This window comes from Chelmon rostratus, chromosome 7 (genome assembly GCF_017976325.1).
Source record: "Chelmon rostratus isolate fCheRos1 chromosome 7, fCheRos1.pri, whole genome shotgun sequence".
Taxonomy (NCBI): Eukaryota; Metazoa; Chordata; class Actinopteri; order Chaetodontiformes; family Chaetodontidae; genus Chelmon; species Chelmon rostratus.
In genome coordinates, this window is record NC_055664.1 from 9614443 (window position 1) to 9758621 (window position 144179).

At 43.3% G+C, this 144179-nt stretch overlaps 1 protein-coding gene across 1 annotated transcript; it reads left to right on the top strand.

The window, feature by feature from the left end:
• Positions 1-46294: 46294 nt before the first annotated feature.
• Positions 46295-110605, top strand: clmpb (CXADR like membrane protein b). Its single transcript, XM_041941360.1, has 7 exons — positions 46295-46652; positions 92754-92905; positions 98152-98356; positions 100995-101162; positions 102490-102612; positions 103127-103268; positions 105267-110605. The coding sequence occupies exons 1-7, from the start codon at positions 46604-46606 to the stop codon at positions 105601-105603; spliced, it is 1176 nt and encodes a 391-aa protein (XP_041797294.1). The 5' UTR covers positions 46295-46603; the 3' UTR covers positions 105604-110605.
• Positions 110606-144179: the final 33574 nt, after the last annotated feature.

Here is a 144179-nt window from a genome sequence, read left to right on the forward strand (position 1 = left end):
CACACACACACATTAAGGGAGAGATCCATCCTCTTGCTACAGTGCTGCAGTGCTGAGTAGCAGTACCAAAGAGAGAGAGGGATGGCTGGCATCGGCCCCACACCACAAAACGGACTGCGGCAGGGGATCCAAAACCCTTTTTCCTTATCACTTCACTCCAACAGCACCCCCTTATTACCCAGCTTCCCCTTGAGATGGTGTCCAATGACTAATATTAACTTACAGGATATGATTGAAGTGCAAGGAAAGGAGCGTCTGTTGCAATAAAAAGAATAAGGGACATTTCTTTAACATACACTAATCCCTCAACCCCACTCCTCCTATTACCTCCACCGGGCTAACTGTTCTAAAAAGTGAGGTGTCAGCACATTTCAGATGGCCAGGCTCACCCCTGACGCCTGCCTGTTGAGGAGCAGAATAATGCCCTTTGCCAAAGGTGCCATATGGAGGGTGTTTTATAGCCGGGGAATAGAGGAGAAATGACTGTCCTAGAGGAATAATTAAGAAATGGATCCCCACAGTATAAAGCTCATCACATCACAAATCTCCTGCCTCTCTGGATATTCTATCTGGAACTCCTCTCCTCTCTAGTCCTCTCTCTGCTGCAGCTGCTGCTGCTGCTGGTGGTGGTGGTGCTTTTTAAAGCCTCAAACACCTTCAGAGAAGATAATGAGCTCTGTCAAAGAGAGACTGCTTCTCCTTTTTTTTCCTCTTCCAAAAGTAAGCTTTTGCCTTCTCCCCACTTCATTATAATCAACAGTGGAGTGTCCCATATTCCTGCGGCTGAGAACATGCCCTCAGAGACAGTCAATATTGCTGCTCATAACCTATAACTCTGAGCTCAACCCCCAAAGAAGAAAGTTTTCCCTTTGAAGATTCTCATCACTATGGTAATCAGCTGATCAGAGGATGTTATGCCAACTCCTTGTGATGCAAATATTTACTTTACATGCAAAACCTCCAGATGAGAACTCTTTCTCTAATTTGCACTTGAGTTCAGGCTGGCAATCCGACTGCCATCAATGATGTAATTGCACTGAGGAAATTACACCCGTTGGATGGAGAACCCTGCAGTCAGTCAGACCAACATCTGTAATGTCAGTATTGTATATTGAATAAATTACGCAGGAACTGGAAGAGATTTTATCAGGAAATTCCTCCATTTAGACAAGATAACACAGCTGTTCTCAAATAGGAGCTCCTCTTGATCAAATGCCACTTGAGAAGCTGAAATTTCACAATTCCACTGAAGTGGTGGTGTCATCATGCTTGTATTTTCACTGTGGTTTGAAAAATAAAAAATAGACTCACATAAACCATGCACGTCTGGCATGCAGTTGAGAGTTGTTTAAATAGCCTTGGCTTGGGCTAAAATTGCCAACTTCCTAGAAGTCAATGATGCAAATGAAATAAAATTGCATTTAGCCTTGTCATTTTGTGGAGAGGGTGCCCGGGTGTTTATGCAGAGAAGAAGGTCAAAATCTTTTCAGTGTAATGCGCATGGTGTAAATTAATTGCTTGCAGTAGCTTCTACCACTTGAATCAAATACCGAGCTTGTATTGGCATAAAACTGCAGAGCTAACCTTCAAATTCACAGTAAGCTCTCTTGAGACCTCAGAGTTGTTGTTTTTTCATCCTCACCCCCAGCCCTGGCCCTTTATCTTCACTGTCAGGGTAAAGCACATTACTTCAAACCCATGCAGGAGCTGCTCTAGGCTGTACTGTGTTCCTTACCGCAAAATAATAGAAAGAAAAGTTCAAGAGGAGTTTGACAGATCCGGCGAGATGGGACCATGTCAAATCCATTGAAGGCTGTTCCAGGGGTTTGGATCTGTCATTGTCACAACTAATATTGTGTGGTCCCTCTATCCTTGGCTTGTGGGTTTCTCTGTACAAATGTTCAGCATTTGCCTTGACATTCACCTAATTTATTTATGATGTCAGAGAGTTGTAGACGGGCTATGAAACTATCACAAAACGAGTTGAGAGACAGACGTTGTGTAAGAATGTACATGAATCCCTATATTCCTTCATTAAAGGTACAATTGTACCTCGTTATGAACACATTGTGGACAGTTAGATTATAATTTGTAATGATAATAATAATTTATCAGCCACAAAAGTCTCATATGGGGCCCTCAAGTTATAGAAAAATAGGCTTTTAGATCTTTCCCTTCTCTGTAATGCCCATTTTAAGTATCTATTCAGATTTCATGGATGACCATGGCCCTCCAGGCAACCCTGTAGGCAAATGCCCTGAGACATGCAGGTGGAAGACAAATGTCACAGAGGCAGAGAGAGCACATTATAATATCTGCTCATTAATCTTTTAAAACATATTCTTTGGATGTCTACATTTCAGGATTGGGTTGCACCAGCTATTCATAAATCCACTGCTAAGCGGGTGTGTAAAGTACTTGTAATTATTTGTCACCACAAGAAAGTGATTTACTAAATTAGGGAGCCTACCATTAAAACTTAAGACTGTCTCAGCTAGTAAAAGACTTTAGTTATGTGCAAATCTGTTGGTAGGGGTCTCTTCCACTGTACAGTCAATCAAGTGTAAACAAAGAAATATATGTTTCAGAGTTAGAAGTATTTATGAATGAATGGGAATACAAGATTATGCCATCTTAACCAATGTCATGTAGTCTTAATCTTAAAATCTTCCAAATCATTATTATACAGCTTTTTTCAGGTGTCGATAAGATGTTACTTCAGTCTAAACAGATCTAAACAGATCTAAACAGATGTTAACATGTTAATGCTAGTTTCGTCAGTTGGTTCAATTCAATACTTAATAGTAACAGCTGATGATTGTCCAATGTGTAAATATTTCAGGACTAACGTATACATGAGGAGCTTGTGTGGTGCAACCTGCTGTGAATGTAGTTGTGCATAATTATCCGAAATTTTTATCTTAAAAAAAAAAAGAAGTTGCAATTGCAAACTGATTTCCAGTCACTCACGTTTCTTCCTACGTGTAAATTAGACTTATCCAATAGAGATAAATGCTTACTGTGTTTGCTGGTGAAACAATGGCTACGTGTGAGCCCTGCTTTTACATACACTGTGACAGGGATAGGACATGCCCTCTGTGCTGTCCTTTTTCCTGCACCACACTAATGCATGCGACAATGCATCAATTGGCAGCCCCAGTAGATTAAAGGAAAGAACCGGGGATCTTCCAAAAATAGTACTTGTATCAACAGTCCCACCAGCTGCTTCATGCTCCACCCAGGGACATCATATTCCATCAATCTTTCAACCATTTATTGAAGAGATGTCCACATAAATTTGTCTGACGGGCGTTGGAGCACTATGAAATATTAATTTTATATTCTCTGTCTGGTGATCCGGTGCAAGTCCCCTCCCTCCGGCAACAAAAAGCAGAGGTTCATACATTAACTAAAAGATAATGTTGATGGAATACTGAACAGTTGGAAATGTATTGATGGCACTGGTTCATGGAGTGTACAGTGAGGACAAATTACAAGAAAGTCACGTTGTAATATGGGCTACAGGGTGACCTGGTTACTAGAGACTGAATTATGCAGTTGCACAATCAATCCCCACAACAAAACATTTATACTGTCGAGAAGTTCTTGAGTAAGACACTGAATCCCTGCCAGCTCACTCATGGTGCTGCTTCAGCTAAAAGCTAAAAGCCTGGACAGCGATGCCACGAACCTGCTGTCACACCTCAGGGGCTTTCAGCACCACTTCAGCCTGTTATTAAGGCCAAGCCCTTTCACCGGACATGCAGTTCAGTTTGTAATCAGAGTAGCGTCAAGAAACTCGATAGCGGTTTGCATTTTCATATTCGTGCTAATAAAAACTTGAGGGAGCCATCGCCTTCTAACTGTGGCCCTCGTAAGGGTGCGTGAAACAGAAATAAATTTGCATTCTCGCACTTTGTTTTCTTCAAAGTGACAGCGATGTAACTGCACTTGGATGAGGCGCCAAGGTTACGCCGTGGTTTGATGCTTCCTATTTAAAATCTGTCGGAAAGTAAATCAATTATGCACATCAATCCATGCAGCAAGTACAAGAAAAATGCTGTTGGGTGTAATTATTGCAGCGGATATAGATGGGAATTGGAGGGGAGATGGCGGTGTTCCATAAATCATATCTGTATATTCCGATGCGGCTTTAATAACAACACATGCCTTCACTTTATGGCAGTGCATTCCTGTTTTGTAACCAGGATGTTGTGAGCACATCACAGTGCAGGAGAATATGTAAAAGTAGATTTATTGTTTTCTTTATCATGTTTTACAAAGAGTCCAGACAAAGTCATAAACTGCAGCATAAACGTACATCAACAGCCTGTCAGGCTGAGGAGAAAAAAAATTATCAGTGACTGGAACAGATTGAAATTCAAATTCAGCAGATTCAGAGATATAGTGGAGTGGAATGAGGAGATTTTAATGATAAAGGGCCAATCCCAAACCAATTTATTCACCAGCGGGGTCGGGAAAGTGTCAGGCATGTTTGAGGTAAGAACAGTTCCAGAATGACAACAGCAGAGTAAGCAGTCCTCAAGCTGATATATGACGTTATTAATGGGTGACACGTAACAGGGGAAAAGGTTGGGATCACCACCACTCTGGTGGCAACTCTTCCCCCTGCGATCCCAACCCATGCCCCCAATGTTTTAACTCTATTATGATGCAGGGACAAGATAAGCGAGCTGTTTGGAAGGTCAAAGACCGCCAACACTGAAATCAATATTGCTATCTTCTACACCACTGACTGAATTAACAGTTAGAGGATATAAGCATTAAAATGGAGAAATATAGTCAGTAAACTATGGCAACCTGTTTTTGTTTGTGTACCTTCTCAAACTAGTTTGCATGACTAATGAGATAAACAGTATTTTCCTCCTTATGAATATTCTTTGTTAATATTCATCTTTGGTAAATAAAGGCAACGTCTTTTAACTTTTCCACCCCACACAGCCTTTCACTGGGGGAGGGCTTCTTATTATCTTATTTTAATAATTTCCATCTGGCTAATGAGGGTTTATTTTCACTGTGCCCAGAGGCGTGCTTGTTTGTATTGTTGTATTTCATCATTTGGTTAAATGTTAATTGAGTTTTCCATATCATTTGTGCTGAGTTAATGTCTCACTCAAAGGATTTCTCCTAAATTAGCTTTAAGGGTCTCTGCAGGTGTTGCAATTCCACTCGCAGTGCTGGGTTCTGTGCATAATTGTTTGTTGTTAAACCATGTTTCTTCGTTTAATGAGCCGTCTGTTGGGTTTGGAACAGTGAAACGGGACTGACCCACTGACTATAATTCAAGTGCAATCACATATTGTCCAAGCACATGATCATTTTCATCCCAGAATGTAATTGCTGCAATACAGGACCTCTGAAGCATCTGTGGTTTTACAACTGCATGCTGCTGCCTACATGCATCCATCCCCCCTGCTAGACCTTTGCTGTTTAACATAATCAATGGATTGCAATTTCAAAACCCCTCTGTCTCATCACACTGTAATTACTCCAAAGTATCTCACCTACAGCCATATTAGCATATGCTAATCCAACTAGGATGAGTGGGATTTGTGCACTCCCATCTAATGGAATGGACACGTTCAGAATACTGCTCATCCTCACCAGGAAAAAGGCGGCGACCTCTAGTGGCCACTGTAATTACGACAGGCGCAATGGAGGAAGTCAGGTGAGGTAGTGCAAGAAGCAAGAAAGTGGAGGAGGTGGGATGGATGGACGGGTCAAACGAACACAGGGCTTGCACTCAGGAGGCCACTGTTCGTGTCCCATGTGCTACCGGAAGCCATCGCTGGCTTATTTTAAGTTAAGTTTAAGTAACAGTTACCTTATTAACCCTCACCATGACCGTTAGAAAACTCCAACGTTCATATTCTGTATGTTGTTCTGGGAGTAACTGGCAATCAACCTATTCAGTCATTTAATTTTGAGGGTGTGTAGCATGTTAGAATAGTAACAGCATTTCACAGGGGTCTGCAAGCTGTTTAACGACCATCTGTATCATAACAGCGCTGTGCCTTAAAGCCCACATACATTAGCAGAAAAAAAACATCACACAGAATTACTAAGAGGATCGAGTGCGTGATATAACATGTGAATGGATTCCAAACTCCCACTGAAGATGCTACTGTTGTAGCATGCGGATGTAAGATTTCCATTTCATTTTTGCATACACATGAACTATATGTATACTGATAGCTGTAATTGATAGACATGGTCACTGTGTATGAGATACACAAATTTACAGGGTCTTGGGTTACAATGTTTGGCAGTTTTATGACAGTGAGAGCCCCTAATTGACTACATGTTTCATTGTAATGAGAATTCTTGCTTTAGGGGAGGTGATAAATTAGTCAAAACACCCATGAACACTGAAGTAAACATGTGCATCAGCAAGTTCTTATCCATGCATTGCATTGGATTTGCGAATGCTTTTTGAATTTTGTTTACTCGGGTCACAATTAGGGCGCTGAAGTAAGGGCTCAAGAGTGTGCAGAAGCAAGAAAAATGATGACTAAATTGAATTTAAAATAGGTTGTGGCATCATTTTATCTTAAAATCCCCAATGCCCATTTTCTCAATAAGCTTCTTAATGGGTTGTGGGGTCCTATGAATACTCAATTTTCTGCCAAAGTTAGAACAGTCTTCATTATTTCACATTTTTATGAGTTTGAAGTGGACGAGAATACGTTTAATAAGACTGGTTAACAATAATGAAGAAGATTTAAGAACACTCGCCTCATCCTTTAAGCAGTACCATTTGGTGCTAAAGTGTTGAAATGTGCATTTAGGTTGGAAATAATGAACCATATGAGATGACCCTTTATTCACCATGTGACTATTCATAGAAGAGCCCTATTACCTGCCCTGTTACCTGGCACAGTTATACAGTGAGTGGTTCTACTGTGGAAGCCTGTGCAGAGAGGGACAGACAGCAGAGAAGTGCAGTAAAGGTAGCGAGAGGCAGAGATCGACAGGAGCAGTGACAGGCAGGGAGGAGGGTGAATGAGAGGAGAGTTGCTCTGAGCATTGCCTTAGACACGCTCAGGGCTATGAGCATGTGACGGAGGCTGGGTGGGTACTGCAGTAGCAGCAGTTGGTAATTACCACTGTATCAGCAACATGTCCTCTGTGTCTTCCATTTCATTAGCTAAGCATCCGCTCCCAATATATGGTGGAGGAAGCATACCATCTCCCCTCCCTCTTCCTCTTCTTTCATTACGCCGTCTCTGAAAAGAGTTAACAAGCTGTGGATGAAGAGTGTGGTGTAGTTATCCAAGGTTTGAAAAAATTAGGGTTTTTTTATATGCACAATTTGCATGTGTATCGAACTGGCTTAGTTTATAACATACGGTATGTATCTGTGCCACACATGCGGGCCGTTCTACAGTAAGTGTGGTTGCTATGTTTTCCATATAATGGCATAAATTAGTGATGCTGTCTAGTAGGCCACATCACTCACTCCATTAGTGTTTGTAAGATAAAGCCTCCTGGTTGAGTTACTCCAGTGGTGAATAGGTTAAAAGCCCATTGCAGATCTATATTTTACAGCTACTCTCTGTCTCTGCCCCTGCTTTGTGCATGGTGTACACCAGGGGTGGGATGTAACTAACTACATCTACTCAAGTACTGTACAAATTTAAGGTAAACCTATATTCCACTACATTTGTCACACAGCTTTAGTTACTAGTTACTTTTGGATTACAATATTTCCTACCCTTCGTGTCCAGTGAAAACCATGTATCTCCATATTTGGTAATCTTGAATGTGAATGTTTTTGATAAACTGAAGGGTTACGTGTTTCTTTGCAGGCTGAAGAAATTATCCTACTTCCTAAGATAAATAAACTATTTTAAAAAAAAAACTCGTATTAGCTTGAAAATGCATGCCACAAAGCTCACGAAAAGTTGCCTTTTTAGTGATACCTGGTTTTCCCAGGACAGCGACACTACAAACATATCATGATTTTATAGAACACGATGCATTAATGCTGTAGAATAAACTAATCAACAGTATATAAAGTAGTCAAAATTAGTTCAACCATAAAAATATACAGCAGTAAAATGCAGCATATAAATTAATGCAGCAGTGATATAAATCCAAAAGCATCATATCTGATCGTCAAACACCGACAGGGACCATTTTACTGCAGAATGAGTTCTACTACATTTGATGCTTTAGGTAAATTTTGCTGATAACACAGACTTTTACAACAAGAAAAGTTGTTCAGAACAAGACCTCCCCAAGGACCCTCCTCTGGGGTGAGGAGTGCAGCTACCTGAAATTTGAGTCGGTTGGATAGCCACGAGCAAAATCCCACGGCAGGCAACAACGGAGGAAATAGCGCAAACGACTGAACAACGCATGAATAAAAACATGAATGCAAATGTGCAAGGCATACGCACATGCTTGCCCACGCACATACACAAGCACAAACACACACAAAAGTTCTGGTCGCATCTAAATTCACAGGTTCAAGGGCGCTGATGAGGCTATGCTGATACGTGAGGCGATACGTGCATTTGAATAGAAGGTGAGTTCAGGCTTTGGAAATTTGTGTTTCAGTGCAGCATATTTGATCCATACTCATTGATGATGACTTATAAGATGTAATATTCAGCCGTTGTCATTTCCACAGGGTTTTTTTTTTTACACATAGGGACCAGCAGCTCAGTATGGTGTGAGTGTGACATCAACTCCAAATCGGCATAAAGAAATGTGCATTGGTCACACCACTGATCCATGCCAGAGAGAGGTCGCCTTTGGACTTTGAGCGACTTTAAAGACCTTACACATGCAGAGGGTAGATATACAGTGCATAAATAAGTAAAAAAAAAAAACAAAACACACAGCACACAGTGTATGTCCACAATTGGAGTCTGTGGATGTGCAATCATCACATTTACACTCCAAGATTGGCTTCCGAGTTCAGCAACATCTCGACAAATCAAGTGCAAATTAAGCCCTCTGAAATACCACAAACATGCCAAAACAGTGACGACAAATCTCCCGATGAGATGAGCGTGTCAATCAAAAATAATTGAGGAGTCCCTCAGTATGATAGCAGCTGTGAGTGTATACAGTAGTATATGACATCCTCCTAAGCCGAATGTGCGTCAGAGTCAGAGTGTGAGTGTATACGAGGGAAAGGAGAGAGGAGGAGGAGGAGGAGGGCGGGGGTGGAGTGGTGAAGCTGATTTCCCCCCTCATCATTTCTCTTTACCTGGCATAAATCATCCTCATCCAATTATGATAAAGTCTGTAGCCCAGATTACCTGGTTTTACCGTGGGGCAGGGAACAGATCATTCCTACAGACGTCTTCTGCAGTGAATAAGAGTGAGATTTCATTTGGGCTTCAACAGGGCATGTCCTTTTAATTAATGGGGCTCGGCTGAGTTGGAGTTGGTGAAGCTATTTAAAATGCTAAATGGTCTTTTTGGGATTTTGCGAGCATTGCAGACACACACACACACACACACTGCCTCTCTCTCCCATGGAGAGGACAGCACAGTTGTTCTGGTTGGGTATGAAGTGTTTGCGTGAGTGTGTGCGGCTGAGGTGGAAGCACTGATGAGCTGATAGATTGATGCTTAACATAGTCTGTGATCTGGTATTAGTCTGGCGTTTTTAACAGGTCCAGAGACCTAGAGTTGTGCAGGGATGATTGGAGGCACAACAGGAGTTATCATCCACACTCACCTGGCATCTGGTGAATTTGTCCTGGAGGAAGGGGAGGACAGACCCTCATGTAGGCCAGGTCAGATGGAGGGTTAGAAAAATAGGCGGGTGACAAGAAGGTTGAATGTGGGAGAATGCGGTCACAAAAGAGAAAATGAGAAACACTTTCAGTTCTATGAAAATATAGCAACACTGAAATCAGTATAATGTACAACAGCACATGGAAGGAGCTCTTTGACACGTGTTGGGAGGGATTCCCTCTGGATAAACTGCAAGCCTTCCTGAATCATCAGGATGACACATCGGGAAACATAATGATTCTCCATTAGCGCATTAGGATGTCATACATGTCGAAACGCCTGCTTCACAGCATTGCAAATGAATTTGCAGTGGAGCACTGGCAGATGGAACCAGCGCGTGATGCTGGCTTTAAACAGACCGGATGCACACATTTTCACTCTTACGCTTACCATACGCTCATTCGTAGTCTTACCTAGAGAAGATCGATGCCACTCTTACAGTTGTTCGCTAAATATGAAGCTACAGCTAGCAGCCAGTTAGCTTTGCTCAGCACAAAGACATGGGGAAACGACTAGCCTGGCCCTGTCCAAAAATCCACCAAACAGCACATTTAAAACTCACTAAGTAACACATCCGTAGCGCATCAGCTTGTGGTTTTACGGGTGGTTATGTGTGCATGTTAGCATGTTAATTAGTAAGCTTTAGAAGTGCTGTTGGGCGGAAGTCATTACCTTTGGCTAGCCAGGCTAGCTGTTTCATCCTGTTTCCTGTCTTAATGTTAAGCTAAGCTACCGGCTGCTGGCTTCATTACTGTACAGAATTAGGAGTGTCAGTCTTGTCATCTTAACTCCCAGCAAGAAAGTGAATGAACATGTTTCCCAAAATGCTGAACTATTGCGATAACCTTGAGCAGCTTGAAGGGGACCACAGGTAGATGTTGACCTTGTTGTGACCTTGAATCACACAACTACCAACACGTCTACAAAGTGTTTCCCTCGGTGCGTCTCATCAGAGAAGATTAACTAATGAATGGTGAACTGTTGGTGTTCCATCAGACAGTTTTATTTGGACATCAGGACAAAGGGCAGAGGGGTTGAGAGAGAATCCTGGCGAGTTTACCCTCGCTAGCCCTTGATAACCCCCGACCCTCTCTCCCCAGCACGCACCGTCACCCACTCGCCCCTTCCCACCTCCTCCCCCGCCCATCCCACTGGTCCCCGGGGCTACCATTTGTGAATTCATCTCTGCCCTCACAGCCCTGCTCAGCTGTCACATCGCATCTTGCACACGCAGACAGTCAACGATAACAGTGTTAGGGCTTTTCATATTCCATACACCCAGTTTCCGCCTCCTACTATACCGTCATGCAATGTTACCCACAGTCTCTCTCTACTACTACCTCGCCCAGATCGTGGTTGGCAAGACTTTAGCTCTTTTTCTTGCTGCTGCTTTCTGTTTTGGCTCCTCTCTTTCTCCCTCTAGATTGTCTTGGATGTTTTGTTCAGGGGGATCGTATCAATATAAGAACACGAGATGCTGTTTCATATTTGCAGTTGGCTTTCGGTGCTGCTGCCTAAAAATAATTACAAGCTGACACGGTTTACATAAAATACACACAAGCACACCTGCAAACTGTAATGAAAGAAGTCGGAGGTTGAAATCTCAAGGCCAGAGTTTCAGTTTTGAATAATATGTAAAATGTTACCATTACTGTGTTATAACTGGTTACTTCCTCCCTTTAAGCGAAATATATCCTTATAATATAAGTTGAAATGTGCAATACTCAACTTTGGTGCTGCTGCGCAAGCTGCACTAGCCTTCAACACGGGTACAAGTACAGTGTATAATTCTTAACCCAGTTTGTGCCTCTTGTGAAATCATTTTTATATTCGAGATTAGGAATTTTGCACTGATGATCAGATTTGAACAACAGAAATAAAAACAGAGCAAATGTCTGAAGTCATGATCACAATTCTCCAGACTCTTCTACCCTGCCAGACTGTTGAATTTTTACTCAACTCACATACTTTTTCTCCGTCCTTGGACCCAAACAAAGCATGGCGGCCAGAAATAATAGCTGCCTGTCCAGCTGCCATCTTGGAATACAGACAGCTTAAAACCAGGGCCCACTTAGAGATGTGATGAATCCTCAGTGAAGGACTTCCAGGGAATCGTCACGCAGACAGAGTCTCATCACCACCCTGCTGGCAGAAGCTGGGCCCCACACTGTCCCCGTCGCTATCACACATGGTTGATAATTGATATTGACTGTTGATTGTGTCACTCAGCTGCGTATGTCCACTGGTATGTGCAATGCCTGTGATGTGACGTGATTTTATCCATGCATATTTCTAAATCACTAATAGTGTTGAAAACAGAAACAGAAGTTGTCATCTTGATAGGGGTGACTGATTCCAAGATGCTCATGGAAGGAAAACAAGTAACTTCTTTTAAACTTGTTTTGTGCTCGTTTTTATGTCCCATTTTGGACAAATTAGCCTAGTCATGTATATGACTATATATATATATATATATATATATATATATATATATATATATATATATATATATGAACATCAAAAGCGGATGAGCATCGAAAGCAAATAATCATAAACCTTAGGGATCTGTGCTCTAATGGAAGGTACAATCCAGAGCAGGATACAGAAGAATGGGCTTAGCTAGGGGAAGGAAAATGTTTTGTGAGAGCTGGACAAATGCATTGTTGAGAGTGCAGTGCAGGGACACGAGGCCTGCTGGGACATACCAAAGTGGGCTAGTTTTGATAGAGACCAGAGAAAGGAAGGTGAAACATAATAAGAAATGTCTGTTTAGTGTACCACTCAGCAGGACACAAGATTTTTTTTTTTAGAACTTCAATCTTTTTGGCAATATGTTTAATGAGTCTAAGGACTAATGTATTCTCCAGATCAATAATAGACAATCTACATCACCATGTGTCCACTGTAAGCCTATTTCATTGAGAGAATTTTATTTTGTTATGAGAAAACAATGGCCATTTTTCCTGAAAATTTTGTTAGAGTTTTTAATTGTTGCATTTCAAACTGCATGTGTTCACAAGCACAGCAGGCATACTATTTTAAAACCAGAAGCTGCGGTTTCTTGCATAACTTTCAGCTTGCTTGTCTCTTACTTTTCAAGAAAATGTTACCACAAGCAATGGCAAAACTGAACCATGGCCAAAGTATACATGATACATATTTCCAGTATTTAACAAGAGAAATCTGAATATTGAACTGGGTGTCAAATCCTTCATATCCTTTCCAATAAACTAGTCCTTACTGTCGAGGACCAAACTGTCCAGTCACAAAAGGCAGGTGTTCCTTTACTCCAAATGAAGAATTCAGTTTATCAGTAAATCCCACATTAGAGCACCAGGGACACAGCACTGCAGCTCAGTAGGATGGAGAGACTTCAAACACATGCTTTAGGCTGGAGTCTGTCAAATCAATAACACCTCCATGAGCACCTGTGCCAGAACCACTCCAACGACTGCGTGAAACACCAGCCGCAGACGGCACAGGAAACTTTTCAACGAGTTATGAGAGCAAAGTAGTTTAACCCCAAGCCTCAAGTCATTGAACTCGATACACGCTTTCATGAGTGAGGCAAAACATTTCACTCCAGAAACTTTTTGCATGTGGAATAGCCGCCAAACACAAGTGACCAACAGAGCGTAAAACCAGCTGACCACTGACCAAAGCTGAAGTCCTAACTGTTGCTGCCAGGTCTTAAAATGGTTCAGAAAGTCTAAAAGCAGCTACATAACTGTCCTGTTTTACATTTGGGGTGAAATGGGTGATACAAGAGGAGAAAGGATTACCCAAGACACAGAGGATCCTTTGAAATTAAGAACTCCAAAAGAAGATGAGAATTCAGACAGCACATGTGTCTCAGGCCCAAAATACTCTTGATCTGCCTTGTCAGTACTCTGAGTTGTATGTACTAGCACACGTAGCATGATGAATGACAACCACATTTACATAACAAACTAAGATAACATTATTAACACAAGTCTGGAATAAACTCTTTACCCGAGTAGATTCTGTTGGTTCAGACGAATGCGTTATTTCAGAGATACAGTCAGGCAAAGCAGCGTTTGAAAAGTTGTCGTAGTGAATAACTGCCAGGACGTGGTGGACCACTGAACCGTTGCATGTGTTGTGTCCTCTCCTGCTGATATTCATTTTTGCTGACAGCCCCTTCCCAAACCCCCTTTATCACCCATTCTCCTGGACATATTTTTGTAGCATGTCAAAGGAAGGTCTCTCTCCCTCAATCACAGGGACTCAGCCTCCCAGACGCAGACGCTCCAGCTTCCAGGTGTCACGAAAGTGCGTTGCTTCAATCAGTTGCCCCATCCGGTGCGATGATAAGGAAAAAGTTGAGCACGAGAGAAGAAGGAAAACAATAACACGCCATCACTCGATTTGAGTGAGTGACTAACTCAGCTTATTACTGAGTAGCGCAAAGCTGACAAATAAAAAAGGAGATGAAAACACAGTATGTCAGTTCTTCAATTTCATGCAAGACTGCCTTGCATCATTGCAGTGTATCCCTATAATAAAGAGCCTTTGCGTTCTGAATAGTGATTACCTTCTCCTCCTTCAGTCTGCCACACAGCTGCTCGTCTAGCTCCTCCAAGGACTCCTCGCACACAGCAGCGCCTCACACCTGACCTCCAGTCACACGAGGACACCTTGGTGTTTGTTTGCTTATGCGCGTCTGTATGTTTGTTTGTGTGCAAAAGCATTTGTTAGGCGCGGACGTGACTTTGCGCACAGGTCACTGGCGACATATTAAAGAGGGGGCCGCAGAAGCAGGTGTCTTTCTACCTCACCTTTGTCTTTGTCTGTGCTTCCCGTATCGACTGGGACACCTGTCACATGAACGGCCCTCTGGGGTACTGCGCCCCGGTGAGGAAAAGAGAAGGAGGAGAAACAAAGCGGTGCAAGAATTAGGCCGACAAGGACGCCTGTCAAACTAGCAGGCAGGTTGCCCAACATGGTCTTGCAACTGCAAAGGTGATCGATATTGGGCTGACGTTGAAGACAGACACACACACACACACACAAGCACAGGCGCCCACATACCCCGAGCCTCTACTATCTCTACCCCCTGATTACCATAACTCACTTATTTACGTGTCCACTTATGCCAGCAAGAAAAATGTCCTGCGTCAGCATTGTGCCGCTGGGCCGTGTTTGCCATTAAGCTTTTGATTGCATTATGGGACATAAGCATGATTGATGCAAGTGGGGAAAATGGCGATGCTGCAGGGAGAGGACAGTGCACTTACACAGGCAAATCAATCCTTTTGCAGGTTGATCATTTTGATCACTGCATGAAGGACTTGTTCAAGGAAATGCTGTTGATAACAGTTGATCAAAATCTGCAGTGGAAAGTATATAAATACACAAATGCAAAAACATTAATGTTCCCTCTTCCTACTATTAGCTTATAAACATGAGATAGCAAACAGAAAGTAACTGCTGTTTGCTACATCCACAGCCCCTGTAGCATTACAGCTAACTTACCTTTTCACAAATGTCCACATAAGGATCCGCATGTCCCAGCTGTTTAATTTTCAGAGAAATAAGTCTGTGAATGTGTTCTTTCTTAGAAAAAGCAACGTTAGCTGACATAATGTTTTTGAAGGGAAGATGCTGCAGGTCAAGTAGCCAAATCAACCTCTGAAGAGGAGATGCTGTAGCGGAGGACGCAGCGAATCATCATTTTTCAATTCACAAGGATGCCAAATACGCTTTTTGGATTGCCTGAGAGGCCTAATTTATGGTGGTACCTGCACAGGTACAAAGCATCAGGAAAATCTTTCTACTATTCCCAATTATCCAAATGATAATAAAAGCTGTGACACTGGTTTATTTTGAGACAGCCTTCACCCTTACATGATGCAACGGTGCCTCAGGATAGCACTGCACTATAAGAAATAATCCGGCGTAAAATGCCTCCCAATAATCCCCTTGTAAGATCATTAATTCATAGCCTGATCAACTGAGTAAGGAGTAATTTACTATTTTAATATGGCATTTGCCCTTTGCATTAGGCCAGGATGCTGAGTCAGAGCATTACTCTACGTTGTTACTGCCTACGCCTGCTCCTCAGGGCAGGGTCCGCGAATGATGACCACGACTGATGACTTGGCTGTGCTGTTCTTGCCATCTGCATTTCTGTTTCTTAGACCTAACATAGGGATTACTTCCCTATCACCTCTTATTAAATCAGATATATGCCTGATGCTCCGTTGTTCTTTCTTCCTCGTGATAGCTCTGTCACATCCTCTCAACGTTGCCATTTAATTCACTCCAGAGCTCCAGCTCTCTCGTGTAGATCCCGGTTTTGTTCGTACAGCTTCAGCTAAATATTAGGCACATTGCCGTCGCGTTTGGAGGGATTTGGTCACATCTGCAGCCGACTTCACAATAGGATACAGTCTCATCTGCCTCTCAGCCACCCATTCCCTCCCCCTTTTCTTCCCTTGTCTTTTCCTTCTCATTCTCCAGTTTGAGAGAAATGACAAGCCGATGTTGTGGAGCCAGCCAGACACGCTCTAGTGGACGGTCTTCGGTGTAATGAGTGACAACTGCATGCTAGTCTATCCCAGCAAATCAACAGTGAGAACAGAGAGAGCTGATCCGCGGGCCTAATGGAAACCACTGGTCCTGTAACTGCCCGTCTAATGGGCCGGACACACAAATACACACAAGCACACACACACACACACACACACACACACAGAGAACACAGTTAGTCAGAGAGGATATTGTCCATTCTTGTGAAACACCACAGATTTCTGCCACCACCGCAGCTTGGCTACGTAAGACTCAGAGAAAAAGATGGACCTTTAAAATAGCAGAATATGCCTGTGCCAATTCTCAAGGGAACTGCTGTGGCCATTAATAATTCATGGTCAGACAATGAGAGAGAGACAGGTTGTCAGTTACCAGATTCTCCCCCCCCCCACAGTGTGAAAATGCAGGGTACTCATTGCTGCAGGGGAGGGCAACTCCACACTTCCTTTTACTTCTTTTCTCAACTTCCTCTTTTTTTTCCCAGATGGACCGTATGACCAAACCATTCTTCAGTTCCCCTAGGCAGAGCTGGTGGCAGACAAGGGTCATTAGTAACCGTCTGGCCATTCTCCCCAAACAGCACCCACTGTGGGAAAACCACCCAATATTAGGCCATGCGCCTATCATATTGTATTTCCTGAAAGCTGATGATGGCTGGCACCTCTGCTGACAAGTGTAGACTCTATGTCCCCCAATCCCCAGTCCTGACAAGATCCTGAAAAATCCTGGACACCTTGTCTCCAACACCCCTTCGGTCATCCCTCAGAGGCAGGCTGTGGGATGGCTGGAGAGGGGCAGGGATCCGACGAAGGAAGGACTTTGCCTGCAAAAGGCTCTTAGCAGCTCCTCGTCCATGCACTTTGGTACACATGAGACTGTCAGGAAGTGAATAACAGGGAGCTTTGAGAGAAGTAATCAGTCGGAAAATATCTGGAAGGTCACAATACTGAGATAAGGTAAGTCCATTCTCCTTTGCTGTCACTTTGTAGTCGGGTACACCAGATCGTCTTTTTCAGATCAGATGGTTATATTTGGGCCTTGTCAGGTGTTAAGCTAAGGGTCTGTCACGTGAAAACCACTTTTCTGCACTGTTCCTGAACACCAAAACAGCTCTTGTTGATTACTGAGACCATTTGATATCAGGTGGCAAGGCCTATAAAGTGCTATTTAATAAATGATGATCTATAATCGCGACGTATCACAAGTACATTTAACCTGTGAGCCACGCTGTCATTTTCTCACTTGTGTGGGTGCTAAAAGGAGAGAGTCCCCATTTGCCCTGAATGAGTAGTGCAAATGGGTAGCACAGTGGTGGGATTGTGGTCTGTGAATGGCTTTTGGCTGAGACTATCTGCAGGGAGAAACCACGATCTTCTGTTTATCCCGGCTGATGTCTCTCACTAAATCCAAGGGGGCAGGAATCCTATCAGAGAGAGGCATGTAACGTAACAGTCTGTGACCCATGTGGCCACCAGCCCAACGTGAGTTTCAACTCCAATTCTGATGTTCACTTTACTCTTGAGCGTGCCGCCCTGCTTGGGGTTTCACTTGTGTGGTGCCATAAGCTAACTGGCTCACTACAGCTCTCATTGGAAAAGAAGAGTCTGGATGTAACTGCGATTGCCCCTGAGAAGGAAAGGTAGAAACAACAAATAAGGAAGAGAGAAATGTTGTAAAGTGCAGAAGTAAGCAAACGCACCCTTTCCAAATCTACCTGTCAGTATGATTCACGTTGATGATTTCCTGGCGCATGTACAGAAAAGGATCCTGTCTGTACCTGGGCAGGTAGTCAAAGCCGGCCCAGCTGTGTGATGTTAACTTCTTCCGCGGGCACTTTGCCAACATTTGCATTTATTTATGGAGGAGCTCCCTCACCCAACAGACAACGTGATATCGTGCCAGTATCTGCTATCTCATCTGCTGCCTCACGACTTGGTGCATACTCCCATTCTCACCTTAAGACCCCTTTCTTAGGAAAGAGTTGAATTATGCATGATCACCCCACCGTGCACGCATACAGATTCACTGATATTATGTTGTAACAGGACGGTATGGTGTGTGTGTGTGTGTGTGGTTGAAATTTCGCATGACTAAAAGTGTCTATGAAAGTTTGACTGATACAACATCAAAAGCGAGCGACTGAGCAACACATCTGTTGAAAAAGTCATTTTGCCGAAATTCCCCAAAAGAAGAATTAAAGTGTCGCTCTCGCACCTGCTTCGAAATGAAATGACTTCAGATCACCACATGGTAACACATGGTGAGGAACAGTTTATGCATCATCATCTTCTAAATAGCTGTGAACATCATTCCCACACAGTGACACTGCAAACAATAGGAGTGAGATACTCTGCACATCCCATCTCACCTCATGGTGTGACGGGTTGGGTTACTTAAACTCTCGCATATATTTCTAGTCAGTTGAACTTTTGTGCAAACCAAATCAAATATCAAAATGCAATAACATGAAGCATTTTTGCATAAGAAACTTGAAGTGAGATTATACCTGGAGTGGATTGACCTATTTTATAAAGAGGATGCTTTTTTTTAGCCTGGTCTAGGCAACCTTTTGGAAGCGACCAGAGTAAGAGAAGTAGACAACAGAATACTGTCAACCACAGGAAATATACAGTGAGATACGACAGTGAAGTTTACTGATTTCATGCGTAATTGTAATTCCTCATGCGTGAGCCATAATACATCTAAATACTGTGCGACTTGCGAGTATGACAGCACAATATTCTAATATTCAAAAACAAGATGGAAAAATTAACCTTTACCTTTCACCTTCATTTATCAAGTTTTCCTTAGAGCTCCTCCTCATTAATATGAGTGTTGTGTATATAACAGCATAGCCTCAAACATTTGGCCAGGCTCCACGGTAAATGTGTAACTTGGCTGGCAACATCAAGTAAACAACAAAATGACTGGAGGTAGGAGGGAGTTGCAAACCCCTGCAAATGGACTGTTGGTGTGTCGAAAGGGTTAATGTCAAGGTTGCAAAGATTAATAGAAAATTGTGATTACTGATTTTCTGATGAAAAACATAACTACTTATGGCATCCACAGAGAAGGTCCAAATGACTCATCAAATGGTGTTAATCTAGTAAAACAGATTTTTCAGCGAACAGAATGAATGAATTTTTAATTTAAATTGTCAGTATATTAATACGTTCAGTCTCATATAAATGCGTTTTCCCCGCAAACATATTCAAGTAATCACCGATTTAAAAGCATCTGTCACCTCATTACTGTAATAACTGCAGTATATCACTATTACCATGTTATCTAATTGCATTTCATCCCATTACCTTCAAACCCCATCAAGCGAGGCTTTGTCTTGTTTCTATTTCTTTCCTGCAGTTGTGGAAGTATTGAAACTCAGCAGGCTCACTCAGACTGAACTGTCTATGTCATAAACGGAACATATAATCAGGTCTAAACATCAGAGTTTACACGAAGCAGAACCATAAGTCTAAACAGAAGATTTCCTGTCCTCCGGCCTGCAGCACCTTTGTGTCTGGACGTTTTGTTGTGTGCTCCCATGTGTGCATGATAATGAAAGAGACAATGTCATACTAAGTTGCCCTCATATGTCTCTGAAACAGTCCCTTTCCTGCGTTCATATATCTACAAAGCAAGACTTCAGCTTTATGAAACAGTATCACGGGAGTTGCCATGCCTACAGGGTCTCCTTGTTCTCTGTAATTGCTTTCACTGCCATTGGCCCAACCAGCTCTTTCTGCACAGTACGTTGCTCGTCATCGTCTCGAGCTAGGCACTGACCAAAATAAACGGCCACGCTTTCGTCTCCACAGGCCCATCTCTGAGGACGCCTCGCAAACAGATGTCCAGGGATTACCCCATCCCAGTGGAAAGACACAGGCTCCCGTTTTTGTTTGTGAGTTTGCTTTACTCCCTCGAAAATGTCAAGTATTTTTAGACGAGGCTGCGCTGAAATGCTGAATGAGTGGACGGCGCGGAACATGCATCGGCACACTGGAAGTCTTCCGTTGTGACAGCAGGTGATGCTTCATCCCACCTGGCCTCTGCAGCAATGTGGCATGGCTTCATCTGCTCCTCAACACTGTGTATATTGTAGGAGCGTTACTGCAGCATTTCAAGTAAATAACAACCTTCTCATGTGCAGATTGTATATAGGTTCATATGAAGACATACTGCAGTGGCCAATCATAATCTCTCCTCTTTTAATGTATCTATGTATCTATTGGTACAGGGTCATTTTTACATTACCTACTTATATTTATATTATATTGCATATATATTACATATATTTATTGTTCTGTTGTGGTTGTTTCCCCTTCAGCTGTGTGTAATCTGACTGGTCCAGTGGCCAAACAAGCAGTTATCTAGCTGGCAGGCAACATAGCCATTGCTGTCAGTCCCATCTGTGGTTTGAGCTCTCCGTATGTTACTCCATGACTCTGGACTCGGCATGTCAGTTATTCCATGTAGTGATTCAAAACATGTAATAACGGACAACCTGCTAAGGTTACAGGACTACCCATTGTTTGCTATCACAGTCGCAGCCTGGTTATTGCCATCCCCACAACTGCTCCCATGAAAGAGAGACAGCTAGTGCTAGCTGGATCTCCTCCTTTCTACAACGCAGGACGGACAAAGTCCAGGTAGAGCAGATGTTGAAATGAAAGTCAGAAGTAACACCGAGTGGGAATCAGTGCAAATGTCGGCAAGCAAAACTGAATAGCTTCCACTTCCCAAGTGGAAGCTCACTGGCTTCAATTGTCTGAGTGATAGACCAAACTTAAAGGGCATGATGGGTCATCCCAAATGTTTAATGTTGAAAAGAGAGATGTCACAACGTTCTCAACAGTACATAACAAGCACTACGTGAGAATCCTGTATCAACATTTTCAGGCTGCAGGGCAATGACAGAGGAAACTGGCAACCCCTCTGCTATATCGCTGGTCCTCACTGCCACGGGAAACGCACCCAGAGGCCTGAGATGACACTGTTTCCACAAGAATGTGGACAAATTCAACTTGACTTGAAACATATAATAATGTAATGATAATCTTGTACAGGCCCATTGTCACCTTGGCTGCTTGTATGCATGTGGCAGCTACTTGTTTTGTAGTTAGTGAAGTATAACCCAACATAGAATTAATTATGATCTATAACAATGCAAAATCTAGGCTATATTTTATATATAATGGCAGTGTTGTACAGTTCACCTCATACTGGAAATGCTGCTGCTATTTTTTTTCTTTCTTTTGGGGTGGAGGTGTAGGTTATGTGTTTAGTTATTTACGTAGAAGAATTTGATTATGTGTTGCCTTGGCTTCTGCCTCTCTCTATCTGTCTTAAAAGCTCTTCTGCCTGTCACTTATTCTGTTCCCACAATGACTCCCTGCCATCTGGCCATCTGATGTATTGATACAGATTAGCGCAGGGGAGACACACATTAAGTCGTGAAAGAAAATTTAGTTAACCCCCTCTCCCATTTCCACCAAGTTCCTTTGCAAACTATTTATGCTCTCCTACACCTATTAACCTTTTGCTTCACTCAATTGAATTTGCAAATGATTCTCTTGTGAAGAGCAAACCCAGAGATAAATTCTCCACTGGACTGAGGTAATTGTCTATCGATGGAGATGTAGCAGTCTGAAGTGGCTCGTGTGAGGCTTCGAAAGCGGCAGCATGTGTGATTGCGAATGCTAAATACACACACTCTCACATTATCGCTCATACTCTAAGGACTGCTGCTTCAGTAGAAGACTGGTAGAGAGGTGACAGCCGCCGAGTCAAGGTGACCCTCTTAAATCTATCAGCTGCTGGTAAGTGTGCGCACGGCTGAGAAGTACAATGGGCTGCAGAGGCAACAGCATGCCCACTAAATGTGGTTGCACCCTGGCAGTTTGGCACGTTCTGGTATGTTTCTAGGCCCAGTTATTAAGTAAGGAAACAGTGGAAATCTGCACACTAAAGTCACAGAGTAAACCATCAGGCCTATTGGGTTATTCTACTGAGTTACAGTGGCTGAAAGGAATAGATTTTGGGAAATGTGCTTATTCACATTCTTGCCGAGAGTTGGATGAGAAGATCGATCACGATCGATCAGGTTTCTCTGGTAGAGATAAAGCTACAGCCTGCAGCCAGTTAGCTTAGCTTAGCTGCTCCCGACTAAGAAATAGCATAACCCCTGTGTCCTCTTTGCACCTCGTTTTTTGTACAGATGAAACAACATATAACAAGTGCTAGTGAGTGATCTGCAGAGGTGCTTGTTGGCAGATTTTGTTACCCACGGACAGAGCCAGGTTAGCTGTTTCCCTGTGTGCAGTCTTTGTGCTATAAGCTAACTGGCTACTGGCTTTAAAGTTTACTGCACAGATTTGATGCTGCTATTGATCTCATCTAATGCTTGGCAAGAAAGCAAATAAGCTGATTTCCCAGATGTCTAAAGATTGCTTTAATATAGCCTTAAAGCATATTTTCCATGTAAATATTGCATAATAAAAGAGGTCTTCTCAACACATTCTATCTTTACTGAAGTCACATCTATTTGTGACCCATCATCATGGGTATGGTTGTAGTGTGAGTCATGACTTGTCAGCCCTTCATTTTTCTTTTCTTTTAGTAATGTGGTTTATTTTGAAGAACATTTAGACATGCGAAGAGGTGAAAATATCAAGTATTTCACAAGAGAAAACATGATTTTGTATATGTTATTTTTTTTCTTTTTAACCTTTTAATTGCTGTCACCCTTCAGATTCATCATATTGACCCAGAGTTTGGGAACCCCTGGCTTAGCAAGATGTTGAAAAATAGGATTCATCTTGCTCAGAACAAGCGTTCACTGAATCTGAAGCTTTGTCAGTGAGTATGGGGATTGAAAGTGCTCTGATATTAAAGTGCAGCCAAGGCTTCCCAGCCAAGCTCCTTATGTAGTCGTAAAGACATATATTTACCCTCCTCAGATGTAATTAAAGTGCTCGTCCACGGGGACTGTAAGACAAGCCTGCGCTCCCTGATACGCAGCTAATTGAGACCACCTTCTTGTACTTCAAAGGTCACAGGGTCCTCCTCCCCCCTTGCACCACACTCCTACAGCGCAGCCGCAGCGTCATCCTTCAGGTATTGGTAGTAGTGTGTTGACAGAGGGATGGGAATATATTCACTGAACCATAACACCTCGGGGTCACTTTCTCTGACGTGGCTGTGCTTGGATTGTTGTTGAGGGAGGACTGTAAATGGCAGCACTCTGTCTGAGCTTATCCCTTGTTCCACGCTTTGAAGCCAGCTCCTCTCTCATTTCCTCTCACTCACTCTTACCCCCCGCCGGCAGGAATGCTGGCTTTTTCCTCCAGTTGCTTTGAGCAGACTAATTACAATAACTACACCTGCGGGATCCATTTTTTGGTTTGACACTTTGGGTAATAGAGAGCAGCAATTAACTGCTGTGATTCATTGTTCACCTCACTGCAGTCTTGTGACATGACGGGAGTTCGCTCTACCTGTCCAGTGTGAGCAGGTAGGCCTTTTGAAGTTTTTTTTTTTTTTGTTATTGTTTTTAAACTGTATGCATTATTAAAATACAAAAATACAACATTTTGTGAATTTTTAACTTGCTTTCTTTCAAAGCGGCTTTGATGCCCCAATTCTAAATAAAAATTGATGATGAACAGGACAAAATCAAAGAAGTCAAAATACCTTTTCCTTCTGGGTCAAATGTAATTTAATATCATGAATGGACGGGTTAGAAACCTGAAATGTTAAAGCGTGTTCCATAATGACATTGGCCAATGGGAACGCTAATGTGTTCCGCAGCTGTATGCACTAAGTAAACAACACTCCAGCAGAGAAATTAGCCAGAGGAGCGTATAAACAAAATGTGTCCCTAAGCTTGTTAGCCCACCTCCTATCACACACTAATTATAACAAAGTCTGACTTTTCCATAAAATGGTCTCAGCGTGTGCCTGGAAACACAAACACATGGAGTGACACCTGCCAGCATACAATGCACCTCTCTGCATTCCCATTAAGGCAGATTCTTCAAGACAATGGACTCCCCTTCCTCTGTCCTTTAAAATCAAGAGGGTAAAAAAAAAAAAAAATCAATGCTGCTTTCCTGTGGCTCTGCGTCCACACATACGATAGCAGGATGGTGAGTGCCTTGTAGAAAGGCAGCATCGCTAGAGGAGGGGCTGGTGAGGATATACGCAGGAAATCAATACATAGTCAGTAATAGTACTAATAACAATGTCACTAAATTACACATAAAAAATAATTTCCACTGCAGCATTTTGGTTTACGGATCTGATAAAGATCAAGTGCTCATCTTTATACGTCAGTTGCTGCGTCGGAATGAAGAAAGAAAACGCTGAACCACCAAAGCAGAGCACCGCAATCACCGTTTTTTCTCAGCCATGTTTCGTTTTACTGCCCCACAAACTGCAGAGGGATTTGATTTGGCTGGCTTTATGGTCATTTTAAGGTTGAGAGACCTCTTGGTAAGGAGGTGCAGAACAGCTCCCTCCCTAAAAAAAATGAAAATGAGGAAGGTAATCACCTCTTGAGTGAAGAGAGATAAGAGGTGGAGTAATGAAGAGGTAGGCACCCAGGGTTTAGCGCACTTGACCTCGTGCCCCTTTAAGATGGAGCAGCCAAAGTCAAAGCTTGATGCTGAAGTCAAATCAACCTCTGCAATGAGAAGCAAATGTAAATGAAAAAGAAATGGTTTGTATTCAGTTTTTTTCAGGCAGCAGGGTGGCTCGAGTGATGTTTTGTTCAGGTCCTACTGTGTCTCAGTCAGCAACAATATATGATGTGAAAGAGTCCTTATCATCTAATCTAATGTCTACTAATAAAATGGATGCAATATTAAACATCAGCAGCCACGGTGGGGGCTGTAATGAGGCTGTAAAGCTCACTGCAGATTAGAAATTAGAAACGGTCAGGCAGAAAATGGACGGAGATCTTCATTCTTCTAACTTTACCACTTACAGGAGCAAAAAGGGTTGAGGGTCACAGCAGGAAAGGCTGAGTTCTTCCCTGGAGCAGAAAAGCTTATTGTGTGTTTGGTGGCCATTATACGGCATCTCTCGTTGTCAGACTCAGCTTCTCAGGCTCAGCTCTATTCAGGTTTTAAAGGTTGGGTGTGTCATTCTGGAGAAAGACTGTTGGTATTGCCATTTCTCCATCTTCACAGTGATATTACACAACATTGGCATACCAGATTTATGGTCCCGCTTGCACACACAGCGTCTGCAGGAGCATGATCGCCACTTATCGGCTGGAATAGCATTGTGTGGCTGCGTCCAAGCCACTTTGTTTGTTGCCCATTTACAGAGCCACGACTGTGTACCAACAGCAAGCGGACCGTGAGGCGATATTCACTGATTTTAAAAATCAAACATTGCCAGTCTTATGACTCACCCCAACTTTGCTTTGAGCATTGATTTTATTCTGCAACATTAGCATGCTTACAGGCCGAGAGTTAGCATGTTCACCAACCCGTGCTCGCTCCCAACTTGCCATATTCAGACACTTGGTCAGGACCACTTGGCATCACATTTTAAAGCCCTGGGTACCCCTTTGGCATCATTTTTCAATGTGCAGAGGAGACCGTCTATAGACAACCTGATCTCATTCCCAACACGTCAAATGACGCAGTATAAAGAGTGAGAAAAATCCACATTTGAAGGAAGATGAGGTGGCTGGATGAGAGAAACACAGGACCTTTACTATAAGTGAATATTTCGTTCTAGAATGTTCCCAAACATTCTACGTAAGTAGAACTTATTTTAAGGCAAACCATGATCTTTTCCAAAAGTCTGACCGGACGTTGCATATTTATTATTGCTAACTTGAATGCAGAGCCGTGCACGTAGAGCAGCAACACTAAAGGGGTTACTAGTGCCTTAAAAAGTGACACTAAGAGGGTCCTGACCAAGCGTCTGCATGTGACAAACTGGGATTGAGAATGTGTTGTGTTAACAGGTATCGTGCCATGAGCTTAAATGACTGGCAATTTGAAATATTTTATATCATTAGGTTTTCTCTTGTGGGGACTGTAATGTGCAGTGTGCAATCCTGTTGAAATTTGTCAAGATATTTTACTGTAATGGAGGCATTAGATGTTAAAATAACCCCCTCCCAATTACCTTATTTATCACTGTATTTCTTATCTAAACAATGAATATAATCTTAAATCTTTTATCATATTTCAGAGCCAATTCTGACAAAAAAAATGGTCTGTTGAGTTGAAACCGTAGCTTGAAGTAATAGGATTAGTCACTCACCTAATGTACAATACTGAGCAGTTACCTACTTTCTATCCACAAGACTTAAATTCTCCAGTGCCCAAGGACATCAGCTGCCGTGTTAAAATCTCCATCTGTCCAGTCCCATCTGTGTAGAAGCTAGGATTTGCTCTCTGCTTGCTCACAGGTGAACTTGACCAGTGATCAAGGTGAGCAACCACCTGCACTGGTATGTATGACAGTTGGGCTGAATAGATTTTCGACCAGGTATCAAAGTGTCTCTCCTGAATGAGAATGAAATTACAGACCTCCTGGAAATGTAAATTTCAAGGTATTATGATGAGGCACAATGCTAATCCTGCAGAGATCGAGTAACTTGCAAGACCTACTGTATGTATGCACGATGCTACAATTAATACTATTTTGTGGAGAGGCATAGTTGCAGAGGAAAAAATTCTGTGCATTTATAGCCAATGTTTTCTGGCACAACACAGTATAGTGCTGTTCTTTAAATTTCCCCATGAATGTATATTTTCGTTTTATTTGTGTGTGAAACAGAACACATTTGGACATTACAGGGTTCATTAGTAATATGCACTGGGCTGAGAAGACAAAGAGCTATCTGGCTTTTTTTTTTTTTTCTAATGTCAGCAACGTGCCAACATGGGGACAGTTCATCAAATATTCCTCCTAAAGTCATAGTTCCACTGACTAAGCATTATGACCTTTTTTAATTCAACTGACTAATCCAGCCGTGCTGCTGTATCTTTCAGCACTTTTCCCATTTAATAGGCGTAGCTGAAACCAGACGAGGCTGTGCAGGAAGAAACCACCCCGCTTCAACTTGGTGCATTATTGAAAATGTCCCAGAAACGGCATTGTTTTACTCTTGAGTTCCTGCCTTTTGTCCCATTAAACAGTCACGTTAAGCTACTAAACAGTCAAACCCATTCAAACTTGTCTTGCTCATCCATGTTCGATGACGATCAGCAGAAGGGCTTTTAGACTTAAATTTTAGAGGCAATCTGGGTATCTCTGTCTGTCCTTTTGTTGCCCAAAGTGGCTCGGATCCTGAGAACAAAGAAGAAGATGCATTTATGTCCATGTGAATTACTTTATAAATTCAGAGCAAAAAATATCCCTGTTTGCTCTCAATGCTGTTTTTAGCTTTTAAGCTTTCAAGTGTTGATAGATCTCTGTTCCTTAGTTGTCAGTCCTGGTCCACTCAGCACACTCAGGGCTGCAATTGTGTCTGTAAAACAGAGCTAGTCTTAAGACATTCAAGCTGCTGTCACCATGTAAAAATGACTAATTTACAGTACATGTACTGTGAATGAAAGAGCAGACTGGAACATGGCCTGCAGAGTTTTCACTCACAGCAATAATCTTACGCATCTTATGAACTACTTTCCACAAGCGCTAACAAAGACTGTCCCTGAGGGCGAATGACTTGAAACGTGCTATCCCAGATTTTTTACTTTGTACCAAAGTGTTAGTTAGACTTGCAAGAGTCGGGGGACATAGACTTTACTCAACAGCGGCCTAAATTGTCTTTGGATCAAAGGCTTTGACTTTTTTTTTTTTTTTTTTTTTGCACATAGTTGCTATTAATATTGCAATTTTTGTTAAGAAATAATCGTTGGGTGCTCTGAATACCGCCATCGAATATTTCAAATGTAAAGGAAGGTTAGGCTGACTGTGAAAGTCACAAATTGACAACCTGTTAAATCTTGCATGTTAAATCTTTAATTGAGCAGCAGATGCTAATAAAACAGAGCTAGCTAGGAAGTGTGTTGGCTTAACAAATGTGTATGGCCAGTGTATTAACAAACAGTTGCCTGATTGCACATCCAATCAAATGCAACACCTGGTATATCAAAGTCCTGTCCAGTATTCAGTGCCATTCTGTGCCTGCTTTTGTCCTCCAGCTCCTCTTCATGGCTACATGGTCAAATTGCTTCACCCTCAATGTTCTTTTTTCGACTTTCCTGCCACTTCAGTGTGGGCGCGTAGTGCACAATCAGCTTGTGTGACCTTTTGAAGTGATAATGGAAGCTAGCCGATGGTTTAATTTAAAACTGGCACTGTTTTGGTTTTGCCAGACCAGCATTGATTCACAGTGGGATCAATAGTAGTGGTGAAACCTGGACCAATCAGAATAATTTAATTAAATGTTAATGTCAAAGCTCTGAGTTGGGACTCTTTTCTTCTGACCATTCTGTGTTATACTGTGTTATTATTTATTTGATGTATGCCGTATGTATATTTGTCATATTGTGTAAATGAATTTTATAAAATATGTAATTTTTTACTCTTGTTTTCCAGACACAATAGATGTATCACACCGTGGTGAGGTTTGTCTCGTCTTGGGTTTTTTCTTTTGTCTTGTCATTTACTGTTTTATTTTGAAGGACTAACTCTGCTCTCCAGAGCACTTGCACTTCCTCATGTGTCATTGGTGCGTTTGCCCCGATTACCTATTGTCTCCACCTGTTCCCCATTACCCTCCAGGTGCTTAAATAGTCTGCGTCTCCCTTGTCTTGTGCCAGAGTGTCTTTGTCCGTTGGTTGATTCACCCGAGCCTGTCTTTTGCCCATGTCCATCGCCATAGAGTCTGTGGCACGTAAGCATTTGTTCCTCAAAACACGTGATTTTTTTCTCTGTAACTTAAATAATTTAGTTTTTTGCTTTTTTCCATAGTCTTTGTTCATAGCTGTGTTGTTTTCCTCTATAGGAGTGATTTTTGTTTATCAATTAAGCGTATCTCAGAGCCTCCTTTTTTTTCCAGCAGTGATTTTCATTTGTACCTTTCTACCTAGTTTGGTTTTCCTCCTGTCGGAGCATTTTTTTTGTTTGCTTAACCATTTCATAGCCTTTTGATTCATTTATCTTTTTCCACCTTCCGAAGTGATTTTTGTCGTTCTGTTTTCCTTTCTTATTGAGTTTATTGCTCTCTCCCCTTAGAGAGTTGGTTACCCGTAGGTTTGTTTCATAGCCTGTTTGTTTGTCACTCTGTCTAAAGGTCATGGGATTTTGTGCTTAATAAAGTCTGTCTGCTGATAATCTCTGCTTCTGAGTGCTGTTGTTGAGTCCCCGCCTGACAAGATGGAAATTAGTATTGGTTCATTTACTGTACAGGTTTTTCTTTTTTTATGTTGATCAGTAAGCACTGTCCCTGTCAAACAAATTAATCCAATAAGAATAAAAATAAATGAACAGGGATTGTGGTGCAGATTTACAGTATCTGTCTGATGAATCTTACATGAGGATCCTAATTTGGCCTGATTTATTGTTAAACTATATTTTTTACAAGCTGGCCTCTTCTAATGAGGTCAACACGGTGCTGCAAACGGGTTTGTTGGTCCACACTCGAACAATCAGACAACTAGGTTTGTGTTTGACTCCTGAAAGTGGAGTGTGTTTGTCAGGAAGTGAAGTTTTAAGCCCCGCAGAGGACCAGACTGGAGCCTTGTGGCAACTCCGCAAAAGGGAGCTTTATTTTTAGCAGTTGAACAACAGGAAGGAGAAAAGGAGGCCAATTCTACCTGGCAAGATATGTAGGAATGATGACATCGGCTCAGTGGAGTGTAAACTGAGCACGGAGAGGTTGGTACAGTTTGATAAGGTGAACACTGTTGGGGATGAAAGGGGGTGAACAGTGGGTTCAAGACGACTCCGGTCAGAAAGTTCCTCTGATGATGAACCATAGGATTCCCAAAAGAAGGGATGTAAACATACACACATTAGACACACTGGCTCATAACCCCAAGTCGAAATCTTATTCTTGAGAAGCTATTTATATGTCTTAAAATACCAAAAACAGTTGTCTCTGTAAACAGTCTGCAGAAGAGCTATAACAAATACTGTTGAGGGGGGAAAACTAGAGCAAACAACATGAGGTTTAAATGCTTAGAATCCCAGATAGCATCAGCATATTTCAAGCTTGCTGTCATGCTGGAGTATGAGAACAAGCTTTTATTTGCTGTCGAGTCTGACCGTTAGTTAAAATAGTTCTGCATGACCATATGTTTGTACCACCGATATCAGCACAATGGAAACCCGGTTCCAGTCACTCATCCTGATATGATGTCATATCAGTAAATATTGCCCATGTTTTAGCAAATGCTCATATTTTTAGATTTTTTCTCTATGTGTCACATATTAGTCAACTTTTGTTCATCATCAAATCATCAGTAACTTAAATAGCCGCCTCATTTGTGAGAAACTCCTCTGTTGTCTTGCCATTCAGCCGTTGTTTACCTTTTACCTCTCACAATGCTTTTGTACCCACTCGAGTGTACTCGACAGCACTCAGCATAGGCACATGACCCGTATGCTGAAATCTCAAAGTTGGCTCAGCGTGTCACTGGTGGCACTGCACGTTGGAGATACTGCTCGTCTCGGTGAGTGCTGCTTTTCAGCGATTCGTTCACGTACCAGAAATTGGCGAATTCAACGCTCGTCTCATGACAGGCTGCAGATACTGCGCCTGCAGGGTTTGGCGAGGCAGGCTTTTGCGGCTTTTTTCTTAGTTTTGTTGTTTTGAGTGTATGAAAAGACTCGAACTGCCAGCCGCTACATCAGCATTCACCTGCATGGAAACATGCTCTCAGTAAACTGTTTACACAGCGTTTTATTTGTCAGCCAAGATATCATAATATTGTGCTTACAACAGAAGGGATGAATTGCATCCTGGCTTTGACTTGTTTGAGGTCTGTCAGAGTGAGAATGGGAGAATTCAGTTTGACATTCAGCAACCCACAATAAAGCAGACAGCGCACTATGCCTGCTCTCGATCTTAAATGATCACAGAAGACAAGCCTCATCTCTACATTTCAGCTCGCTGTGTTCCCTCTGAACCACCTGTATCGTGCACGAGCCCCTGCCAGACCCACCCGCACCCGGCCACCCCTTGAAGCACTGCAAGCACTTTAAATGCAAACAACATATCTGGCCAAACTATACAGCAGCCTGTTTTGGAGGCATTTTTGTGTAGATAGAGATTAGTGAATAATTTAATGGCAAATCCAATCTGCAAGTCACAGGGGTGGTATGCATGTGTGTTAACTTGGCTTACGAGGCAGTCCTGCAGGGGAAAGCCTTCTCTTCTTTTCATTACAGAGGGCAGATTGGGAAATGGATCAGGCTCTGCATTCATTAGTGTGCACACACAGGCGTGATTATGGCACGCAGACCTCCAATTCCTCACCTGTCAGGATTTTCTCACAGGGAAGTATTTGTCAAGGAGGAAATGAATGTCCGCCCTCATAAACACCTTTGATTTCGGCTTTCTCCAAGTATGACAACCATTAGCAGTTAAACGGCATTAGGTGCAATTAAAAGAAATGATGGCTAGGTAATCACTGGGTGCCCAGAGCTATCACCTCCACTGATGTGTCTGAAATATGCATAAGGAGAAGAAGGCGGTGACTCTGCACCAGGTTCAGCCTCTAATTAAGAGAGAATGCCCCCAGTAACTCAGATGTCAAGGAAACAGCTAGATGGTTAAACCTAATGGACGAAAGGTGAAGCTAGAACTCAACAAATTTGGATACTGTATGCACAGAAGTCCTTCATGCACATTTTTCAGATTACTTCTCAATTATAGCACAACCACAATTCCAAAAAAGTTAAGATGTCGTATAAAACAACACATTTTCACTCTCACTAGTCACATACAGACGCTTCGTCAGGACCCCTTGGTGTCACTTTTTAAGGCACTGGGTACAGCTTCAACATTTTTCTGGGCTCAAGTTAGCAATGTTAAGTATGTAGTGTTACACTTTCAAAATAAAGCTTGCTGAGAACAGTAATAAACATGTGGTTCACAATGTGAAACAGTCGCAGTTTGGTCAGGTTTAGGCATCCAAACTACTTGGTTAGGTTTGAGAAAGGATCATGCTTAAAACAAGTACTTTGTTACATACATTACTCACATACTTTAAGGTACGGACCTTGCATAACTTCACTTACAAAAAAAATCGAGCTTCAGTTTGGGTTTTCACATGGGACATGAACCCGGGTCTCCTGGGTGAAAACACTGAACCCCAACCTCTTCTGGAGGTGGACTATCCTCGTTCTTCATACTACGTCGTTTGACACGTTTGGAGTGAGAGCAGGCTGTCTGCACAAGTTCATCAAATTCAGAATGAGCAGATATTTAGAAAAATCAGTGACGCTGATGAGGTCAGACATTAAATATATTGTGTTTGTGCTGTTTTCAATTGAGTATATCTCAAAAAGGATTAACAAATGCATTCATTCTGTTGTATTTCTGTTTTGCACAGCGCCTTTTTGGAATTGGGGGTGATATAAATAGTCTTTGCTTGGACTCTTTTCAGCTTATTTGAAAGCTTCTCATGCCTCATGGAGATCACATTGATAACAGCCTTATAACTGCACATTACACATTGTGCACATTGTGTTAATTAACAAAACAATATTCCACAATTGTTCACCCCATGCCTATTTTTCTTGTTTCAAAATCTTATCAATAAATAATGCTGGCGGCGTCCGAGACTGTGACTGAAATGTAAATGAGATTTGGTTTCTAGCTCCCATCTCCCACTGTTGGTTTCTGGTCTTCCAGGGAGTTATTTCTGAGGCAAATTTGGGTCACGACTCGTAAGGTGTTATTAGTAAACACCAGCCCCTGTAGCCAGCGTCTGAGCAACAACATATTCAACCAGGCTTGATTTGCATTTTTAAAAGGACAGCTTGGAGATCTGGCGCACTTTGTTGCTCCTGTTCTCGTCTTTTCTCCTCACTTCCTCCCCAAATGCCAGATATTTCAAGAGCGCGGATGGAAGCGAGTTGTTGTGTCTGGACCCATTGTGATGTGGAACGAGACTGACAGCGCTTGAAGACTGCGCCTCTGTGTCGGAACACCCTCACTTGCAGCATACTGAAGTGAAAGTGGCTGACTTGGGCGCTTGCGTGGCACTGTGCGTCACACAGAAGGGCTTTAATTAGTTTCTGGGTTCCGTGTTGCAATCCTCACTGTCTATATTTGGATGGTGAAAGGCTTACTTCTCATATTTGTTCCGCAGTTTAACTTCGCCATTAGTGTTTGGCTCTGGTGACTGGCCACATTTTGGTATGGGGGTAAATGATATGCGAAAAATAACTTCCAAGGCCACAGTGGGCGTTGATGGCTTTTCCACTTGACCCCTTTTCCATTACAGAATTTGACAGAGCTAGTATTTAATATTCTGCTACTATTCTGGGCCTTTCAAAAATCCAATTAGGCTCCCGAATTTACTGGATTATGACACGACCATTTGGGATTTAAAAAGCCTCAGTTCAGTCTTTGTAGAGGAATTATCATTGATATTTTAGGGGGGGAGGAATTTAATTGGTGCTCCACTTGTGTGTCAAACATACAAATGTAGAATAAACAATGGATTTGCCCTCGGTCGTGATCACAAACGCAGACATTGCATTTTTTTCACACCGTCTAAGTTTCACAGCTGAGTAAATGTGGGCAGTCATGTGTGCACTGTAACACCAGGTATAAGCTTTAATGATAGAGGTGTCAGTAAAATAAAATGATGATGTTTTCACTTTTCTCACACTGTGACAGAAATCATCGTAGCACATATCAACAGTTTGACTCCATTGGGGGAACGAGAGGTGTTTTTATTTTTATTTTTTGGTAATTTCACAGCTAATAATGTTGAGAACTCTTGAAAAAAATCCTCTGATGTCGGAGCATTTTATTTATATTAGCGTCACAGTGTGCCCTCAGAATGATCTCACAGTCAGACGTTGAGAAAATTCATTATGTATAGTGCACTTAATTATGCCGCGGTTCACACCTGCTCGTGGCAACATGCGCACACTAATGTCATTCTGTTGTGTAATGTATGCCATGCTGCTTCAGGTGATGCCTTCAGTCATTTTTGTGGAGGCACTGGTAGGGAAGTGTGACCCACATATTGTTAACAGCCCCCCTGTTACCTTGTTTCCAATTTACACCTTCAGATATTTTGTATTTTGAAACAGTCTCACTTTTACACTGCCAAGGCAAATAGCAAATTAGGAATCACATTGCAGACGACTGGCTGTATTTGTTTTCCACCACCTTCTGAATTTGATCTGCGGTGCCTGAATGATGCCCCCCCAACACACACACACCTTCAAATGGTGCAGGAGACCACACCATTTGTCTGAGCTCCTCCATTCCTTGCCACATTTTTTTTTTCTCTGTCACATTTTGAGTAATTTGTTTGCCGAATAACGCAAAAGCCACTCTCAGTTCAGCGAGCATCCCCCAGGTTCAGCCAGGAAAAAAAAAGTGTGCTCCTTCAAGCACAACTCTCATGTCCATGCAATGTTCTGATATTTTTCCCCGGTTGTTTGGCGTGCCAGAGGAAAACACACATTGTGTATTCACCAATCACAAACAGCAAGTGACAGAGGATATTCCGCCACACTGGCCAGATATGTAAAATCTCTGGGAATGAGTTTCAGCCTGAGCGGTGCCAGAGTGATCTGCAAGTATAATGGTCCTGGCCTGCATGGGCTTATCCAAAGTAAGGGGAGTATTTAATGAATTTAAAAGACCTATTTAGTATTACACCATTGTGGATGGAAGCATCCATCATTTGTTGGACTATTCCCTCACGGCCTTGTCTACTTGACCGTGACGTTGCTGCCATACTGGTACCTTGAAATGGATGTAATTACAGTCATTGTGAGGTTTTCTTTAGGAGGTGCTCCTTACTTGGCTCGGGTGTTGATATTTAACCGGGCTCAAGGTGAATTCTCACTGTATGTGTGTTTTATGGCATGTCGGGAAATGGTGCTTGTTTGCTGTGGACAAGCAGGCGATTTATCACCACGCCATATTTGCCTTCCGCTTCCTCTCCATCTACTTCATTTCTGCCTGTTGGAGCTCATTAAACAGGGCTAAGGGATTGGGTGAAGTGAGCAGTGAGTCCTGAGGAGGAAGCTTGTCTTCCAAAAGCATTACCATAACCCAGTGCATCTATCCTCCAGGCACGCTGGTCTGCCTCGCCCCACTCTGTTTGCAGTGGCCCTGAGCTATGTGTGTATATTTGCTATTATTAGGAGGAGAAACGCTGGAAGGTATAGAAAAGTGCCGGGGAGGGCTGCTATTTTTAACAGCCGGTGCTTGGCCTTGATCCTTGTTTTCCCTCCCTCTTCCTCTTTTATACTGGAGCGTGCTATGTGTTCTTGTGCACCGTTGCGAATCGTACCATGTGCTGGCTGGGAATCGGCGCATTGCCCCCAAGTTCAACTCCACGCCCTGTCCACCTCCATGCCCATGTGCTGATAAATGGCAGTGTCACACTCTTCCACCTTTTCTGTCTCCCACCAGGCAGCAGACAAATAGACACAGAAGTTGGCTCCACTGAAAAAAGAAAATACAACAGTGAGACGTCCAGTAAGGGTGAAATAGATTTTTCTGGGAGCTATTTTTAGAAGACTCATGTCACATCTTTTAATTTGACTCAGCCAGCGGCAAATTAATGAACTGCAGAGCCAGGCTTTTAAATAGTTTCTTGCCGGAGCTATGCAAAATCCATTCATACAGTCAGTGATATACACGAGTCCTCACTGACATTGCAGTGCTAATGCAGGCGAGAGGACTCCTCCTCTTCCACTATGCGAGCGCCACAAGCTGAGATCAGCAGCAGAGGCAGCTCCCTCTCTCCCTCTCTGTGCTCCCATCACTCACATGTGGGCTCTCTCACCCTCTGCTCAAACATTTGTCTTCTCGCTTTTGTTTGACTATCATTTCCTTCTCTCCCTCCTAAAAATACGAAACACTCCTCTCTTTCAATTCAGTTTTTTTTTCCTCTTTGACCCATAACTATCCCTTTCCGTCCTGCCAAAAGAGAAGAAACAGAGTCACTGGCGAGGAAAAAATCGGTCCCCTTTCCCCCCAATTTAGCTGCTTGTCTCAAACGCACAGAGCACAGTGTCATCAACCACTTTAAAAATCACCCGATAAGATCATCTCCTGATTGCCTTGATCATATTGTTTCTGGGGCACTTTTGAAAAGAGGCGAAGACATGTGAGTGATGTTATTATCTCATCCTCTAAAAATATTCAATCTGTGAGCTGCCACTCTAGACCAAGAGAGCATCAGAGCAGGAGCAGAACTCCTCTATTCAACCCATACTGTTTTAAAAACTGAAAAGGTATGATTTAATTGTTCTCCATCCAGAGAGCTATTCTTGGTTCTGAATGTGACAGGTGTAATTATGGCAGCCGTATGGCATTTTCTTATCCTTATTTTGACGGCAGCGCAGAGGTCATTCCGCCACTCGTGTTCACCGCTGAAGTTAACCGTGTTGTCAAGGCTACTGAATGCAGGATGTGAGCCTGAAGCAGAACATCTTTAAATCCGTGGCCATAGCCTGTGCGTCATGCATATCCAAGATCCATGCATATATATATATATATATATATCTTCCCAGTCCTGTGCATCTGATTATGAACTGCACATCAGCTTGAAAGAGGCTGCAACTTTTGTCTCATTTTAGTGACGGTCGGAGAATCAAAGTGGTCAAAAATGCATTTCTGGGTATTCTGTGGCACTAACCAGAGATTTTATTAAAGCTGAAAGCCCGTAGAGTCAGCTTCAGCTGTTACCGACACCATAGCAGTGAATGCCCCACAGAGAAAAAGGCAGAATTAAGGTTATGAAAGACTGTAGCTGGAAAATGAGAGGGGAGGTGACAGAATGAGAAGACAGAGAGGCTGCACAGCTGGCCTCGGCCCAACAAATTCATTTTGTGGGGCCACAAATCAGTCAGTGTTACGTGAGTCAGAATCCACAACTTGTGTTTGCCATGGAACAGCAGCGAGTGCTCGCAGTGCTGGAGCGCGATCAAAGTGGATTGCGGTGCAAGCGAACACACCCACTGGAGCGGACCTGGAAAGCGTTTTGCTTTTAATTTCCTTAAGTTCCTGGTTTAGCTTATTTAATGAACACTTGTGTTAGAAGCATTAAATACAGCCCTGTTATCCACCTACAGTGCAGCAGCTGACCCTACGTGGTGCAGACCAGTTCAGTCATGCATAAATGGCAACTATGCCCACAGGGCATGTCGTGTACAAAAAATACCTTGTTTAACCTTATCTTGTGAGCGTACGTTCAGTAAAACTGACTTTCACCATTTTAGAGCAGAGAGTAGCATTAGGCCTGACACTTCCCAGTGTAATATGTTTTTAGTGAGTATTATGAAGAGGATATATAAAAATATACCACCAAATCAGAACACATACACATCCTGAAATGCAAGGTGAATTCATAGCAGGACTTCTCTGTGGTGCATCACTGAGTGCCCTTATTAGAAATACCTCTAGAATGGATTTCTTTTTTCATGTGCAGCAGCCATAACGCTCTGTACAGTAATGAGCTAGGTGATATTTAGTGGGTGGCCCTCCTGACTAAAGCAAAGTGACAGCTGCATGCTAGGTTGTAATTTGTTTCTTATAAAACCCCAGTTCGGTGTCCGAGCTCATTACATGTGAGAATCTGTCACAAGCTGCATTTCGCTGGTAAGTAAACAGCAGTTTACTTACAAACCTCCAATCTCGAGGGCTGATGCAAGATGCTATCATACCTCTGCTAAGCTACACCGTGCCAAACTGCAGGTTCGAGCGTCTGACACAAGATGATTGCAATTTTTCAAGGAAATGTGATGTGCTGTGAGGGAAAAAAATGGTTAAAAAGGAAAATGTTACTTTGACATTTACATGTATTTGTCTGGATGATGTATTCAAGGCTTTTCTTGTAAATTTATTTGAACAAACACCACTTAAGAACACCGATGTGTAAAGTCTCGGCCCTAGGATAATTTATTCAGCTCACTCGATGTAAACTTGTCGCAGTCTTTCATGAAGCTGGAAATCGGTTGTGAAAACACTGAAATGTAAAATCTGTGTGTCTTCCACAGACACACACGCCAAAATGTACTGTATTTTTTCTACTTTGGTCGATAATGACTACAATCAAACTATGTTTGTTTGATTTGGAAAATCTTAATTCATGCTGCAGTTTGTTTTGTTTTTTTGCTCTGAAAAGTACATGCATGTAAAATCCAAGCAGTTCTGTTATAGGCCTATTCATGTGCTTGGTGCATTTGAATAGATAGAAATAGTGCACTATTTTTGTAGGGAGAGGTTGAGGCTTCCCAGAGGACTCTGGGACTTGTAGCTGCAGTTGATTGTGTTTCTTCTGTCCATGTCTCTGGAGCGTTTGCATCAACTCAAGCGTGAGAGCTACCATCGCCTGTGCTACTTTACCTGATTCAAACATGATTGACATATGAGGCAGAGCGAACCTCCATTATCATATTCATTACCTGTGTTATTGGAAACCACACATGCGGGGCTGAGCCTTCTACGTCAGGGGAGCCCTCCCAGGAGACGCGAGGTTACTCGTGCCTCTTTTCTCTAGCTAATGTTGGTCTCATATGGAACCACTCTCATCATGACTTGTCCCATCCAAGCTGTGACCGGGTGTGCACATGGTGAGATCCCATCAGGAAAAATTAGGAAGACCATGAATAAACTAGTCTGTGACGAAGGAGGCAGAGAATCAAGACAGACATCAGAAATCAGAATAGCACCTCCGAGGCCTTCAAGTGAAGTTATTTGCTTTACCTCAAAGGGATAAAACCTGAATGTTTGGTGCTAACAGTTGTGATTTCACCACAAAGAAGAAGGAGTGATATGTAGATACCTTTTTTTTTTTTTTTTACTTTGGTGATAAATGAAACCTGTACCCAGCCCGAAAGGTGAGGACAGAGATGGAGACTTGTGTTCGCTGCCAGAAAGGTGATAAATCGAAACAGTGATAACCAGAAATGAACTTTTTATCCGTATAGCAGCCGCTCTGTTTTTGATAATCTTTTGCCGTAACACCCCATCCATCAACAGAAGCAGATTTGATGTGAGTCGGTAGGCAACGTTGATCACTCAAACTGTTTACTGACAGCATCATGAAAATGAGGAGAGGAAACGAAACTCTTCTTTAGTCTATATCTCAGCCCTTTCATTTCCCTTTTCCCTCTCTGTTCCCCGTGATCATGTAATTCCCCTCGACAGGCAGTCTCATTTTAGACGTGTGCCCGTGTGTGCGCTAACTCAGCTGCTGCCTCGTGAGAGCTGAAGTCAAGAACTCATGCAGAACCAAACACAGGTTTGGACAACTTATGAATGGACCGATCAATTGATTGATTTTTGTAAGAGTGTAAATCCTGGTCGCCCGCAGATGGTCCTGAAATCCCCCCAGCGTGATTAGCAGCTTCATACTGGGAATGCTAAGTAGCCCAAGCAGCACACACATATCAGAGTGTGTGTGTGTGTGTGTGTGTGTTTGGGGGGGTATTAGTCTGCAGGCGACCGTTGGTATTTCTCTAAAAGGCAATGCTTTGAATTGTTTGATCACTGCGCTGAGACAATGGCGCTGTGCTTCTCCTTTAACCTCTGAGAAAGACAGATATTCATGGGGCATCACTGATATTTCAGGCTCAGCGGGGCACTGCGGAGCCCTGTGATCATGTTTATCAATAGAAACCCCTGCGCAATTACGTGTGTGTATGTCATATGGTCCAGGTTGTCCAATAAGGGTGTCACTGGCCTGCGCTGAACTTTTCTTGTCGTTCTTTCTTGGTCGGGCTTGTCAAAGAAATGATCTTGCTTCACTGGTCACTGCATCAGTCACGACTCAGCCCATAGTCGCTCTGGAAAATTTCCTGAGCTTCAGAATCGTCCCCAGCTTGGGGTGCGGAACTGTCTGTGACCAATACTGTTTTTTTCCTTCAGAAAAATGTTGTTTTGTTTGTTTGTTTTTTTAAATTCTGGTGTTATTCAGGCACCCCACCCCGAAGCATACACAACATAATCCCACATTGTGTTTTATGTCTCGTTCAAAAATCACACAGCTCATTTTATCCTTCGGCTCCACGCGTCCCTGTTTAAGTTCCTTTTTTTTAAGTTTCCTTTTCATCGTAATGTAGAAATAAGTGGCAAAAAGGAAAAAACATGTCAAGATGGAAGTACGATGTAATTTCTATTACAAAGTGAGTCACTCACTCCTCAATTGCTGACCACTGTCAAACTGTCAAATGTCCATATGTAACAGTAATGTGAATAGGGGCCATACATGTATATTGCCCATAAATTTTGTTTTATTCATGTTTTGCACAGCATCCCAAAATGTTGTTGTATGAGTTGTATCTGCTTTTACTTTCTTATTTGAAGACTTTCACCAGGACATAATTGTTCCTGTCTCTGCAATTAGTTTTTTTTTTTTTTTTTTTTTTTTTAAGAACATCAAGCCTCTCTCCATATCAGATCACTTTGTGTCTATAATTTGAAATGGAGTCCTTTTGGCCTGAGCTAAGAGAAGAATCTTCGGTACAAATAATCCTTTCAAAAATGCAATTACACATTTGACCTTGCAGGCTCCGCTGGTCGAGAGCGCGTGAGGGGATAGAGAAGCACCCTTCAGTCATTTAGCAGACAAATGGAACAGGTTTGTTCAAAAGCCCCTCGACATCACAAAAGAAGCCTTCACCCTTTAACTCCCAGTATCAGTTTGCCAGATTGTCCTTCACTGCTCGACAACAAAGCAGTGGTTTTTCTTTTCCAGCACAACATTTGCTTCACTTTCCATCACGTGCTGATATACTAAATAATTAGCTCCCCAGTGGTCTGGATGTATAATGTGAGATTGAGGATTATTCTTAAATACGCTCTGTGGTGTTACTCTCGAACTGTTTATCAACAGACTGGTCATTTCCTCGAGTGATGAATCGACACTTGTGGAAGATGGATGCCCCCCCAGCTACACCCACACCTGACATACAGTATGATGCAAAGCATGTGCTGATTTACACCGGCCCTTCGTCACCATATGGCCCACATCACTCATTCCCCCAATGACCAGGATGGAGACCACTTCATCAAGGAGAGGGCGGCAGTCGTTTGAGATTTGAATGGAGGGTGGGGAGGGACGGAGCAATTTCAAAATCATCCAAATCAAACAAACACCCCCGCCCCAACCCCAACCCCCAGCCCCCTCTGCTGAATCCTCAATCAAGCTGGCCTTGTTTGTTTGGTAAACGGGCTCCGAGCGCTCTCCACCCTCTGTCAATAAACCTGAAGAGGCGAAGCGATCAATGACAAAGAAGGCATTCAATTTACGTTTGAAACCGAGGCTAATCGGCTAATTTGCTTGGTTCAATGTGGTATCCTAAGCTCCCCACAAAAGATGCTCAAATGTCCTGGTAATGAGCATAAAGACTGTTTTCTCATTTTACATAATTAGGTTAACTGTGGTCGGAGGGGCTGAGTTTTTCAGTCATATGAGCTGACCTGTCAGAGACGTATGTCCTCGTTGAATGGCGAGGCTACAGGAGAACAGAGAAGGTGGCTCTGTGGGACAAAGTGAGACAAAGTTTTAATTCACGCTCTGGTTGTATTTTTATTATCAGTATATTATGGAAACAATCCACAAATTAGTGAGTAGTTTGTTGTACTAAAATTAGGAATTTTTGTCAGCACCGGCTGTAAATGTGACTGTTCTGGATGATTTTTTTTTCGGTCCGGTAAAATAAAATAATCATTAGAGACTTTACTGCAGAATTTCAGCTCTTAGGTTACACATGACACCTTGATGGTAGAAGGTTTTTCAGTCATGCCCTCACACAAAAGAAAAACCATGTCTAAATAGCCCAGACCACCTCCTCTAATCAAAAATTTATATGATTCTCCCTTTTTGAATGCTGGAGACAGGCAGGAGACAGCATTTTCCTGTATCTGCTGGTGTGGAAAATGCCAGTGTTGGAGGAAAACAAACTCTAATGCAGCGTGCAATGTGGTGGAAATTATATTCAAACGTGATTGATCTGTTTATCCTGGACGGGAGCAGGCAACAATTTAACATTATTACTTTTCCCGACGGCAGAGTCGTGCGATTTAGGATGCACGGCAATCAGTCTTATTTCACTCCTCCAAATGACACCATCATGAGTGTTTGGTTTATTCCGACGTTTACTCTTGGTTTGGTTGATGAGTTCACCCAGTCACTCATTCACTCAATCACTCCCATTCAGCTCGTTCATTTACCTACTCGCCACAGACTGATGCATGTTAAGCAAAAGCGGGCACGCCGCATTCCGTCGCCTGCCTCGCCTTTAATTAGAGCATGATAACATGTTTTTAAGCTCCATCCTCCTCTGCCTCATGTTCCCCGTGAAAGGCTCATGAATAAATTGAGGAGGAACATCCACTTTTGAACTCAGTGGGCTTTACAGCACAAGGAGACGAGCGCTGCGCTCACAGGAATGTGGAACAGGAGATGACAGAAAGTGATCTAAAATGGGCGTTAGCTCCTTCTACTTTATCGTTCATTATAACTGATTAACTAAGACTGCACAAGACTGAAACACATCTGAACACTGCACAATCGCAGGGCCACTTAGCTGTTATAAATACGTGTGTGTGTGTGTGTGTGTGTGTGAGCGTTTACAGACGTCTCAGTAATCTCTTTATATCCATGGCGTTGCTCTGTTGTTTAATACATCTCTGACTGGCTGCCAGGATCTGCTGTACGTCTGGGGAGAGACTAAAATACTGCACACTGACCTGGAGTACATTTATTTTACTGGCTTAAGAAGGAGCAGGCAATTTGAGGCTGCACGGTGCAGGAGGGAAAGAGCTTTACTGACCCATAAACAAATATCCGATTCGGATCAATAAGCCCAGTGGCCAGTGCCGCCTTGAGATGCTCGCCGTGGATCTGCGAGGGCCGCCCTCGCCCTCATTAAATTATAAAGGATCTGCGAGCCGTGAAACGCTAACAGCGAAGCATCACACTGGCTGCTAAAAATAGACAGACCTAAACAAAGGAGTTTTTTTCCCCCCTCCCTCTGCATTCATATTGTTACTCAAGAATCCTTTTAACTATCCACTTCCCTCGTTCCCCGAGGTCAGGAGAGAGAGGTGGCCAGAGCAGGGCATCCCGGCGCGTGTTTCCAGGGTGTCGTCCGTGCGTCAACAAAACACTAACACGTCCCTGTGATGTCACGATGAGGGAGATACAGCTGTTCTGGCGGATGGGAACACTCTCACCGAGGCACTCCGTCTCTGCCAGGAGGTCCTCGGTGCATCTTGTTGCTCCAATTTAAATTGCAAATCCACTTAAAGTACATAAGTCAAGAGTGCTCCCAGCTAAAATGCAAGCCGTGTTGGGTCTGGAAGATTTTTAAAAAATCATGGACCTTGCACTTAGGGGGATTACATTTTCATGCGCTAAAAAAGGGGGAGGGAGAGTCCCAACACATCATCATCATTACCTCAAAAAGGGGCGGCCCCGCACAGCAAATGATATTTATTCTAAAAGAATGTCATACATTTCTCCTAACGTCTTCTAATGCGTTCCACAACTGGTCGTATGTCTTCAGCGCAGTGAGAAACGGGTGTGTTCTTGGTTCTTGGTCGTCAAACTAATCAGGGAGAAAGAGCAGTTTCCACGCTAGTGACTTTTCAAGGCCCCCGTGGTATAAATATCAGCCATCTGTGAGGCCATCTGCATTGGGGTGCTGTATCATGCACCAAGGCCAAGCCACCAAACGCAGACAAGTTACCTCCCGTGACACTATCTGCGCCTCGCGCGGGACAAGTAGCCTATCGCAGGATCGCTGCCATCAAATATGGATCGGCCCCATGTCTTATGTAGTGCTGCCATCCCTTCGCATATAAGTGAGGTCTTCTTTTAATGCAGCAATCACGATAACCTCAGTGCTGTATAATGCATTGTTCGCCTGCGTGCTCCAACCTGCCTCTAGATCTCATCTTGCTGCAGAAAGGCCTGCTTTAGGGGGAGAAATTGAACATAGATGTAATATATGTTGGCTAACAGGTGCGTTTTCAATCAGGCGTTTTCATCCGAGCTTAGATTACAGTAGGACTGCGGTGATTGCAGGGGCAAACATGTCTGTTGCAACCAGCCATCCATCATTGTTTGACAGCTGATATTGCACCAGTTTAGAGCACTTTTTTTGCTTTCATAGTTCACTACACTAACTTCTGCGTACCGACGTCTGCACAGAGGAGCTGCAATGAGACCGTGACCTTTAATATTCAGCCGGAAATACCGAGGTAAACAGAGCAACACAAGCAAGGAGAAAAAGACGCAGGGTGTTATTACAAACAAAACACCTGACCACACGAGGCTGAAGACATCACCTCGCCGTGCCTCACCTCGCTCTCGCAACAGCTGGAATGATGTTGTGTGTATTTGCTGCAGCCTCTGCGCCTCATCAGCTGTCCTCCGTGAACATGTGTTCCTCTGCGTTCGCACCGTGAAAGAGGAGGAAAAAAGAGAGTGTGCGTGTCCGCTTGTGCATGTGAGACATTGTTTCAAGCAATCTAGTTACTGGAACGGAAAGGAATGGAGGAGGGCTGGTGCTGAAGAGCAGGCCACTGGAGGGGGAACGAGAGAGCGAGGGGGAGCTGAGGGGCCGCTGGCGAGTGGAAATCCTTTAGTTATTTCTGTAGATCGTTGAGACACAGAAGAGGGGGGATTAATTTGTCTCAAGGCCTGAGAGCAGCCATCAGCAGATAGCAGCGCTCCTCCTTTTTGCTGTTTGCTTACCTAACTCAGACCATGCTGCTCTTGCAATCTCACCAGAACGCGGTGATGGGATATTACTTGTGCGGCAGTTTTGAAATGATTGATATAATAATCCTAATATTGAGGAGCCGGTGGACAAATAAAACATGGCAAACAAACACAAATATGCCCTCTGGTTGACAACGGGCGCTTTGATCACAAACGTGCGTCACAGCAACCATGCGAAATATAAATAGCCTCGAAAATGTACCACGCTTTTGAAGTTAAAACACGCGGCGTCTCATGTTTATGGATGTAAAACTTGATGTAATCCTTTGGTGACGACTTTATATGAACGCACAGGATTGTTGAGGCTGGAAATAACAATCGCACTGACTATCAGCTAATCTGCAGATTGCTTTCCGGATGAATCACTTGTGACATGTTCGGCGTCACATGACAAAGTGGCATATTCACAGAGCTGATGTCATCAGATTGCTTGTTTGGTCCAATAACCGAAGATATTCAGATTTAACATTTCTGCTTCAAACATGAAATAAAATGATAAATAAATTTAAAAATGTGTCTCAATTAATTGACTAATCAGCTCAGCCTTAAAAAGCACTGAAACAGTTAAACCAAATAAAATGATGTAGGTGTTGTAAAGCAATGGCATGGTGATACAAATTAGATTGTAAATCACCTAAGATAACATCCCTTTATCCCTTATTATTATTACGGAGAAATTAAAGATAAAAAATATCTCTATAAACTCACCACTGACTCTTGAAGAGTCACTGTAAACCCCTTGTGCCCTTCTATATCAGGATCATTATTTGTTCGTTTTCATTCAAGGCCACTTTGACTCCACTCATATCAGAGGAATCGTGCCTGCGACACCTAATAAAAGCCCTCACACCCTTCCAGCAAGCCCAGCTCGCTTTGTTGCAGGATGCTCGGGCTGCGTAAGAGAACTTCAGACTCTAGAGGTCTCCATCCTTCAGCATCCCCTCATCATCCACCTTTGCGCCCTCCTCCTCCTCCTCCTCCTCGTCCTCTCTAGCATTTTGTGCAGCGGAGGAGGAAAGGAGGAGAGACTGCTGAGGTGGAGACAGAGGGGACCCTGAGACAACACGTCCCACGCCAGAGCCAGACAGCCAGGGAACTTTGATTTGACGCCAAGTAGCCCGCCGTGAGCATGACGATGACGAGAAATAACCACGTTTCTTCTCCCGGGGAGGCTTAGACATGTCGGGCGCGTGCAACATATGATGTCCTCGGACTCGTGCGCTCCGTGAAGATTTATTTACAGTATCTGTGATTTCGCTCCTCGATTCGCTGATGGTGCCGCTTCGTCGTGCCTGCACTGAGGTCAGCCGAATGCATTTGAAGGCAGTCTGAGCGCATTGTTTCCAGCTCCGTTGCGTATGGGATTTCCAGCCGTGATGTCTGCAATATTTCGCTCTTTGTTTCTGGGTAAGTCACTTCCCATTCCTTTAAAAAGACAATTAATTCGTTTGAAAAGCGGCGAAGCTTGTTCGCCTGCCACTCGTCCCCGGCGATGTGGACGCTGATGTCTGTCGTTATTATATTTACAATGATTTTTTTTAGACACGTTTTTCTTGGTTTACGCGTCCTTAGCGGCACGTTTTCAGCCTCGATTTAGAATGATGTCAGAATATGTTTATTTTTTATTTCCTATAGTCACCCTTGCACTTTAAAATGCGCATTTGTTCAGGAATTGCTGTTCCTATTTACGCATAACTGAAAAATGAAAATGCATACAGCCAGCCTTGATTTCCAAACCGTGGGCTGCTCTGTACTTAGAGGAGCTGTGAAAGGTGGGGGGAATGAAAGGGGATAAAAGTTCACCAGACCCCTCCCTTTAAATCTGCTAACCAGATTTATTGACCCTGGGTATGCATCTAGCACAAGCACAAGCACAAAATGCTTCTTACCATTGTTTGGCAAAGGCAAAAAAAACGTAGCATGCAGAGCAACCAGCAAGGTTAGATATTTTCCAGATGATGTTTCAAGTGTCCTGAATATCATTTTAGGGATTAAAAAAACGTTCGCTGGGCTGCATCGTTTCTTTTTCACGATTTCCATGCTTGAATATGTGCATCGAAAAATGTTTGTCTCTTGTGTTCATACATGGAAGCTTTCTTTGTCTGTCAACAATGGCTGCATTTTATGTTCTCGCCACAACTGCTGATACAGACACCAACACTGCTTTTTATGACCACCGTATGACGGTGATGTACCGAGGGCCTGCAGCAGATTCCAGGTTCAGGGCTAAATCAAGTGTTTGTTTAATTCCGCCGCGACTTCACTGACTGGAAGTTACCGTGAGACAGCGTGTAAAAATGACTTCCAGTAAGAGGTTTCACGCTCCCCTCTGCTGTCTCGTCACCTGCAGTGGAATTTCCCCAGCTGGGTGTAACTGGGGATAAACCAGCGTTTTGCAACACGGAGACTCAAGACAGATATCCTGGCTTTTTACAGTCATTGTGCTCAGAACAATGAAAATCTGTTGAGCATCTCCTCAGCAGTGTGCAGCATCAAAGTTTAAGCCTGAAGTGAGTCTGAATTGGGGTATGAAAAAAGTTTGGAACCCCTGACTTAAAGTGGTTCAAAGTGGTCATGTGAGGGATAAAGCGCCAGAGAGCTGGTGGCTTTGGTTTGAGTCCAAAAGCGGTGCTGTCGTCTCCATGACAATTCTTGCTGTTCATTCTGTTGCAGTCTGAGAATCAAAACACTCGATGACTTGTGTTTAGTGTTTCATTCCATTAGTTTAGTCGTTCAGCCGTTGTTGCTGTTTGCTTGATGTGAGATTGCAAATGTTGAGTTTCTTGTCTTCAGCTCCCGTTACTCACATCTTGTGGTGACCTCTCTGAAGAGTACCCTGCCCCTATGCCCTGTGCATTCTGGGAAAGGCTCAAGTCCCCTGTGACTCCGGAATAAGATAAGCAGTATAGATGATGGAAGGAAGGAGATATGACGTGGGCCTGCGTGCACGCTGACTCGTTAAGGCTCGGTCAACCTGTGAATCCACAGTATGTGCTCAGTGGAGATGGTCACTGATCCTGAGTGGAAGGCGCTGACTCGGCAGTGGATGCCGCATACCAAAACGTTTTGAGGTTTCAGTCGTCGGCCTCACCGTATTAGATGTGATTCAAGGCAAAACATGTCGATCAACTAAAATTCCAGCTCCCTGCTGATGATGATCATGATGACCATTAAAACCACAACCAATTCTTCACTGGCACATCTAATCCAGCCACAGCCAGGTAAAAACATCACACGTTAATTAACACAAGAGTCATTTATTCCCTGGTAAAAGTAATAATAGTCCACTTTTCTTAAAATAACAACCAGCTTGTGCCTAGAGTATTAAATGACTTGTTGTTGCCATGGTGAGGCCTTTTCTTCTTCCCCTGTCATGTCACAAGATATGACTACACAAAACAGTTTGTGCAGCTGGAAATGATATCATTAGAGCGAGCGTCCAGTACAGTCGCAACCTGGGTCATGTGTCTCTCACACGAGAGCAAAATATCTGCCAGTCAGCCAAAAGAGCATTTTTCCCTGACCAGGGAGACACGTAGCTTTTTGGGCTGAACTGCTCCGCCGTGCCAGACTGAAGGACATTTTCCTGAAGTTATAGCTTGTATTAATTCAAGATCAACAGCAAGGCCAAGTAAAGAGAGGAAGTGGCTGTTTTATTATAAAAGAATCAATAGTCATTAATAGGGTCTCATTTCCTTTTTATTTGGCTTTGGCCTCGCAAGTCATGAGACATCCTTAATTTAATATCTGTCGGAGATGTAATATCCACTGTTCACATTACAGATAAGTAGCACGCTGGTACAAAGTAAGGAACAGAACAAGGTCAAATGGAGTAACGCAGTAACAGTATGGTGGATCCAGCCAGGTAACGGAGACTGGTGATGGATCGCCTCGCTGTAGTGCCAGGATTAAATTATTCTGAATGAGGGAATTTGAAAATGACTGTCCAAGAAGTGATAACACCGTGTAAGTCACTTGACAGAAATGTAATTGGAAAGAATGAGCAGCTTTCATACGAGATCCAAACCTCCGCGCCCCCTCGCTTGGCGTTCGTTTGATCATGAGCCTGTAAGACAATGCAACGGGCGCGAGCATGGGAGTCTTTAACACGAGTGTTCGTGCTCACGCTTGTGCGTCTGCAAGCACGCACACACGTGTGCGACAGTGAGAAGATGGAGGTGCCTGTGCACACATGCTAGTGTTAGATGTAGATAAAGAGAGCAGTGGCTCCAAACAGAAATTCTGTCCCCATTCTATATTTAGCATGTCTGCCGGGGTAGGCAGAGGATCTCTGAAATGTGAAGATGACAGGAGCCTCCTGAGCCAGAGGTTATGAAGTGACATCTTGATGTGTTTGCGCCTGAATCACACTCCCACACACACCCAGCCACAGACTTCTGACATTCCTGCAAACCCACAGACATTTCGATATTTGACGTCTAGTTACCATACATTAAGGCTTCGTTTTGATCTCCTTTTGACGCACATTATTCTTTGACGTCGTCATGAGGCATGTATGTTCTCGGCTTTTAAAACATTTGTTTTTTCGAGAGCACGCGATGCATCTGGCACATCTGCTTTGCGCGATATTTAAAACATTTGTCAGCTAGGTGCGAAGCCGTGCACCGTGAGCTAACCTTCATGCCACATTGTAAAAGCAAAAACATTTAAGTGGCTCTCAATCTCACTTTAATTGGCTGGCCCAATGATGCAGACATCAACACTTTGAGCACACTTTCACGCACAGGCTGAGCAAATGATCACAGCACACGGGGATCGATATACAGCAGATATCTGCAGGACATATAGCACAGTAAAGACAAACAGCCAGCAATGCATTGCTCAACATAGTTAAACGACTTCCCTTCCACCTACAATGTCAGCGATTTGACATGCAGAACAAAGTGTAAACAGATTTCCATCAAGAGAGGATTGTATTACTCAAAGCTAAAATGGCAAATCTGAATTTCTCAGCAAGGGCAGAGCACCATGGAATACAAAACCTCCACCGAGGGTGACTCAAGAGGCCTACAGATGAGTGCAGAGGTCCAGCCGTCCTCAAAACAATTGACCCATATCATTAACAAACAACTGATTTGCCTTCCAAGCACTTTCCCCCCGATGTGCACGGCCTTTGAATGACAGCGTGCTTCCCTGAATAACAAGCCGTCCTTTTCTCGTACCTGAGGGATTCTTCATGTTTCATTGATTGCAGTGCTTTTAGTCAGAAGGTCTTTCTATTCTGTCGCAGCAAGCTGGATGCCATGCTTCAAATGAGAGTGTTTGTGGAGGTGGAGGTGTACCCGCTTTGTACTGTAAGTGCTTTTATTCTTACCAGAAGAGGGTCGAGGCAGGTTGTATTTTAAGCAGCCAGAGACGTCCAAGGTAAAAAAAAAAAAATAAAGGTCACCCTGGTGGAATGAACATAGTGTGTCCTGAATTCATCTGCCATTTCTACAACATTTCTTTGTTTGACTGACAGTTTATCTTTCTCCTGCTGTGTTTCTGACACGCCCACAAAAGCTAGCCAAGTATTATTCTGTATGGGCCTTTTGTCACTCGCGTCTTGTAAAACAGGAGACACATGCCTCGACAGAGCTGGTTTTGTGTAGTGTTTCTGACCTATAAAGCCTCCCCCTTTTCATCCTTCACTGGGAAAATTACTGCCAGATTATTTTGGAACGTATGAACAGGAACTGCCTATTTCACTTTACTCCTAATCTTTGACAGATGTTCTGGAGAGGCTCACATCCACATTAACTGGAGCCACATGCACAACCTACACATGACAACACTGCACTAGTGTGCTCTACTGACGAACACAAGCAGTTCAAGACATTTTCTGCAGATAATGCACATACAGATGACAACTAGCTGCTGTTTTATACTATAGGTGAACCATCAGATCATTTTATATTGATCAAAACTGAAAATGTGAGGGGGAAAAAAACTTTAGAGTTTGTCATTTAGGAAATACACTTATTTACTTCTTGCTGAGAGTTAGATGAGAGGATTGATACCAGCCGCAATTTATTGTGTGCAAAACATAACTGGAAAAAGAAAAACTTGCCATTTTATGGGGTTGTTTCTTGGCCGGGACCAGTTACTTCCTGGAGGATCTGGTGTTTCCATGTTAACTCACCCCAGTTAAGAAATAGTCCAGCTGAAAAATCTCTGAAAAACCACAAATAATAATTTTTACACTTTTGGTTTCTTTTATGCATTAAACAGGCAAGATGTAACGTGTTAATTAGTGAGCTGTAGAGCTGCTGGTTGGAGGATTTTGTTCTCTTTGGACACTGTAAGCCTAGCTTTTCCCCATTTTCCAGTCTTAATGCTAAGCTAAGATCACCGGCTGCTGGCTGCAGCTTCATATTTACCACACTCATAAGTATGAGAGTGCTATCCAGCTTCTCATCTAACTCCTGGCAAGAAAGGGGTTAAGCAAATTTCCCAAAAGTTCGAACTGAGTTTTGCAATCAAGGCAAGGGTTGGAGAAATGCTCATGCAGATTGTTAGGAAGTTCTTCCTAAGATTGTGGACACTTTCATGCTCTGACAATTAGTTGATGAAACGATTAGTCAGTTGGTAGAAAATTAGCCAGCAAAAATTTTCACGACATTTTCTGTTTTCAGTTTCTTGAATGTGAGGTTTTCTTCCGTTTTGCTGCTGTTTGTATAATTGCAAGTCATTTTTGAATAAGAAAATAATTGTTTGCAGCCCTGCACATTTATTTATGCTTTTGCTCAATAAGTAGTGTTAGTATTGCATTATGCCAACAGAAAGATAAGATAAGATAAGATACACTTTATTAATCCCAAGCTGGGGAAATTCGGGTAAAATGTATATATAATGTGACCATAAATGCCTAAACATGAAGCCCTAATCCATTATCACTAATATAAAATGATGCACAAAGCATAAACATGCAAAATGCAGGTATATTTAGGTCAGTTGCTCCAGCACCTAAATAGGTATTTGCTTAAAACCTGTATTAGTTATAACACTGAAATGTGGCCCCTGGTTCCCTGTAATCTCTACAGCCATTGCCATTTGCTCCAAAGGGAGGATTTCTGCCTTATTTGCAGGAGTAAATAACCATGAAAGTCAATGGAGCAAGTGCAATTACAGCTTTCTGTTTTCTTAGAAAATGTGAAGTGTTTTGCTGCTTGTGTGCATAAATATTTTAATCAAGGTCTATGATTGTTTTATGTAAGCAGCGCAGAGATCAAAGAGTGAGCAAAACGGTGAGATAAGTGCTGATGCTGTCGGTGAGGTGGAGCATGGAATTGTCTCCCATTGATTCACTCCACTAAAGGTCTGTCCTGATATTAATTCTTTGCAGCTATTGACATTGCTTGAAATAGGACGCCATCTATCACCAGCCGCGTGCTCTTCAGCTGCGAGAGCAAAGGTGATCAAAATTCATACATCTTACAGAAACAGCGTTTGTTCATCAGTGTTGGGGGCTGAGACGCCATCGCCTCAGAGCTCCGGGCCCTGCTGCGGCGCTTTCAGGCACTTTCTGCCGTAGTGAAAACTGGCAGAGAAGAATAAAGCTGCCATGCTTGTCTTCTCTAAGCAGAACATGCTTTTGATCTATGTTCTCTGTCTCTGAAAACAGGTATATCTCTGTTTATGGTGCAGCCGCGCGATCCAACTGTGCAGGAAAGTGGCATAGCATAGCTCTTCCATCGGTGACACAGAGGAAGGAAAAGCAAACGATTAAAAAAAAATCATTTAGAGCCAGTGAGCAGCACAGGAGTGACGGTGGTGTTACAGTAGCAGTCAGGTCTGTGTGTCTCTTTCCTCTGTCACCTGGAAGCCTGTTCACACGTCCAGAGTTTGACAAAGCCTGGTCATGCACACTGCATGTCAAGCCAAGATGAAATCATTTTCCGAACTCAGCCGACGGAACCTGGATTGAACAGTTTGACACTTTCACTGTTGGACTAACATTTGCTGTGCTGACATTTTCAGTGAGTGACATAATGTCAGAACGACAGTAAACTGTCTGCCAATAATTGATCATTCCTTACTAGTCACTTAGCACTTTAATTGGTCGTGGGGTGCACCTGTCAGACCCCAACCTGTGCGGTGCCTCGTCACACGCTGTGAATATTGATTATCGTGTCCAGATATCCGCTTGGACTTTCAAACGGCGTCATGTTGCTGAGATGAGAAGCAGCAAGAGAATGCAGCTCACAGCCAGACTGCAGCCACATCTTTCCAATAAATCATAAAGCAGAGCATTTTTCATGCAGACAGGAAGAATTCTGAGATGCACATTCATTTTATGTATTCCAGTGCGATGCCGCGGCCGAGAACATTGACTTTTCTTTCACTCTACATGGCATTCAGCTGTAATTCAATCCCCTGAATTGATTGCAGATGAAGAACAGCAACTTGCGCTGCACCAAACAATGGCAAGTCAGGCGAGGTTTTTTTTTTTTTTTCGCCCTCTCCCGCTTTTCCAATTGGAAGCTGACTGAATGAACAGGAGGAAATGTTCCACATCGCTCTATTTAGATGCCCGCTGTTCCTTTCAATTTGAAACCGTTTATTAGCCCAGCAAGCAGGACACTCCATTAGGTGTTTTGAACCCGCATTCTCCATTGTCTCACTTCATTTCCTCTTTTGCTTGCCAGTCTTCCCTAAAGCGTTAGTGGCTTTAATCAGCGGAGGCCCTTCTGGCCTTTAAACATTTATCTTCAGCCGCTTCTTCGTCGTCACGGGGAAGCCTGGGAAGACCAAAAGATGGATGGTGTTTGGAAGGGAGGAAATTCGGTGGCCATTGATTAGAGCGGTGGAAGACAAAGCGGTTACCTGCACAAGACCTGAACACCATCTGGAGGATCCCCTCCACTCTTGGTGCATGATAGCTGAAGTCAGCACTCAGCCATCTGCCCAATTCAGATCTATACTGCGTGGGAGAAAGACAAGGATTTTGTTTTGGTTGGAGGCTGCGGAAAAGTCGATCATGCAGTAACTTTAAATAGCGGGTTGAACAAAAGCGAACAAGGGAACAAAACTTTTGGGAATGACCTTTAAAGCTCTATAACATATGCAATTCTGCTGATTAATTCTTTATAGGGATGAAATCCTTGGTCATCAAAACCTTACCTCATGTAATTGGCATTCATTAGGAACTGTAAAATGCAGTAACTTGCGTCCAGTCTCGTGTTTGGGTTGCTTGTCTTGTTCTCTTGCAGCAGCTGTTGTGTGATGGATGGTTTAATTATCCAACCACAATGCCAGCCATTTGGTCTTTTATAACACAGCAAAAAACGTTGTAAACTGAATATCATTGATCTATGGCTGGGTTGTCCACAAATTAAGTGCGTAATGTCGCTGATTGCGCCACAGCTCTTCCCCTCAGTGTATCATAGTAGAGAGCGCGGGGCCTTTTATCAGGCCTGAAGTTTGTTTCCGCAGGAGATATCGCCGCTCATTCAGGAGCACAGGCTGTGGTCAAAGTACAGTTTATATTGCCTGTGCTGAAAAAGCTTTTTTTTCCCCCCTTGTCCTCCCACTTCTTTTCCCCTTTCCCAGCAAAGTGATTCAGAACAGATGGCGCCGCCACCTTTGTTTTTTCCGACTCGTTAGCCCTGACTTGTTGATGAAATGGAGCCTTTACGCTATACTGCCCATGCAGATGTGTGGCTGTGCGTTTTGTAGTGCAGCCCCTGACTTAAAGTGCACAGCAGCGACGGTGGTATAATCCACAGCCTAAAGTGTGTACAGCGTGGATGTTACGAGGCTCTATGCTGTGCTCATTTCCTCCATGGAGGGCAGCGCTAGCGTTGCGTGGACATAAAGTGACCGTTGAGTGTGTTTGTGTGTCTTACCGCCAGATAAACGCTCGTGCACAAGCGCTCTCTGCAGCTCTAGGTTATCGATGCTCATCCGGTTGTGTACAGTAATTGATGCCAACAACTTTCCAATCATAACTCGCAGCTCATTCAGTGAAGATAACGGCATGTTTCCTCCATTTGTTTTAGTCATCATCTGCATTTCTGTATATCCTGGCCCATCGTGCCCTTCGTCTGACCCATCTTATAGATCACCCCATTTCTACTGAAGAGACTGACAGAGGCTTACGACTACATTCAGGAAGCCTGTCATGGTTTGGCATTGTTGTCCAAACTGTCACACTTTGAATAAAATGGTCTCATTGTGGTTGCTGGACGAGGATGAGGATGCTCCTCAGCGTGTGAACATCACAGTTGTGAGTGAAAAACAGGCTGTACTCTGAGTTTTATGTCTCGCTCAAAATTATTAAACATGAGGCTTTTTTGGACCTCACATTTTCTCTCAGCAGCAGACATAATTTTTTATTTTGTGTGTCTTTCTTCAAGAGGGAAATCAAGAGTGTTAGCGTTTGGCTTGATTTGCTGTCTGGGGTCCAAAGACGCTGTGGAGGAGGAAATAGCAGAGTTTGCAAATTCAAGCTCTTAAAATAATTAAAGTTGGCATGATGACTCCGCTTTCTAGACGGGTCCAAGCTTAAAAAAGACAGCTTTGGGAGTTACCACACAGCAACAGCGAGCTGTGTTATACTCCAAAATGAGGAATAATGTAGGTTAGAATATGCAATGTACACATAAGATCAAATCAAATGTATAATTCTGTCACTGTGGTGTAAAATGAAGCTTTTGGCCACTGACCCATCATACCAGAAAACAAACATTTTTTTTTTCCATTTAGGAGAGGGAGATGCTGTTTACTCTATTAACCTTTCCTCTCGGTTGCACTCTTGACATTGAACAATGTGGAAGAGGCCGACTCCTCACTGGCCCTTTTGCTAATGAGGCAATTAAGTCTATCCTGCCTTGGTTGAGCAAGGGGCCGGGAGAGCAAGGCAACTCAACTGCTGTCTCAGCAAACACCAAGCATCTTAGCCGTGCTGCAGTCATGATGCATAACAAGCCCCGCTTTGTTGTAGCGGCCGCCCAGTCGCTGTGGTCCTCCCTTGTCAGTGCGACCCTTAGCGCAGCTGGAGATCACAGGAGGCATCGGGCCGCATTTATCCATGCGCGCTGGATTGCAGCAAATGGAAATGAAAGCAAGACACTGACATAAAATGATGTTTGCGCTCTACTTGTAGGATGTTGTGACGCCATGGTGGGCAGCAACAGTGTTACATAGCCACAACTATTGGCACATTATTTTGCGATAACACAACAGCGCATGGAGCGCTGTTTAGGGATAAAGTAGTGGGGTATTGCTGTAATTCCTGCATTACACAGTCCATTTCAGAGTAAACACTCCCTGATATTCATTTTTAATGCTTCAAAGTACTCACAGATCATCTCTGGAGGAAGGAATGCAGATAGTATTATATTCAGAATCATATTTCAGCTATGAACTATGTAAGTGCTGCCCACATTTCTAACACAGCTTTATGCCGGTTTCATTTATTAGCCTCTGCATGTCCTGTTGACTGAGTATTTACAGTGTTTCTGAACGTTATAAGTTATTCATGCAGCTAAAAGAGCTCTTGCTGGTCGACAGACTTAGAGGATGTTGGGCTAACTGAAGGCCAGTGCTCCAGTAAAGCTGGAGCTTTACTGTAGAGTGGAGTGCAGTGAGGATGCAGCTCTGATCCTTGTCCCACAACACCTTTGAGAAAAGCAAGGGTCCGCCCCTCTTTCTCATTCGTACACTGAAAGCTAGAAGCCCAATCCCCCCACCCAAAGAAGTGCCTTTTTAAATTATTTTAACCATTTTCTTTACTGATCCGGCAAATTATACAGCCCCTGTGACATGATCTGGACCATGACTTTTGTCATCCGTGCATCGCTATCCACTGTCTGTGGCAAAGAATGATAAAAGTATGAAAATACTACCATGTGCATACATACATTGAGTGGCTGTCAATGTGTGTGTTCATGCCTGATTTTATCATCAGATAAAATGCCTGAAGAGTTTTATCAGATTACGTTCCTTGCCGTAAAATGTGCTGATGCTCTGCACACTCCATTTAAAGAAAACACATCCCTGTTACCCAGTTAAATGAGTTTGACAGCAATTAGCTTGTTTCTTCCCTCTTAGCCTAGTGACTGGCTGCTACGAGCAGCCGCCGTGTCCTACAAAAAGGGCCAGCATTAGGGCCTAAGTTAATGTGTTTAAGGGATGCACAATTCTAACGAGCGATAACGGAAGGCTTACGGCTGCTCAGAAGGGATTAGGGGACATAGTTGTCTGTCTTAAAGCTCAGGCTTAACCATCATACTCGTTTTTTTTTTCCCTCCTCCATCTCTCCTCCCTGGTAATGAATCTCCAGTGTTTCCTGACACAAGGCATGGAAAAGAATGTCTCACGCAGCAGAGAATGAAGACGGCTGCTCATTAGCTGTGGAAAGGTGTACCGAACCAGAAAGAGGAGCCGTCCGGACAGATTTGCTTGAAATCAATGCCTGTCTTCTGAAGCTTCCTCTACAGTACGTGGCTGCCACAACTTATCAGACGAAGTTCATGGGAGCTTATGTAAGCGGGCAAAGGTGTGCTTACGCCACGCAGACATAGGCATACAGCGCTTAGGCAGGAAGAACAAAGGAAGCACTATGGCTGCTGTTAGCGTCAGATTTCAGCCCTCCCGTGCAGGTCTCCCTGTCCACTTTAACATATTTGCCTTTGCCATGTGACCAGATCAATATCTGTGTGACACGCGGATACCTCTGAAGTGGCAGGATTGGAGAATGACAGAGTTGACGGTTTTCAGTTACAGGACACTAAAGATGCATAGTGGCAAGGGCGCCAGAAAAAGTGCACGGTTAGCAACGGGCTGCAACTGACCATGTGTGTTCGCTGCTGGCTAAAATTACCGACACCGGACAAGACTGGTTACACTCCGTCACTGCAAAATACACTGAATAACACAGAAAGCAACACCATCGCCACCACTTGCAGCCCTCTTCATCTCATTCTCTCCTTTGGCTCCACATATACTTGAGACAGAATTTTTATGATGGCATTTCACTGAGGAGGGACTTTTTCAATCAACATTCAGCCCACATAGCGCAGCAGCACAAGACAGTGGAGGACTCCTTTATACTCTCGTTGTATGTGAACCGATGTGTTAGAATCACAGTTTAATACCTTCTGTTGCTACAAGCAAGGACAGATGATACGGCTAACCTTTGGCTTGGTGTTATACCGATGCTGTCCTTTAGCTCAAGCTAACAGCCCTCTTGTGAAGACAGATAGACGTGGGCGCAGTTTTTCTGACGCTATGTCAATAGTGTTGTAGCTCGCCCCTGCAAAGTGCACTGGGAGAACTTTTCATTGACATGCAAGTTAGCAGGGGTTTGTCGTCTGATAACAGCGCCGTGCACGGTCTCCGGGGAAATCATAATGCAGCCGACATCTCCTTCATTCCCCCGGCTTCTCTTTCTCCATTGTCCCCTACTCAGCCAGAGCATCTGCATATATGAACACCTTCCTCTGATCTCCTGAAAGAGGAAGTGGTGGTTAGAGGTGAGGGATAATACTCGCATTATCATAAGCACGGCCAGCAGAACATACTGTAGGCTTTGAAAGCCCTCATTATTTTACACATTGATTTTTGTTTTACCTCACCTGCAGTTCAGCTCAAGTAATCCCACTTATGGTTTATTTATCGAATCTGTCAGTGTACAGCGATATATGTGATCTGAGGATAGAAAAACAAATGGATTTTATTTTTGCAGACCCCAACTATTCTCTGCACTGCCGTTGTTTGCCTACATGGCATTGGAACACAATAGAAGTATGAATGATATTTCACGAGACTGACCGGCATGGTCATTAATCCTAATATTTAGACTGTAGCTGCCATCCACTCTCAGCCATGGCTTGACTACACGTAATCATAGCTGTACACTCCTGTGTACTGTGCTGCAGGAAAAAACCCTCCAAGTGCTGAAGCTTAGTCCATCAATCTAAGAGGCAAGGCATTTGTTCTCCATCCCCATGTTGAAGGTTTTTACATGATCCCTTCCCCCCATCTGGAGGGAGTATGTTTATGAGCCCTCTCTCTCACTGTCCCGTCTCCTCCCAGTGCGCTCTCCCTCTTATGAGATGAGGGGTCTTAGCGGACGGAGCGCGTATAGCTTTCCGCCGCAGGGTCGTGATGGATGGCCACTCAGCTATACGCGCCACGCTCACCAGGGGCCGGCCATATTTCTCCTCCACTGCCCGCGCAGACCCGCATCTGCATGAGGGCAGTCAGGGATGCTGCTTTCTGTGAGCTCAGCAGGGCCGAGGAGGAGTATTTGATTATGCGTAATGGAATTAGAGTAATCTGATTCCAAAAAGATGACATCTGTAATCTGTTGCAGTTACTGTAAATATGCAGTAATCAGATCACAGATGCTTGTGATGCTTCAGAGTTATTGCATTGCTCAGTACAACTGTGGCATCTAAATTGTGAAATTTCTTCATAGCTTGCAGAATTGGAGATTCAAATTACCCCTGTTTAACTGAATGCTTTTATACGATTGTGACGTAAATCAACTATTCCAGCAGCAGCGCTGGGTTTTAAGTAATTGCCTTTCCTCCTAACCCTCATACTAGCTGGTGTTGCAGGAACTGGTGGGCTGGGGAGATGGATGATATGTTGAGGTGGAGCATTAGCAAGAGGATGACCCAAGGGCCTTATTGGAGGCTACTGCTCGGTCATAGAAGGAATAAACGCTGCAGGGTGCTCTACATGGCAGCGCGCTGCTGCTGGTGGGTCAGAGCAATGAGGGGGGAGAGAGGGAGAGAGAGAGAGGGAGGATCTGTCATTGATCCTGTGGCATTAGCCTGGACTGCAGTCATAATGAAGCCAGTGCTGTGTGCTCTATGTGTGAGTGTGTATGCGTGTGTGTGTCACTGACAACTCCTGTAAATATCTGCATCTGGAGTGTTTATATCCCGGTGATTAATTATAACTCATGTGGACACAAATAAATCACTCAAAGCGTGTGTGCACATGCGTGTGTGTATCCCCAGATGGCCTTGTGTGAGCATATTTGCAGTGTGTGTGTGTTTTTTTTTGTGCAGGTGTGCGTGTGTGCGTGTGTATGTGTGTGTGTGTGTGTGTTGTGTTGGATGTGTGAATCTCCAGACACCTTTGTGTGAACACATTGCAGGGTATGCATTGTCACCGTGTGAGTATACTATGTGCACATATTTCCCTGACTTTCAGTGCATGTTTGTGTTTGTGTTTGTGTGTGTGTGTGTGTGTGTGTGTGTGTGTGTGTGTGTGTGTGTGTGTGTGTGTGTGTGCACAGTGATGAAGCAGGAGAGGCTGCTTGGCGACTCATCCATCATTTTCCCCCCTGGCCCGCGGTGCCCTCAGAGGAGCGCTGCGCTGTCACGGTGACATTGGGCTCATTTTGGTCTAGAAAAATGGTGCATCCGCCCCCAGCGTCACCACCACCACCACCACCACCCCCTCCTCCTTCCAGCCAACCAGCCAGCTTAGACGCTGCAGTAACAATCCCTCTAACAGTCTCAGACACCTTCCCCCGCCGTCAGCTTTACACGCCATGTCCACAGGGACAGATTACTAATCAGAGCCAGTGCTCGATTGAAGGACCCGCCGTTTTTCCACTATTGTTTCATGTAGCTGCTTCAGGTGGGTAGTCACCTTCGCCGACCCTCCCCATCCCCAACCCCTGCTGGATAACCTTGGAAAGGGTGGAGGAGGGGAAGCAGATGGGGGACAGAGGGGGGAAGGATGAGACCACTTTATGGGCATCCCGCGGTCTCTCTGCCCTGTTCTGCTTCCCTCCCTCGCTGGTAATGTACAGGGTGAGTCAGCATGAGCAACTGCAGCATAGCGGCCCAGTCGATCTGTTTACGCTCACCTCTGAAGAGACACTGGCAGCGCCGTGCCGCCAAGCCGCCGCTGCTGCTGCTGCTTCGTGACTCAATGTGGTGTACATGTGTGCTCACATCCTCCAACTCTCTTCACAGATTTGCTCGCGCAGGACAGCACCAGCACGTTTTGGACAAACTCTCAGCCGCTGCTGAGAGGGATAGGTGTCATGGCAGAGGGGGCCTGCTCTACAATCCACTGTAGTCAGAGATAAGGGAATGAGAGAGAGGAAGAAGTGTGGCAGAAAATGTTATGCTGGTGTGATTTTTCTCAGTTCCAGATCAGCGTGTGCTGCTGCAGTACAGCAGGCCTGATGCAACGCACAGTACCACTTTCTGTCTCGCCAAGAGTTAGACAGACAGTGTGTGCGGTGCATGCGTGCATAAACCTGTGTGTGTCTGTGTTTTATGCGTGCACAGTTTGTAGTGCAGGTAGGAACTTTTCTAAGCGCATGATTCTCTGAGGACAGCTTACACATGACTGATACAACCATATTAAACAATCGCATTAGTTCTTGCTCTTACGTGCACAGAAAGTGGGTGGTTTTTAACACATACACACAAGAAGACACAGACTGTTAGTGCAGACACTGATAAGCACATAAATGCATAAAGACATAGCTCAACAACCAGCTCCTATTATGTAACTGCAGTCACCACATTTTAATGTCATTCCTCCCAAAAAGGCACCTTGTTGAGGGGCGGGGGAGGGGGTGAGAGGGAAACAGAAGCAGAGAGATAAAACAAAAAATGAAGAGAGAGGCATGAAGGGAAAGAACAGAGGGAGACGAGGAGAGGCAGCAAAAGGAGTGTGAGGGGAGAAAGAAGAGTTGAGGGATTGCAGCATGTTGGCCCCCCCGCCAACATCCTGTGTCTGCAGCTAAAGCACTCGCTAATCAGTTCTGCCACTTCACACGCACACCCAGAGACAAACACATGCACAATGTATACGCGCAAATCTACTGATACATCAGCAGGGGCACACACAGACACACAGCTTTCCCTCAATAAGCCTCCTTTCATAGATAAACTCTCCAGCTGACAGTAGCAACAATGGCATAAATCCTGATCCCAACAACAACAACAGCGATGGACAGCCACGTCCTTCACTGAACCCGCGTCAGCACATTCTCCCCTCTCTGTCTCTTCTAAAAAAAAGCATTTTTCTTGATTTTTATGAAGGATCAGTTTCCAGAGCATCCTGTTAGGACGTGTCGGCATGGTGGACGATTGATCAGCCTGTTCTTTCACTGAAGGTCAATTGCCATCTGTCCTCTTCTATTGGAGATCTCGTTTACTTCCATTTCCCTGTAGCAGCGCGGCCGGCGACCTCAAATTCCCACCTGACCTCACCTTTCCCATAATTCAGGCCGAAGGTCAACGCCTGTTATTAATTTGCATGACCTTGTTGACTTTAATGTCCTATTGAGCCGATTGTGCAGTCGTGCACCTGTATTGTCTTTCATGCAGCCCTGAGAATAACTTCCTTCCTGTGCAGGGAATCAATAATGTGGCATGGCCTGTAAGAAATATTACTCCATTTCCCTCGCAATAATGACAGGAATCGTGGAGAATATACTTACTGTATGCTAGCCGGCCTGGAATCAATAGCCCTAATGCAAATGTGAACTCTTCCCTTCCCGTTTCTGTGATTGTGGTTTGTTTATGTACATTTTTATACACTAAAATCAGATTTCTATCTAAGAAAGCTACACTCGATGCATCTTCCTGTGTACGGTTACAAATACAGCATCTCACTCAGTTTTCTTTTGCATATCGCAGCCAAGCATTATGATGCATTGCTCCATGGACTCTTATCGCAGCCTCTCACCAGGAAGGACTGGTGAATAGCACATTTCAATCATTCTGTCACGGGAGAACTATAATCTTTTTCTTCTGCATGGCATATGTCCTTCCACTTCTAACTAATCCTTATTATGCCTCAGAAGCGAAGGTCATTGTCAAAGCCGAGGGGTGATTAAGTTAATCCACTTGTTTTCTGAATCCGATTTACCTCATTTTCCAAACTAGGGAACAATGTTCCGGCACAAAGACATCAAGATGATAGTGCGGCACGCATTAAGGAGGAGGGCCCCTACACTGGAGAGGCTTCTATTATCTGTCTACATCATCTGCATCCCATTCTGCTTCCCAGTTCTATCAGCGGATTTCTAATGACTGCATTCAAAGCTATCTCTGCCATATGCGGAGCCAGAGTGAAAGTGAGAGGAGAGCACACACGCTAAAAGCGGCATGATCTCTCTTATACGTGAATCGATCAGTGTCGCTGCAGTATAAGCCACTAGCAAAGCGAAGCACAGTGCCCTGGTGAGCAGGAGTCCCATGCTGCGGACGGCCAGCCTCACTGAGTTACGCAGTGCAGTAGCATACAGTTGACTTCATTAGCAGGTCCCTCCCTTCAAGGGGATGGGTTATTTACTACTGCACCGGGCTCGGACAGATGCTGCACAGATATTATGCTATAGAGATTTGTGCAAGCACAAATAGGTGTGTGTGTAAGTGTGTGTGTGTTTCAGGGGCAAAGCCGCTCGCATCCCTTACAGCCAGCAAATAAGGCTGAAGCTATAATAAATCCTGAGTTAAGTATTATTCAGTGCATGCAAATAAAGTGACTTAAAGGCATCCGTGTGCTCATGAATGAATTTGTGTGTGGTTTTTTTTTAACTGTGACTCTGCATGTAAGCTCACACACAGGACAGCATGCACACTTGCACGTGCTAATGCTAATGTGTTATCTATCTGTGCGTTCATCCATATGTCATGCAAGTCTGCATTTATGAATATTTGTTTATGGATGTATTAGTGTGCGTGCCTGTCGGTGCGTTAGCATAACCATTAGCGTCCCCCTGTCCGATCTGATCTCTGTCCTCAGCCCTGTCAAAGGCGTGATCTGATCAGCTGCTCAAAAGTGAATGCAATAGCTGCTGAGAGAAACACCAGAAAGAAAAAAAAAACGTCTGTCTTTTTATTTTCCAGTAGTGAGAGAGCATACATTTTCATGAGATCATGGGATTGAGTGGCATTACCGCGCAGCACACTGTGATTTCAGGCTTTACGTCATCTTTGAAAGTGTTCCAGGATGCAATTAGAGGAGACAGAAAATCACTGAGGGATGGTTGTAAAGTATGTGATCTTTAACCCTTTCAAACTTTTCAAGTACAATAATAGGAAACTCAAATCGGTCCTGAAATTTGGCCCAGTTGCCCTTTCGAAACCTGGCAAAAAAAATATACATATTGTCAAAGTGCTCATTGATTTTGGAGTCACGCCTCCCCCCTTCTCTCTCTCATACTTGCATTATTGACACACATATGCTGGTATCCCATAGTCTAGTCTGATGTTTCAAGCTATTTACCTGTCTGTCATGCAGCATCGAGTAATTAGTAAACAGACTTTTAATTTACTTTCAAAGAAACCTAAGAACACCTGCAAATATTCATATTGAAGAAGCTCAAGTGTGTATGTTTTCTTAATTTGCATGCTTGAAATTTACTATTAAAATGGTTGCCAATTCACTCTCTGTTGACACTTTCAGCTGTCAGCCTCGCTCTCACAGGTTTGCCAACCATCACAAAGGTGCAGCCAAAATGTTTAAACCTTTTGTCTGATAAAATAAGATCAACCAACAGACAGCTGCATAATAAATCAGCACTGTGTTGATGTGAGAGGAGAAACTGGCGGCTGCTAAAAGCTAGGCTATATAAACAGCCAAGAAATGAGCTAGCCAAGCAATGCTGAGTGATTGTTATGCAGAATTGAAGCATGTGTGATGGAGTGATCCAAGGACATAATTAAAAGATGCATTATGGACGGTGTATCACTGTAATTTTGAGACTAAACTGTAAGATTTAATGCCCAAATCCAACCTGAACCTGCAGTGTGCACAAAAAGATGGGCTCAAACTCCTGCCTGAATGTGTCAAGCCTGTTGGGAGCCTGAGCTGAAGATTTCATATCATGTGGTGTATCACAAGTATGAGGCAAGAGGGGGTAGAAAAAGACAGACTGAATAGAGAAAAACAGAGAGAGAGAGAGAGAAGCAGGAATAAAAGGAAGAATGGGAGAGCGACCGAATATGGGGCAGACAAATAAACAGACAGCGAGTTAAAAGGAAAAAAATGAGGCACAAGTGAAAAAGTGCAGATGTTTTAGAGTGTTTAGCAGATCCTGTTGTGAAACTCTCAGTCACTCATGATAAACAAGCTTAATGCACAATTAAAAACACCTGGAGCCCCTCCATCACTTATTAAGTCAAGCTTATAATCATCGGGGGGCAACGCCACTGCAAACCTAATAGCTCTGGTCTTCTGTGTATGTGTGTGTGCGCGTGTGTGTGTGTGTGTGTGTGTGTGTGTGTGTGTGTGTGTGTGTGTGTGTGCGTGTGTTATTCTTCTCCTCCCTGTCTGTCACTCCCACAGCTTTGCAAATTAAGGTGTGACTGAGCCAGAGAGAGATCTCTCCACAGCCAGGACAAACACCACAATAGGCATCTCAAACGCAGACGCTGTGATGGGTGTGCTGCGTTTTATATGATGCTGGTGGTTTTTTTTATCAGCTCTGGATCCTTCACTTCAGCAACACCCACATTTCCCAAAAGATCGGAATCATAAAGTTCTCGTCCCATAAATATCTTACTCCCACGCTCAAAAATAATATGCATAACAGAAAACTTAATGGATTTTTAGGTGAGGAAATACATCAATTACACTTTTTTTAAAAAAGAGAAATTGGAGCAGATAGGCTGAGAGGAGCTGTATTTTGCACTTTTGACAATTTATGAGCCTTTAATTTGAGAAAATGGCTAAAATTCAACATCAGACAGAGATTATGTAATCCACTGGCAACATTATTAGACTATTTCAAAGACATAAAAAAAAATAAAAGTGTGAAAATGGAGATCTGAAAGAGTCAGAGTTTGAAAATAGTGCCCGAGCCTTGTGATGTTTGTGGAACCTAAGATAGTTGTCTTTGAGGTGAGGGGGTTAAACTACCCATGTGGCTGAAATAAGAAATTTTTCCCAGTTTTGGCTTTTGACTGAGAGTATTGTGCAACAGGTTACATGCGGTGTGTTTAGCTTGGACTCGTACGGGGGGGTTCTTAGCATGAAAGCTGCAAAAGCTCACAAAACACAAGTGGCTTTTATCTTCTCTGTTGTTCTCCCGCTCATATCCAAGAGCACAGTTGTGACTGCTATTCAGTCTCTGGTTGTTTGTGTAGCTGGCCTCTGGAGGTAGCGCAAATTCCAATCAACAGAACTTTGAAGTATTCCACTTTTACTCGTTACTGGATTTCTTTCTCCTCTGCAGTCCGCCACCCACGGTTTCTGTGCGTCCGCAAAGCCAGTCTGCTAAACAAACCCTTTGAACTCTGGCTGATTTAGGCTCATTTAGACAAGAGAGCAGAGGGAATAATCAATCCTAAAATGTAGGAGTCGCACCAGTCTAAATATTTTATCGCCTCCAATTCTTGGAGATGGCTGAGTCTGAAGCAGGGAAGAGGGAACTTTACTTGAACTGCAGTTTCTTGAAAAATCCCACAACCGCATCCACCATGATTGAGACTGAAATTAATTATTCCAGAGCATTTCGTTAGAGAAAAAAAGTGTGTGTGCCAGGGGCAGCTTGATCGCAGCCTGTTTTCTTGCTTCACTGTTTTCTGGTTGACTGTTCGCGGTGATGAAGCAACGCTGGTAGTGGCCAGTGTGGGAGCGGATCCTTATCACTCCAGTTCTCATGGCTTTTGCCAGATGGAGCTCTTGGTGGCAGTTTCTGAGCTCCAGCACAGTGAAGGAGGAAGCACTATGCACCGATGATAGAGGGCCTTAATGGTTCAAAGTGTTAAACCTTGTCTCCCCACACATCCTTATGGGCTGTTAGAGTTTATGTTAATTAGCTTGTTTAACAGCTCCACTGACCTCTTTTGGTCTGCCTTAGATGTGCTTCCTTCAATCCCGCTGCCGATAAACCATCACAGGTACTTTAATCAGGGAGAGCGTCATTAGCTAATATAGTAGACCGTTAGGATTTCTTTCCTTTTGGTCTGGTTATGATGGCATGTGTGAACCCTTTCCCTTAAAGTGCATCTGCGAGGGTCCCTGGCTATCCAACTACATCAGAGTCTACTTTGAGACTCTGCCTGTCCCTACAAATTATCTCTCGCCTCACCCTGGGAGCTGGAGCGCAATGATCCATTTGAGCAAGAGAGACACCTCCCCCATTACTCTCAGATTGAGCTTGGCACCCCTCGCACCGCCGTGCTGGTCATAGACGGGGCAGGGTGGAACTCGTCTGTGCGGAGGAAGAGGCGTTTAAGCACATTAATCTGCCCTAAATGGATAAATCTGGTGAATTTGAGAGGCTGCACCTGCATCCTAATCAGCCAAGACACCGTTTACAAAAGCTCCGTTTACAAAAGCCATTGCGTCACCGGGCATGTCTCAGAAAATTAGCAAGGCATACAAATAGACGACGGCAAAGCCTAAGACTCCAGCATGACTGATTATGAGATGATTTAGTGAGTGAATAGCAGTTTTGACTCACCGAGAGAGCCATTGAAGACGAGCCTCAGAGGGTAACAGAGTGTGGTTTATACTGTTTCATCCTTGCCTATCTCCGAGGGAAAGGAAGGAGACGGGGAGTCTGTACAGTGTCTGCTGTTACTTATTGAGAGGACAGGCAGAGATCAGAGAAACTCTGCCCATTGCTCTTTAACCGGCATCTTTTGCAGGCGCCAAAAAGATGTGTAATTGTTTGATTGCAGAAATGTCATTTCTGCAGTAGAGAAGAAGCCCCATGAGGCCCTGGAGGTGCACCAGATCAAGCTTTGCATATTTGACACAGTTAGTTTCCGTTAAGTTCTCTGGAAGCTACTGATTCTGACACCCCGGCTGCACTTCATCTGCATAGCTGCTAATTTGCTAATCACAATAAAGCTGCTAACAATCCAGCAAATGCAAGAGGAAATGAGAATCTCTTGATGATAGCAAGTGTAAATCCTCTGGTGTGCAATCAACATGTTTTTATTTATACTTGGTTTTTTTTTTTGCGAGAGCTGTTCAGAATTAATCACTTCTTTCTGGTTGATCTGTACTATATTCTGGTTTGCATAAGTTATCTATTGAGTTGTGTGTTGAATTTAGTGAAACTGCAAAACAGTGCATTGGAATTCACCTCAGTATATTAAGTTGCTAATAGAACAATAAAATATAACATCATTCCTCATGCAGTTCATTTTCGGACTGAATCCATTTTGCTAGAGAAGAAAAGTTTAGGACTTCACTTGGCTAGTATGTTAACATGGAAGGAAAGAGCATGTAACCTCAGAGGCGCTTGTTAAAACCTGGTTGTATTCACTAAATGGCCAGGGGGCTGGAGGAATCCGGTTTCTCCGTCACTGATGGGCGGGGATGGCTTGGGTGCCAGATGTTAGTGGACATGCAGAGAATATGGCGAGGCTGGCCCGTGCAGTGTGCTGCAAGATGTGAAATAGCTTGGCACAATCGAGGCGGCTCGCTCCTTGGCACAGTGTGCTCGTGTGCAACCTGGTGTTAGCCACGGCCCTCTTTCTCCCCAGCTTCAGCCTCAATCCCAATCCAAGACCTCAAATATTCCCATGATGTCATTAACTGGTTCCCTTATTTTTCTCCTGCTCTTGCTTTCCCCTTTCTTCTTACTTTTCTCATGGTGAGAATGTCCAAGCATGTTTTTCTCTCCATGCCGAGGTTTGATGTTATTTTATTACAGGTTCTAACACGGCCTTAAAAAATAATCAACCCTATCTGGACTGAGGGAATGGAAAGAGGGAAACTGCTGTAATCAAGGCAACTAGCAATCACTGCTGTATTGGCATCCGGTGTATCTTTGCAATCATCACAGCAGAGGTTCCTCCATAAACCTGATTGTGTCTTCCGTCTCCAAGTGCAGAGTCAACTGTGTTCCAGGTAATGTGAGGTATAAGCAATAGTAGTTTGACTCCTGATCCGGTGAGGAAGATGCACACAGCAGATTGAATCAAGGACTGCGTCCGCTTCCACATTCATCTTGCGAATATGTCTGGTCTCAAGGTCGTTAGTCCCTCTTGGCCCCCTCGTTATTCCATCCTGGGTTTATGGTGCAGCATTTCGGTAACTTGTCAGTGTGATACCTAAGGGGTCAACCACAGGGCTTGATCGCTGACCTTCCAGGTCTATACAGCCATGCTTTGACCACCCCGCACCCCCCACCGTGTCAATGAAGGATGGCCTGTTAGCCTCACAGGGAGCACCCGTGCGTCCCTGAAGCTGATTAAAACACAGGTTGATGGGCGTTATTTACTGCTTTGTGTGCATGAGTGTATGTGTTGTGTGTTCTGTTTACGCGTGCACGCGCCTCAAGGACTCTGGCCCCAGCAGGCTCCCGGCCCCATAACCCCTCCCCATCCCCCAGCCGTGCAATGGATCACGCGAGGGAATGAGAAAGAGGAAGGAGGGCCGAGATGGCTGTCATTTCTTTCTGCTGGACGTGCCCCCTCTTTAGCCTTGGTGAATAGCTGGATGAAGGTTGAAGGCTGCTGACATTCGTTCAGACCATGACATGCCAGAATGTGCAGCGTGTTTGTGTGCATGTGTGTGTGTGCGTGTCCGGTTGCTCATGATGGTTTTGTGTGGCCTATTAGAGCATACTGTATGTGTTTGTCCATGCATGCACGTGCGTGTGTGTGTGTGTTTGTGTGTGTGTGTGCACCTTAGACAACATTGCAGCTGATGGCTTGTCACTGATAGTGGCCCCACTGTGAAACGAAGGTCACAGTACTTTCTGGGTTTCACCTGGCCCTCTCATCGGAGTACCGCTGTAGCTGTCAGCTAATGAGACACTGGAAGGGAGCAAGGGAAACAGAGGATAGATAAAAGAGCAGAGAGAGACGAAGAGAGAGAGAGGAGATGTCTGTTAATGAGAGAGTAGAGAGGAGAAAAGGGGGTTGGTAAAGGAGAACAGAGAGTAAAAGAGAAGAAAACTAGAGAGACAAAAAATATGGTGTCAAGAGGTGGACAAAACAAAACGTGCAAGAAAACGAGAATGAGCACAAAGGGAAAAATCACGAAAGCAAGAAACGAAGTGCAACAGCAGAAAACGGGGACGCCAGAGAGAGAGAGGCTGAGCTGAGCTCATGGGAAAACAGCCGACAATGGGGACAAGGAGGGGGAAAAGCAATGAAGGGCATGAAGGAAATTAAAAACAAAACTCGGGATGAACAAAAGCAAATTGTAGTTCCACAGAGCGGCAGAGAGATGTTGCAGAAACAGTGTGGGAGTGGCCTCCTGCAGCCATGCGCCACACCTTCTCACTGAGAGCATCCTTCCCTGTGTCCTGCACACTCTCCTGGTCTTTCTGTGTGTAACTCACTGTCTTTCTGTTTTGCTCCCTTTTTGACAACCCCCCCCCCCCCCCCAATATTCCTTTAGAGAGAGCTCCGAGACGGTGCCTTGAGGCCTCCATACTCAGGAATGATGGATTGGGTCGAGGGTGCATGGAAGGGGGTTGCGGAGCACTGCAGTGTAGCATGACTGATGGGAACATGCATTATTTTCCTGGAGGGCTCGGCCAGCGAGGGGCCAGAATGTTGTATATATCGCCGGCGCATGCTAAAAGGGCCTGAAGCGCGGAGAAAGGGGAGCTTTTTTTAATGGTCGTTCTGTAACCCTGAATCATGACCTGCTATTCCTATCAGCGTGTGTTAGCTCATGGCAGCGACAGAGGAGGATGCTGGCAGATGTTCAAGCCGCAGCACAACGTCGCCTCCTCGAAGGTTTGCCGAACAACCCTCGTTCTCCTCCGCAGACTCCAGAACAGTCACCGTGTCTGTAAAAGGCTGTTTGGCTGAGACGCTATGCAGTGACTCACCGCCACCATGGGACGTCACCCCCACACCCACTCGCCTCACTGTCATACATCATGCATATGCATTACTTTGGCCACCACCCACCCTAGACTCTCGCTGTTTTGTTTTTCACTCTCCTGGGTGAAACACATAAGGTGGAGTCATTTCCTAAATGGCCATAAACATCCACCCAGCTGCTCCTGCAATGCTTTTAAGTCAGGTCATAATGTTTTAACTTAAAATCAATATTCTGGACTGTAAATTTCCTGCGACTTGGTAAAAAAAAAAAAAAAAAAAGTCTGTAAATGCCCCCTCCATTACGCTGCGCCTGTCGTGCTGTGCATATGTACCATAGCCTCGGCCCGATTCATTCATTTATAATGAGTCGGTTATGACTCCCTTGAGTCATGCTGGAGACTAGAGTCTTACTGTTTAGTCAACCAGAACCTCCTGTTGGAACAGGAAGGCAGGGATGTGACATCGTACAAGAGTAGAGAGCTGCTGCTGTAATAAGGGGGCAGAAAATTACACTTCTATTTAGCACACGTGCAACGTTTGACTATAATTGTAAATTTATCATCACAGAGCAGTAAAGCGTAAAAAACAACAACTAGCTATGGGTTTTTCAAGAGTTTTGAGCTGAAACTTAATATGACCCATTTCAGTGAATTTCATGAAGCCTGAATTTGAAACCCACAACAGTTTTTAAAGGCTATGGATGTCAGCACCGAACTGTGCCTTTTGTTTATCTCCGAGATCGGATAGATATTATCACTTCATGTATGACGTCATCATCATTTCCTTAATCCACTTACCTATAGATGATTGATTCATACTTCTCCAACTAAGGAAGCTCTTAGCTTCCTACCATTGCATGGTGTTTCATAACTTCCTAGCTTTATGTTCAAGTCATTAAGGTATAAATTCATAATGAATATTAGGTACTAAAGGAAGCCCACAAGTCTTGTCCTGCACTTTCACTAGCAATTAGCCGAATTTCTTTATTACTTTATGATCACTGCATTAAGTACATGTCTGGAACTTTACCGTCAGGTTTACGCTGCTTGATTCATGTAACGTACATGCAAAGCAGTCAGCTGTAAGTGAGTATTTATCAGTGACCTCAGTGCTTCCTCACATGCTTTTCCTCCACTCATGCAGTAGGTCTTTCCTTCATGCTTTCAAAATTATCTTTAAGGAGACTGTTGACCAGAAAATCATGGAAATCAGACTTTTAACATCCTTTAAGTCCGTAATCAAGTCAAGCAATTTGAAAGCCCAGTTTTCCATGTAAGTGCATCATGTGAAAAATAACTCACAACTGTCAGATCATCCAACTGTGGTAGACCGAGAACACGGCCAAGTGGGGTGGCAGTCACTTTAACAGGAAATAATCATAATAATAGTCACAATAATAGTCAGAATAATGGTCATTGCCTAGATACAATCTGCCCAAAATATACTGAATATAGTCAAAGACATGCATGGTCCTCTGTGGAAAAGGGTCAGTGCTCCTGGGCCAACACTATCAGACTAAACAGCATTTGAACTCAATCACTATAAAAACATGTCATTGTTTCCATAATTGAATTCAGCAGGTTTGTTAAATGTGCAATTTGCCTCGATGTGACACATGTGTAAGTTGTCCTGCCAGCAACATCATTCTTTTGTGTTGCAGCTTTACTTCTTCTTGTGAGTATCAGCAGACACATCAGGGGGGAAAAAGTGTCATTATATATCGGTTTCTTTGGCTTTAGCTGGCTTAAGGATTCCATTTCTGTCGCCTGCTGTCGAAAAACCTAGAATTTCATGCTTCAGCTGGTGTTGTTGTGATTCACCTTTTCTATAACCAAAAAGGTGTGTGCCAATATCCTTAACCTCAGGAAAGCAGCTGTGCAGGAATGTACCCATATCTTGGTCCTCCTCTCTCTCAGCTAGACCTTCTAGTCTGATCCAGTTAATCTCATTTAGTTTATAATATTTCTGCGTCCATTTTCATTCCAATGTCCTTTATTCTGTTTTCTTCACATCAGCACATTCATGTGATACCTTCTGTAATTTCCTCTTTTGCTTTGTTACCAGCCAGCAGCGGCAGATCAGTTGCTATCATCCCCCATCTGCTAAAACCTGTCATTATTTCAGATTAGCCTGAGCTGGTGCACTTCTTTGCCATTCTCCCTCTCAGGTGTGCGCTGTCAACTTCTGTCTCCACTATTTCAGTCTTTTTTGACATGGCTCAGATGCTTCGGAAGTTGTTTGATGAAGTCCTCGGTTCTCTATTTACTCTAACAATGTGTCACGACTGCTCATCCCTGCGCCATTGCCAATTTCTGTATAACTCTATTTTATGTCATTGCGTTATCCTGTGCCTTTTCCAATTAGCCCTGCACGCAAAACAAGTGTCAAGCCTTTTTATGTTACATGTCAGTAGACTGTGCTCATCTGTAAAAGGATGACTCCATGTTTATAATATAGACAGGACTGAATAAACTTTAGCTGCTGGGAAGTTGAAGACGCAGACTATCTGCTGTCACAGTCCAGCCCTCTCGACTCAGCTTGGATCTTCCCGGAGCCTCTCAGGTGTTTTGGAGTCTGGGAACAGAGGTTTTGCGAGGGGAAGAGGCTGGTGCCAAACGACTAAAACCTAAACACTGTGAGAGCACACTTCATCCCCTCTGTCTCCTGCCGTGTGTTCCTTGATTCTTTCATCTCCCCCCTCCCTCTGTCTCCGCTCCCTCCGTCACATTCCTGCTTTCACTCCGTTCCATGTGCCTCCCTCGCTCTCTCTATCGTTCCCCCTCCGCCGTCCTATCCATTTTCAGTCTGCTCTGTATCCGAGTCCCGACATCTTTCTTCTCTCCCTGTCCCTCCCTCCATCCCCCTCCTCTCCTGCTGTGAACTAGTTGGGCTGCAGAGAACACAAAGCCTGAGGACTGAATGTCAGGAAGTCAGCTCCCATGAAAGGCAATGGGTCGCCACCATGGCTGTATAAGGCCAGATGACTGGCCAGTGTCGTGTGCGTTAGCGAGAGTGTGTGTGTGCGTTTTTGTGTTTATCTATGGGCGTTTGAGTAAATTTACTTACCGCTGTGTGCCCTCTTTGGCTTTGACTGTGTATGTGTGTGTGTGTGCACTCTCTTGAGTATATGTAATGTCAGCATGTGTGTGTGTGTGTGTGTATCTCTGTGTGACTGCAGCCCAGCAGCAGGCTGACGTGTGCCGTGCAGCCACAGGGACCGAAGGGGCTCTGCTCTCTCTCAGCTAATCCAAACAAAGCTCAGGCTGAGCCAGAATGAGGAATGTCTGCACTGTTGGTCATAGACGCAAAGGGTCAACCAGGATGAGTGTGGAGGTGGGGGGGAGGGTTTAGCGTGTTTGTCTGCGCCCGCGTGCACGCGTGCGAGACTCACAGCTTTGTGTTGCATTTTTCCTGTTGATGTTGATGCGCTCGAGTGTGCTCGCCTGCTTGCAGCTCAGTATTCTCACTGTGTACTTAACTCGCAGGAGCCTCTTGGTGCGCAGGCTATTCTTATCCCCAGACTTACCTGATTGCCATGTATAGTCACAGAAAGATGATAAATTCACCCTTGCGGGAACATATTCGGTCTGCCCCAGAATCATACGCAATGAGAAAAAAAAGAAAAATGTCACCGCATCCACACACACACACACACACACATGCACACACACACGCACACAGGCGCATACACTATTGCAACACTTGTATTTCTCTCAGTGCCTTTGTGATTTTTCTTCATGTGTTTATCTGAGTCTAAGTGCTTCCTCTGAGACACTAAGTTCTGTATACAAAAAAAAGTCATTTTATTTCTTGAAAGTGGAAACCCCATATATGTTTTTTTTTTTTTTTTTTTCCCCATTCCGGTAACATTTGCGCAACACATTCCCATTTGGCTCTCTCCTCAGATTCCTGTTGCATTTCAAAACTCTAACCACTGACAGTGGATCTGCAGTTTCCTCGGGCTGACTGGTGAAATACAGTTGAGGTTTGGAAACTTGACTGTTTGCCTGAGCCAGAGCAACCATTAGCTGCCTGTCATCAACAGGACTATTGCATGTCATGGGTTTTCCAGTGAGCTGAGGGGGCACGATCAGCGCACATGAGCCTTGCATTCACGGCCTACTGGGAGCGCACTGCACCTTTGTCCTGATCTTAATCGCTCCACCGCACAAATTAACAAGAGTTGAGTTTAAGAACGCTGACCCATTCCATAAGAGGACATGTCCCAGACCTCTTTCTGCTGGAAAAGCCATGAATGTGGGCGTGGATCTCGATGCGTGAATGCTCTCAGAGCCACTTGCCTCTGAGGATTTGCCGTGTATGTGGGCAAACAATCAGAGCCCGGAGCTCACTTTGCTGCAGCACGCCTGAAGCACGAGGCTATTGTGCGGCCACTAGTCTGGCATAAGTGGAGACACCCATCACATACATTAGTGTCACTGGTCAAATGGGAGAACGCGGTTGACAAGGAGATGGTCATGTGATGTGCAGTGATGTGATGCAGTATGTGTGTGTGTGTTCGCTTGTGCCTATGCACACGATGAGGGTTTTGAGCCAAAACAATGCAGTGTATGCAGTATGGCAACATACCCAAAGAGACACTGTCTCTTTCTAATCCACTTTATATTGAGGACATTGTTTTCATTGTTTTGTGTCTAGGTGGAAACTTTGTGAACATAGTGGACGTGATGCTGGGTGCTGTGTGTCTTGTTGGATAATTTGGCCTGTAATGTCACTGATGCTCTTCATGGACTATTTGTGTGTATGTGTGCATGTGTGTGTGTGTGTGTTTTTCTCATGTTATGGGGACATAAATCTTTACACAGTCACAATGTGGTGACTTGCCTTCTTTATGGGGACAAAACACAAGTCCCTATAATAAACAAGTAGTGGTTATGGTTATGATTAGGGTTAGCCCTCAGGAAATGAGTGTAGGTCTATGTAATGTCTCCAAAAGTGATGGATACACAACTGTGTGTGTATGTGTGTGTGTGATAGAGAGAGAGAGAGAGAGAGAGAGCAAAAAAAAAGTGACTGCGTATATGTATGTATGTGTCTGATTAGTCTCCATGTGTCCCCGGAGCCCATCGGCCATGGACTTTAGAGCAGCTGTGACTGGTTTGACCCATGACCTCTAAATATTTTACTCCCGGGGTACATCCCAGCGTGCTGCGTTTGCTTCTACAGACTCTTTTTTTTCTCGACTGCATTACAGATGAATGCATAACACAGTATGATCTATTTTGTTTTGTACATTACTATTTGTACTGCACCACTGCAGTGCTGTGGGACTGTTAGTATAAAACTTTGCAGTACATCAGTGGCCCTGCAGAAGGCTTTTATGTGCGGTGATAATAGTGAAAACAACAGTTTTTGGCATTGAAAACTAAACTTTTACCTTCTGTGCACTTGCTTTCACACATTGTGTAGAATTCCTGGCAGTAATGAAACAATGCAGCGGTGGAACAGTCCATTTACGATGGGGATCGGTCCATTTGCAATGGCACATGTTCAAACACTTTAGCTATTTGGCGCAGGGTCTGGTGCACTGTACCGTAGCTTGGTCCCAGAACTGGAACTAGTTAAAATACACTGATGTGTATAATATGTGAACCCGCTCCCATCCATCCGTAGCTTCCAGCCACAAGTAACACATCCATTTCACAAGCAGGCCAATTAAAAGCCAGTGACATTCAGGTGTGGGAGACAGAGTGACATTAAAACTAAATCCTGCTAAAACCCAGTGACATTACAGCAACAGTCAGCCAGCGAGAGCTCAAGCATCAACTGACCATCTTTAATCTACTGTGTTCTTTAGTGAAGAATGCAGCGCTGCGTTGGGAAATGGCCAATGGGAACTCGATGGCAATGAGAAGCCCTTCAAATGTCATTAGGCATTCGTCTCTGCGCCTTTAGCAGTTGGGATGATCTACATATACTGTACAGGGTGGCTGGGGGATTGAAGGGGAGGGACACAGCCTTCTTCTAGCCGTGATCAGAATCCAAATCACCTATATTACCGAGGACATTATCATGTTAGATGCATCTGTGGTGCATGCGTTTAACGCTTTATGCATACGCAATGTCGACATGCACGTGGTTATGTTACCTGTAACCTTATTACTTGCTGATATGCATGCTGCGTGTGAGAAAGGGGAATTGCACATTGTTACTGTACTGACAAGAATACATTAGCTATTCAGAATGGATCTGCTAGGAGAGAAGGGGAGTCCCCCCGCCCATTCTCCCGCTATGTCCTCGCTCTCGTGCTCATGCAGATGTTATTCCCACCCCTCCTCCCTTTGCATTAGTGTGGGATCGGAGCAAGGCAGTAATAAAGGACATCTCAGGGACGAAGGACATTGGGGCTTGAAGGTCGTACTATGGAGTCGGTAGCACATTGCTTAGGGCAGCATTACTCCCTCACTCAAGTGTGCATGCACGCACGCGTTTACGAATCTGCTAGGTATGCACTATCTAAGTAGTGTGTACGCGATTGCATGTGAGTTGCACGTGCTCGCACAAGTTAATTAGGAATGGATGCTCGATCTAGTGAAGCTATGGAAAGAGAGGAGGGCATTCTGGCTGTGTGTTTGCTCCCAAAGACCTCGCTCCAGGCTAAACTCTTCTGCTCATTAAACCACACAGGAGTAGTCTTCTTCGCCGTCACTCGCGCACAGAGAGCCTTAATCAGCATACAGTGCAGCCCTGATCGCACTGCTTACACACCGAAGGAACATCTGCATTAACAAGTGCAGGAGATCTCACTCTAATGTGCTTATATGCACATGACTACGCAGACACACACGGCGGCAGGGTGCACGTGTGTGTGCACGCATGCACACGCACGGACTAGCAGCAGTGCCAGATGTCAGACGGACAAAAAAAAAAAACCTCTGTTTCCCAGACTGACCTCCTCTTCCATCCCTCTATTAGCCTGGCTTCTCATGCAGAGCCACAAGTGTCACATCGCATCTTTGGGAGGCACCACTAATAGAAATATTAATGTGGGGAAGATGAGGGAGAAAAGCTTTTTTCACTCCTTTTCTCCCTTTTTCCCCTCAGCAAACAGATTAGTACCTAATCCACCAGGGATAAGTGGAGATAAATTCTCCCTGATTGGCTACATCGAGATAAATAAACATGTCTGTTGCAAATGGATCTACACTGCAGACGGCAATTTTTATCAAGTCATTTCGTCTCATTTTCAGTCTTAAAGTCGTACTTTCTTTCAAATAATTGAATCTTGCCAGTGGAAAACTCCGCTTGTGTTGCAATGCATTTTCTCTTGGCTCAGGAGTTTCCTCGATACATTTTAAGATTAAAGCAGAATCAGATAGATCAGCCTATAAGCTGTCAGAAAACAAACAAATGTGTCCAGGATGGAATGCATTTTCCTCATCCTGTACATTAAATGTCTCCAGCAGGTTCGGTTGTTCTTCTTCTGTGGTACTTCTCTTGGCGTATGATGCTTTTTTGTGGCTCTGGCTTCAACAAGGCTGCGTCGTCGCCTTGATCTCAGCTCGGGTGTTATTGCTCAAACCCTGATACCTCTTCAGATGGAATTAGCTGTTAGGGACGTGCCGGGCCAGCATGTAGCACATAGGAGCAAAGCTGAGATGTCTGAACAGTTTCCTCTCCAGCACTCAGGGAAGAACATTGTCATCGTCCTGGCATTGGTCCAGCCATGCATGGCACAGGCATTATGCACTCTTGGCTGAGCAGGCGCCATGCAGGGGCGAAAAGTGTGATTTTATGGCAATGACTGTTTGTGTGTGAGTTTTTTATGAGGCCTGATGCAAAGCAAGGCTGAGAGATAAGAGAGATTTAAGATAGATGATGAATATGGGGGATGGGGCAGTGGGGCTGGTGATGGCAGTAACCTCTCCCTTTATGCTCCCAGCCTCCTCCTCAGCAGACGCACAGGGATGGCGAGTGGGTGCTTGACACTCGTAAGAGATCAGTCTGAGGGGGTGCTGTGTGGCCAGTGGCACATTTTCTCTGGAGCAGGGCATCACATCGTGGGGCAGGTTGTCTCTTTTTAACACTCCTCCTCAAAGGCTCCCAGGTTAGCCACCGGGACTTGCACTTTCCATCGTATTTAATGGTGCGTGAAGGTTCTATGCTAATCTTGGATATTGTCAAGTAAGATTTGATGTCCACACCTGTTTCCTTTAGCCCCGCCATCAGAGAGATTCTCACAGTCTATCTCGGGGACAACCTAGCGTAACGTTTGAGCCGCTCCACCAAAATAGATAAGGCTGAGGACTTCTTTACTCGGGAAGCTTTTTAGAACACAACACACAGAATATCCTCGCCTGGCCACAAGTTAAAACCTGTTGCAAGAAGTTTCCGTAACAGAAAAGTCGGACCGTCTTAAGAATACATCAGACTGTTTGTAAGTCACCTGACGTTGGCCAGACAGACAGATGGGACCCGTAATTTCCACCTGGCCTCGTGAATCACTCCTCAAGATAATAATAGCTGCATATTGCCAGCATACTCTCGGAACATTCAGGTTGCTGGTGCGCTGAGGCCTTCTCCTGACACACTTTACATTAACCATGTTGTTGTTGTCTGTGTCAGCATGCTATGCAGCGCATTGAAACATGAGCACACCCGGTGGAAAGAAAAAAAATACACATTAACATTCAGAATTTGGGCCAATGGGTTATATTTTGCAGACTGAATTTGTCAGCACAAGAAAGACAGAGGCAGATGTATTTGGAGCGAACTTTTTGAAGCACAGCTGAGCTCTGCTTCTTTATTTATTTGTTGTGTTGGTGAAAATGGTGTGGGATGAAAGAATTGCCTCCCCTGAGTGAGCAGAACGTCCTCAGCGGCGCGCCACATAAACCTTTCACTGGTCAGAGGCTGTTTTTAACCTTTGCGTGGGATTCAAAATGCCAAAGAGCCAAACGTCTTTCATTAATCTCAAGACAAAAGCTCCTTGCATCAGCACAACCTGCAGAGTGCTGGCAAAGTGAGAATCAAACTTTTACAGAAAAAAATACACCACCAGGCCGGGCTCCTCCCACCCTCCGTTACAGCACACCGCCTGCGCCGTGTTCCTCCTGCACCTTGTTCTTTTTTAATTAGGAGGGGAGAACTGCCCAAGGGCTGATGCATAAGGGACAAAGCACTTAGCATGTCTGGCCCTAACTAAGATTCTACATTCTGGTTCCGAAAATAAATCCATTTATTGCTCCCTCCTGGGCATGCTTTCTCATGCCTAAAAGGAGCGCGATGTTGATTATAGCTTTAGCTGCCACACTCTGTAGACTACCCAAGCTTAAGCTGTGTGGCCAAATTTAAATGAAAGGACTGTGGGACATGAATTTGCATAATACACACATGGAGAAAAATAGGGAGCTCAAAGGTAGAGCCTGAGATGAAGTGACTTCTACTTCTATGAAGCAAAAATTAAAGTCCCCTTGCCCCGCGCATCCCCACCACCACCACCACCAACTCAGCGACATATCCTCAGATACACCTCATACACATTCATCCTAATGTTTAATTCACTTGAAAGTTGAGCACAGGGCATGTTTTCCTTTCTCTCTGCTTCCTCTTTCTCCATCTCCCTGTGGCGATGTCACAGGGGATTAAGTCACGGAGGCCGAGGGACTTGTTTATGATTCATCTGGAGGGAGGCTGGAGCCGGTAGTGGTACCCACGGGGCAGGCAGCTAGCAGGCTACTTCCCCCAGCTCCCTCGCTCTCCTGTATGCCAACAGGACACTGGACACTGAGAAGCATCCAATGGGCCTCATGGAGACGACGTAGAGGGAGATTTCTTGTAAAGTCAGATCACAAATTTCAGAAAGACGTAAATCTTTAGGAAATAAGTCCTACGTCATGGTGAGTAATATTAAAATTGAATGAAGATGGGCTGTTCTAGAAGGATTACAAAAAGATTTGCTGCCTTGTGGTTATCATGAGTCGCAGGTCATAATATTTAAATCTTTAAACCACAGCATGATGAGGAAGGCTGGATGTTATTTCCAGTCTATGTCTGCGCACAAACTTTTAGGGCTCCAACTTCCTTCGGCCACATTGTTTTGCATCTCTGAAACATTTTTCTCGTACTTCAAATCTCCTCATGAAGTATGAATAAGTGACAAAAGTACAGCTTATGTGAAATGACGTTACGAGAAATTATGTCTCTTTTCTGCCTCAAACTGGTGTTTTGTGGAGCGTCCCAGGATGATTCAAATTCGCCGCACCATTGTAATGCATTGCCACTACGGATGACATTTAAGTCTCCTGCAATCCAGTCTCCAAGCTAATTGCAGTGTTGATTTTTAACAACCTGTTGGAGTTGATTAACTGCTGTAATGCTGTGCGTGTGTATTGTGGTGAGGCTTGCATTTAATAAGGCGTCTCACAGTAGGTAAACCACACGCAGTGCTAAAGGTTAGTTTGAAGCACATGTTCAACCACAAAACAAGCTAATCTCGTGCCAGGGTTTCTCTATTGTTCCACTATTACTAGTCTCCTTTGTTTGTAATGAAATTGGTTTGTTATTAGAGACAAACTAGCGTATAACAGTGTTATTCTACATCATTGTGCTGGTGTCAAGGGAACTAACATAGCGCCGCTGTTCAGTAGGACTTACTGTCTTCTTTTAATTGCTCTTTTAATTAACTTGTGTCTAGCCTTCGTCTTGTCAGAGGATGCCCGAGCACGCCATTTAGCAAAAAGTAATGAGATTAACCTCTCGTTGACCAAGCAAATGCAGATTAAACATTATGGCCAAATGAAATGAGCTGGGCTTTATTTACTCATGTGTGCAGGCGGCAGGCAGGCGAGCCACAACTCTCTCAGCGGTAACATAGCTAAAATGTCAAGGGGATCGAGGGGAGTGTGTTTGGCATGGAGCGGCGAGTGTGGCCGACCAGCTGCACGGGGAGGAACGAGAGAGGAGCCAGCGCTGGAAAATAGTACAAAACTTTCCCACTCTGCCCCGCTATCTCAGGAGAGGCGACTGCAGACGGTCGATGAAAACGGGCTGCTAATCAGTCAGTCACACTCGCACATGTGTGGAGCTCCACGCACGAACACAGACGCACACCTACGGCACCCAGACTCCCCCTCTGTCTCTCTCCCCCGCTGTCTCGCTGTACACGTCTACCCACAGCGAACACAAATGACACCCTCTTCCTCCGTCTGCCCACACACATGCATACGATGACATGACCTCCAGCGTAAAGACACGCTCGCTGGGTGAGCACGCTAAGTGGTCAAGGCAGGAGGAAACAGCACGTGGCATGTTTGGCTGAGGTTTTTTTTTCCTCTCCTCTTAGTCCCAGTGAATTCTCGTCCAAAGTTTGCAGCGTTGCTCAACACTGACTGTAATGTCTGTGGACACAAACATGAACATTATGCCTCGGAGATCTCGAAAACAGAGTCATATCCTCCAAGTATTCAGGATTTATTCTTTGCTATATACTATATACTACACACTAAACCCTTTATAGGCTGCATATACTGTAATGCTCAGAGAAGCTCTTGACATTCTCAAAGGGGCATTATGTGATCAAGCATTATTCTACAAGTGTTGTACAAATCAAAAAAATGCAAAGTGATGTATCTATAATTCAAACATGGATTCATATCTTGCGTTTGTGTCTACAAAGATCCACTGACAGCGTACACTAGCATCATGGCTTTTCTCTTGACTGTGATCACATTCCATATCTAACTTCTGTGCGATGCTAATAATTCTTGCTCTACAATTCTTGCAGTTTGCCCTCATTTCCTTTGGCACGTCAGTTAACAGTTTCCACGCCGATGGCCTACTTTATACCTCCTCAGCCGCTGCACCCCTCACCCTGCAAGGTGGCTGATTCCGCCTTGTTTTTAGGCAGAATCAAATATAATGAAAATTCATATTTAATTGAAGATTGTGGATTTATCTAATCTGTGGAAATTTAGCATTTGGCTTTGGTTTATTGAGGAAACCTCTGCTGGGGCAGTGTGAGCCAATCGCAGAGACTTTAGTCGTGACCTTCGCCCCGTTTCCTCCTTGCCCACAGTGTCACTGCAAGCAAATGTCCTTCTCCGAGGCCAGAATAAGCTGCCTTGGCCCAGCTAGTGCCGCACCTCGTTTTAATCAGGCTTTGGGGAGTGAAATATGGGCCTGGCGAACAGGCTGTACCCGAGCTCCATTCATCTGGTTTCAATCTTCTCTTCGCCCTCGGATGTGGCCGCGTGGGCATTCCTTTGCTAGACATTGGGGAGGGGGTGGGAAGAAGTGGTGCTGAGCAGCACAAAGGGCGGGCGTATTTGTTTGGAGGAGTGTGTCTGCGTGCAGACAAGAACTCACTAACTCCGGTCACTGCTGAAATGGACCAAAGGACACACTTAATCACTTAGTTATTTTAGATCAGAAACAAGGAGATGCTGCTATATACTGATAAATGATGTTATTAAGTGTTGTTGAAGTTTAGTTTTTGTGATTACCTGTGGTCATTTCTTTAGTCGATACATTTTTTTGGATTTAAAATAAGTGCACTTCTACAGAGCATAGGCCTATTTAAGCAAACAGAGATAGCGTTAGTGCTAAATAGATGTAGACGTTTAGCAATTGTGTCTCGTTTGTTATAATTATTATATTGTTGTATTTTATTTTATGCAAAAAACAACATCATGCATGAAATATCAGTATGTGTTTATGTACTACACGTATGAACGTACTGTGCGTGTGTGTGTGTGTGTGTGTGTGTGTGTGTAGCAGGTGAATAAGGTTAGTGTCCTGCATGAACTGGCTTTGCTAATCATAAGGACAGATGGTAGGTTGGTCCATTAGTTCTCCTAAATGAGCCTAAGTGAGGCCTTTCCTGGAAACCTTGCAGCCGCTGTTGACCTCCCTGGCCGTCGCGCAGCCACCACTCTGCCTCTGTCAGCTGCCCCTCCAGTCAACACCTTTCAGTATACAGCTGCCAAAACAGACGTGGCATCTGTTCACCTCTGGGGAAATGACAGCCATTGACGTGTCCTTCCTAGTCACGGGCTCGGATGGATAGGTTACCTCTTTGTCCTTTGCAGAAGCAGCAGCTACAGCCCGAGCAGCTGTAACAATATCATCCTCTCGTTTGTGGATGAGGCGTCCCCTGCTTTGTTATTTTCCGCTCAGCCGATCAAGTAAAATGATATGTCAGATGCATACCATAGGACTGGCGACAGCGCTAATATGTCAGTGACGCAGCCCGCTAGTGCTGGGCGGATGAAGAGAGGGAGTTAGCCTCCCGTCTGTTTTCAATTAGCCGATGAAATGTACAACATGGGAGCTGCTCTGTTGCATTCAGTTCCTATTCTCCCATGGATCCAGCGAAGTAAATTAGCGTCTTTGCTGAGAGAGGTGAACTTTGACTTAGGACAGTGACAAATAATCGCAGTGGCCTAAATAATGGAATTAAATCTGTGTGTGCAAAGAGGCGAGGGAGAGGAGGAGAGGAATACGAGGAGTGCCCAGGATCCCCACACTCTCCCGACTATTAGCTCCCAAAATGTAGTGCTTACACTTCCAGATTGGGGCTATTTTACAGCGCCTCTAAAGCTGAGCTTTAGCGCTGGTCCAAATATAGCACAAGCTCTAGGCTTGTTTTCCTCCCCTTTCCCTTGTTCGTCACGTGCAGCCAAACTTAACCATATAGCCCACTGTGGTTTTTATTGTCTTCCCACAAGTTGTTAAATGCTTCTTTGAAACACCACTGGGGTATTGAATTGCATTTAATAAAAGTCAGGGGTGCAGTACTTTACAGTGCGTGAGGTAGATAGTATTAGAAGTTTTCATCGGCCTCACACTATTGTGAAGCATCCATCATCAGAGAGAGCCTGGGCGACCACGATACATTCCACTTCCTGTGGTCATACACCTAGTCAGCTCTATTTTCAACCTAATGGACATAAAAAAAATTGCCGATTGCAGCAAAATGGACCTGGCAGCACAAAAGCTTATTAAGTATTGATCCGCTGAGGTCAGTGCCCATGTACAGCCACTCCAACAATGTGAGAGGCGTTCGTTCACATGCTCGCCAGCCATAAATTGAGATTAGACCACATAAATAACTGGGAAAATGAGGAGCGTTTTGTGTCCCACAGAGAACCATGCCCACAGTTGGGTGATGTGCTCGGAAAAGAGGCGGTTTATATGTGCACCGTGGGCATTATGGCTGTTTATATCATAGCAAGCCCATCTGTCCAACCTCCAGCAGCGCTTACTGTAGCTGATATGATATCATACCATACCAGTGCTCAACAGAAGAGCTTTAAGTTGATCAGCAGCAGGAGAACCTGCCTTCTACAGTGTTTTAATGAATACCGCTCGTCTTGTTTCTCACCACACCATCTGTCAAGCATGCAGGGTAAAACAGGGCTTGAGCTCAGCAAAGAACAGCCTTCCACTGTGCTGTCTATGCTGTGGGGTCTGTACCTTCACTGCAGATCCCCGTGATGAATATTTTCCGCTCCTATTCTCAAAGTCCTCTCAACAAAAATACTGTAACGCCGCACAGGCAAAGAAATAAGCTCAGCCCTGGGACGAAAGCTTGTTGAATACGGAGGAAAAGGCAAAATGTTGTGTGCAGGAGCGGAAGGAAAGTTTTCTTTGTGAGAGGAACTAAATTTGATTTCTGTCAAAGCAAATATAATATCAGTGACTGGATTTGGAGTTGTTTGCTTTTGATGGGCCAAATTGCTGACTCGCCACTTTGAAACCAGGCAATCGCTTTCTCTTCGGTCTCAGCCATGTTAGCGAAAATGAATTTCAGAGAAATGTCATCGGTAACGGCAAAGAAAAGCGCTTTGTTTCAGGATGTATGTCTCAACGTGTGACGGGATTCACTCTCCTCTGTCCTACATTAAACTGCTGTTTTCTCAGTGGAGGACAGCAGGTTTATTTAAGGCTGTGTGCATGTGCGGCAGGGAGGATGTGCCCTTTGCACACACATGCGGGTGCCCACACACAGCTTCAGTAACCTTGGCGATAGGTTTCTACAGGACGTTGACTCTCTCTTCTCTTTGCTCCTCTCAGGTTTGGAGACGCTCATGCAGAACAAAGTGAATGTGCACAACAAGCTCGTCTGTTTAGGCTTTGCCAGATGTTGGGAGGGTCCGTTGCTGCAGTGAAATAGAGAGGTCGCCTTCCAAGCCCCATTTAACTGAAGCGTGTTATCTGGTGCAAAACAGACCATTTGACATTTGGACCTTGTTCAGTCTGGACACATTAAAGGGAGGAAAAATGTCTTGAACGGTGTTTTTTGAAGCTGAATGTAACCCTGTAAACGGTTTAACACCACACAGGCTTCTGGAGATTATTCTGCAAGTCAGGCTGAAGTCTCTAAGATGCATTGCTGTAATTAACATTTTAAATGGGGACCATCCTTTCCAAAATGATGAATTGGTTTTTAATTACAAAAAAAAGAAAAAAAAAAAAAAAACTTGCAGCCAATGACAATCACTGTTTTCTTTGCGCTGGAGAGAGGAGTTTTAAGTCTTCTGCTTGTCACTCTTTCCACTCGTCACGTGTCTAGCTATGCTTTTTTTTTTTTTTTTTACAAAAGCCACATAAGGTGGAGAGAATTAAAAGTCAGACTGCTTCCACTAATGTGAGTATGTCACTTCACTTTGAATATAGTCCATGTATGTGTTTATTTTTGTAGCGAGACAAACCCAAAACCAGCTTAGTAATCTTGTACAGAGGTGGTGAAAGCAAGCAGAGAAGCAGCATGTGCAGGTTGGTGGAAGTGTTGCATGGGAGTAAAACAACTTGTGTAGCCCTTTATGAGAAGCTCTGTGCTCTTTGGACCATTGCAGGCTAAACCCAGAAGATTTATGGCGTGGCTGTAGCATCTTGGACAGCTACACCCATGAGTGTGGGTGACGCCACCAGATGCAGCGCTGATAAGATGTGTGCACTGTAAGCAGGTTTTACTGACTCGCCCTCCCTTGGGGAATGAGTGTAATTAGCTTTTTCCCCATCTCCTCCCCGCTTCCTTATTTTGCTGTAGGAAAATGCAGAATGCTTTGGGGGAATTAAAAGTGCTCGTCGTGAAACTAATTTTGGATCTATTTTGGGGATCTGTCAGCGGGATGGCGTCCCTATCGCTCGACATGACGGCAGTGAAGAGGCCATGAAAGGGATGCTAATGAAGGCAGTAAGAGCGGCACGAGGTGATCATTTACCGCAGGGCCCTACATTACTCAGACCTCAGTGGTATTTCATTTTCCTTTTCCCATTCCCATTGGTCCTCCATGTCTTTTCCCATTTGCCTTCCCCCCTCAGGTTCGAGGGATTATCGTTGACATGATTCCATTCCTTCTTTTCCTCCTCAAACCCACCCATTACAGCTCCAGCCAGCGTTCTTTGAAATGTCTCCTCAAAGATGAACAAGCGCAGGTTTGCCCTCACTTGTAGATGTTTTCACTCCTCAGGTAGTTTTCATAGCAGCTCAATGCACTATGTGGTGCGTCATAGTGAGTTATTTTAGGGAATTCATCATTATTTCATGATTACTTGTTTACTAGTAAGCAAGAATGGAGGTGATCTGAATAATAATTATGCAGTGTATATATGTTCAGATTTTTATATTTCAGCTGTCTCTGACTGCTGTCATTCCTCAATATTCTTTAATGTCAATAAAAATTGAAATTGTAGCAGGATAATCATGTAGTGACACGTCTCTCATAACAATTCTGATCTGAGTGTAGCACAAAAATAGTAACCAGCATTTTAGCAACGAGGAAGGACTTACTTAGGAACTGCTTGTAAGCTATTGCTAATTATCAGTTAGCTCTTATTTGTTCCTTACTTATTTCTTGGTAATGACTCTATGTACCTCATTGTAAAGTGCCAACAAAACCTCTGTGTCAGCAGAAGGGAGCATCGGTCGCTGGGTGTGAGGCAAGGAGGATTATGGGATTTTTTCCCTTCAAAGAGCCAGCCTCCAGTCAGGGGAAAAAAAACAGCCCCTTTGATTTTCACAGAAGCAATATATTCATAAGATGGACCTTGAAACTACAAGGAGACTAGTGTAGTGTGCCATATGCAAAACATGTGTTCTAATAGGGCATGGTAACTTGGTACATTTAAAGAGACTTACCCCTTAAGAAGCTGTAATTAAAAAGGGAGCTGTGGCCGTATGAATAAAGGACTGTCTCACAGAACATGCATGGGGGTTGTTTTTGCAGGCGCTCGGTTTGCACTAACAACTGGAGACATCTGAAGATTTTTTTGCCGTTTCAAGCGAGTCTGCCATCCTCAAAAGATATCAGGAAAGAGGAAAGGGCAGGAAGTAACCTCCTATCTGCAGATCTCTGTGCCACATTGGTGGTATTTATAGTATATACGTTTGGCATTTGAATAGCCAATTCAGGTCACACAAGATTGCAGTACTATTGGTGGGGGCAGACGTAGCCTTTTCAACAACACACTGAGCTGAACTATTGCGCTGTTGTCTCATCAGCCCTGTGCTCCTCTCAGCAACTCAGCTAAAAATTAGCTGTAGGTCAGCAATAAGAATGGAGGAATAGTTATGTTTGCCTTGTCAGATTTTGCTACTGACATGCATAAAATCCTATATTTTAGTGAATTTGTATGGAGTTCATAGCCCAAACATTTCTCTCTCCCCTGCATTTAATCCGGTTCTGTAATTGACAGGAGATAAACAGTTATTTCACAGATTGGCAGGGTTGGGAGATGATTGTTACTTTTTGCCTGCTGCAGTGAGGCTGTGCACGTTACTTAAATGTGACTTGAATCTGTATGCCGGATGACAGATGTGTTCCAAATCAAAGGTCTGCGAGCCGAGGCGCTATTTACTGTCGGCAAAAGATAGTCCCTCGCATCTCTGTTATGCAGACAGGCAGCAGTGGTAGTGTCTTTGTGACAGAGCATGTGTTCACATAAAGTATACATCATACACGCCAGCAGCCAGGCATGTACATGAAATGTAGCGCATATGTGTTCTCGGCGCGAAGAGCAGCATGAATGCACACAACAGGAAGCGGGAATAAAGCAGTGATACCTCCAATCTTTTTCTCCTTTTGTGCATCTGTAAACCTGTGTCTAAAACCACCTTTGTGGTGCTATAATCCATCCTCCACACCAGTGACTTACAGTAAGTGCTCAAAATAAGGCATTGCACCATTCCTCCACCCCTCCCTCAACCCATTTTTCTCTGTCCTTTCACTCCTCTCACCCCCTCTATCTCTCGCCGTCCCTCTCCCTTCTCTGATCTGCCGTGTTTGAGTACCAGAGGTCATAAGCTTTGGACATTGCAAAGGCCCCAGCCAGGCCAATGTGCTGACTGAGGGGATATGGGGCTTGACTTTGGGCAGTGTGAAAGATCCAGGCCTGTCTTGTTTGTCTGTCTGTCCGTCTCACTGGCCACACTATAATAAGATTGCAGGGCTCTGTAAGGCGGATTTACTGGAGCACAACTCCCCCTAGGGCCTTGTCATAGAAATGGGTTCCTCCATATTTCACCCTAGCCTCTCACTCTCTCTCCCTCTTTGTCAAATGTGTCTGTCTTTCTCTCTCTCACACTCACTCTCTCTCTCTCTAAACCTCTGGTGTTAGCTCCCACTTTCTTTTGTTAATTATGATATGCTTCTGTCGTCTCTCTCTGTGGGTAAAGATTGAACCTAGCCACAAATGGAAGCATGAAGCTGAGCCAAACGGAGCTGAGAAAAGCAGACACAATGAAAGAGAAAGAGGGATGGAGGATATGGCCGGGGATATGGCACCAGCCACCAAGTATTCTTCACATTTATCTCTTCCTCAAGATGGCTTTCCCCATGTCCTTATGGAATCTCTTGAAGACATGTGAATGCTCAAACAGCACTGCGACCGAGAGTGTTATCTGGGTTCAAGCTGAGATGGTCCACTTTTTATTGTCTCTAGCTCACCTTACTGCAAATGGACAGCCAAGGTCATAAACCTATATTTAACTGGCTAAACAGTTTTTCACACTGCATGCATAGCTGCCACAGAGATGATTCCATTGTGTCTCATAGCTGATGTTGACACAAATGATGGGGTCTTGCAGTCCAACCGTCCCAGCTGTGCACACTGTGCGGCGAATGAGGCCAATCCAAATGCGAGCGCAAACTCATATCGAGGCGAGCTTATTTTGGGAGCACTGTGTCATCCCCTCTGCAGATACAAAAGCCCCTCTGCAACACCATAAATAAGTGGGGAAGTGAGGAGTGGCGATTCTATACCAGTCAGAACCCCTTTTGATTTGTCTGCCAAGTCTTTCTGGCAAGACAATCTTCTTTCCGTCACACATACAGCGTATATTCTACAGTGAAACACATTTTTCAAATTCTCATTGTTGAGCAGTGAAGCACATTTTTGACACCAGCATGGCCAGCATGAGCTGACCCTAGTCATTGTTCGAAGGTCAATTTAAAGTCAGCTTGTGGAAAGCCAAAGTACTTTGTGTGGAAAAAGACTGCAGTGCCCCGCTTTTTAATCTCTTTCAGGTAAACTCTCCCATTTGCAGAGGCTACAGTTGAAGCGGCTGGCCGTTAAGTAGAAGGTGGGAGGTGAGAGAGGTAGCTGGGACCTCTTATCAGGCCTGCTACACAGTGCTGGGTTCAGCCCCGGGCTGCTGATGAGTGCGGGAGCACTGATTACAGAGGCCAGCCTGAGAAGCTGAGGGGAGACGGCGGGCAAAGGAATCCCAGCAGACCCCCATATGACCATCAAGCATTAACTCGCACCATTATGTCCTACCAACTGCACACACATGCTCTGACCATTCCCCCACTTGAATATTCTTTACACTGCAAAGCCCTCTCTCTCTCTTTTCTGACATCCACGCTAATATCGGCGGGGAGCCTACAAGATGAATGAGCCTGCAAATGCTGCATTAAAAAGTCATAAACGGGGGATACCTTCTGGCTCCAGGAGATCCTCTGTGGTGAGGGGTGGCCCTTATTTTTCTGCTGACTAATGGTTTGAATTGAGCAGGTGGTCCAGCAGAGCAGAAGGACCTCAGCAATTTGTCCTGTCACTCCTGAGCCGCCAAAACGGGCACAGAAAGACTCCGCCAACCACAAAGTGCTGCCTCTCTGCCCGACTGGTGAATGCCAGTTGGAAAACCTGATTGACAGCGAGTGGCCCGGAGCTCCGGTTTACAGCGGAAGACTCACAAAGTAGAGACAGAGCTTCAACAAAACTTGAAGAACTGCTGAAATCCACTAGATGATGTCATCCGTGTGGGGGGGAAGTGGTCTATGTGAGGCTGCTCTTCGCCCCTGTGTCCTGCGTCAGCACTGACTCACTGGTTTCACAGCACAGAGCTGACATTTTGATTGGCCCGGAGATCACTTATGGGACAGGGTGTTGGCTCCTGTGAGGGTGGACCAGCGAACAAGTGGACAGGCGCCCAGTGAGCGCTGATGCATTCACAGGCCACATTTGGCCTCCTGTGGAACATTTGACAGCATGAGATTGTGTCTGCTAAGCACAAAGGCATTCTTTCATTGAGCAGCCCTGGGTTGAAGCCCTCCTCCGCACACATAACACCTGCGATCGAACACAGTTTTTGTCCAAGTAGGTGTCCCACACCGTGATGTTTATTTATTCTGTGCAAGCAGGAGGAAATACTGCACCTCCAAAGTTATTAAGCAGCATGATAATGAAAAGGAGATGAAACAGTATTTACACAACCTGTACATTCCTGCATGGCTCCAAATGAGCATCTGCTGGCTGGATAACTTTATTTCAAGCACTCAGAATCCCTGGGAGCTATTGGCTCGTTCAGCAATTAAATTAAAGGCGGGTAGTTAAGTTAAATGTTGTAGAGCCAAAAATATCTGCCACGTTTGAGTGTGCAGGTTTAGTCGAGCTCTGCAGTATTGTACAGTGCTTCTACCAGGGGGAGGGGGTCGGATATCTCAGCGTGCGCGCGCACACACACACACACACACACACACACACACACACCATCCGGAGCCTGAGCTTCCAGCAAACCCCCGTGACGCCTCTGGCTAATTCCACTCAAGCCCGCCGGGCTGTCCAGCATCCTCCAATAAATTAGCCTTGCTGCTCCCCGACTGAGACACAGGCCCTGACAGTCTGGCCGGTGCCCAGAGTCACTCGCCTGCGCACACGCTCGTACTTATTGCTACTTTTTACTGCAACCCAAACCCTTCACTGAGGCCGCTGTGGGATTTTGGTGTATGCGTGCAATTCCGATTGCATGTTCCGTTTGCAATTGTTGTGGACAGCGTCAAAACCTGTCTCCGTTCTGTCTGCTCTGTCACACGTGATTGTAACAAAGCGGTCAGGGGAAAATTTGAGTCATTCAAGTGACTTCATGTCCTCAGTCTCACAGCGGACGCGCCCGTGTGCAGGCAGCGAAGCTCCTCGGTAGTCAAACACTGTGTGCCTTTCGTTGCCAGGCCACAACTCCCTCACAGTTGCTGTGAATAAGAATGTGAGCTTTGCCCTTGTCAAAAGGGGTTAACAAAAAGATCATCACAATACTTCTCTTTAACCTTCCGTGCCAAACTCTATTTCCTGTCAAAAGAGACTCTCTATCCCGTCTCTCTTCAGTGTGCGGTGGAGACGTATCAGCATCTGCCAGATAGTGATTGGGATTCTGGGTCATATCTCTCGCTGCGTCTTCCCGTCTCAATTTCCTCTGTCGGCATGGTTTTGCTTCCTATCTGCAGCATCTGCCTCTTGTCTCAAGTTTGGATCGAGCTCGTGTCCCCGTCTGACATCCCTCTACCTCTCTCCTCCTCTTCCTCAGTTCTATTCAGCCTGCTGTCGGTGGGTGCCCAGACGGAGATGAAGAAGGTTGTTGGGGACAATGCCACCTTACCATGCCACCACCAGTTCCCGTCATCCAGCTCTCTTGACATCGAGTGGCTGCTGCAGAAACCAAACTCCAAGCAGAAAGTGGTGAGATTAGATTTCCTTTTCTTTCTGTTTCATCCCCACCTTCTGTCGCACACAAAGTAGTAAAAAAACAAAACCTTTTTATTCAGATGACCATTGTATATGTGTTAAAGTGACTGACATTTGGGTGCCACCCCCACAGCCCACAAACACACAAAAAAAGACAACAAATGCAAGCACACTGTTCCAATGGCATGACATTTCTGGCCCCACAGAGAAAGTAAGTTGTTCAGTGATGAAGGTGCCTACCCTCTGCATATTGAACCATCTTTAACTGAAGTTAGTATAGCAGACGTAATGAGCCGCACAGTGCCGTCTCCAGCCTTTCTCTACTCATGCTCAGTTGCTCAACCACAAAATCGTTGTGATTGGCTGCTCCACTGAAACGCGCATCGCAATGATTAGTTGCTGCACGCTCTCGGTTCAGTCAGATGACGATTGATGCGTTCGTGGACAAAAGCGCCGCCTTATAACCACGCTACGTTCTGCACCTCAGCCTCTCTGAAAAACTGCAACTGGACATTAAGACAAAAAGGTTTGCTTGAGAAAAGGCATTTGTGGCCTAAAAGAACATAAACCAGAGAGCAACTTCAAACACTTTTGATGGCTTTGAATCCCCCCTTTGCTAGGGGACTTTCAAAATGACAATGGGAACATTTGTGCTAAAACACAAGCCTCACTGTTTTTTGTGTACCATATATACTGTACATCTTGCCCTCATTTTTCCTCACTGTCTCTCTCTTTTATCTGTCTTCCATCTTTACTCCATTTGAGTCATGCTGATTGATTTCCAACAGGAACCATAATAGCTGCACATTAAGTCAATGCCCAGACTTACAGTGGCACTTCAAGTTTTAGTGCTTTTCACAGAGGAGCAGTCATGCTGCAGAATGTTCCCCAAGTCATTTTGTAGATAGTAGTTTTTACAAATGTGACCGTACTGTTTCTTACACCTATAACACAGAAATCTTAATTATGCTTTCATTACTTCCCATCTAATCGGATCGGCAGCATAACTAACAGTAACCGGAAGAAGTGGTGTTTTAAGAAACTCGAGCTAAGGTTAGCTGTGAAAAGGAGCAGCATTCCTCCTTAAAACAACTTCAGCAGACGCTCCAGGTTCTTCAGAGATTTTACTGAACCCTGTTTCACAAACACACGACTGACGTGAGGCTACGCACACACTCCTTGAAGCTCAAGGAGAGGCAAACTGTTTCCGAAACCTTGGCTCATGGAATAAAGACAGTCTACGCAGCACATCTGTCACTCTAACGTGCTCCTGCTTTCTTTGCAAGTTATTACACACTGTATATACACTTTTTTAAGGCTTCACATTACGAGATTGAATTACATCTGAGCATATTGAGCATCTGTTATATACTCCCTGCCTTTAAAATGATTCACCTATAAATTAACAACCTTGTGAGGAAAAAATTAGGAAACAATTTTCTGTTATTTCAAAAGCAAGTGAGACCAAAACCTTGAATTCCAAACACATGCTTACATGTTCTGCTACACTCAGACAAAGCTCCACTTACAGCGATATTTCTTTTGCTTTGTGTCCACCTGAAAGCCTGATTTTAGACGTCATCACGTCTTATCTTGGCACAGAATATAACTATTCTGTCCCATGCAAAGCATCACCTGGCTCAAAGTCTTTAAATGGCCCCCTGCGTCTCACAGCCTCCGAAGACGTTTCAGTATCGTTTCACTGGTTTTGAATCATCGCCTTTCTTCACCCAAATTGAACATAGTATCTGATAACAGACAGAGCGTGAAATCTCGCCAGCCTTCTGTCGGAAGAAAGAGATTTCCTTTCTCTTTGGAAGTCGTTTGTTCATTCACTGATGTGTTGGTTAGCGCGGAGAAGCGTAACACCGTGAGAAAGAAAGGAAAAACGGCTGCGTGGAGGGGAAACAGAGGGGCCAGGAATGAAAGAAAGGGGAAAACAAGTGTCTTACGCTTTGATGGTTCGGAGGGGGACTGCCACATTTCGATGAATATTTAACGGGAAGATAACATTGAAGAAGCCATTAATTAGAATCAAACGTCTGAAAATTTGATTAGGAAGGAGACTGCGCCTGTAGCTGAATAAATAAATCATTCTTTTGTTCTGCTGGAAGGCCGTGTTGAGAGGGAAAGAGCATCTTGTCAACATTTAGCCTCCGTTAGCAAATGTACAGGCTACATGTGTTAAGCTCACAGAGGGGCTGGAGACGGGGCATGAGAGGCGTAATCTGTGAATCTCAAGTTCATCTACACTCTTCAAGTTAAATAGCAAAAGACAAACAAAGCACTGAGTATTAGCTCAGCCGCAGACCTGGAAGGATGTCATTTTCCAATAAGATATAAAACAATCAAAGTGAGCTGCTTAAAGCTGAAAATTTCCCACAAACTAGCATCCTTTTGTGGAAAACACACCAGAGGCAGTGTGATGATGTATTGGGGCTCACTGTCTGCTGCTGATTTTCAATGCAAGAAGAATTCAAAATTGATGCCCTTCCAGGAAGCAATTTTAAACATGCTTTACTGGCATTTATTACCTGGCCAATTATGACTGACAGCTGATTAATGTTGATTGATGTTTGTGAAACAGTGGAGAAAGTCTATGGCAAATATGACAACTTCAAAACATTTTTGATTCGAAAACACAGATTTGTGATTCTGGGCTATGTAAGTAAATTTTACTTGACTTAATCTGGTCCAGATAATCCTTGACAGTCCCTCCTCGATCAGAGAAAAGCTATTATTCATTATTCTATTTTAACAGTGTGATATATGAGATGCATGAAAAAAAGATGCATAAATAAGAATCTGATGTTTTTGCTGTAAATAAATGTTTTAAGCGTACATCTGAAAATAACCTTGCAAGTCAACAAAAATTGGCATTTAAAACATTTATACAGTAGTGAGTAACAATAACCGAGCCAAATGTTCATCCAGTCACTCATCCATTCAAAAATGCTAGAGAAGGCAGAGACACTCCATGTCTGTGTACAGTCTTTAGAATAAACAAACTATGCTAACAGCCTGTGGCCATTTTACAAAACTCTTCTTAAGCTCCTCACACTCACTGGCACTTTAACTACCTCTCTGTCGGCATCATGTGTTCAGAGTACGCCGAGATCAAACCACAAGCATAAATACACACACACGTGCAGTGCAGTCTATTCTCACGGACAGTATACGTGAGTAATAAACATCCCGAGTTCATGAAGGCAGCAGAAGTGTGCCCAGAGGCAGATGCTTTTAAAAATATGTCCCACATTGTGTAGGTGCCAGGGCCGTGTCACTCTGCGCCTGTAGCTGTGGCGCGGTAATGTATGCCTGTTTGCATTTGTTTGTACTCTACATGTTTGCTCAGACGCTAGCTTGTGCGTGCAGGTCTGTGCATGTGTGTGTAAATGGCCGGTCGTCACCTGTGATCACAGCAGGTGCCCCTGTTTCTTAGGCACTGATGCACTGTGGCACCGGCATTTAGCAGTCCCCATCTGCAGGCTCTCACTTGCCCTAAGTAATAGGCCACTGTGACAGCTGTGTTTGTTTGTGTTTGTGTATGTGAATGGAGTGAGAGAGAGGGAGGGAAAGAGAGAGGAAGAGGCGAAAAGGAATCAAGGAGAGGCTGGAAATAAGCAAAGACATCAAGAAAGCCTTCCAGTGCAGGTACAGGTTTACAGATGTTGGATGTCTGCAGTGAAATTTCAAATCGTGAGATTTTTCCTTTGAAGAACCGGTCTTTGAAAACATCTATAAACCTTGTGCTAAAAATAAAAGGAAAAAAGAAAAACAGATGTGTCAGTCGCCAACTTCTTTTTTGTACCAACCTAATTTCACAGTTCTGATAAAGATACGCTTCATTTGATGTCCTTTCATGCTTTATACTCTTTTTTTTATATATAGACAAATACAAAAGTTGCTAATAAAGAAAATATAATTTATGGACAAAAAATTGCCCACATTAGTTTATCTGTCTTTGTTTATATCTGTATATCTACATAGATAGCTATGTGTATGTGTGTGTATGCATCCGAATTAAAATGTGCATGCATATAGACCCACATTCTCACACACATATGGCCACTTCATGCATAAACATACATGTACACATGCAAGCATACGCATACACATGCACATACTAACTGCTTATTAACAGTCCTGTTATTCCTCCACAGTAACTCTTAGTGATAATGTACCTCAGAATTTGGTCACGTTATTAAAGAGTTATAGCAGTTTATGTCAAACAAACAGGCCACGCTACAGAAAGCTGGCAACCAAATAAGATGACTGAATAAGTGCTTCATTATAAAACAGAACAATAACTTCTGATTATTTGGTGAAAACTGAAATAATATGTAGGAGGAGTGCCTGAACAATTAATGCCTCTACTGAACTTTGGTTTGGTATTTTTCTAGATTTCCAAACAGATATCAAAGAGATAAAAACAGCAAAAAAACAACACATTTCTGTCTGAACATAAAATACCATGTGTGCGTGTACTTTCAACAATGTCGGGTGTGAGACATTTGTCTAATTGTCAAGTCTGACGTCACATCAGCACCACTGTGGGTATTTTCATCTTTTATCTCAGCGCCAGAATAGATTATTATTTGGTCAATTTGATCGCTCTGCCTGTAGACAGAGCGTGAGGAGATAACAGCGCTCGCAGATAATCAGCTAAATGAACACAAGCAGGATACTGGCATTCCAGCAAATGCATTCATTTGTAAAATATTATTTCCCAAGTGTTAATTAAAAAGTGATTGTTAACAATGTTACCCATGAGTGCTGGTATTCTGCTTTTCTCAAGACTGTAGAGCCAGTGGGGGACTATGTGGATATGTCGGAGCTGTGTGTAGCCATCGTAACCATTGTTACAGTTATGCAACATTAAATGTTAATGGCAAGCTACCAGTCAAATATATCCATGGTTTTGCTGCTGGGATATGGAAAGTAGCTTCACCAAATGTGTTGTTAAGCGATGTGAAAGCATTATTTGGGGGATTGGTTGCATTAATTAGATGAATGCTGACATCACCTGCAACTAAAATGTTAGTTGACAATACCTCCAGGAGGAAATTGGAAAATGTTTCTAAAAGGAGGAAGTTGAGGACAGTTTTGTCAGTTATTAGGCTTTAGTCTCAAAAACAATACACAAGGACAGTTAGGCCTGCTAACAGCCAAGGCCTGAGTTAAATCCACTAAACAATGTTAGAATAAATCTGTCATTTCCTTCTCTTCAATCCATCTAGATCATTACCTTCTTCGGGGGCCAGGTGTACACAAATGAGGCGACAGGAAGTGAGGCCAGTCGTCTGTCCTTTGCCGGGGAGTACCTGGGTGGAGACGCCTCCCTGCTGATCAGCGACCTGCTGCTGACCGACTCCGGGGAATACTACTGCAAAGTCAAGACTGGGGGAAAGTACCACTGGAGCCAGGTCAACCTCATTGTGCTGGGTGAGCGTTGTCAAAATGTACACACACACACAAACACACACACACACACACACACGTTATGAAGAGACCCAAACCCATTTGTACGCACATACGCACATGCAGACCTAATCACGGGATCATTAGCCTGCCACATTTCCTCCGTCATGCTGACTGATCTAATGATTCAATTTGATTCAGACAGTGTGATTTGATTCCGCTCTTGCTGTTTGGGTTCGTTTGGATTGGTTTGTTGATGAGGTGAGACCAGAGACGTGCGACCGGGTCTGGAAGAGTATGGAATTGATTGATTATCTCAGGGTCTGCATTACATGGGCGAGCATCAAGTTAAATTCTTTGTATGCCTTTAACGCAGGCTAATACGCTTGTGTCCTCTGCAAGATCTGCGAGAAAACATACAACAGAGCCCTGCTCCAAGTTGGAGGGACATTTCTGTAATGAAATTTAGCTGCTGAAAATGACATTGAAAAAAGTCTGCTGTCATCAATCTCACTACTGATAAGCTACTTAGGAAAATTATTTGTACAAGTCTTAGTTCTTGCAGCTATAGGAAAGCCTGTTTTGGCCTCAGAAGCCACAGCAAAGTCATCATTGTACATTTTATCCCCTTCTTTTTCCCTTCTTTTTGTTTTACCCATTTGCCCAATATACAGATGGTTATAAATGGCTTAGCAGCGAGCTCAGTGGTAATAATATGTGTCTCTGCCTGCATATCTCAAATAGCTAAACAACTCTGAAGGACAGACAGCAAAAGGGGAGCAGCTGTACAACAAAAGCCAGCCACAAAGTCCAGCGGGAGGAGCGAGATCGTTCTCAATGTCAGAAAAGCAGGCGATTTATTAAAACATCATGGGAGATTAGTTCAACCCGCGGTTATTGGTTTTCTAATGGAACAGTCTGTTAATCCCCTCGCTCTCACTCTCCTCTCTCTTCCATAAAGACATTTCAGTGAGTTAGTGCCTCGATTTTTACAAATTGCCCTCAGCTTTGCGGTGACACTTTCGATTTCGAGAGAGACGAACATTTGCATTTTTCACTCGCTCCCCACGCTAAGATAATAGCTTGGCAGCCGAGCTGGTAGTTGGCTTGGCATGAGACAGTTTGTGAGTGTATGTGTTTGTGTGTGCGCCAGGGTTTATGCGTGCCTCCAGTGGTTGTGCATGCGCGAGCTCGCGCGGTGACGCTTGGATGCCTGCACCGTTCCTGCTATAGAGCGTGCGGATTTGCACGTGCAGATTTTTGACTTACGGGCATTTGAGCGTCTCGCATTTTTGTTTGTGTGTGTGAATGGGCAAATATAGGTGTGTTTGTATTCGTGTGTGTGTGTTTGAAGTTGCACGCACCAGCCGCCCCTGCTGCAGCGAGGCAGTGAGGCCTAGCTTAGCTACAGAAGGATGGGGACGGGATGGAGCAACGGAGTGGTGGATGAACAAAGGGACAGACACACATAGGCTGCCTGGCTTTATGTACCAGCTGGCGCTAACTCCCTACATTTTAGCAATACAGAGCTACTTATGCTGCAACTTTGCTGACAAGCAGCAACAGCCAAATACCCAAAAGTCAGCATCGCTAATATTACGGCGTTAAAAAAAAACCAAAATAGACGTCTAAATTTAGTTCACCACTGATCTAAAAATATGCAGCTTTAGAGGGAGAACAGTGTGCCATTTTCCTGCTTTTATATCTGTGCAGTGCCTCTTGGCGTCTATCTAAACAGAGCAGTTGCACTGGGCTCAGCAGGCAACTGCTATACTGTACTGTGCCTCCAGCTGCTGGACTATGACCAAGACCTTTGACCTGTGGAGAACACATGACCCCAGGCGTTCACAGCCCCCAGCGTCAGGGTCACATTGATCCATCCCCCTATGGGATTGTTGTTGATTCGTTTAGTTTTTTTCAACTCTGTGCTCGATTCAACTTAAAAAAAACTGGAAATGACACCAGTAATGGATATAGATAGACAGCTTCAAATAAAGTTTATAATGTATGTTAAACATTTCAGCTCTATGCAGCTTAACAAGCCATTTGTGTTATTATTGTCTCACTCCTCAGTTTAAGTGGTGTTTTATTCTGAGGTGATAAACGCTGGTTTTGGACTGTTTCACTTGGCTTTGTGTTATGGAATAACATGTTTCAGTGCACCGTCACTAACTGATCCACTGACGATGAATGGAAGATGGATTTTATGAACTCACAGAATATTTGTTTCAGCTTTTAAACTTTATTTTATTGAAGCAATAACAGTTCAAAATTGGGAAATGTGTCTATATTCCCGTATAATCATATGAGTCTCTCATTCGTCGTCAATGGGACAACTACAAAAAGCCTGTTTTGATGCCCAACAGACTAATCTTTGATTGCCTGTCTTTGGCTAATTAAAAATGACTTCATATCAGCAAACTGAATAATTAGCAAAATCTCATGAAATATAAGATGAATATGTATAGTTTTTTTTGTTTTTTTCTCCCACTCTGCTCCATTAAAACATCATAATGGGTAAAAGGCATCATCTCAGTGGTTGAAATTTCATGCAAAACTCAAATTAATAAGTATGTCTGGCCCATTGTGTTACAGGACAACAGTTTGCTTGTTTCTTTCACATTAGCATTAAAATGTATCTGATTCGCATGTGCTCTTACAGTCAAACCCTCCAAGCCGAGGTGCTGGATGGACGGCAAACTCCTGGAGGGCAGCGATGTCAAGCTGAGCTGCAAGTCCAGCGACGGTTCTGATCCCATCAACTACAAGTGGGAGCGAGTGCTGGACAAAGGCAAGAGTCTGGGCAAGCTGCCAAACCTGGCACTGATAGGTAAGGACGATAATTGGCACTACACTGACATGCTGATTCATCATCTGAGCCCTCTGCGGAGGAATGCTACGAAGATTCATTTTCATATTAGCGATTTTTATAGGCTGCATTTATCCGAAGAGGTGTTTTGCTGAGCACAACGCCTTTCCTTCACCTCCTCCCGACTTCAGACATTTGCACACACTGACCAGTACAACTACATCCTCCTGGCGGCTGTCTGAGCTGGTTCACCAGATTAATTAAGAGCTCCCATGCTTTACTAAAGAGCACTTAGATAGGCTCAGATTGTCCCAATTAGGCCACTAATTCTGCATGCCTTTCTTATCTTTAGACCAGTACCAGTGCTACCATCTACTACTAAAGACCACATTGTGCATACTGTTTTTTTTTTTTTTAAACAGGAAATCAAACAAAAAAGAGCCCTGTGATTTCTAGTTGTATTCTGCTGGGATGAGTTATATCAACACGAGGATCCAGGCTGATTCTGTGGTCTGATGAAGATGTCTGTGACATTGAAATGTCAGCCTGGCTCCAGTGAGTTCTACCTGCATGCAAGAAGTCAGTGGGAACTGAGTGGTTTCTTGGATTGTGTGTAAAGTGGAGAACATCAAATGAAACACACAGAAATGGACTGGCAGCTCCCACTGCATTCTGCACCAAAAAGAAAAAAAAAATCACTGGCTCGGTAGTCGCCCAAGGCACACTTTAGTCACATGGTGTGGATTCTGGCATTCCTCTTGGATCATAACCAGGCATATCCACCTCTAAACAGCAACAGAGACAGTTTATAGCAGAAAAGCTAATGGTAGGGCAATTCTCCCTACCATGTATTCTCTAAACCGGCATAAACACCCCCAGGGTGCCAACCTCTCAGTCTCAGTTTTCCCTCCAGTGCTCAACTGGCATCAGTGATGGCATGTGCCCAGACAAAAACCTTCAAATTAATGACCTCCACCAAACAACACCTGTTCAGTCTAATTAGTTTTCATTGGACGATAACACACAGCGTCAGCAGCCATTATTTATGGGTCTGGTGAAAGGTAATATCACATGGTTGTCATCAGTGGGGATGACTAAATGTCCCATGGGGCTGTGGGGCTCCATCGCTCTCTCAGACATGCTCCTGCTCCTCTCCTGGAGTCCCTCTCAGTGTGATGGGCCTCATTCTTAAACAAACACTCCATCAGTGTCTCTCCCTCCCTCACGCTTCTTCCTTCTCCTCTCAGCCATAATACACATTTCACTTGTCAATCCTGTCCTGTAAATGTAATTGACTTGAATGCAAAATAACATGTAGTAGACTAAACTGCTGTTTTAATTCCCCCAGATCTCAAGAACCCAGAGATTGTGACCCTGAGGAATCTCACCATGGACAGCACAGGTGTCTACAGGTGCACGGCGAGCAATGACGTGGGAGAGGAAAACTGCACCATTGAGGTCACAATGCAGCGTGAGTTTTGGGAGGGGAAGGGAGAGTCGACCTCGCAGCGCTCACCTCACACCAAACTGCCACTCTGATTGATGGTTATTGTTTCAAACTGCAGCTGGAAATACATTTATTCCCCTCCCTGCCTTTCCATCTACCTCCCCATCCTCCCCCAGGGCTCCGGCACTATGGGGACTGCACTAAACTTAAAGTGGCGGCGTGACTGGTCACCACCTATGCCCCAACAGTTATGTTTCAGTGTCACATTCATATATTTCCTGAGAGGCTCAGGACGGGCCTGGGGTCACGTGTAGAGAGAATGACACATATACTAGCTCAGCAGTTTGATAGTCCTGATGTTTTTTTTGAATTGGGACACTGTGGCACACGTGTAGGGAGTATTTCCAGTAAATGAACATGGACCATAACAATTTCAGCATGTAATATTAAGAATGAAAACTATGAATAAAAAGTGCCGAATGAGTTGCTGAGTGACTCTCTCTCTCATCACTCATCTCTTCCTCTTGTCCGTTCGCAGATGTGAGGGATGTAGGTATGGTAGCAGGTGCAGTGGTGGGAATATCCCTCGGTGTCCTCATTGTCATATTAATCATCTGGCTCGTCTTCCGGAAGAAAGAGAAGAAGAAGTACGAGGAGGAGGAGACTCCGAATGAGATCAGGTTTACTCATCCTCTTTTCTTTTGGGACTGGTTCACTTTTTTACCATTTTGTACTATTTGATGACGCTAAAGTGCTACAGACGCATGGGTGTGTGGGATTATGAGTGCAGATAGCCATGCGTGTGTTTCTCTGTGTGTTCTTTCATTGTTGTGTCTCTATGGGGTTGTTGCTCTCTTAGTTTGGCTGCACTTTTAAATGAGTTCAAACCAGTAGTTGTCCTGCAGAAACCACCAGCCACTAGATTTGGTCTGCAGATATCATCTACGATTACTCTAAATACAAACTAATGTAATATTGTGTAATTACATGAATTTAAAATGTGTGCTATCTGCCATGGCATGTTAGATTTTCTGCTATGACAAAATGGGCAGATGAGAGAGAAAGAGGCATGTAGGGTGTAATGTGGGGGCGATCTCAGGCATAGTAGGAGAAATGATAAACAGTACGTACTGTACCAGCCTTTCGGAAATTGAACAGAAACTATTTAAAAAATGTAAAAAATATTCAAGTATTTGATTTTTATTTCAATTAGACGATTTTTGTCAAAAAGGCTATCAATAATTGATATTCACAAGAATTAAAAGTGCCATGTCTATGCATAATTGTAAATATCTGTTGTTCCATGCAACAGTTTATGACTCTCGAGCTCATCTGGTTTTGCTGCAGCTCATCTGAATACGGGCTTGTTTTGAACAGTAGCGCTGATCTTAGCGCATAGCTGTGCATTAACCCGTGTGTGTTAATAAGCACCAGTTCGACCAAAAGCATTCTAAACCACAGCTACAGGGGGGTGAGTCAAACGCTAACGGATGCAGCAACAGCCCCTGTATGCTTGGAGGTGTTCGCTGTCTGCCTGTCTGCCTGCTGTATGTGTGTGTGTCTAAAAATAAAAGCAACTACAAGGTCAAGTGTTCATCGATTATCTTTTAAGGGCCTTCTTTTCTCACCTGTGTGTGTGTGTGGCATCAGAGCTAAGGGATCACACTAGCGTTTGTTCCTTTAGCTCCGATGCCTGCGTGCACCGGCGGACCCCTGTGGACCGCTAATGACACTTGTAAAAGGCGACAGCATTTTTTTGTGACAGACTGGAGTCGCTGTAGGTGCATATTTACTGATGTAAACATGAATAATGCAGCGCGGTTGACAGGCAGCTTCAAGTAAATAATGTAGATGTGATGAAGTGTTTTTTGTTTTTATACAATGTTCAGAGTCTGAGCCTTTTCACTAATGTGCTCAAGCAGACCACAGCAGCTTTAGTGACGCACATCTCCTGGGTATGGATTCAGAACCAGCCTCACTGCTGCTTCAGTCTCTTTTTTTTCCTTCCAAGAGCTATAAAGCCTTCTCTGGTGTGTCTGAGAAGGTACCACATAGCCAACAGTGCGCAGATGAGAGGTTTCTATTTCTGACTTTCTGTCGAGAATCATAAGCCTCATACGGACGGGATGATATTACCTGGTGATTTCACAACCCACACACCCAGGTGACCTGGTGACAGGGATTCAGAACAACTGCAAAGATCCTCCGCAGTTTAAATAGCGTCCAAGTAACAATCACCTTCGTTTAAATGATTAATGTTGCAGTCGATTTGAAGTTGGTTTTTCTCGTGCAGTTTCTATTCTTCTTTTTTTTATCCTCCTTCTGTTATGAAAGTCGAAGTATAAAGGAAAGTTTTCATTGTGTTCTCAGCAAAAACTTTTTCTTTCCTCCAACAATTGTATCTGGGGAACTAGTGATTTCAGCAGAATTCATTATTCCATGCAAATGTGTTTCACACAACTCAGGGGCTGGGGGGTATCTCATGAATTACATGAGGTCCCCACATAATACTGTCCCATGTGAATAGGATCTTAGAATAGTGCGTGAGTATCATGTGTGTTGGTGTGTGTGTGTCGGGGGGCGGGGTCTGCTTCTCTATTTTTAGAAGTACAGTTGATATAATATGAATGGACCTTTTTCATCATTGTTTGATGTGTGTGTGTGTGTTTTAATCACAGGGAGGATGCAGAGGCTCCCAAGGCCAAGCTAGTGAAGCCCAACTCCTTGTCCTCGTCTCGTTCCGGCAGCTCTCGCTCCGGCGCCTCCTCCACCCAGTCCATGGTGCACAACAGCGCCCAGCGTGGTCACCGCCCCCGCCCACCTGCCGTTGCAGCTCTCAAGGAAAATGGACAGCCTCCAGGCTTCCCCCAGTCCCCTCCAGCCTACACTACAGTGGTGCCACCCAAGACCCCCGAGCCCCCTGCCACTCCTAAATTCAACTCCAGGAACATCTCTGGGCCCACACCCCCGACCCTCATGGTCCCCGCCCAGACCAAGGCCTTTCAGACTGTGTAGGACTGAAAGCCAACCCCTTCCTGCAGCCATGTGAGACTCCCTTCCCAGCCCAAGACCCCCAGCCCCCTCTCAAAGACTAAGACTCTTCCATAAGCAAAGAAATGCAACTAGTTAAAGGATGTAATTAAAAGAATCAATACTATAAGTCCAAAAGTACTTTTAATGAATGCATACTTAAAAGGGAAAATAAGACATGCTTGCCCCCTACTGAATTACATAAAACAACAAAACAAAAGAAAAAACAAGACCCGAGATGCAACACTGTTTGTGTCTCATGGCTGAAGGCAGAACTTGTTTTCTGAGTTCCTTCTTTTGGCTTTGGAAGGCACAGGGAAGCACCGTGTGCAGCGAGGTGGAAGGAGCCCCCTAGTAGAGCTTTTATTTATTTATCAAATCAAAGGGTTAGGCATGCAGCGGGGAAAAAGAGGAGGTAAAAAGGGAAAAAGTAAAGGCTGGATAATAAAGTAGATACAAACTCCAAGCAGGGTACACCAATGGAGTCATACTGCTGTTGAGCTTTGGTTGTCGACAAATAGTGCGAGAGTGTAAGACAGCTACAGACTTGTTTTTTTTTTTTTTTTTAATCTGGCAGGAAGGAGGGGTTGGTGATTCTCTGATTCATGTCACCCTGTACCTCCAACCCGCTGCTCCTAGCACCTGCTCCGAAACCACAAACCCCTTTGCCTCCCATGGGGCCGGGCCGAATGTGCCCATCCATGTGGACAGACACAGTGCGAGGCGTGCGCATCATCTGCCTCAGTGCTCTCGGTCTTTCGTGCTCTCATAGCGGACCCGCGAGAAACCACAGCGGTCCCGAGACTGACTCAGCTGGCTCGTGAACAGCTCATCTGCTTTACCGATCAGCCGGGGAAACTTCAGGTACAAGGATGTAGCATTGACGGTGGAGTCACATCTGCGGAGTTGTTGCCCCCCTCCCACATCCTGTCTACATCTATGGACATCCTTTTTCTGGTACTGAATATCTTCCCTGAATAATTAAATAGTATGTATTAGGCCTATAGCGAGTCAATACTTTAAATATAGGGGATAAGCATCTATTAGACCAGCTGGAGTTGTTTTTCTTTCATTTTCTTTTTGTTCTCCTGTGTCTCTTCTCTGTGAACAGGTTGTAAAGGGTGACAGACAGCTATTTGTCCATTCATCCATATTAAGAAGTGCCACCAATCCCTCGGATGGGTTATTATTGTTGCTTTTTTTTACTCTTTTGTTTACCTGCTACATTTCTGAACTGAAACCAAAATCTGTCACCATGAATGTGTGATGTACAAAGATGGTGGATCCCATTATTTTCGGCTTCCTGTGAGGTGCTGAATCAATATTGGAGCTAAGGCACAAAGGATTGACCTTGACGTTCAATTTTACAATTACTATGTCTGAATGAAGGGAGCGAGGAGTATGATTCTGTAGACTTAAATTGTATAGCGTGTGTATGGTATCATTGTCGGTTCTCTCTCCGGATCCATACCAATGGAGTGGCACTCGATTGCTGTCTCACTGAATCAGCGGGTCCTGCTTGGTTATTGGTCGAGCTGTGCTAGCCAATCCGCAGTTGTCACATCCTCAGACAGACCCAGTGCAGTTTGATTGAAAGTATCAGAAAAAAAGGGCAAGTAGCCTATCTAGTGTGCCTTTGCAATCCCTCTTCCCTTTGATGGTTTCTTTCTTTGTCCTTATCTTCAGCACACCAGTGGTTAAGTCTCTGTTCACATCCAGCTTTGAGGGTCAACAGTAGCAAATGCTGTGAGATACGACTTCACAAACTTGCCCTAGTAATAACAGATGCAGCCTAGGAAGCACCAAGCAGAGCGAATTATCCATGGTGAGAAAGCAATCCCATGCCATGGGACAATGTACTGTACATTCTGTAATCAGTCTTGTTTTATATTGTACATACAGATAGATATACGCACATGATGTCATTTAATTTAATAAATAAGGGTATGTGAGGGGAGATATACCCCTTACGAAAGAGTCAAATGGGACCCAAAAGTGAATTTAAACCCTGTGATTTTTGTCCACATGTTGTGTGAACAAGTGAAGCCCCCTATTCTGACATTTTTACCTGAGCTCAAGTATTCACCCGACACAAATATGCAATGGTCCACATCTAAGTTCAAAGCAAGCTATCTTCAGGACTACTGGCCAGACGCTCATGAAATGTATGGATTTTATTGATCCCCTGAGAATAATTTCTTGTGATTTTAGCGACCCCATGACCTTCCCCTAAGCACCACTACTGGTCAGGAATTGGGTATTGACAAGTTATCCTGAAAAGTAATTGCATAATGTCCATAAAATGCTGCTGCCGTGACTATTTATAGTCAGCACATAATGAATATTTTTCTTGAACGCTGACCCTTAATCTGGCGCACCATCCAGCTAAAATTTCCACTTGTGCATAAGATAGATCAAACTCCAATGGCAGATTGCCATGAAATTTTGTGAGCATGTTTATTTTATCGAAGGAAACAAGCGGTTTCTATTTTGGTGACTCCATGGCCTTTACTCTCAGGGCATACTTATCAGTTTAAGATCCACTACTGGTGGTACTGGAAGAGCAAATTATCAGTATGTCCAACAGGGTAGTGTAATTGCTTGTGATGAATATTGCTATTCTCTGTGGGCCTGTAGCAGAGCTTCAGTCTTGCTTCACTTGTAAATCTAAATTCTCTCTCCCTCTTTTAAGACAAAGAAATTCAACCCCAAAAGTTTCGAACCAACATCTGTCTGAAAAGCACATGTGGTTTGACTTCACATGCAGGGTTTCACGTGTGACTTAACCTTAATGGAAGATGCTAAAAAAAATGCCTTTTATATTCAACTAGACACAGCAGTTCATATTTGAGCAGGGAAGCTACTGTGTGTGTGTGCGAGCGTGCGTGTGTGTCTGTGCGTTTGGCGTGCATGCGTGCATGTGAATGTGTGCGAGTGTGTATGTGTGGGTGTGTGCATGTAAATTCAGTATAAGCCCTTGGGCCACACCCACACATTCTCATGTTAGCCATTCAATGAATGAGAAGGATCCAGTCGGGCAAAGTAACCTCTATCCAAATTGATATGACTGCAGACTGGCAGTGTTTATTTAAGTTTTCACTGACTTGTATGCCTAATGCACTTGGCTTCACAGACAGCAGTCATGTTTTTGCTTGTGGGGGTTGTGTCTCGAGACAAAGCACGTCCATAATTCATAAATATTTTCAGCTCTGGAGGCCACTTGTACGCTCCCTCCCTGCTCTTGCTGTCTCTTAACACAGAATGCACTTGGCCCTGGGTGTACTGATGGCATCTCAAGGCACACACACGCAAACACACACACACACACACACACAATGCAAACAGGTAAAAGTTGTATATACACACACACACATAACAACAGGTCCACGTGGCACATTCAGGTCCACACGGAAACACAGGTGTGTGCTTCATGCACAGTCACAGTTGCACATGCGCACACACAGACACACACACAGTTTGCACAAAAGCCCAAGCAGCCATCCTTGTTATTTCTCCTCCTTCAGAATCAATTTGATGGATCGAATGTCTCGAGGAATTACGACTGACTGATGGAACCAGGATACTAAATGCAGCACAGAGAGGGACAGTCTACACTGCATCTCCCAGAGGATATCCACACACACACACACACATAGAAGTACAAAACAGCTACTGTAACAACACACAGGCACACGTGCACACAAACACACATGCCCTCGGAAAGACAGACACCGCTATGCATTTTAACAATCTGGATGGCATATGCTTCAAGACTTTTTTTCACGGGAATCTGCGAGAGTAGTATTGGGAATCAGGAGACGTATAGCGGGACTGATACTGAGCCAGGGCTGTAGGCTCTTGCCATTGAAATTCCCTCCACCACAGATGAAAGTAGCGGTGGGGGTGGAGGATGGGACGCAAGTCTTCCAGCTGTTAAATTCCTCCAAGCTTTTTTGATTTGCTTTCCAGCAACTGCAAGTCTCAGGTGGCAGATTCCCCAGTTTATGAGCCCTCGCGTTGCATCTCTCCTCTCATGTGTGCAGCTTTGTGGCCTGACAAACTTGCGCTCTTTCCAACAAATGGATTTTAAGGAGCTTTTGTCAGTTCAGTGGAGAGTGGAGGAGGAAAGTCTTAACCCACCTCAGAGTGTTAACAGCACATCCAGCACCATTCTTTAAAACAGTATCCATCAGCACTATATATTGTCTTATTATCAACACTCAAAGGTGCAGTAAACATGAAATCAGTCATGGTTGTTATATGATACGAGTATGAATCTCATGTAGCCACAATGTTTTATGTTCTATTAAGCAGTTTTGTTTCTGATTAAAGCTGTTGAGCAGGTGGAGGCGATGCTCAGACTTTGCGGTTTGGCCTTGTGTGTCAGTATAAGGGAATGTGATATATTGCTACTTTTGAGAAAGGAGATGGACGGGGCTGTAGTCAACCTCAAGAAGGGAAGCAAAGGTACCTGCATGTCATAGCAGATTGAGCAGACGAACGGGAATGCTTTGCTTTGATGTAACATAACTGTATTCAGCTAAAAATAGTAAAAAAAAAAAAAAAAAACTAAAAAAAAATCTGCAATTGTAAATATATTCACAGAAAATTTTATGAAGCTTTATTTTTGTCTTCTTCTTTATTTACAATTTATCATCCATGTACTTTGCACTTTTTTGTGTGCTGTGCTCATCACCAGCCTGCGTGGGATCTGTGTGGTTGGCTGTTTCTCTTGACTGCATTGTTTCGATGTCAGGGGGAGACACGCTCAGCGCGGCGTCACTAAAGGGAAATGTAAGACACGTTTGTTTTGTTTAATCTCATCCGTTCTCTCTGCCGTGGCTTCTCTTTGGTTTTGTATAACAGTACAGAATTTTTTTGTCCGTTCGTTTGATGAAAACAATCCATGTAAATATCACAAGTAAAAAAATGTATATTTTTACGACTTCTGAGTTATTACTCTTTCATTTGCAAATAAAATATTCAATGACAACTTAATTGGTCTTGTGGCATCTTGATTTGGATTTTGAAAAGAGAAATAACACCATATATTTAACGTGACAGAGGCAGAAAGCTGTCATGTTCAGCTCAGGTATTTGTTGTGATTATATTGGAAAGCCTTTCCTTTGCAGTGGATTTGGGAATTTATTATTGTCGCTCCTCAATCTCCTCTGAGCTGATGGTGGTCCACAGGATGTTGATGGGGAGTGACAAGGTCGGAGCCTCTTTTCGTACTCCTTGCTCTGTAAGGTACTGTACATATGTATTCACATAATAACTCAGCGGGAGTTGGCTGACTGAACGGAAATTTGACAGCTGCCAAAAAGCATTACATTGTTGACCTACTTGTCAGAAAAATCTAACCCAGAGGGCGAAAAAACAAACATGTTATCAATGTTATCAAAAGCATCATGTGAATATTTCTAATTGATGCAAAAACCAGGTTGGTGCTGGTCAAAGGCCGAGTCCAGAAACATCCTTGAGTGCAAGCGTCATTAGATGGAGAGATTTCAAAACAATTCCCTACCACAGTTGCATTACATGACTTTCACAATGTGGGGGATCAATCCAGGCTCTTGTGATATGCTATTTAGCTTTGCTGGCAGCATGGCTGCAGGGGTGGCACTGTTGGTTGACCTGATCTGTCAGTCACTAGGTTTGTCCACCACTTTGGTCCACACCGAAACGTCTGAACTCCTGAATGGATCGCAGTGAAATGTTGACATTCAAAGTCCCGAGAGAACGAATCCTAATAACTTTAGTGATCCCCTTTCCTGTCCAGCCACCAGCAGGTCAAATATTTCACTTATCCTGAGAATAGACATGATTCTCAGGCGATTAATCCTATTGACTCTGGTGGTTCCCTAACTTTCCCTCTAGCGCCACCATGAGGTCGCCATTTGTGGCTTTGAGTAAAATGTCTAAACACCTGTCGGATGGGTTGCTGTGAAATGTCATATCATTCAAGTCCAATCCAACGTACGATGAACTGCAATCACTTTGGTTATCCTCTGACTCTAATTTGTTGCATATTTTGGTTTAAAAAACAACCAAAAGGCCCATCAGTTTCCGCTGTTCTTTCTGTATAGTGCTAACATTAGCATTCTAACATGATGGTGAACACTGTCAACAATAAACCTGCTAAACATCAGCACATTAACATTGCCATACGGATAATGGCATAGCTACTGTTGAGCATTTAGCTCAAAGCACTGCTGTACCTGACCACGGCCTCACACTCGTGGTATTGCGAAAACAGTTAGCATTAATATGTATGACATGTAAGTAAAGACACCGCATGTGAATATCTTCATGCCACTGATGGACCAGAATAACTGAAGAAGCCTGACAAATGTTTTCTGCAGATGCACACGGCAAGAATGCCTTTCTGTTCTCTTCCAGTGTAATATCCATGGCTTAAACATACAACACTGGTATGGGGCCTTTAAGGTATTTTCATTATAGATATGGACGTCCCCATCTGTGAAGCCATGATAACGAAGCCCATCATGACATATAGGTCTTACAATGGCTGAGGTTGCAACAATTGCGCTCCTTCACCCTCCTCCTCAACGGTCTTTCTTGATCTCGAGCCTTTCAGTGTGACACTCACGCCCATGGCAACAAGGTCAGCGATATCTATTGACCTGTCAGGCACCTATTGATTGACATTCATCTCTCCCCTCTGAAAAGTTCTTCTGATGTTGACAGCCTATTGAACTGCCAAGATGCCGTGTCTGTGTGAACCCTGGTTGGAGAGACAGGGTGTGACTCTTCATCACCTCTTCAAGGATGCACACAAAATGCATGGCAAGAAGTCATAAGAGTGGGTTGAACAGGTGGAAATAAGGCTCTGAGTAAATGCACATGAACCAGCCATGGGGGATAATATAATTACCAGTGCGTTCTATGACATCTGTTTGTTGAGGAGTTGGCTGCAGACTGCTGGCTAAATTTACATCTTGTCAAAACACGGCATCCATATTAAGCAAGACCAAATTTTCAAGGCCAAATCACATTTCTCCAGTCTCTGTTCCATGCCTCCGTGCACACTGTTCCACATGATTAGTCATGTGTGATAACACTGTCATAGACCCATCTCACTGCCATGCACCCCTGCCCCCTAAACACACACACACACACACACACACCAATGCATGCATATGCTGCATTGGTCTGTCATTTGGATACAGCTTGGGCCATCAGGAAAAGAAAAACAATAATAAGGTTGGCAATATCAACTGTCACAGATAATATTTGCTATTAGACAGAAATAATCTACAATTGGCTTTTCTGTGACTATTTAGGACACATCGTTGGTGTTGCAAATCATGTAATAGCATGATGTGTCATAATTGTGAATTAACACGGATGCTCTAATTAGCCCAAATATAAAAGTGATAAAATATGTCATCACACAGATAAGAAATATTTTTCGCTCTGAGCGAGCTTTGTAGCCTAATTAATATCGAATTGTATTTTGCTCCTGATCTCCCTCTATAATCTGTAAAGTAAATACTTTGAGATTGCCTTCGTAATTGAAGTCACTTATATAATTGCACCCCCTGGTGTTGACTGGGGATTGCTCTCTTGTAATCTGTGACGCTGATAGGCTCTTAATGAGTCGAGAGAAATCATAAGTCGAACATCATACATCATCACTTGAGATTAGTTCATCGGAAAGCTCGTGTGTAACCTATGTAACATGAGGATCTAATTTCGGGAGCTGAAATATGCTTGTATCATCCTTTTTTTTTTTTTAAAATCTAAGTTTGAGGGGCCTGGATGACGTTTTCCTGGACATTGACCATATCACTAATCACCAGATCTCATTTCCTGGGTCCCTACAGATAACTCTAATCCAATTTAACCATGAACATGCTTTGTTCAAAAGGTAAAGTCATCCAACAATCTTCCGATCTACTGTGCACAGCTGTCCTATATGGCTTAATGGAGGAATATAACAGTAATATTGTTAGTGGGTGTCATTGGGTGCAGACACTGTGCATGAGTGGCTTTGCTTAAAGCTCCCTCTGGTGGAACCTGATATCTTTAGCATGTGCAACACAATATAATCGTGAATAGGAGAGCAGCAGGAGTCTGTTTCCACTAAAAATGCTTAATTTCTGAAAGCTAAAGCTAATCTGAACGGTGTAAAAGCACAGTATTTCAACACACCACCAAAGGCAATAAATCGGCTTCACTGTTGTCAATCTTTTTGAATAATACTGTGGACCTTCAGCAGTGCTTTGCTCTGATTATCTCCGGATAATGAACATTGCTCTGTGACCCACATCTAAAGTATATTTCACTCTCTGACAACTACACTAATTATAGGGCTGCCATAAATTCAGATAGAGAGGTTAATAGCATGCTATTTTTGACACTCGTTCACTGCTGCAATTCCATTTTGAAAAGTTGAGTTGCATGGACTATGGAGAAATTATCCATTTGCGGAGGCTAAATTATAAACTAACTACCTGATACTGTTCTATCTGACAGGCCCGATTATGATTAATGCACCCGTGACACCCCTGATAAATGTGAGCATCCATTTACAATGTGATTCTCAGACCTTCATAGCTGAGAAAAAACGCTGCTTAAGTGGAACAATTGTGTTGTGTTTCATGTAGAGCTTTTAATCAGGCCGGCGCAGGATGAATCACCTTATTCGGAGCCTTGTCCGAAAAATAGTTAGTGTTCACAAGAGAGACAGCCAGCAAGATACTGCAATATTCAATAATCAAAGTATTTGATTATCATTATTATACAGGGAAAGCAAGATGCATGAATATCAATTTAGCAAACTAGAATCTTAATTCTGAAAGCTATTAGTCCATCTAATTGAAAAAATGAGGCAATTAATGATACGGTATCTTTTAATGGAGCAGGCAAGTAAAATTAACTGGCGGCTAAATTAGAGAAAGGAGATCCATAATTATGCAGTCTGAAGAGAGAACCACTCAGCTGAGGACTTCACCTTCAGACTCTGAGGTACAACAACATGTTTTGATCCTGACTTACAGGGTGTTCGTCTCAAGTGTCCCAAATATGTCCATGTGTGACTTTAATGTTATGAAGACGAATCATTGCTTTCAGGCAAACATCAATGACCCTTTCAGAAAACTCTTAATTCATACTTTCCCACCTTGAAAGGTCCCAAAAGGTGTATGATGCGAATATGAAAGTGGAGCTCTTGTGTGCAGTTACCGTAGAAGAGATGGGTGAACGATGTTGAAATGCCTTTGTTCTTCTGCACATGGTATCTAGTCCTCTGATCTCAAATGTAGGTAGAGACATATCGAGGACACTCAATCCTCTGTTAGAATAAAGATTGATAAACACTGTGCAAATGACAAGTGAGGCGCAGAGTGAGTGACACAATTTTCCCAATTAGCTGAGAACCCTCTCGAGGACACCTGCGGGTCCCAGCGCTCTCAGCACAAGGCCGTTCCACCTCTCCTCGCAGCTCGAGACGCTCCAGCTGCAGGTTAGTGGTAGTGCAGCTTTCAGCAAGTCGAAGGTAGCATCTCCTGGACTGAACAGAGAGCTGCGACTTACCAAGTTTGTTAGACGTCGTTAACAGTCCGGACATGGCCTTTGGGCATCTCATCCCTCAGCTGAGGCTGGAGGAGCCAGCGGAGGACGGGATGTTCAGGAGCATCACCTTCCGGCCCTTCCATCATGGACACCACCAGCGCGGGAAGTCAAGCTCCCCCAGCAGTGACAGAAAACGGCACAAGTAAGATTTCCACAACAGCTGAAAGGGGGTTGAGGGGTTTAGGCCTCCAGTGAGGAGACAAAACTATGAATGCACAAGGCGATTATTGAGGGTGACATTGAAAGGATTAAATTTTGGGTGTCAAGAAATATGGCTGCAGTGTTCCCTGCCATATACTGAAAGTGTAATGACAAATAAACCATAGTAATCCACTTTAAGAGTGCAAATTCAGCCCTCTTCCTTGCTGTTTTTGAACGTCAGAGATATCACATTGACACCATGGAGAAAGCAAGAGAGAAAGTAAAAGAAGGAGCTAGCTGGTGAACGTACAAGCATCTGGCAGTCTAAAGACAAAGGTTTTGCTTCTCAGGAGTTGCTGGAGACTTAAACAGAGCTGAAAACGGAGAGGGAATATCCACAAATGAATGTCATGATGTTCTGAGTATGTTGAATGACCAAGATAAGCTATTTATTTACACATTAGCCTAACTATAACCTGAAGTAGCTGTCTGCTGGCTCCTAACCTCTTATAGTCTTTAAACCTGATATAGTCATCGGAGCACAGGCTTAAATAACCTTTATACAAATTGTAGATAAATATTAGCATGAAAAACAGTGAAAGAATTTGAGGGATTTATTGTGTTTGTGCCAAAACACATTACAAAAGCATCTGAAAATAGCAACTGCTCCCCTGGAGCTGAAAATTAGATAAACTTGTGCTCACCAATGCGCTGATATGAGTAAATTGCTATTGATCGGCGCAGGCCCTTTCAGTGCGGAGGAGACGAGGCAGCCACAGCTTTTCTCTTTTCTTGACCAGCTGTTCCTTGTTGTCTTGATGACAACCACTGATTGCAGTGTGGGAGTTAAAGGTGGCAGGTAGACCTTTCTCACTGCAGGCATGTGTGCATGCCACGGCTCAGAAAAGCACAGATGCCGTTTATAACATTTAACCATTTAGGTGATCTCGGTTCAGGGAATTTTCAATGCTGGGACGACTGCTGGGATGCTTTATAGAACTGAGCCATTGTTAATGAAATTTGCTTGAATTAGCAGCATAAGAGTGCAGTTTTGTGCCCTAATTTTACTCTCTATATACTGCAGACCTTCTTATTCTGTGTTTTGAGTAACACTGGATACACAACAAATTATGAAGTAAATGTATTTTTGACCATAAATACATCTACTTTCTTCAGTGTGATTCTACATCAAGCCAAAGGGTGATGGAAAGTTTCATGAACTGTGAGTTTTAGTTAAGGTTTAAGGAATTCACCATTGCAAGATGTTACAACAAGAGTGTGGAGTGAGATATTGCTGTGAAACTGCAGACGTCCCTGCCTGTTGCTATGGGAGCTGTCACCTGGGACAGTTAGGATCTAATTGGGGCTTTGTCTAATATGAAAAGTGTCTGTTAGCAGCCACAGTGGTATGGTGATTAGGCATCCATCTCTTCCTCTGTGCAACAGTTATCAACCCCTCCAATGTCACGAATCTGTCTTGTGATTCTCTGGGTAGAAATGATGCACGCCAACTGTGTCAGAGCCAGATTACACAGCTCAGCGATAGTGTTAGAGCACTAAGGGGCATCTGTCTAATGATGTGGCTTCTAAAGAGAGCTTCTGGGCCGAAAAAAAAATTTGTTCTGCACAATAATCAGATTAAACCAAAAGTGTGAAATGTGCCAAATTTTTTAGGACGTACCCTCGCTCTGGGCTGAAATTTACAAGGGTGCGTTTTCGCCGTAAGGAGCTGCTTCATTGTTGCTTTAATCACACAGGAATCGTGTTACGAGGGAAGGAAGCCGAATGTTTTTGTGTTTGTGTGGATATATCTCACTTTGACTGTTGCTGCAAGCAGTGGAGTGCTATCTTTTCTGTTAAAAACAATCTCTGATCATCGTCCTCAGCGCCCCATTACAAAGAAAGTCTTCACAGTGGCACTTCTTGGGCATCACGGTGCATTTTCTTGCTGCAGGAGGATATAAATGGTCTCCAGTAGTCTGACCAGGACACTGTCAACTCCGCTCAATGGCTTGTCAGGTTCCCAAGCTTGTCTCAGGTGAATGTAATTTGAGGTTTTATATAATTGCGGTGCCAGCCCCTGTGGCTGTCTCTGTGGCAGTTTAACACTGTAAAAATGTTACTGCAGTCCTGACACTTTTTTTTTTAGCTACATTGCGGCTGTTTCTTGCCGCGAGCAAGTAATAAATCTGTGACATTTTTCATCACCGAATTCCCTTTTTTTTTTTTTGCATCGCCTTCCTTTGCATTGACACTAGGATCCACATGTCAAATCATAATGTGACACTTTACCAAACTCATGTAGGTTTGTGTCAGTCTTGCATGGGTGGTGTTTAGTAAACCCATGACTTCTGCTCTGCTCTTTTGGTGCACGCTGTACAGGTTCAGTCAGCAGGAATTTTACTGCCAGTTGATTAAATTGCCCTTAGGGAAGCACTTATAAAGAATTCATCTTGTCCAGCCCATAACACTTCTCCCAGCCTGGCGTCACTCCAAATGGATGAGTATGGATGTTTTCTTTACTTCACCTACTCATTTCCAATCAGCACAATTAACAGCCCGCCGCTGCCAGCCTTGATGTCACGCTGTACCTGTTTAGGATACTGAGGACAGTGGTGGAAAGAGAGCATGAATTAAACAGCTAAAAGAACAGTGAAGACGTTTTGTAAAATATCATGTTTTATGATAGCTTTTTCAGTTTTACAGAAAATCATACCTTGTTTTGTTCACTAATTGAATGAAGCAGGTAACTGAACCAACCAACAAACAATCATTTATGTGGACAGTTATGTTTTGTTTATAATATTTTTTGTCCAGATTGGACTGATGGCTGACTGTGCTGGAACCACATCCTGGCCTCTCAGCTGGACTGTGAGGCTGCGTGAACCACTTTTCAGTCATCTCTCCTGCTGTCACGGTGGGCAGTGATGGTGCCATGGTTAGGAAATATGTAATTATCATGGAGCTTGTTATATCTCATTCCCGACGCTTTTGCTACCAGCAAACTCAGTCAGCTCACAGGTATCACATGTCTGCACATGCTGTCGGTAGTGGACCTGGCTGATGTGATGCACATCCTGCATCACACAAGGTCAGGGGAGCGGTACTGTCAGGGACTTACCGGCTTCACACTGCATGCAGAGTATAAAGTCTAGCGAGGCAGAAGCGGATAGTTGAGGATCTGCTGAGACTTGGCCCAGAAACACTCTTTTTTCTTTTTCCACTGTCATGAGTCAAACCAGATTTTGTGGATGGTGGATTTGATGGACAGTGGCAGTGCACACATTACCACGCACATACTCAGCGCAGAAAGTGAGAAGTGAAGCTGAGTGTTGTAAAAAAAAATGGTGGCGTCATAGTGAGCTCTACATAGCAGGCATTGTAATTGGGAGGAAAAGGAAGAGAGAAGGGCATCCGTTTGCAGCTCGGCAGGTTTATCAGCCACTCAATCACCGAAATTTTAATGTATCTGGCCCTTGTGCTTTACTCAGGTCATGGAAACAAGACCATTTCTAATTAGACGCAGTGTGATATTGGGGCCTGAGTGGTTTAAATTATTGAATTGTGTCAGTTTGAGAGCTGCGTCTGATTCTGAGGCACTTTCTTCTCTGTGACAGCGGCCTACATGGATGCTGCGACAGTGGATCCAGTGTGTGTGGAAGGGTACTAATGAGGACTCAGTCAAAGCTGTGACTGGCAAATGAGGCAGATCCAAGCCTTGGTCGAGGAATTGATCTTTTCTTTTATCCCTGCAAAATCATATGCAGCAGCTCCCTCTGATAATCCACAAACACTGGCACGATCAAAGCCACGACGTAGTGTATTTTAAATCGGGCTTAAGAAAACAGGCTCCACCATCCTGTCTGTTTTGGCAAATAAAACTATTAAATGGCCGGTTGTTGAGAGGAGAGAGGGGGCTGAAAGCTCTCAGGCAGAGCAGGTTTTTCTTCTTTCACAGCACATCTGGGCTAAAACATGTGTATGTTAGAGGAGTTTTGCGCTACTTGTTTTACAGGTACTTATTTATATGCTGCACTGGTGAGCTGCGCCTCAAGACTTCTTCTACAACGCTGTGTGATGCCTGCCGGGAAGTCTGGGAAAAACACTTTAAAATGACAAACTCCACTTGTAGTGAGAACATTAAAGAAAAATGCTTTTTGAACTCCCACAAATATTTCATAATTTCAGTGAGGAGAAGGTTGCTTTACCTTGGGTCCTTTACCTGCAGCTACCCTTTAATATTTGACATGGGACATTTAGTTTCCCAGTTATAGCAAATAGCCCATCTAGTAGGCCTGTAACACTTTCCAGGCCCAGTCCACACATACAAGGGTATTTTCAATTGCTTTTTGTGCTTTTCTGGCTTTTGTCCACATACAAACGCAGCTTCAGATCACTGAAAACAGACTGCTTAGAAAAAAACTCTGTACCCTTATCTCCTTTGTTTACAAGAGGAGACACCTTGTGCAATGGCGGACCCTGCCACCTACGTTGCCAATTTTGTATGAGACCGACTGGGGTTTTTTTTTCAGGCTTCTGATTGGCCAACGTGGCTTTAGGGTTAGGCTGTCTGTTCGAAATAGATACAGAATTGAATAAAGTTAGAGATATATTTAAAGTAAATTGGAGCTGCCGATTACTTATCAATCAATAGAAAAATTATTGGAAACCATTTTGATAATTGATAATCTTTAAAGTATCTTTTTAAGCAAACAAGGCAGACATTTCCTTGTTTGAGCGTCTTGGTTTTGAGGATTTGATGTTTTTCTTCTAATGTGTCTAATGTGGTCTAATGTAGTCTAATGTGATAGTATACTATAGAGTTACAGTGTTGAACAAGCAATTATATGATGTAATCCTCGGTGTTTGGAAACTACGATGGGTATTTTGCAGTATTTTCTGACAATTTATGAACCAAACAGTTACTCAACAGCAGATTAATCATAATGTCGTTAGTTATAACCCTAAAACAGACGCTGCTGGATGCTCTATAAAGCCTGACTCTCCAATCATATAGGCTTGTTTATAAAGTGTATATCTATGTGGACAGTGATGGAAACAAATTTTGGTGAACAGTTTCAGAGGTCTGATTGAATGTTTTACATGTTTGGAAATAAGCATAATACACAAGTGTAAGTGTAAAATGAAGAAGCAATTAATAAGGATGTGTGTACAACCATAATCACATGAGGCCCACAGCAAAAGTGAACTGAGCAGCTGCATGACCAGCAGAGGGCTTGCCTTCTGTAAAGAGTTATTTTATTTCATCTCTATGCTAAAGATCTTGTTTATTTTTTCATTCCACCAAATGTTAAATAAAATCTCCCTGATGATGTTATAGCACATCCCAAATCCCCAGATTCCCTCCCAGCTCTCTGTTGTTGTGTAGAAACCGATGTGTGAATAATGTCGAGTTTCAGTTTCAGTTTGACATCTTACTGGAACATGACGAGACTGAAACTGAAATAGGCTCAACCATTATAACGTGTGTCCTCACCTTAGTGCACTGCTGTCTTCATGACCTGGTGCCTGTCCTTTGGTCTTTGCTCTCCAGTTCTAGCCCTCGAGACCTTTTTTTTCATGCTGATTTACCTTGTAGAAACATCATTAATATCTGCCTTAATGTGCTGTTGATTACATTTCCTCCACACGGGGGCACACATGTATTCTACAAATTATTGGCATCGAGTGCAGTGAGGGAAGGGTGGATGAGATGTGGCTATTTAGATTTAGTTCAGTAGCTGGAGATGGTAGAGGACTGAAAGTTTAAGGCTAAAGTAAAGGGAATTTGTTCAATTCCAGGACAACAAAGGCGTTCAATACTTTCCTCTGGATTTTGGAAAAATGTCCTTAGACTCCTCGCACAGCATGCTCGATATCAGTCAAATTTCACACGTAGGAGACACATAATGTTCCGTAGACAGATGCATACAGTCATGAACCATCATTTGTATGGTGGGTTTGGTCCATAAATTATCAATTTCCCCAGCATTCAGCGGCGCAATCAGGCAGATAGGCTGCAGAGTCAGCTAAGCTCCTCTGCAAGGTAATTAGATTCAGATAATCCAAACAACAAAAGCCATAATCCAGCTCAAATTCACTGCATTCTGTTGGTGTCGAACTGGCAGACCTGTTAACAAACTGCAGCCAGAGAGATTAGAAAACTGAGCTGTTTATTGGATCACAAGGCACAAGTTGACCCACGTTAATGTTATGCCATATGCCATAAACGCCTCACTGTCAAAGGGATATATTGGTGTGTGTCTGTGTTTGTGTTTGTGTGTCTGGTTTGATCTCTATATTTAAATACAAAGAAAGGATAAAACCATAGCAATTTATTGTGATGTTATTGTAGTACAGTTTTGCTTATTGCCACCATTGCTCAAGTTTAATACTGTGTATCAGCACAGCATCGTGTCTGTCAGTGCTGTGTTTCGTAATACCACGTGTCTGCATTTCGCAGCCTCTCGCTCTCTGGCTCCACAAGCCACGCTGCAAGTGACTTGGGTCTGTTCCTCTCCAAGGGCATCACTACAGAGCCTGGCTCACCCGAGGGCCCCAGCTAATGAGCCAACGCAGGCAAATTGATTTAGTCTCCACCTTCCTATCTCCATCCCGTGCAGGCCAAAGATAAAACAGGGTGAGTCCCCGGGGTCATGGCTCAGTAAAGCCCTCCAAAGTCATTTCCTTTCCTTTGACTGAAGAGCCAGATTAATTATAGACCAATAAAATCTAGGATCAGGTCTAATTAGTGAGCATATTGAATAGATGCAATCCTGCACTGTTAGCATGTGCCTTAATGGTTATAAAGATGCACCTGTGCTTTGATGTAATTCCATGCATTTTTCCTCTGGCTATGACGTATTTAAAAGAGCTTTCAAGATGTATGCATGATATGTACTCTATGCTTTAATGTGGTAATGTGCTATAGCCATGTTGCTAATCTGCATGACGGTTTTCAAATACAGTTGAATCTTGATCATCCCTGAGGAAAATGTCAGTGCGTCAACACCATCAGTATTAGAAGAAGGCTTTCATTCACATTAAAGAGAGAAAAAAACTGTAAATTTTAAATTAAGAATATATATGTTTAAAAATCATCAGGAAGAATTACAATAGAATTATAATCTATTTAACCACTTAGGAAAAATTGAATAAAATACCCAACTTCTCAAAGTAGCCATATTCTATTTTCACTCTTTATTGCTTCCCTATATCATTCAATGCGGTGTAGATTGCTGTCCACATGGTGGCACAATAGCATCACTCTTACTTATTGAGCAAATATTTTGGGTGGAGAAGCAGCCTCAGAAAGCTACAATTTTCAGAAATTCTCCAGATAAAGGAAAAGGTTTAAGTTATGTAGTCACGGAGTGAAGACAGGTTATCCTCAGGTCAGGTCATGCTCCTGCCAAGACTGCCAGACAAGTTAAATGATGTTGCAGCTGCAGGACAAAGCGGGCCAAAACAAATCTCTTACATCTCTGATATTATACACACACTCAAATACATGCACTACACACCAGTTTCATAGACCAGCTCTATAAGTTTAGAGACAGTATTATATGTTTTATGGATTATTATGAAATGTATAATGTATTATTACATTATTATATTCTACCTGCAGGGTGATAGAGCCCTGTTTTTTGCACTTTAATGCCCCAAACTCTAGTTTTTCTCACCAGCAGTGCAAAAAAGGAAGAGTTTTGAGTTTTACTTTTGCAGGATAATAACTAGAGAGCTGTGAGGAGAACAAAGTACGCATCAATATTTCATGTGTTTTGGGGGTGCATTGTTATTTTGGCTGATTCAGAAGAATGCGGTGTGATTATGACTTGAGAGTGCACTGGAATGACATTATTACAGAAGATAAGACTTGTCTGCAGCATTCTCCATGCATAGCTGCTGCAAACAAGGCTGTAGTTTGCAAATGCAATTTTGGGCGGCTAAATATAATTTGCTTCCTTTAAATAGATATGTCGCTATATCTTGTTCTTGATTTCCATCAATAATCGAAAACATTAAAGTGGATAGAATGTCATTTCAGTGCACTCTCAAGTCTTAATCACACTGCATTCTTCTGAATCAGCCAAAATAACAATGCACCCCAAAAACACATGAAATATTGATGCGCACTATGTTCTCCTTACAGCTCTTCAGTTATTATCCGAGAATATAATAAAGCTTTTTTCACAGGCATGCATTTTGTTTCTATTTTCATCCCATGTGTCAAAATATACTGTTATTATCATTACAATTACTTCTACTAAATCATTATTAACCAATGATCTGATTTTCTCATGGGTCATAATATACAGACATGCAAAATAAGCACCGACACAGAGACACCACACAGAATATGTACACAAGAACACAACAAGTGAGCATATACAGTATACTGGCATGAACATGAACTGGAGCAGAGTAAGATGAGAATGTATAGATCCCACTCTGATCCATCTTTTAAATTGAAGGCAATCACCAGCAGCCAGGTAGCTTAGCACAAAGACTGGAAACAGGGGGGAAACAGCTAGCCTGGCTCTGTCCAAAGATAACAAAATCTGCCCACCAGCACTTCTAAAGCTCAGAATTAACATGTTATGTCTCATTTGTTTTGATGTGTCACTTTTCCTTGCTGGAAGCAGTTACCCAGGCAACCAGTGAAGACTTCAGGAAGCTACTGGTTCCAGCCAAGAAAAACAGTCCCCATGTTACCCGCTGTAAAACCACAAAATTGATGTTGTTACACTAATTGTGTGGAATACACAAATGAGGTATGACATGTTAATTACTTTTATTAGTTTCAGAGGTGCTGCATTTCTTCTGCGTTAGCAAGGCTAGCTCCTTCCAGTCTTTGTGCTAAGCTACGCTAATAAACGTTTTGTACCGTGTTGATTATTCTCTCCACTACCATTATTTTGGCATTGGCGCTCTTCAACATACATCTAAGACATCCTCCTTGGTCTAGTTGAACTGTATTCACAACTATAAAAACTTTTCTTTTGCATTTATGGCCTTGGGAATGAGTGAAACTAACCGCTGCAGAGTTCAGTGTTGAGATTTTCGAAAAAAATTAATAATAATAGACGATGCATAAGAGCCAGACTAAGAATATTGGCTGTACAACTGCAAAGAGGAACCATCTGCCCCCAGTGCATCCATGGTCCCAAAAGGTTGAACTATTCCTTTAAGACCTTGTGTTTCACAGTCTAATTAAACAGCTGTTGGGATGCCGCTGTCGCAGTCCATTTATGTTGTTAATGCTGTTTTGTCAAATGATAGACGATTGTTGAATAAAACGACACAGTGACACACAACCCTAACAGCCTTATATAATCCAGCCTTATATATAAGCCATGATGGCATATAGAACCACCCGTTCGACAGGCTGCATTTAGTTTAGCACACAGATGAGCTACCAGTCAGAATTATTCAATTGCCAATGCATCAGTGGAGCACATAAACACACACACATACACCCGTCTTTTCCCTCTGTGCACATTGCTCTCCCTCGCTCTTCTCTCTAGCAACGCCCTGGGATGCCTCTTGTGTACTTAAGTCTGGTGATGGCTCTTCCGTGTTCAAACACCATTCTTCCACCCTGAGAGGAATCAGCCTTTTCTGTCCCTGATTATACCTGTTTGTGTCATAAAATACAGGGCAGCAACTCCACGCAGCTGCCATTTCAAAATCAAGCACACCGTTTTATCCTAACTGCACATACAGTGTGCAGTAAAACCAATTTGACTAATCCTTCTCAAATACATGATATTGGGGTTTTCTTTCCCCTTGCTGACAAAGAGAAGAACAGGGGGTGGAATGAAGTGTCACTCTGTAACAATATCTTCCTCTGTGCCATGACTTTTAGCTCCCTCACCTCTCTTCTGTAATTATCCTCTTACTGCTGGCTCTCTCTTTCATCGCTTTGTGGAGAGAGAGGTTATGCTGAGCACCATCTGCGGCACTGGAGCCTTTCATTTGTGGCACTGGATTGAGGGTATTAAAAACGGAGGGGGGTTACATTCATCACTCAGTTCGATGAAATCATTGAGGATAAATATTGGCTCATTTACGGGAACTGAGCAAGATGTTTATATTAGCCCCAAGTCTTTAAATGTTGAGCCGCAGCAAGTACATTATACAAATTACACCATCTGTCTATTGGACAGTTCTCCTCCAAAAATACAAAGCATGTGAGCCTTTGTGGGGCACAGCTGCAAAGGTTCTCTGAGCCTGCATGCTTTGCTTTGTAATTTACATTTGTACTAAACCTATGCATATATATGCAAACACCATACTTAATTATCCATAACTTAGCATGTGCAATTAAAAAAATCCATTGGTAATATCATTTTATAGTCTTTTTGTATAAAATGTACATACATATAGTTGATTTTGTGTTTTTTTATTCTCTTTTATGTCTCCTTTTTATTCCTGCTACTATTGCTTGCTCTCTGTAACACCCTAATTAATAAAGTTATGTCTTATCTTATCTTATCTTATCTTATCTTATCTTATCTTATCTTAGATGCATTTGTATAACAGAAGCTTGACAGATTGACTGGCCAGTTTTTGTGTGTCTGGCATGTGTTCTGGTAGAGTTCCAGCGCATAGTTGCTATCTCTGTCTGCTTCTTGGTACTGTTCAACCATCATATACTCAATTTATCAGACCCCATACATTAAACATGCAGGCCCATAAAACCAAGACAACAAACTAAAAAAAGGTGGAACATCTTCATAAGGAGCTGGGGGACGATTCTGTGTGTTTCTGAGGTGTGTGTGATGCATTTAACTACTGTGCATGTTGTGATATGATTTAACATGACGTGAAATATTAATTCATTCAGCTTTAAATGCACAATCTTCCCTCTGAAACAGCACAGCTTAATCATTGTGGACCACCAGATGAGATGGCCCTGATTTGATTCAACGTGCAATCATGCTGATTAATATCTATGCCTTTTATTTGTAATTACAGCTTGTTTTAGATGGATCTCCTGCATTATGGAGCTGCATACAGTGCATGTGACTAAAGAGGAGTTAGTTTTATTGCACAGAAAAAGACATGCATGTGTCTGCATAAATGCAGCATCAAGTTCTCTAAACAAAACAATACAATGTTTGTCACTGCAAGAACAACTTACATGAGCATTTTCCACCGTTACACTCCACCGTGGTTACGTTTACTGAGGTTTACTGCTGTCCTCAAATGTACCATAGAGCTGAACCAACACCTCTACATGTAACAGTCTCGACAGAAACATTATAAGGTCAGCACAGGTAGTACTGTTGAGTTATTGTATTCTCATTGCATTGTACCGTGTTGATTATTCTCTCCACTACCATTATTTTGGCATTGGCACTCTTCAACATACATCTAAGACATCCTCCTTGGTCTAGTTGAACTGTATTCACAACTATAAAAACTTTTCTTTTGCATTTATGGCCTTGGGAATGAGTGAAACTAACCACTGCAGAGTTCAGTGTTGAAATTTTCTAAAAATACATAATAATAATAGACAAAGCATAAGAGCCAGACTAAGAACATTGGCTGTAGAAATGCAAAGACAGGAACCACCTGCCCCCAGTGCATCCATGGTCCCAGCTGGGTGGCTCGAAGTACAGATTACTGGCCACTATTTGATCAGATGTTTTGTCTCAAAATATCAACAATTTTTGAATCTTCTGTAATGACCAATTTGCTTTTTGGTATTAATACAAAATCTTTTAAGTATACTAAAAATTCTGGATAACTATCAAGATTATGGCATTTCATCCAAGCTAATTTTTCAAATATGAAAGGTCATTTAGGTTATTTAGGCATAGGTGCAGTCCATGCATCATTATAATCTGACTGACGCAAGTGACATGATAAGACTTGTCTGCTAACTGGAGGGAGTGATGATGCATGTCAACAGTTGGTGGTTGTAGCAATGTGCCATTAAACAAATGAATACAAGACGTGAAGCCAATGTTAACGTGTAAACAAACTATTTAAAAAGATGGGCTTTGCAAATTAGATTTTGAGGTTGGAAATCCATGTAATGTGTCTGATAGGTCTGATGGATACACAGGTTCAGTGTTTCAGTGTTTGCAACAGGGTTGTGCTGATCAGTCCTTTAATATTTGGTATTGGTAGATAGTGCGTGCTATCCAACAGTTAAATGTTGATTATATGTGTCTGACACATTAAAATGGTTCTACTGAATCAGTCACACTTTGTTTTTCATGAGCTTGATGAAGGCCTGGCTCAAAACTATTGGGTTGATAATCTTAACTTATTAATATGATAATTGGGAAGAATGTGACTCCTGAAACTGATGTTCAGCTTGCCAGACTACAAAACGCTCCAAAACTCTGCCGTTGTACAGCAGTGCTACAGAGTGATGCTTCTTTCACCTCATAAATCTTTGGCAGAGCACAGATTCTGGCTCGCACAGAGCACCAAGCAACAGCCAAATTCATTTTTGGCCTGTGATGAAGTTACTCACAGAATGAACGTTGTTTAACCACAGCTGATATCACCTGCCGCTGGCAAAGTTTGTCATTTTTAAGGATAAAACTGAGAAGCCGCAACCTGAATGTTTTGCATGTGTGAATGTCTTTGTTAGGTGTAAAGCTGTCATTTTTGGACTTTAAGCAGCGAGTGTTGAAGAGACGGTTGTGGCATTGGAGGGCAAAAAGCGTTGTGCATGCGCAATTCTATCTCATCACTTCATGACATTGTAGCCCGGCTATCTGCTATGGGGGAATAGCAGAATAGCTGTAAAAGCAAAGCAATAAGTCAAAAAACTGGTAATTATAGAAGGAGCTGTTATAAGAAGGTGATATTTGAGTACCACTACTATGGCAACCCGTTGGAATGTTTCGCGGACCCCATAGCCACCCCTCTACCATCAGTGACACTCCCAATTAATGAAAGCAGCGCTGCTGCGCTAGCAGACTGACGTGGATTAGTCAGGAGTACAAAGTAGAAACGAATCGGATTTTAATCAGCTTTTTTTTACCTGATACTGATTCTTTAAAATATGTCCAGATCAGTTCCAATACCTGTACACACAGAAGCGCTACTCTAATCAAGCAGATGAGTTTGAAACTGTGAGATAATCAAGATGTTGATGTTCCAGTGTCTTCTTTATCAATCAATCCTCTGGACAGGGACTGGGTCAAAGTGACATTTGTGTCATGGTCAGGTTGTCATGGTGCTGCATCCTCCCCTCTATACTAAAAGTAAAGCCCAGAAGAAGGCTATTTGATGGTGTCGTGCTGGGGAAAAAAAGAGAGATACAGAGGAGGCTCATTGTTGTAGCCACATAGTGGACACCAGCTGATGTTACTCATGCATGCATGAGGAAGATTAGCAAGTACCTGCCAGCCTGAACTAACAGCCAGCTTGCTATAACACGATTCTGCATAGAGACCTCTTCAAACACTGCAACAGAAACTTGTAACTATTGAAATATTTATGTAAGAAAGAAATAAGGAAATACTTATAGGCTACTATTTCTAACTGGTTTTTAATCTGTTTCCTTTCTTCTTCATGGAATCGTATTCAGAACAAGTAATCATTCTGAGACGCTCCACGCAGCACTCGCACAAATCTCTACAGACTCATTTGTTCTGTGTTCAGTGGTTGTAGGCAGCAGCAAAGCAATTACAACTGCTGCGCACAATCAACCGAATAGTAACAAATGATTGTAATACAGCCTCATTAGTGCTTTAGGGTAGCCAGTTTAGAGGTTTAAAGTGTACAATACCAGAATACTTGTGTGTTTACTACAATTTTTAATGTATTGTTATTCCACCTCCTAAGTCTTGCAACTGCCATAAAGTTTTACCTTTGACTGTGATCAAGAACAATGCAAAAGAAAAAATGGAAGCACCCTGGGCATAAAAGTGAAGCCATACATGATCCACACCTCTCCACTGGTTCTGATGTTAAAGGTCACTTCAATAACAGGACCAATCACACCAATTAGTTTTAACAAAGCCTTTAATATGCAGCAACACTCAGGACTGCAGCATCTAACAACATACATTTCCAGTTAACAGGTCACATTGTTCCTGGACCTTGTCTCTAGTTAGCTGTGTGGGAAAATCAGCCCTCAGCTCACTCTGATAATAATAATGTATCTGTAACCAAGACAGAAAGGCCCCATCGCAAATAAGTTATTAATGCTCTGTGACTTTTCTACAAATGCTGCACATGTAATGGCTGGTCTACATGCTGCTTGTCTGGTTTGGATTCACAAATACTGTCACAAAATCACTTTTATGTTAAAGCTATCAATGAAAAACTTTTTTTGGCAAGAATAATAGCGAATTATGATTCTCATAGTTGGAATACATTATAAATCATTTTAGATTGTATCGTAATTACTCCTGTAATGCATTATAAGTGGTACCTGATAAGTAATACCTGAAACTTGACGCTCCCAGTGACCACTTAGAGTATCTTATCACACTATGATGCATTATAAAATGATCCTACTGTACTACGACTATGAGAATTATAATTTATTATGATTGATTATGATGACCAAACAGTGTTAAGTATGATACTTTACCATATTAGTCTGTTGCTATGAGTACTTTAAACTATAGCATATTATAAGGCATTCAAAGAATGTTTATAATGCATCATTGACATCACGTCACCAAACATTAAATTTCAACCACTGAGACATGGATTGATTTTTATATTAGTAAAGCATAGCCAAGTTTTCTGACATGATCTGTGACTTTTGGTTTTTTGGTCTCTGGCTGCCTGCAATAAACCTGCCGAAACTTTCACCTCCATCTTATTCTTGAGCTAATCTACAGATTACAGTCTCCCTGCTTTACGTTTTAATTCTTGGAGGAATGTCAAGGCTCCTTTCATTACAGCTTCATTAGGCTGCTTTTACATACATTTCAAAATTTGGGTTCGCATACCTATGCTTGCACGTTTTTGTTAATTGCTTGAGTGGTGGCTTTGTCTGTTTTATCATCACTGTCAGAGAGAGAGTGAGATTAACTGGACAAGGACAGCTATTTGTGTATTTCATGTGTTGGCTCATGTGCAGACTGTGGGCATGAACGTGTGTGTCTTTCTCTTGAAATTGGTCCTGTCATGGTGTTCGCTGCTGGGCCACCACCTACTAATGGTTGATGTCACTCCAGCAGTATTTATATCCCTTAGACAACTCTTTCCCTCCCTCCCTCCTGCTGTTATCCCCATAAAGCGTGGGGATTTTCAGCATGGAGAGAGAAAGAGATGGCGAGGTGGAGGCGGTGGTCGGAAGTGGTAGTGGCGTAGTTTTAGGGGAGATTCTCATAATAGCGCCTTGCTGTCCTCTTTCTTCTGTTGTGCATTATGGCTGAAGGCTCAAAATAGCACATCTCCAGAGACCATCCAATCGCGCGTATGGTAGCTTTATGCAAACGGGCACACATTCACACAATGTAGCCTATTTTTTCATGTGATCATGGGGAAATAGGATTTGCAAGTGGAGTCTTACTGTACAGTGACTCATTCATTGTAACCATTTTTACATCACAGCAGAGGCATCCTCCATTCTGTCTGTATGCCTCCACACACATTGCTTCTGGTTGAATGTGTGAGTGATTTTTTTTTCCACAAAGCAGGGGATGATATAATCCAGTTCAATGATCGCGGAAATAGGAAGCAAATATTTTTCATAGCCGAAAGAGATTACATTTTCAGACCCTCATACTGTGATATGTTTAAGAACATGCAGGAATATAACACAGAAACACATGTTTCACTGTGTAACAGCAGCAAGCAACCAAACACACTACAGAGAAATGCTCTGCAAAGGAGCTGACAGGAGTTTGTTGCCTATGTGTCTGGGCTATTTGCATATGTTGTGTGTGTGCACAGTACAGTGTGCATGTCTGTGGGTGCCTGAGCCACAGCGGATAAGAATGCATGCCAGAGCGAGTGAGCGAGCGAGTGAACAAACGGAGCAGGATCAGGAAAGAGAGCAGAGAAGGAGACAGAAGAAACACAGAGAGAGAGAGGGCTTCATGCAGTGGCGGAGGAGCAGGAGCAAGTGGCGGTTCCCCAGGAAAAGGGAGGCGCGTTCTTCCATTTGCTCATTGGGGATTTGAACTGGCTTCAGATTGGCTTCAGCCTGACAGAGGATTCCCCGGCTCGTGGAGTACGGCTCTCTCCTCTAATGTAGCACTGGACTTTGTTGTGAAGCGAGAGAGGCGCACAGGAAGGAGGGAGAGGGACACTTGCTCCTACTTCCTTTGTACCCAACCTGCTTGACAGATGGCACTGGCAGAATGATCTCTGACTCTCACCCAGCGACCAGTCCTCGCTCCACTCACTGAGGTAACGTATGTCAGCTCCTCTCCACTGCTTTTAGCAAAGAAAATAAAAGCTGCATGCTCATACATTCATTCTGCTGCACTGTTTGCCTTGAATGTGCTTGAATGAATGTGAAAAATGAAGACGGCAGCTCGGTGTGCATGCAGGTATGCCTGAAATATTAGTTCACAGGCGGTGCCAAGAGGGATGAGATGACAGGAAGTGCTGTGGCTCAATCACCACCTCATCAGCACCTCGTGTGAGGAGTTATTTAACACGGCTTAGCTGGTGGAGCCGTTTATCAATTGTGTTTATCAGTGGTGTTTGTTTCCTCTTGTGATAGAGGTGTACTGACCTTCATGTGCTGTGTGCAGGTTAACCTGAGGTCCAGAGTGCAAGGCGGTCATGGCAAGCTGAAATGTAGCTCCCAGTTGCCAGCACTTTTTCTCCTGAGTCTGCACCCACCTGCACTTTCCTCGACCGGCTGTAAACTTACAAATCACGGTGGCACAAGTTGCAACAGAAGCAGGTGCTGCGTTAGAAATAATAGGCAGTGTCCCTGGAGTGGAGTTGTGTGTGATGTGGAGCGTTGCAGGTTGAGCATTTGTGGTGTGACGCTCAGAGACTTTGGGATTTGTGTGGCTCTTGTTGTAGAAAAATGGGAAATAGTGTAGCCTGTCACCTGTCACACTGCAAGAATTACTGCACTCGTACCAGTTAGTGTGTTGTGAGGTATTTTTTCAAGGAAACCTGAACTAGAAATATTTGAAGATTTGAATTTGAGATAACATCTATAACAAGTTTACTGTAGAAATAAGACATACATATATTGTACTTAAGAGTATTTTTTATTGTACAATTTAGACATAATTGTACATACCAACCTCAGTACATGCATGTATAAAGTACACATAGCTGGGATATTTAGATTTTGTTCTACTTTTGCACTCTTTCATGTAACTCAGGATTAACATCAGGTGACTTGTTGGCCTTTCGCCAGCCTTTCTTTTAAAACCCATGCTCTCAACACAATGTGCTAGCTTCTCTCAAGCAGCCAACACTGTTGGAAATGTATTGTTTAATTTCCTTAGAAAAATAGATGGCAGTCTCCGTAATATCTAGTGAAAACCAGAGATGTTTGAATGCGGGGAAGTTTGCATCAGAAACAATAGCCGAGTAACTGAGCTCGGTCTGTGTGTAATAATTCACTCACCTTCCCTCTCAACGGCCCTCTCTCCCTCGCAGTCTGTCTCCGTCTCCTGTCCCCTCACTCCTACTCTCAGCATGAGGCTGATGTTCAGAGGAGTCAGAACAGAGCATTGATTGTACCTAACAGGGGAAATAAGACAACAATGTGACACTATGAAATGAATAGCACAGGCTAGATTTGCAGCACAAATCTACCATTGAAATATCGCCACCCACGTTGGAGCTCAGTCTCCAACTACTGTACTTGCTTTGGCTACAGAGTGAATTACTGGATTAGAAAAATTGGTTTTACCGTTATTACTAATCTTTGATAGAAGAACATTATCTTTGTGCATTTGAAATGTTTGTACGCACTGATGTAGTTTGATTTATGGTGGATTATTAAATACAACTGAACAGGTATTCTCATGAATTGTGTCACGATGGCGTGGTGAGACATCACTCCATCCAGTGGTTTAATCTCCATCAGACTGTCCTGTCACTGTGTCTTTGTGCAGGAGAATGATTACCCATCTGCATGCTCACTGCAATATGTAGAGTGTCAACTAAAGTGGAAATGCATTTTCCAACACCGCCAAGGTGAGTCCTATCGTGTCATATGACAGCTTTAAACACTATACAGAAGGAACTTGTCCTTTCAATGTTTGCACAGATGATTTAGCAAAGCCAAATCAAGGACAGATCATCTGTGTCCAAACTGCAGGTGCATCAACAAACTGCATCAATAAAACTAAACTACAACTAGAATCTAAATGGTCACGTCCTCAAAGTTCATAACACTATACTGTACATAAAAACAGTGTTGGGCAAGTTAGTTTAAAGCTGCAATCAATAAAGAGTAATTAACTTAATAATTACAGCCCAGACATAGAAAATGCGACTGGTTTGCAAAGCAGGCTGGGTGGTTGGATTGGTTGGATATACTGACCATCCAGCAGCTATCTTAGCCTGGCTGACTGCACAAAGCTCTGCACAAGTCCTCAGCTGCACAGTTACCCACCCTCCAACAACCTCCACCAAAACCAGGTGACTCCTGAATACACCAGTGGTGTCGTTACCGTGCCATCAAAGAACACAGCATGTGACGAAAACAACTTTGGCATTAGCAGGGGTGGCATTTCTCCTCTTTCAGCAGAGGTTAACTGCTTCCTCCAGCACCAGGGTCAAGCTAATGCACCAAACTGATATGAATCCACCTCCCCCCTGGTAAGAATGCAAAAAAGCTGACCTCCAAGTGTCAACTTACTAATCACTGACTGTGATGTAATTACTGAATTTCCAGATGTAGTCCCTCACTGGTAAAAAAAACAAACTGCATCAATGAAGAAAAACATGGTTTGAATTTCACCAACACAGACATGATGGTCATACATGCACAGTATAAACAGACAGAGGTTGACAAATTGCAGCCTAATCTTCCCGCCTTCATAGTGTAATATCTTTTTATTATGGGAATTTAGTTACTACAAAGTTGTCCTCTGTGGGGCACCAAAAATATGTTTCAGTGATTATTTCATCGAGCCTTTGTATGTGTTAATTTCTCATATTTTGACTCAGGCCTAGTATAAATTCAGCATGTCTCTGATTTGAATATAAATATATATCTGATCCTCCGAAGGATTTCTCCCCTTAAGAGCGACTTTGAACTGTTTAACAAAAGCCGAATAGTACATAGAAAGACCAAAGGCTGCACAAATAGTTTGCTCATAATCCTTTTCTTTCCACATCAGTGATATACACCAGATAATAATGGAGCTGTCTGAGTAATACAGCACTGAGACCCTCAGCAAGCATGCGTACTAGAAATACTACACTTTGAGCTAATTAAATATTAAGCAGACATAGCAAGACGGATGTCAGACCCCATCACGTCCGTTAAACACTGCTCTGAGGGAGGTGCTGGAGGAAGATAACAGTTTGAGTCAGAGTTCACAGAACGTTCTATCGGGAAAGGCAAGTATTTTAACATTTAATTGTGATTTTGCAAATGATTTCCCGAGGGTGGTGGTTTTCAGTTTTAAGCTTCTTATTTTCTCGCCATCATATTGCACAGCATAGGAAAAGTGGACATAGCGCATCAACAAATCTTTAGTTATTCTTCAGCAATATGTAGCTTCCCTTTTGTACAGTAGGGGTCTGTAGGTGCAGAGTTCAAGCGGTGGTACTTTGTCAGTGTCAGTTTAATGTGTTTATTTTTAGCTTTCATTGACCCTGCTCAGAAAGATTGATGTTGGATTCCCTCCCTCTGCATTCCCAGGGTCACCGTCCTGCTCTCTAGCGCCCGTGCTGACGCTCACACCATTAGCTGCAGATTAAGGATGCTGTGGCTTCCTGTCTCCCAGACAAAGTGGCAAAGCAGGTGATTTGTAGTCGCTGCGAGGCCACGGTTTAACCAACCAGATCAGCGTGAATGTGACTGTGAGATAAGAGGGAAAACAGGGGTTTGAAGTCATACTTTACAGTCGGAGTGTGACCGTTTTGCTCTGGATGTCGTATTATTTGTCCTTGCAGAACCCAACAAGAGGCTACCCTTACAGTGTACAGTATGCACAAAAAGATCAGGTTAGCATTGCCTTTTTGCAGCAGTTCCCTCCTGCCTATTAGCATCAGACAGTACTTTTCTAAATTGAATCCATATTTCCATGGAGACTGACGGGTGCTATTTATTTTTAGCCTATTTTTTTTCTTTCCCATTGTATTTTTATTTCTTATAGAATCGGTCTTCCTTCCCTCCTTTCTAAAGCAACATTAGATTATCAGCACTACACACAAGCACAAAACATGCAAAAAATGCTTTGCACTGAGTTCGTCCGCATGTGTTACACGTGCTACCTTTGGTTTGATTTTGTCTTGTGTTCAGTTGTATTTGCCCTGACAGAGGTTATTTGATGTTGAACCGCGACGGCTTTTTTTAAATTACTGCCACTAAATGACTGTAATCTCTTCTGGCCCACTCTCCTCACCATCTCGCTGAGAGCAGCTGCATTATCATTATCTTGACGCCATCTGGAGATCATACATTTCCTCCTCGCGTGGCACTTCGCTGTATGAATGTTTGTGTGAAGTTTAAGTGCAGCGTTGCTGTTGGTGCAGACTTTGCAGTTACATGCTATAAGTGCTTAGCTCGAAAGCCTTTTCCCTCAAGTGCCATCGAGTTAACATAATGAAATCCAACACTCAGGTGGCGTGTGTTGAAACCGTGTCCCTCTATAATCCCTTTGCTAATAAATACTCTTTATTAGCATTCCCTGACTGACTAATCACCTGCTCACTCCTTAATAAAAATCAAACGCTTGGAGGGTTAGCATTGTTGGCATGTTTGACTGGTATTAACAGGTGTTACAATAAGCCAGACTGACTTTAGCTGTGGGAGACATGCTGAGTTTTATTAAGTCCACTATTTAATTAGTGCCACACAGTGGGTAACCATTTACTCACTCACTGTAATGCTTATTTAAGACTCACTGTGTCTGTTTTGGGGCTAATTTAGAATGGCATGTTTGCATGTGGAGAGTTTATTTAATATGGTGTGAATTAAGATACAAGACACTGCAAGTGCTTTACTGTTTGAGGGCTGTTTCAGTTCAAAAGTCATTCTGATCACACCACATTAATCTTACATTAAACAAAACTCCTCCTCGCTTTATAGCAGTAAAAACAAAGAAACCAGTTCTCTATCTATGAAATATATTTTTAATATGTATAAGCCAAAGTGTTCGGATGGAAAGCCAATAATAGAGTGAGGTGGCGAGGGGGAAATACATCTTGAATTACTTATGAACAATGGAACCTTGCATGACCCAGACCAATCAGAAAAAGGCTTATGTCAAAGGAAATTGTATTCGTCCTTCCTGTTAACATCCCCCACTGGGAGGTGACTTTGTGTGGTTAACAGCGTTCTGGATATTATAAAACATATTAGTTCAGTTCTGCTGCTCTGTACTCTTTTTCATCTAGTTGAACAGAAATTATAACATCCAATGATGATTTCGCTAATGCAGGGAAACCGCTTAGTGTACCTCTGGGAAATTAACAAGCAGCTAGCAAGCAAAACTAACTTCCTACATGTCACACGAGAGCAGATGAGAGTGGGCACAGCTCATGCTATAATTAGCATGTGTCATGATGATGCTTGTGTGAGAGAAGGAAGTTTTTTTTATGATTGCGCTTACAGCGTGCAGCGGTTGTCTCCAGGAGCTGTGCTGCCCATTTAACAACAGTAATTTGCAAGTAAAGAGTCCATTCAAATTGCAGATGGTGAGTCATGTTCCTTTAAACCACTTCCACCTTTGTTTGTGTGTTGGACTTTTACCGTGAAACAATACACTTTGCAGATAACATTTGGAGACCTGGCACATTCCCACACAACAGGGCAGAGGAGCACCACAGTACGGCCCATAAACTCAGCACATCAGCGGTGGAGCACGCATGTGGCGTGCAGAATTCAGATGCCCGGACAGATTGGGAGGATCGCTCCCTCACAGCCCCGAAAGTAGAATCAACATAATTAATGGCAGCCTGGGTGTAACACAACATCTGTTTGAAGTGGCACATTTCTGTGCAAGGTATTGAAAATGATGGTTCAGAGTGGAGAAGGAGTTGGAGGAGTCAGAGGAGGAGGCAGGACAGGCTGCAGACACTGTAAATCTGTAGACATTTTAAACATTGTCTTTTACAGACATTCAAGGTCAGAGGACAAATCCTCATGACTTTGATGATCCCCTGACTTTCCCACCATGAGGTTCCGGTTGTTTGGTTTTGAATAAAAAAAACCCCATTGGATGGGTTGATGTGAATTATGTTAAAGCTGTCCATGTCCTCCCCAGGAGGAATATTACTTGTCTCAGTGATCCCTCTACTTTTCATCTTCATCAGCAGGTCAAAATTGGGATATGGGTGCAGGCCAAGTACCAGCAAAACAAACGACATCAGCCTCAGCTGTACTTTGTGTTATATGGTGCTAATTAACAAATGTTAGCATGCTAACCTAAAGCTGAACATATTAAACATCTGTAAGGGCCTTCTTCGCCTAACTCAACTCGTACTCATTCTAACCCCTCCTAATGTTTGGCTTCTAGACTAACACACCTATCAACGTCCTGCACAGCATACTTTAATGCACCATTATTTTCACAAGTGTTACACTGTATTTCACAGCTGACGTGCACCTGTGTGCAACACATTCTTTCAGCAAACGCAGCTTTCTCTATTTTTAGTCTTTTCCTCTCAGAGGAGAGTCTCTGCTTCTCTTCTCCGTCGTACATTCAGACAGGACTCCTCAACAACGCGGAGGTCAGTGTCTGACATCCCTTTTTTTTTGGAGGCAGACCATGGATGCTGGCATTTTTGTGTCATCTGACATCCCCATGTCACATGGTTAGCTTTGTTCTTCAACACTTGATCAAAGCTGAAATACAAGGAGATGAAGTTTCCAGCTGAGCAGCTTTGTTTTAAAATGTCTTGAATATTGTGAGCATCAGATGCACCATCACCACAGGAGGTGCAGCTGCCTAGACTCCCTCTGCGGGCCTGCTGTCTGCAGCGCTCACCTTCTCAGCACTGATATCAAGTCCCTCGGGAAAACCACTGCCAACCTCTGCTATTACTGCTAGAAACATTTTTTTCTCTTTGTCCTGTTTGACCAACTTGTCTCCTGCTTCTTTCCTTTTGATAGATGTTGCTGGAAAAATCTGTTATTTTCTTATTCTTCTTTCTTTCTTCTTCTTGCTGCTTCTCTATTCTGGATTCTAGTGTTATGGCCGATTGTTTTGACTCATCATATCAATAATTGTATTGAGCTCTTATTTTGAGTAGTTTAAGGTATCTTTAGCTAGTTTTGCTGTTTCAGTGGGATGTGTGTATAGGTAACACCTATTAGTCACCATAGCTGTAATCAATTAATTTAAAGAGCTCTGTCGCTCTACTTAATCACTATTACCTGCCCAAGACCCATTTTTGAATATGTTAACCTATACAGTATCAGCTGAAACCCTGTCATTATGTGTGTTATTTATCTAATATTGTTGTTGTTGTTGTGTTATTGTACCAGAATTTTTTAACTTCATCAATTTTCCAAAGCATGTCACGAATTGCATTCATTATAAATGGGGAACTAGTTTGCGTCATCAAACTAACTCTGGAATTGCATCATAACGTGTCCAAAAAACAAGATATCGTAATGTAATTCTCCACTTGTATGGATCATTTAATTAAGAGAGACACAAAAGTAAAACCGAATGCAAAAAAAAAAAAAAAAAGCTCCAGGATGAGGTGAAGTCATATGCAGGTGAGGGAACTGACCGTGGAGTGAAGATGTTTGAGAGCAGAAAAAAAAACACGGACAGTCAGAGGGGATGGATAGGAGCTTTTACAGAGCTTAGAATCACACTCCTGCCCACCAGTTAACCTGCGAGGCAGTCAAGACTACAAGCCGGCCACAGACACCAAGACAGCTGAAGCAGGCACAGGGCTGTCAAACATATCAGTAACTTAATGTAATGGGCCCCAGAATGTTTTTTTTTTTTTTATGTTTATTTGACTTATTATGTAGCAGTGAGCAGAAAAATGCGTGTTTGTTCTCAAGTTGAAGCTGCTTTGTGTTGTGCAGCAACTATTTTTGCAGGTACACTCAGGTGTCACACACACTTGCAGTTCTCTCAACAACAGCAAACATGTTGATAGAGGTGGCATCATCAATTCCCTCAACATGACAGTGAAGTGTTGTTCTACAGTTTTCTAAGTTTGCACCCGATCACTGAAAACCCAGCAGCAGTGCTCCTATGTAGCGGCACCAGAATTTACATCTTAATTGCTTTGTTTTATAAAAATGGATTTTTGCACATTAATGTATTGGCAGTAACAAAAATATATATTATAACCTCTGAACTCATACACTGCATTGTTTTTTTTTACCATTCTGTAAGTGTGCTGTGACAGTGCTGTCACTTTACATTTCTGTTGTAGTTCAGTGCTGATACAGTAGCCTGTGCGATATGTTTGATGCCCATATTATACAATGTGTAACGTATCATATGTGACCTGTGCATTTTTATTGTGTAATTATCCTACTTCAAAAGAAAAATATAATCACAGTCACACAATGAAAAGTTGTTGGCATTCATTTTGGTTTGACATGCTTCTATATGCCTTCTGGAGAGATTCCCACACAGTATACTGAAAAGCAGTTTGTAAAAGCACATGTGTTACCCTTTGAGATCAAAGCTGTCATTTCATTTTCATTCTGTCTTGAGGGACATTTATTACTCTGATTCGTGTGGACAGATTAAGTTCATGCAGCAGGATGTTCCACAGTAGGAGAAGCCTCGCATGTGGGAACTGCCAGATTAATTGAGTAGATGGATTTCCCCATTTCTTTCTCGCTGGGAAGTGAGGGAAAGGATTCTTTCTAGTGATCGAGGGGTAAGGCCTCTGTGATTAATCGCAGAGAACTGTGACCTGTGGGCATGTGTTAGAGGAGTGAATGGTGTTAGAAATCAGCTGCAGGCCCAAACATGCAAAAGAATCGTCTTCCTGACTGAACTTTGGCAGGAACTTCGTTATTCCACGTCAGCTCGTTTTTGGCTCGTCATGAATAAGCTAACAATAATCCTTTGATAGCTACTTTTGAGGAAAGAGTGTTTGTGTGTAAAACATAGGCTTTATGGAGTATCACTTTCACATTAAGAAAAACAAACTGTGCTTCTTGTTCAGCAGTGGCTGTCAAAAGCTGTTTCTTTGTTCCATGTGTTAAGCTATGATACAGTAGAGCGAACAGAGCCACGGTGGCAGGTTTATGTGGACAGAGACGATGCTTAATGGTGCTGATCCGAAGTGGAGCTGAATAATGTCTTTGTCTTGTCAATTAATCTATCATCTGGACGCTATACCGACACCAGCTCCCCTCCATCTGTCGAGCTGCTGCTGATCGTCACAGTCTGTGCTTCTGGCCTTTTTTGTTCTTTTTCTCAAGGTGACCGTAGATACAGTAGCCTGACATTCAGGCAATTTGTTATTCAGATTTTCAGACTTGCAGCGTAAATAATTTTTGTCCATTTGATTTCCGTGTGGATGCTTTTGCAATCACCTCCCACACAGACACACACACACACACTGACAAATAAGGAGCAAATACACAAATATGCTACAACCAAATGTATGTAAAACTTACATAAAACAGAATGTGATAATTTGCTAATCCCTTTTGACATACGCTCAGTTGATAACAGTGCAAATACAATATATCTAATGTTTGACCTCATCAGCTTTCCTGATTTTTATTCTGAGGAATGTGGAACGCTGCAAAAACACCTGTTTGGATCATTCCACAGGTAAACAGGTTGATTGGTAACTGGTGATAGTATCATGATTGGGTATGAAAGGAGCGTCCTGGAAAGGCTCAGTCGTTCACAAGCGAGGATGGAGCGAGGTTCACCACTTTGTGAACACGTGATTGGATAAAGGATAAACCTTTGAGTGTTTTTGTTGCATTTTTTCATTCAAATTAAGTAGATCTTCCTTGTCATGATGCGTTTAAGTCATATGGGAGGGAATGTGATACTGAGAAAGATTCCAATGTTTACGAGTTGGATGCCGCTTGTATGTTAAAGACAATCATATTTCGTAAGATATGTAGCTAAAATATATGTAGAGCCACCTTAATCTGAGTATAGATGGAGAAAGTTTCATGGGTTTCATGCTGTGGTCCCATTGTGTTTTCCAGCAATCTATTTGCAAAAAATATTCAAGCAAAATACCTTCTACTTCAGAGTGTTCAAACTTCTTTTACTCAACATCTGTAGAACAGCAATCAGTTTACTTTGGGTATGCCTTGGATAGGTGGATATACTAGAGTGGTACGGGGTTCAAATGCAATAAATTTAGAAATTGCTAGACTTTTTATTTTCTTTGCTTTTTTGAAATGCACAGTGTGCTTGACTAAGCCTTAATGATGTGTGTCTTCACTCAACATTATAGAGCCACAGGCAAACCAGGAATGGCTGAGTAAGGAAACCTGCATGGATGCTGGACATATATTTGGCCCTTCTGTGCTAAATGTGGCCCTTTATGGCTTCGGATTTAGACAAATCTTAGATCTACCTGGTCTCAGTGGACAGTCAGGTGGTAATTGTGACAAATTATGACTGTTTTTTCTTCACGTTTAGAAATAAGAAATAAAGTGAGACCTGCTTCAGTATCTCAGTGTCTTTTGAGAGAGAAATTACTTAGTTTCCCAGCTTCCTGGATACTGCACCATGACACCTGTAGACACATCTTTTTTTTTATGCTGGGTCCCAAGGTACTCCATCTGTGCACTGCTGTTATGGAAAGGTAATGCAAAGTCTGCAGAATATTGACTTCCTGTGTGCTTTTGCCTCATAAATCAATAACTCATTGTAGTCTATATGTGTTGAGTGTTGTCAGAGAGGTTGTTACATTGAACACATTAGGGTGGTATTTTACAACCACAGGACTGTGTATTGATCCAGGCAAATCTTAGCTAAATTGAATTGCATTGAATATATCTGTTTCTATCCAATTCGATTCTATTCTAAGAGAAAGCAAAACATTTCTCCATTAACTGCTAATGAGCAGTTGATGCTGTGGTCTTCAGAGAGGCGCTGAATAGGTCTGACGTTTTCTTCAGCTACAGCTGTTAAGGTGCCTGTTTTTTCAGGACTAATTAGCTACTTGTAGCATTTTCCAGATGGCTGTTCGCTCCTGATGGCGGCTGCTTCATTATGTCACTGCTTTTTTTTGTTTTGTTTGTTCACACTGAAATAGCAATAGTTCATGACGTGTGGATCAAAATGCAAAAACATATATAATTCTAACTTCTGAAAGAGATATCGGCAGCTCAGCTTCTATGCAGAAATGTATTATAACCTGATATACCTGCATTGTAATTTAACTGCTTTTGCAGTGGCGTGGTGTGCTAAAGAAACAATAACTCAGACTTTCATCTTTGTCGCCCTTTCATGTTATGTGTTATTGCGGAGGTTCTCATTTGAAACTAACAACCCTAGCACAGCTTGAAATTCCATTGCACATAATTGGACAATGCCAAATCTACTTTCCAGCAGTACAGTTAAAGACCCACACTTGAGGGTGAAAGTTAAGGATATGGATAATTCCATACTTCTATATTCGAGGCAAGAGAGGTGGTAAGAGAAAGTATAGACGGCATTTTCCTTGAACCTCCCACACCCTCTGTTTGAAGAAGTTTAGGCTGAGACTCCAGGCTTTAATCACAGAGAATCAAAGAAGGTAATCATAATTTCAAGTTGAGAGTAATGGAATGTAGATGTTTTCGTTTTTATCGGCGCACTAAGGGGACTTTTTGCTGAATGGTGGCTGAAAAGCTGAGGTTTAAAGGCTCACATTAAAATCCAATCAAGGACAAATCAAGTCATCAAAGGTTCAGTTTTTACAGAGACAAGAAGTCCTTCAAGAGCTCGAAAGTGAAAAGGAAAACTTCTACATTCAATAACAACTGAGCTGATTCCATCTGCGAGATCATGGGTCACAATTAAAAGCTACAATCAATATCATAATCTATAGGCTGCAGTAATCTCGATATCATCACCTACATAGGCCTGTAGGAGCGGGTCAGTTTGCAAAAATACATATTCTGTCAGCTAAATATTCCTCTAGAGAGACACTGCACATGCAAACTGTTGAAGATATTATTTTCACAAATTGTTCTGAGGAGCAAATATTAATTTCCCTGATCAAATCAGCTCTAGACATGTAGAATAAGGCTGTAAATGACCATCAGCCATTTCCAGTCATTGTAATAAGCCAACAGTGACTGTGCCGTGGAAATAAAAAAAAAAAAAAAAACATCCTTCCTCATTTGAAGAAAGAAAAAGCTCTGGAGGGTAGATGTACTTGGAAAGATTTGAAGCTCATTATCGCTGCTGAAGTAGCACCCCTGGGCGCCACACTGTACAGACACTGACTCAGCCTTCAGGCCGACAATTAAAAAAAACACATCTCTGATAACAGAAATAGCCCTGTCTTCTGTCTCCCAGCTGACTTTAATTACCCTGTGGCTCTTTATGGTCCCACATCTCAAACACTGTCAGGTTGATGGTCAGCTCGTTCCCTCTCTATGACTCTTTTCCATCTGTGATAGCTGCGGTTGATAGATTTCTGAGAGTGAATGTGTCTGATGCTTCAAATCTGTGGTGGAACTGCTGCTGAAGGTGTAGCTCATCACTTTACTGTCATGCTGTAAATCAATGCCTTCAGTGCCACTTGTTTTTTTGTGATGCTGTATGTTCTGTTTCAAC

What these genes read in the sequence shown, in the direction of transcription:
- clmpb (XM_041941360.1), top strand. Translation starts at nt 46,604, where the DNA reads ATGGGATTTCCAGCCGTGATGTCTGCAATATTTCGCTCTTTGTTTCTG. An exon ending in CAAACTCCAAGCAGAAAGTG is followed by an intron (nt 92,906 to 98,151) that starts GTGAGATTAGAT and finishes CAATCCATCTAG; the next exon opens with ATCATTACCTTCTTCGGGGG. An exon ending in CATTGAGGTCACAATGCAGC is followed by an intron (nt 102,613 to 103,126) that starts GTGAGTTTTGGG and finishes GTCCGTTCGCAG; the next exon opens with ATGTGAGGGATGTAGGTATG.